The sequence below is a fragment of the Rissa tridactyla genome, chromosome 13 (genome assembly GCF_028500815.1).
Source record: "Rissa tridactyla isolate bRisTri1 chromosome 13, bRisTri1.patW.cur.20221130, whole genome shotgun sequence".
NCBI classification, from domain to species: Eukaryota; Metazoa; Chordata; class Aves; order Charadriiformes; family Laridae; genus Rissa; species Rissa tridactyla.
In genome coordinates, this window is record NC_071478.1 from 17147101 (window position 1) to 17284951 (window position 137851).

At 56.2% G+C, this 137851-nt stretch overlaps 6 protein-coding genes across 12 annotated transcripts in view; 3 read left to right on the forward strand and 3 right to left on the reverse strand.

Moving 5' to 3' along the window:
- Nucleotides 1-12410: 12410 nt before the first annotated feature.
- LOC128917117 (apelin receptor A-like) lies at nt 12411-13402 on the forward strand. Its single transcript, XM_054219741.1, is given in 3 exon segments — nt 12411-12967; nt 12970-13224; nt 13227-13402. Coding segments are annotated over 3 exon segments (954 nt in total). The 5' UTR covers nt 12411-12444.
- An 8306-nt stretch (nt 13403-21708) lies between these two features.
- MORC2 (MORC family CW-type zinc finger 2) lies at nt 21709-80629 on the reverse strand. Of its 5 annotated transcripts, XM_054219667.1 has the most exons (26): nt 80423-80629; nt 74695-74748; nt 73152-73186; nt 71245-71313; nt 63925-64015; nt 62232-62340; nt 60761-60920; nt 60568-60679; nt 53975-54100; nt 48818-48897; nt 42324-42406; nt 41386-41471; nt 37940-38080; nt 37282-37436; nt 37025-37153; nt 35578-35683; nt 28328-28460; nt 27899-27973; nt 27406-27795; nt 26862-27005; nt 26714-26768; nt 25797-25938; nt 25257-25448; nt 25070-25163; nt 22938-23126; nt 21709-22028 (listed from the first exon to the last, which is right to left on the reverse strand). In XM_054219667.1, the coding sequence occupies exons 1-26, from the start codon at nt 80488-80490 to the stop codon at nt 21960-21962; spliced, it is 3087 nt and encodes a 1028-aa protein (XP_054075642.1). In that variant the 5' UTR covers nt 80491-80629; the 3' UTR covers nt 21709-21959. The 5 variants fall into 5 exon arrangements, with proteins under 5 accessions (XP_054075642.1, XP_054075643.1, XP_054075646.1 ...); XM_054219668.1 differs by lacking the exon at nt 80423-80629 and having other exon boundaries at nt 74665-80191; XM_054219671.1 differs by lacking the exons at nt 71245-71313; nt 73152-73186; nt 74695-74748 and having other exon boundaries at nt 63921-64015; nt 80423-80561.
- A 17393-nt stretch (nt 80630-98022) lies between these two features.
- Nucleotides 98023-121288, forward strand: SMTN (smoothelin). Its single transcript, XM_054219801.1, is given in 22 exon segments — nt 98023-98267; nt 103388-103548; nt 103796-103889; nt 104017-104095; nt 104190-104527; nt 106299-106401; nt 106617-106879; nt 107027-107090; nt 108392-108490; nt 109064-109176; nt 109178-109409; nt 110429-110532; nt 113823-113981; nt 114075-114150; nt 114429-114593; nt 115189-115251; nt 115419-115482; nt 115817-115987; nt 116063-116186; nt 116259-116410; nt 117729-117900; nt 120350-121288. Coding segments are annotated over 21 exon segments (2820 nt in total). The 5' UTR covers nt 98023-98216; the 3' UTR covers nt 117874-117900; nt 120350-121288.
- Nucleotides 121289-121559: 271 nt separating this feature from the next.
- SELENOM (selenoprotein M) lies at nt 121560-124193 on the reverse strand. Its single transcript, XM_054219802.1, has 5 exons — nt 123676-124193; nt 123561-123596; nt 123434-123468; nt 122799-122877; nt 121560-122706 (listed from the first exon to the last, which is right to left on the reverse strand). Exons 1-5 carry the CDS (start codon nt 123790-123792, stop codon nt 122494-122496), a joined length of 480 nt encoding a protein of 159 aa, XP_054075777.1. The 5' UTR covers nt 123793-124193; the 3' UTR covers nt 121560-122493.
- Nucleotides 124194-127713: 3520 nt separating this feature from the next.
- INPP5J (inositol polyphosphate-5-phosphatase J) lies at nt 127714-136345 on the forward strand. Of its 3 annotated transcripts, none has more exons than XM_054220029.1 (12): nt 127714-128573; nt 129542-129652; nt 131155-131263; nt 131837-131953; nt 132024-132199; nt 132786-132897; nt 133295-133404; nt 133745-133934; nt 134187-134324; nt 134708-134800; nt 135037-135141; nt 135271-135478. In XM_054220029.1, exons 1-12 carry the CDS (start codon nt 127798-127800, stop codon nt 135328-135330), a joined length of 2097 nt encoding a protein of 698 aa, XP_054076004.1. In that variant the 5' UTR covers nt 127714-127797; the 3' UTR covers nt 135331-135478. The 3 variants fall into 3 exon arrangements, with proteins under 3 accessions (XP_054076004.1, XP_054076002.1, XP_054076001.1); XM_054220026.1 differs by having other exon boundaries at nt 127715-128573; nt 135257-136345; XM_054220027.1 differs by lacking the exon at nt 129542-129652 and having other exon boundaries at nt 135257-136345.
- A 328-nt stretch (nt 136346-136673) lies between these two features.
- The window catches only part of PLA2G3 (phospholipase A2 group III), a 2746-nt gene continuing 1568 nt past the window's right edge, over nt 136674-137851 (reverse strand). Inside the window, exons 5-7 of the mRNA XM_054219831.1 lie at nt 137682-137811; nt 137405-137539; nt 136674-137180 (exon numbers count right to left, since the gene is read on the reverse strand). Coding sequence (XP_054075806.1) covers nt 136982-137180; nt 137405-137539; nt 137682-137811 — 464 coding nt within the window. The 3' untranslated portion in view covers nt 136674-136981. The remainder of the gene's footprint in view (nt 137181-137404; nt 137540-137681; nt 137812-137851) is intronic.

The window sequence follows — 137851 nt, forward strand, 5'->3', positions numbered from 1 at the left end:
GATAATGGTCAAGTTGTTAAACAAATAACCTTTGGAATAAGGAAATTGGCCCATGTCCCTGTTCAAACCTGGAAAGGTTGGGAAATTAATCCCTTCTCATGGCTTCCAGGTGCCCCGTGGGTTAAGCATGTACTGTTTTATATGTTGTGTGGTATAGCAGTGTTGTTGTTTTTACCATGCCTTGTTCCGTGTTTAATACAATTACTTCAGTGCATTGTAACCAATACGCAGTTTGTAGCCGCTCCATCACCAGACGGTGTCAAATATATCCGTGCAGCGTACCAGCCGAAGTGTTCAGTTGTAGAAATTTTGTGACCAAATGCTTTTTTCCTGCTTTACTATCTCCTCTCTCTATCACCACCTCGGACCCTGAAGACAGCAACAGCAACAGTTGAGCCACGCACGGGGTGGTGTGAGAGGCTGGAACTTTAAAATAATTGCCTCAAAGCTTGCTTAAGCTTCTGCAAATTGACAGCAGGCTTGCAGGCCGACAGGAAGCTTGCTTGTATCTATTTAGCACCTTCTGCAGACCATCCATCCTCCTGCTCGCCAGCCACCCCCCAGGACTGCCATCAGCTGAGGAGGGCCTTTGGCTCTCAGAGTGGCCAGACCCTGCCTAGCCCGGTGCCCACCTGAACCTGTGTTGTAAACTCCAAAAGTGCTGAAGCACAATGACTGTGCCAAGCGCTGCCCAAACACCAAGGGGGCAGGAAAAGCTCCTACGGCTCCTTACTCCTACGTGTAAAATGACAATTCGCTGGGCAAAGGCCGCCGTCACGCTGATTGGTCAGGCTACAGACCGACCTGGGCTACCTGGACTAAAACTGGTGCAGCGACCCACCACAATTTGGGGAATCAGGACCGAGACCCCCACCACCATCAACCACGGATCAACGGGATGCCGCTGAACTTCCAGAGGACCGCTGAGACATTGGCGGGCCTATGGTGGTCACTATACTCTTGCTACGCTCTGTAATACTGCTTCTCTTTTCTGCCTTTCCTCTACTTCTGCCTTTGCTCTATCGCGTGTCTTAGTGACTTTTGCTGGGTAAAGACAATAAACCTGCAGTGAGTGGCATTTGACCTCATTTGCGTCTTAATTTCACAGTTGGAATCATTGCGAAACTCTCCCGGGCCCAATGTAGTTGGACCGGAACACAACACTTAGGGAGCTGAGATCCCGGGAAGCAGCCCCAGACTCCTCCAGGGAAGCTTCCCGAGGGGTTTGTGTATTTTGGGGGAAAACTCTGTCCTCCGTGATCCACCTGAGACTCCTCCCAGGCATCTCCCAGAGTCTTTTGACCTCTGGTTTCGGGAGCTGAGATCCCGGGAAGCAGCCCCAGACTCCTCCAGGGAAGCTTCCCGAGATATTTTTCTCATCTGGGGGACAAATCTGTCCTCCAGGATCCACCTGAGACTCCTCCCAGGCATCTCCTGTAGTGCTTTGACCCCTGTCTTAGGGAGCTGAGATCCCGGGAAGCAGCCCCAGACTCCTCCAGGGAAGCTTCCCAAGGTGTTTTTCTCTTTTGAGGGAAAACTCTGTTCTCCGGGATCCACCTGAGACTCCTCCCAGGCATCTCCCGGAGTGTTCTCACCTCCGATTTACTGAACTGAAATACTGTGTAGCTCCCCCCAGACGCCTCAAAAATTCTTCCCAAGATGTTTTTTCTCTTTACAGGAAGATGGCTCTTCTGGGATCCACCTGAGACTCCTCCCAGGCATCTCCTGAAGTGCATTGACCCCTGTCTTAGTGTGGAATAATTACTAAATTGGCTAAAAATACAAAAGTACAGCATTGTTCACACATTAAGGAGAAGTATAAAATCAAGAGGCTTCTGAGGTAGAAAACAGCCGCAGCTGGCATGAAGGATACAACATCTGTGGTTCTGTGGTAAGGATGCTTGTGAAGCTACATGAGGTACAGGACGGGATGCAATTATTCCGCGGCTTTACCTTATGATGTATAGCGGATACGGGAATGGGATGATACCATGAAACAGATAAGCTGCCAATTAGCTGCCCGCTAGATGCTCAGAGCCAACATTTTGTCAAATTTTGATGAGATGCTGTCCTTTGTGCGAACTTTGCTCATTATAATGTCATTATAATACCAAAACACACCTCCATCCCGAAGACTACCCGCCTCCAAGGTGCGACCACTACTTGAGTCTGCGCCCTGAATTTCTCGTAAACGATACCTTTAATTGTGAAGCGAGAGAATTTTACACCAATCATGATAAAAGTATGTGTGACTGAAGTCACTCAAACTCCACCTTGAAGATAACAAATAGTATAAAAATAGTCTGAGAGAGGGGGGATACCCGGGGAAGACACCATCACAAAGAATACCATCGTTGATTTCCGGGATCAGTCAATGGGCTGAGCCTCTCTTCCCCCCCATAGGGACGCCTTTGGGTAAGACTTAGATTATACCGAGTGTTTTCTTGGGAAACTTCGGAAGTTCTCTAGAGAATCTCTTTCCTACATTTATAGCCAGGCTGTATCTATATAACTTTGATGCTCGTTGTGTATATGTAACAATACTTTCATTTGCACGTGCTTTGCAGACAGTGTATTTCTCAAGGGCAATCCTGAGAACCTGTATATCTGTTGTTTAAATTAACTGCACTGTTTAAGTAGCCGGTCGTTTTGTTTTCTCACTGAACGTGACCAAAGACTCGAGAGTGGCCGTGCTAGTTCAGGAGCACGACTAGACTGAAGGTGCAGCCCACTGTTAGTGTATCCAAATCACAACAGTTTAATACATATTAAACGCGACTGGACTGATAGTGCTAAACTGGGCATCACTCAGAACTTAAACCCAGCCGCACCTGGCCTCCCGCCTCGGTGAGGAGTGTTAGAATGCAAAGGGGTTTATTTTCTGCCAAAACCGCTTTCCCCTTTTCACACAACAATTAGGGAGTTGAGATCCTGCTTAACAGCCCCAGACTCCTCCAGGGAAGCTTCCCGAGGGGTTTCTTCTTTTTTAGGAAAACTCTGTTCTCCGGGATCCACCAGAGACTCCTCCCAGGCACCTCCCAGCGTCTTTTGACCTCTGGTTTCGGGATGTGAGATCCCGGGAAGCAGCCCCAGACTCCTCCAGGGAAGCTTCCCGAGATCATGGAGAGAGGATCATCTTGATTGAGCTCTCACAGCAAGTGCAGGGTGGCCAAGGGATCAAGGCCAGCCAGCATGGGTTTAGGAAAGGGAGGTCCTGCTTAACCAACCTGATCTCTTTCTATAACCATGTCACCCACCTTCTGGATGCGGGGAAGGCTGTGGACGTTGTCTATCTGGACTTTGGTAAGGCCTTTGACACTGTCCCCCACAGCATTCTCCTGGAGAAGCTGGCAAATCACGGCATAGACAAGTGTACTCTTTGCTGGGTTAAAAACTGGCTGGATGGCCGTGCCCAGAGAGTTGGGATTAATGGGGTGAAATCCTCTTGGCAGCCAGCCACCAGTGGTTTCCCTCAGGGCTCAGTTTTGGGGCCAGTTTTGTTTAATATCTTTATCAATGATCTGGATGAGGGGATTGAGTGCACCCTCAGTAAGTTTGCAGACAACACCAAACCAGGTGGGAGTGTTGATCTGCTGGAGGGTAGGAAGGCTCTACAGAGGGACCTGGACAGGCTGGATCCATGGTCCAAGGCCAACAGTAGGAGGTTTAATAAGGCCAAGTGCCGGGTCCTGCATTTCGGTCACAACAACCCCAAGCAACGCTACAGGCTTGGGGAAGAGTGGCTGGAAAGCTGCCCAGCAGAAAAGGACCTGGGTGTGCTGGTGGACGGCCAGCTTAACATGAGCCAGCAGTGTGCCCAGGGGGCCAAGAAGGCCAACAGCATTCTGGCTTGTATCAGGAATAGTGTGGCCAGCAGGAGCAGGGAAGTGATGGTGCCTCTGTACTCGGCACTGGTGAGGCCTCACCTCGAGTGCTGTGTTCAGTTCTGGGCCCCTCTGTACAAGAGGGACATTGAGGTGCTGGAGCGTGTCCAGAGGAGAGCTACCAGGCTGGTGAGGGCTCTGGAGACCAGGGCATGTGGGGAGAGGCCGAAGGGGCTGGGCATGTTTAGCTTGGAGAAGAGGAGGCTGAGGGGAGACCTCATTGCCCTCCACAACTACCTGACAGGAGGGTGCAGAGAGGTGGGGGTTGGCCTCTTCTCCCAGGGGAATAATGACAGGACCAGAGGAAATGGTCTGAAGTTGCGGCAGGGGAGGTTTAGATTAGACATTAGGAGGAATTACTTTACTGAAAGAGTGGTCAGGCACTGGAACAGCCTGCCCAGGGAGGGGGTTGAGTCGCCATCCCTAGAGGTATTTGAGAAACATTTACATTTGGTACTTCAGGGCATGCTCTAGTGGCAGAGATTGTAGGTTGTTTGGTTGGACTCGATGATCCAAAAGGTCCTTTCCAACCATGAAGATTCTATGGTTTTTTATTTTGGGGGAAAACTCTGTTCTCCGGGATCCACCTGAGACTCCTCCCAGGCATCTCCCAGAGTCTTTTGACCTCTGGTTTCGGGAGCTGAGATCCCAGGGAGCAGCCCCAGACTCCTCCAGGGAAGCTTCCCAAGGGGTTTTTTCTTTTTTCAGAAAGCTCCGTCCCCCAGGAACTGCCTGAAACTCTTCCCAGCCATCTCTTGGATTCTTATGAACTCTTTTTTAGGGACCTGAGATTATGGATAGCAGCCCCTGGCTGCTTTAAGGAATATCCCCAAGATGATATTTATATTTTTTTTTCAGAAGCGTCTGTGATCCTGTATCCACCCATGAATCCTCCCAGCATCTCCCGTAGTGTTTCGACCTTTGCTTTAAAGTCCTGATATTCAAGGGAAAAGACCCAGACTCCTCCAATTCTTTTTGTACAATTGTTAATCCTCCAGGATCTACCTCTGCCTTCTCCCAGGCCCGTCCCAGGTTCTCCTGACCTCTGCTTTAGGGACCTGAAATCCGAGATGGCAGCCCTGGACTCCTTCAGAGAATCTTCCTGAGATTTTGTTTCCTCTTTTTTACCAGGGAAGGTACCCCAGGGGATTTTTATTCTTTAGAGGAAAACTCCCTCCTCTGGGATCCACCTGAGACTCCTCCCAGGCATCTCCCAGAGTCTTTTGATCTCGTTTTAGGGACCTGAGATCCCGGTTACAGCCCCAGATGCCTCCAAGTGAGATACCCGATATGTTTTTCCTCCTTTCAAGACAATGCTCTCTGCTCCGGGACCCACCCTTGACTCCTCCCAGGCATCTCTCGGACCCCAGACTCTCCAAGGCACCTTCCTTCTCTTTTGCAGAGTGATGTGTGCTTCAGGACCCACCGGCCCTCCCATTTGGGGTAGGTCAGGGTTTGAGTTCTCTTCTGTGAGTTCACAAACCCACAGCTCCAGGGACGCAGGGGCTGGGAAAGGCATTCCACGTGGAGCAAGCCCTGCACCAGCATTGCTCCCTCCATACTTTTGTCATCTGGGCCACCCATGGTCTTGAGGAGCTCCTCCTCAGCCCACACCTCCCGTTACGGTTAGGGTTAGGGTTCCCAGAGCACAAATCCTACAGCTCCAGGGACCCCGGGCCTGGAAAAGCCATGCCAAGGAGGGCAAGGACCTCACCAACACTGCTCCCTCCACACCTTTCTCATCCGGGCCACCCATGGTCCTGGGGACCTCAGCCTCCGCCCGAGCTGCCATCACTGCCTGTCACAGCGCTGCTGCGGGATCGTGAAGGCAAGAGCAGCTCCCAGTCCTGGCACCTTTAGTGTAGGAGCAGGCGCTGGACGTTTTCGATTTTGGACCTTGACTCCGCTGAGAACGACAGAGAGCGTTGGGACCGTTGCAAGTGCAGCTCCTGAGTGTTAGTGAGCCTGTTAAAGCGCTGCCGAGGGATAATGGGGGCAAGGAGCCCCTTTCAGTCATCTTCCGTGTGGGAGCAATCACTGGACATTTTTGATTTTGGAGCTGGGCAAGAGTGGGAGAGGGCGAGGGGACCGTTACGTGGCAAGGAAAGCGCAGAGCCCCGGTGTCGGTGGGGCTGGGAAAGCGCTGCCACGGGACAGCGAGGGCAAGCAATTTAATGTGACAATTTGAATGGAACAATCCAGGAATTCCTTACTTACAGAAACTCACTTGGTTACAGCCCACTGTCGCGTTAAAAGGACTGTAGTTTCGATATTTGTCTGTCAGAGTCCCAGGACTTTCACTGATTTACTATCAGAGTCCCACCAAAGGACTTTCACTGAATCAGATTCACAAATAATCGAAATTAGTTACTTTATTGAGAGCGACAGTTGCAGATTCGAGATTGCCGTTGATAAATTCACTGACTACAATAGCACTAATTACTTGAGGTTAATATTGCTAGCAAAAATAACGATAGTACAACAATACAGGGGTAACATTCCCCAGAGGGTGAAAGGCGCAGCGCTCACCCAGAAAGGCGTCCCTGCCTGGGGTGGAGGGAGAGAACACAGCCCATGGACCGGTCCGTCAGGTATCAAGTTTCTTCTCTCCCAATTTAACAGTCATTTTCTCCATCCTTTTATCCCCAAAATTACGAGGTTTCCCTCCCCTAGGTGACGTGTAGTATGATTTGGGTGGAGAGATGAGTGCTATAGTCATATATGTTTAGCATGATCTCTAAAATCTTCATTAGCATATACAGGGGTGTCAACTTTAATATGCATTTCACAGGTAACGAGGCAAAGGTCAATAAACGGGCATGGGAGACTCTCAAGGAAACAGAGACCTACACAAGGTCTCTGTTACCTTGATTTTACTGTCTCTGCTGACGAAAAGCAGGGCTGTCCTGGCTCCCCAAGACTACCCCGTTATTTATGTATCCTGTGATAGCCAGACAAGCCTTCACTCCCCTGGGCTGCACAAGAGATAGCAAAGCCAGTCTGAATTGCTCTTTGAGCACAGAGACTTCACCTAATTATCCAAATTCCACACCCACGCTAAGGGATGCTGGACTAAACTCATACTCCTTTTCTTTGGAGGAATTCTGAAAGGAAAAGGAACCAAAGAACAGTTACACCGTGTAGAATTCTGTTGTACAGGAGATGTTTATTTGTTTGCTTGCTTTAAGAACTAAAGGTGGTTTCAAAACCCCAAAACGCAAGATAACCAAAGTACAGAACAAGACACTAGAGCTAAAACAAAGACATCTGTCTTGTCTGTACTATTGAGAGAAACCCTTGTCCAAGTCTGAGGCTAAGACCCCATCCAGCCACGCCTGGGCTCCATAAGGAGTTTAGAAAGCAAGGGGACCCACTCTGAACCTCGTGACTCAATGGGAGGCGCTTCCTCACTCTTTGGCTGTCCAGTCTCTGTAAGAATCAGTCTAACTTGATTCTGCCTGATTTTTCCTTTTGTTTCTTCCATGCAGTAATTAATCATAGAATGGTTCTGGTTGGAAGGGCCCTTTAGAGGCCATCTAGTGCAGCCCCCCTGCAATGAGCTGGGACATCTTCAACTAGATCAGGTTGCTCAGAGCCCCGTCCCACCTGACCTGGAATGTTTCCAGGGATGGGGCATCCCCCACCTCTCTGGGCAACCTGGCCCAGTGTCTCGCCACCCTCAGCATAAAAACAAAATAATCTTCCCAGATGCCCCATCCCTGCTCATCTCAGGGGGTTTGGACTAGATGGCCTCCAAAAGTCCCTTCCAACCCAAACTATTCTGTGACTTCACTGATGTTTCCCTGTTGGCTCCTATGACCTCAGCAGCCCCGGCTCGTCTCCATAGGGCTCCAAGTGCGCTGCACCCAGCACGTCTCGGAGCAACAGGCTGAGGGCCCTCGCTGGCACCCCGTCCCTCTACCCGTAGCACGTTCCCACAGCTCGTCATGGGCAAGCCTGATACTGCCCCCCTCCCGCTTCAAGCCCAGTTTAAAGCTCTGGCAATGGGCCCTGACAGCTTGTGAGCAAAGACCCTCTTCCCCCGTTCAGAAAGGGGAATCCCATCTGACCCCAGCAAGCCTGGCACAGTGTAGGCCATCCCATTTGCAAAAAAACCCAAAATTGCGGTGGCGGCACCAGCCTTGGAGCCATGTATTGCTAGACTGGGACTGCCTCTTTCTTCTAATGTTGCTGCGCGCAGCTGGAAGGAGAGAGGGAAAAATAACCCGTGCTCCAGATTCCCTTACCAACCGCCCCAGGGCCCTGAAGCCTCTTCTGGTTGCCCTTGGACTACGCATTGTGGCTTCACGGCCACCCACATGGAAGGGCAGTAATAGGCACTAGTCCCAGGGCCGAACCAGGCTGGGAAGTTTCCTAGAGGTGTCCTTAGCCCGGGCCCCAGGGAGGCAGCAGCCTTCCCTGAGAGGAGGGCCTGTCCGGCGTATTGGACCCTCTGCTCTCCTTAGAAGGGCCTGGCCTACAACTATCACCCGTCTCTTCTTCCTCCCAGAGGTGGTTGCGGCAGGGGGACAGGCCTTTCTGACCTTGGCAACACCTCTGGTGTAGATGGCTCCTCATCCACATCACCCACGGACTGGCCTCCCACATGCGGAGTGGAGCGCGGAGGACGTGCCTTTGTGGCGGGCGGGTCCCACAGCTGAGCTGCTCCGGCGAGGGTGGCGGCCACCGGCCGGACTCCCCTCTGGAGCCTCGCCAGGCCAAGGGCCGCGCCGCGCTCCGTGTGCCCGCGGCGCTGCTGCTCGCTGGCACTCCCCGAGCTGCTTCGGAGAGGGGCGGAGGGTGGCCGAGACCCGCTGGGCCGCGGCCCGGCCCGGCCCCGGAGCGGCTCCCTCGGCGACCGGCCGCTGCCGCCGGTACCGCGCGTTTGAGCCTCCCGCCGTTGCCCCGGCAACGCCCAGACCTCGCCAACGGCTCTCGCGAGATCTGAGGGGCTCCCGCTCGGCTGTGTTCGGCCCCGCTCGCTTCCTCTCGGCTCTGCTCGGGCGCACTCGGCTCCGCTCGGTCTCGCTATGTTCCTCTCGGCTCTGTTCGGCCCCGTTCGGCTGTGCTCGGCCCCGCTCTCTTCCCCTCGTTTCCGCTCGGCTCTGCTCGGCCCCGCTCGGCTCTGTTCGGCCCCGCTCGGCTCTGCTCGGCCCCGCTCGGTTCGGGTCGCCCTCCTGCGCTGCCCCGAGGTCCCGGTCCCGGTGCCCCGGCCGTGCCGGGCAGCCGCTCGGTGTCCCGCGCGTCCTCTCTGTCCGGGCAGGGCGCGCCGGTGCCCTGGAAGGGCATCGGGGGAGCCCCGGGGCTGGACTGGGGCCGGCTCCGTCCTGGCGGCAACCCCCCTTCGGCGGGGGACCCGGGGGGACCCTCCCGCTTCCCCTGGGCGCCGTGACCGCGCTGCCCTCGCAGTGGGCGGCAGCCGCCTCACGCCAAGCCCGGGGGCTGCCCCGCGGAGGGGGTGGCGGCCCCTCCAGGCGCTGCGGGACGGCACCGCGTCCCCCTGGGTCGCCCCGTCCCCAGCAGCAGGACGCCAGCGCTCCTGCGGTCCTCCGCCTGGGAGCGGGCCCGAAAGGCTCCGCGGCCGGCGGGGGCGGAAGGACGGCGACCGGGGGTCCCCCGAGGCAATGTTCTACCAAGGACAGAACGGCAGATACACTTGGGAGAGGTTCCCCGCCCGTCCGCATCTGGTACCCAGCGCCCGAGAGATCCCAGCAGGGGACCCGCCACCCCAAGGCGGGGGGACAAACTGAGCCGCCCCAGCAGCGGCCTCGGAAAGGGACCAAGAAAGGAACAGAGACTCATGTTTTGCTCCACTGTGGGTGAAAATTAGAGTGAAATTTTCAGGGGAAGGAGCCCTTAGCACCGCTCGGCTCAGGCAAGGGGGAAGGAGAGGCTGAGTCTGTGGCTCAGAGCGTGGACTCCCTTTTGAAATTGCAGCTGGGTCAGCTGGACATGCTGGGCCACCCCCTGGTTCACAGCGTTCAGTGGCAGTAGGGTCCCTTGTCAAGTGTTTACGCATTCCCCAGTGAGACTGCACCTGCAAAGCATCCTCGCTCTCCCCTTCCCCAGCCGCGCCGAGGGTGGGGAACAGGCAGGATTGTCGGGAGCCCCAGGGTGAGCTGCATCTGCAAGGTCTCCGGAAGCAAGTTCCCTCTCTGCTGGGCTGGTTTCCTACAGATCACGGTCTCTGTATTTCAGAGAAATTTTCTTTCTTTTCCTTTCCTCCTCTCAGACGCACCATAAAAACATCCTTGTTCGAGGGGAGCCTTGCAGAAGACACTTCCCCCTGTGTTGGTCTCAGGGTGGCAGGTGGCCAGCTGCGGCGCTGCCAGGAGCAGGCAGGGAGTGCTGGGCTGTGGTGGGCTGCTCGCTCCCAGCAGAGGTTTTTGCCTGGCTGGGAGGGGAGCGGTTCTTGTCCCACAGCGGGAACTGGGCGAGCTGAACCCTGGACCACAGCCAGTAAGTACCTGGGAGCCAGGCAAGAGGGCCTCTCTGGGCAGCAGGGACCTTTCTGGGTCTTCCTCATCCTCTGTGCTGTGTGCCTTCCCTCAGCCTCAGCTGCCATGCTGCAGGAAGCTGGGGGTCACAGGAGGGGTGCCCCACAGCTTGGGAGTGGGCAGTGGTGTCTGTCCTGGGGCGCTGCGGGTGGTCAGGACACGTTGGTGCCACTGAGGGTATTCTGGAGCTGTGCTGCACACGCTCGCAGGAAGGCTCCCGGAGCCCTCGTCGCTGCAGAGTGATGAGGTTGACCCTCGGAGAAGACGGGGAGCTTTGATGGGCGCCGGGAGGTGGTGCTTCAAGGATGCGAAGGGTTTCGCACTGCCCCAGCCCTGCTGCCCAGGGCAGGGTTGTGTTGTTTCCAGGTGCGATTCACTGTCCCCGACACAGCCTGGCTGCAGGTGGGGTCCCCAGGTGGGGCTTGAGGCACCCCATAGAGCCAGGCGTGGGCGGGGGGCTCGTCTGGCCAGGCGGCTGGGGGAGGGGGCTCTCCTGCTGCGGCTGGGAACTGTTTTGCCATTAGCTCTGTTGCAAGTGCCCGGCCCCGCAGAGCTGCTGGGGCTCTTGGCTGAGCGCTCCCTGTCCCCCTGCGCTGGTTGTGGCTGAACTGAAAGCGCCACCTTGACAGGGGGTGGCTTTTTGCTGCTCGAAGAATGACAGGTGATTCCCGAAAGCCACTATCTCTGCTGGGTGACACACACAGAGGGTGGGTGGCATCACCTGCTTGCTCCTGCGGCTGTGTGCCATCCTCTCGGGAGGCCTGAGATGGCATTTGGAGGAACCAGAGCTGTGCCGTGGGTCTGCCTCACACCATGGCTGTGTAAGTCCCCACAAGATGGAGGCTGAGTCTTCTGGAGGACGCGGACTGTGCCGCTGGCCCCAGCGGGCTCCACCAGCCAGAGCACCCTTGCACCCTTCCCCTAGGTCAGCTCCCAGCTGCTGCCTCCTCACCGGAGGTGCTGCACAGGCGGCAGGTCAGTGGGTTTCAGCGTGAACTGGAAGCTGGAGAAGAGACTCCAAGTTCATCTGATGCAAGAAATCAGCTTGTCCCTGAACTTGTCCCGTGGGCTGGTCCCCCTCCTCGCGCCAAAACCACCCCTCTGCGATGGTTCCCCAGAATGGCCAGGGACTGGGGGGTGGGATGGGTGGTCTGGTCTTGCTGGTTCAGATGGCGATTGAGGAAGCTTTGTATGTCTACTGCCAGGTTTTACTAGAAAAGAAACTAGAACAACTTCCCCTTTCAGGCAGAATAATAAGGTGAACGGGACCGCAGCAAATCTCCCCATGCCTGCGCTGTGCAGAGGGAGAGATTCCTCTCGCCATCCTGCTCACGTGCTTTCCGGTGGCAGAACCTCCCCAGAGGGGTCTAGGACCAGGCAGGGATATTTTCCACTGCCAGCAGTCCCTGCTGCGGTCTTGAAGCTCTTCACTCTATGCACTCGTGGTGTTCCAATACAAGTATGTAGCTTACACTTTCTCAGCTACTTGTTACTAATCTTTTCCTAGTTACGGGCAACGCGATGACCTGGACATGCTGGAGAAGTGGGCCCATGTGAATCTCATGAAGTTAAAAAAAGCCAAATGCAGGGTCCTGCGCCTGGGTCGGGGCATTCGCTGGTATCAATACAGGCTGGGGATGGATGGATGGATTGACAGTTGCCCTGAGGAGAAAGGCTTGGGGGTACTGGTGGGTGAAAAATTGGAAATGAGCTGGCAATGTGCACTGGCAGCCCCGAAAGCCAACCGCATCCTGGGCCACATCAGAACAAGCGTGGGCAGCAGGGCGAGGGGGGGGGATTCTGCCCCTCTGCTCCACTCTGAGGAGACCCCACCTGGAGTCCAGCCCTGGAGCCCCCGGCACCAGACAGACACGGACCTGTTAGAGCAGGTCCAGCTGCGGGATGCGCAGATGCTGCGAGGCACCCTCGGGCCGGGGGGCGAGGCGGGGGGGGGGAAGTGTGGCGCCGGGGCGGAGCGAGGGTCCCGGGGCCGCCCCGGGGCGGGGGTGGCGGCGGGGCCGACGGCCCCCTTATAGCGGCGCGGCGGGGCGCGGGGGGCGGCCATGGAGTACGCGGGGGCGGAGTGTTACTGCTGCGGGGAGGAGACGGCGGGCAACGGGCCGGGGGAGGCGTGCGAGTGGCAGGCGGACCGGGAGGCGTCCTTCTCGCTGCTGCCGCTGCTCTACCTGCTGGTCTTCGCCCTGGGGCTGTCGGGCAACGCTCTGGTGCCGCTGACGGTGTGGCGCGGCCCGCGGGGGCGGTGCCGCTCGGCCGACGCCTACATCGGCAACCTGGCGCCGGCCGACCTGGCCTTGGTGGCCACGCTGCCGCTCTGGGCCGCCTCCACGGCGCTGCGCTTCCGCTGGCCCTTCGGCGCGGCGCTCTGCGAGCCCGGCAGCTGCCTGGGGCTGCTCGGCACGTTCGCCTCCGCCTTCTGCTTCGGCGGCCTCAGCGCCCAGCGCTGCCGCCCCGCCGCCCCGCCGCCGCCGCTCCCCCCCCGCGCCGGGCCGGGCCCGCTGGCCGCGCTCTGGGCGGCGGCGTTGCTGCTGCGGGAGGCGCGGCGGGGGCCGCGCAACCGGACGCTGTGCTCAGCCTGGGCGGCACGGCGCTGGGCTTCACCGCCCCGCTGCTGCTCGTGGCCGTCTGCTGCTGCTGCGTGGCCGGCGCCGTCCGCCGGCACCTCCGGCGGCGGCTGCTGCGGCTGATGGCGGCGCTGGTGGCCGTCCTCGCCGGCTGCTGGCTGCCTTTCCACCTGCTCAAGAGCCTCTTCGCGTTGGCGGCCGCCGGGCTGCTGGGGCTGCCCTGCGCGCTGCTGGGGCTCATCGCCCGCCTGCACCCCTACGCTCCTGCCCGGCGCACCGCAACAGCTGCCTCAACCCGCTGCTCTGCGCCTTCCTCGACGGCCGCTTCCGCGCCCGCTGCCGCCTGCCGCTGGGGCCGCGCCGCTCGCCCGCCGCCTGCCCCACGCTCAGCGGCCCCCCGCAGCGCTCCGAGCTGCCCCCGGCCACCACCAAGCTCTAGGGCCCGCGCCCCCCCGCAATAAACGCCCTTTCCGCTGCCGGAGCCCGCTGCCTTCTTCCCGCTGCTCCGCTGGGCGCGGGAGGGCGGCCACCGGCGGGGCTGGGGCCCGGCGCCCTCGGCCTCGCACCGCCCCCCTTTTCCCCGCCTTGTCCCTCCTGTGCGGCGCCGGGACTCCCCGCGGGGCTCCGGCCGGGACCGCCGGTTTGCCGGCCCGGGGGCAGCCCCTGCGCCGCCAGCCCCAGGCCCGGTCGTCCGTCGCCGCCGCCGCCTGGGGACGTGCCTCCCCTCCAGCGGTGCTGCCGGCGGCGACGGGGCTCTGGCACGGCCGCTGTCACCTTTACGAGCCCCCGCTCTCACGGTCGCCCGGGCAGCGGTCCCCTCTGCCCAGCTTGCCTTCGGGGCCCAGCCAACGTGCGTACAGCCACGTCTGGAGGCTGCTCGGCTCCTTCCCGGAGAGAAGCTTCGTGAGGGTTGTCCCAGGCAGCTGGGTGGGGGCACGGGGGTGCTGCATCCTCTGGGCACGGTTTTCCCAGAGGGTCCCTGTGGTCCGCTGGACCCGGCGCGCTGGGACCTGGGCGTGTTTGGCTTGAGCTCAGGTGAGCCAAGTCTTTTCCCCAGGCACAATCTGGTGCTGGAGGGGTCCTCTAGGAAAACCCTTCCCAAATCCAAGGGGTGATGCCCGGGCCCCTGGGTGTCTGCCTGCTGTGCTGATGCCGGGCAGGCAGCACAGGTCTTTGGAGCATTGCATTGGGTAGAAGAGCTACCCGTCCCACACTGCTGTCGGCGGGAGCCTGTACTACTTTGGGCTGTGGTGGTATTTCTGGAACACTGCAGATGTGTCACCCCTTCCTGCCCGGCAATGGGCAGCCCTTCCGTGGAGTCTAATGACCGCCTCTGAGTGAGCTTCTCAAGCTGCCGATAGTGCCGCTGCGGGAGCTGGGACGGGGCCAGCTAAGGCTCGTGGCGGGGACACCACCCCACCAGAGAAGTTGCGCTAGAGCCAGCTGGGTCTGAGCTGAGCAGGTGCCGCGCTTGGCAGTGCTGCACGTGTGGGTGGATGCGCTTTCCTCCTCCTCCTCCCCCAGCTCTGCAAATCCTGCTGGGTTTTTTGCTGTCTTGTCTCGGCATCCACACATACCTCTGCGGGCGCAGCCTGCCCAGCCCGTACTGAACTGAGCCTCGCGCAGTCGCGTAGAGCGACAGGCTGGCTGCCTCGGAGCCACATGTGCAGGGGGACAGAGTACCACCAGGCAGCACAGACGTAGGTAGGAGGTCCTCAGGCCCACGGGTCGTGAGACGTCTGGACAGGACACCAGGGCAGCGTAACACCGGCTGTAGGCAGTGTACCCCCAGGCACCTGGTGAAGAGTCCCTCCCTGCTGCCGCCCCTCCGTGCCCATGCCAGCCCAGGGCAGCAGCACCAAACTGGGGCAGGCTCGTCACGCTCCATAGCCTCCTGATGCTCTTCCTTCCCCTTCAGCTCAACCGCGCATCTCTACCGAACCAACGGCGTGACAAAAAATGGCAAATCCTGCCCATCTCTCCTTCTGGGCAGTGCCTGCCCTTGCCCAAACCTTGCTTCCGTAGGGCTGCGGACTTCTTTTTCCCTGTGAAATGTCCCCAAACCAGAACATTTGGGACACCTGCCAGGGCGGCCACAGACATGGCTCCAGGTTGCATGAGGGGAACATGAATCCCAGTAAGGAGGGCCCTTGAGGAAGGGCTGAGGGTGCGGAGGAAATCGCAGGAGGGGCAAGCACCCACCACAGCCCCCTTCCTCTGCAGAAGCGCAGCAGAGAGGAGATGGCAACAACGGGGCTGGCAGGTGGGAGCCATCCTACCACAGGCACCACTTTCCCTGGAGGGAAGGCTGGGAAAAAGGGAACCGTTCACGGCCCCGCTGCCCCGGGAGTGACCTTACATCTGTGCCAGTCACCCGCTCTGTCCCCTGGAAGCCCCACTGTTTGTGTCCCACCCCAGCACAAGACGTGCTTGCTGTCCTCCAGCCCCGGCCTCGGGGCACCTGCCCCACACCAGCCCCGTGGGCTGCAGGGCCTCATCCTGTGCTCCAGGGACAGAGTGGGCTCTGCCGTCACCCTCACCACCCTCTGGGGCTTCCCCCAGTGAAAGGTCGGAGCGATGCTCAGGGCCAGAGCCCGTGCGGAGGTGACCAGGGCTGGCCCCGCTGCAGCCATCACAGCCCCTGCCCTGGGTGAAGCCATGTGAGACCCATCTGTCCTCCAGGCTGGTGGCCACACAGCCCCTGAGCGTTGGCGGGTCAGGTGTGGGGTGAGCATGGGGACAGGCTGGGGCCATACGAGGAGTAGCCACGCCAGCCAGGGCATACGCCTTCCCTGCTCTGGGGTGCAAGCCCCTGGGCAGAGGAGGAGCAGACAGCTCTGCATCCTTCTAGGGTTTCTGCTCCATGTGCATCCGCTGCTTTGCATTTGGAAGATGCATCCAGAGCATCTGTGCTCCTGCTGCCTGTGGGCGCTGCTGCAAAACCAGCTCTCAAAGCTCAGGCTCTCTGGGCAACGGCTGATTTGGACCTACAGCGCGCTGCAGGATGGGTTTGGGGGGGACTGCGAGGTGGGAGGCTGGTGCTGCCCACGCAATGGGGCAGAGCAGCGCTCCTCTCCAGCTAGCGCGGTGCCTGAAGGCGGGCGAGCAGCTCTGAGGAGTGGAGGGCTACCAGGAGCAGACAGTGCTGAGGCCATGGCCCCATCTGAGCCGAAGGACAGCAAGGCAAGAGCAGGACCCAGGAGGAGCAGTTGGGAGCTGGGCCCCAAGGTACCCAGAGCCCCGGCCCGGCTGCACGAGTAGGAACAGAGCTCCCCCCTGCACCGAGCGCTCGGTCACATCCTCTCCATCCCGCTGCGGCCACCTCCCCCGGCACCCCGGAGGGACATCCCTGTTCCACAGTACTCCAGGAGGGAGCTGGGCTGACGGTGGCGGGGGGGATGTGAGAAACCTCCTGTGGTCGCGCTCAGGTGCTGCAGAGCGGAAGAGGATTTAAGAAAAAAAACAGCCCACCCTGCCACAGCAGTGTGTCTGGGCAGCGGCTTGTGCCGGGCAGGCTCAGGAGGGGCAGAGACAAGAGAGGGGAAACAAGGGCACATGGAAGTCCCAGTGGCCTAGAGCCGGCACCTGCCCCCCGGCACCATGGTGCCGCACTCAGCACCACCGCTGCGCCCCGGCAGCTCCTCTCCGGGCTGGGCAGGGGATGCCCAGCTGCCCGCAGGGCCCAGGACAAGTTGCCGCCCACCTCTGCCAGCACTGACAAGGGCCACACTGTGCGGGCAGCCCCGAGCGCTGCCGCGCCTTGGCCCGGTGCTGTCTGCGGCGCTGAGCGCCGGCCTTCGCTGCTGCGGGGAGCCAGCAGCTGACCCTTTCAGGGCGAGGGGAGCCGCGTCCAGGCAGCTGCAGCGGGAGCTGGAGGCTGGCAGGAAAGGGAAGACTTTATCCCCTTGTCTCCTGAAGAACCGCGTCGGAGCCAACAAAGGCAGGGTAGGGGTGCCCTGGCAGGGGCCGGGGATGCCTCCCCCGCCAGGGGATGTTTCCCTGGAGACAGGGCAGCACCAGGGGCTGTTGCCTCCATGCGCGTCCTGTGTTCCCAGGTGCTGGCAGCTCCCGCACACACAAAGAGGCGCTTGATGAGCCGGTGGCAGTGCCCTCGCTTGAGGGGTCCCGCCGTGCAGACCATGCCCAGCAGCCGAGCCGGCAGCTTCACCTCAGCCTGGCCGAATGGGGCCCGGGGGAGGCAGACAGGGAATGGCCCTGGTGCCAGAGCCACACTGGGCGAGGTGGGCACGAGGCCACCAGACCTGCAGCGCCACAGCTGCCCGCGCCCTTCCTTGGCGAGCAAAACCAAAGCCACGCACTTGGACGTCAGAGAGGGATGCAGGCAGCAGGAGCCAGCGTGGTGGCCCCTGCCTGGCTTCTCGCGGCAGGTTTGAAGCAGCAGCGTGCGGAGCCCACGCCATCACCTGCGCCCACAGCACAGGCGCAGCCGGGCACCCAGCGCCGGGCACGGCAATGCTGCCGGCGGCAGCACAGCACCCCCACCACGAGCTGGGGGCGGCCACAGCTTCCCAGAATGAAGGGACAGAGAAAACGAGGGCTGTGGGCTCGGGGCACCATGCAAACACCCTGGGCTGGTACCCACCCTTCCAGGCTGAGCCAAGGCTTCTGTGGGGTTTTTTTTGTTTTGGTGTTTTTTTGGTTTTTTTTTTTTTCCTGCCCACAACACTGGGAATCAGGCTCGTCCTTTCCCAGAGAGCAAGGGGCTCTGCAGCGCCGTGCTCCTGCCGTACTGACACGACTCACCAGGTCCCTCCCCGCTCAGAGGCTTTGCTCAGTGTCCAAGTAACAGCAGCCTTGGAAGGGCCTCCACAGCCCCAGCCCCTGCCCTCCTCCGGGGCAGCCAGCGCGGTGGCACCCGCGGTGGGGGGCTCCCACCAGGCTGAGGGGACGCTGAATTTCTCCCTGCGGCCCAGGGAGAAGAGGGAGCGTTTCAGGGCTTGGAGCGGCCCAAAGTGCCTGGTTTCTGCACACGCTGAAAGGACGGGGCAGGACACGCAGCCTGGGCTCCCAGGCGTCCCCAGGAACCTGGTCTCTCCTTGCACCAATGTGGTCGGTGCCCAGAGGCGTCCAGGCGTCCCAAAGGTGCTGAAGAGCTTTCTTGGAGCCTTCCCTCCAGCGCAGGCTTAGAGGAGGGTCTCCTCTGCTCCTGCCGTGCAGCTGCAGCTTTGCTGATGAGAAAGGGGACAGCAAGATCATCCAAGAGTTACCCGCCTGGTCTCATCCCACACAGCGGGCACTGGTCGAGTTCCTGCTCGAGGAAGAGCAGCAATACACAACCCTTGAAAGACATGCAGGCCGGACCGTGTCTCTCACACCCGGAGAGGGACTGGTTGCCACCAGTTCAGGTGTTCTTGTTCCGATACCGTCGCTGGTGATAGAGCAGCCTCGAAGAGCACGAAAGGACACGAACACAGCTGGGGGGGAAGGTCCCTCAGGCCTTACTGGTCCCGAGTTAAAAAGAACACCTGGGTCCCTCCTGACTGCAATAACGTCGCTGAGTCCGAAATGCTTTGGGAGCGGCTGGGTTAGAGATCTGCCGGGTCTAGCTGCACAGAAGGAAGCCTTGAGACATCGTACCCTCGAGCAGAGTAGATGGGGAGAGATGCTAGAAGAAGCGAGTTTGGCGAGAACAGGAGTCGCAGACTAAGCCAAAAGACGAACTGAGTGTGCGCGAAGGCCGAGCCCAACCAGCGGACACGGGGAGGAAGACTATGGACGACCAGCAGAGGGCCCTGGAAGACCAGCAACGGACAGGGATGCGCATGCCTCAAGGACGTTTACATATATTCATGAGTTCTAGGGGATAGTATGAACGAATACGTGAACCATTTCTGGGAAATGCAATGAATCCGTATATTCCGATTGCTTATAACCTTTGTAGTTGAGCAACTTGGGGCGCACACGAGGCGGAGTGATCCCCTGTGCGCCCAGCGCTGCCATAAAGAACGCCTGCTTTGACACTCCAAAATTGAGTCTTGGACAGTCCTTAATCGCCGCCTCACGGTATCAGTTCTAGTCTGCAGGAGAAGCCAGGCAAATCCGTAGGAGGTGGAGGATCGCTTGGGTTCCAGGGTAAGGCTGGCATTTCAGCAAGGGAAGAGCAAGGACGGTGACGGTCCTGCTGACAGGACCCCCCAAGGCCGGGCCCTGCAGCAGGCGAGAAGCTGAGGCAAAGCTGGCCTGGGACAATAATCATCACAAGACACAAAAGTTTATGTTAAAAAAATTATTTTCCTGCCTCAATATTAAATACATAAACTAGCAACCTTACCAACAGAAACGTGTACGCTATGAAGTGTCCAGGTAGACAGCTGTAGGAGGAATTTCCAAAACAGATGACTATAATGATAGGCATAAAGGAGGGACTTAAGGTGCCCTTCTGCAGAGAGGGGACGTTGTACAAGATGCAACTTGGGGACTTCTTAGCGTTTCTGCCGTAAGACACAGCTGGAAGCAGAGACGAAGACCGAGGGAACTGCGCACGGATGTGGTACCAACAGTCTGAACGGTGGCACGGAGGTCTGACTGCCAAGGCCGCAGCAGGCGAGATTTTCAGCAGGCAGCTGTAACGGCCCCCGGAGCTGCAGCAGGGACACCCTCGCCAGGCGCAAGGGAGGAACGCGCTCACTGGGGAGGTGCGCGAGGCAGAAAAGCGCTGCAACCTCCACCCTTGAAGATTTTAAGCACTCCAACGGAAAAGGCCCCGAGCGACGTGACGCGGCTTTTGAGCACGCCTTGCTTGGCACAGGTTGGTTACACGACCTCCAGAGGTAATTTTGTTCCTACGTTTTTTAAAGCTGTTACTAAAACCTCGTGTTACACACAGGTCCACTTGACAAGGTTACCAAAAAAAGTCAAACTGAAGCAGAGAAGGACTACCTGGAAGGTTCCAAGAATGAAACACGTGTTTTATTGGCACTTAAAGAAGTTCTTGGATTGCTTTCCCTAGCAAAATGGAAGTTTAGAGAGGACACATCAATTGTACTGATCAAAGTAATTCCAGGGAAGAAATGTAACTCAAAACAAAAAAAAAAACTTGGTACAAGATCAAAAAAATGCCATAAAACCCCCCCCAAAGCTACAACTGGAAACGGTAAGCTTCCAGAGAACCGAGGGGAAAAAACTGAGTAACACCTTCGTAAGAGGAGAGCAGCAGGAGGGGATCAGACTGTGTAAGGACGCTCAAGAAACGCGTAAGAGCTACTTGGCCTCTGGGTGTTACAAATCAAAGCCTGGGAGACGCAGCATCTCCGAACTGTATTTTAACGAAATCTGGCTCTTTAGACTTTGTGCTGTCCCTGCGTGGAAAGCACAAAGATTTCTTCTTTCGCCTTAATATAAAACCCCAGCTTCTACAGAAGGATGGTTTTAATCGGAAGCACCGGCGTGCCAGCACAATTGACAAAACCTCCAGTGGGTGTAAGGAACGGAGGAGACTGGTGGAGTTTGCTCCTACGTTTAAGGAACGCAGCCCGTCTCTCCGGGAAGGCGTACGGGGACAGGGGGGATGCTCCTTACCTTCGTTTATACTGGGGTGTCCGGGCCCAGACCCTGAATGAAAGCAGCTGGTCTCGCTGCGTGCTGTTACAAGGACCTGGAATTCAGGTAATAAGCAAAAGTCTCCCCCCTGTCCTGCGGTATGTAGAACTTGGGAGTTCTCCAGGACTACAAACCATTAATGCTTAAGATTTTTTTTCTGTGCAACAGATGTTTAATTTGGAATATTTTTTGCAAAACATCTATTACACTTTTAGCTGTCCAAAGAACCCCAACGGTCCATTTCATTTGATGTTCCTGAAGGCGGGCGCCTCTTGGTCACGCTCTATTTCTTCAACCCGCCGGGCTGTAGAGGATTGCAGTTTTCTGAGCACCCAGTTCACGGACCCCTTGTCCCAGCAGACCTGAGAAGCCGGCTAGCCAGCGGACTCAACCCGAGTCACCTTGGCCACAGGTGGTCTGCCAGGAGCTGTGGTGCAGCCTCCAGCTGGGAGGACGGAAGAAAGGAATTGTCCTTGCTGCTGACCCGGGGCCAGGTGTGACTCAGCGATGCAATGCTCCAAATTCCAGCACTCTAAAGAAAAAAAAAATTACCTGGAAGAGCAAGTTGATCAAAGCAATGCAAACTTGAGGGAGTGACAACAGACCAGAGGGTCACTTTATTTTCAGCTGGTCGAGGAGTTCTTCTGCCGTTGCAATTACGTCTCAGAGAAACAGCAGCAAAAGTGTGCAATAAGGTGACTCCTAGAAAAGAATCTGAACTCCAGCTTTCTCCCTCTGATGATCACAACCCCCTGTGAGCAGCCTAGGAGGCCATCCTCTTCCAAAAGGATCCTCAGCCTCTGAATGTTAGCACGGTGACAACTCACCTCATATTCGGGAACCTCACTGCACGGGCGAATGCCAATCCCGTACACTCAACCCTCACAAACCACCGAGACTTCATCCCCTCTGCTCGCCCTCCCCCGTGTCGCTCAAATTCCTGACTTGCATTTCTCTAGCGCAAGTTCAGTGTCTTCCAAGTCTAAGTCCTGACCTCCTCTTCCGTAACTCAAGGCTTATTTTTAAGTTGCTGCCAGGTTCTTACTTGAGGCAACTTGCTAGGTGGGATGTTCTGGTCTTCCAGGTCGAGCGTGTGAACGTACCCTAGATGCAAAGAGGGTACCCACACCTTTACCTCACTAAAAGCACACAGCAACCCTCCCATCATATCAGGCACAGTCCCTATTTCTTTTAAAAATAAATATTTATAAAGGAAGAGATTCAGAGAACTACAATGTTAAAAATTTTCCTGCCAACAGCACAAATGTCTTTTTCATGTGAAGTCACAAGAACAAGTTGTACACCAAGACAACGTAAGTACTGTCTAAAAACCCTCTCTCCTCATCGGCTGCCAGAGTCCTCCGCTGCAGGAACCCACATCTCCCATCGCAGCAACCAGCTCTTCTGCGCTTCCCTCGGACTCATCCTGGGTCTGCTCAATCTCCTTTCGTGATCAAGTCCTCGATATACGCATCCAGTTCATCATCTGTATTAATATCAATGTCCTGAAACCAAAAGCACAAGGAATACCAGTGAAACGTGAATCTGGAAGAAGAGGGCCAGAAGGGGCAAGGCCGAGCAGCACGGCACGCCCTGCAGCATCCGTCCCGGTCAGCCTTTACGCCCCGACTTCCAGCACTCTCCAGCCGCTGACATCCGCTGGGAACGCGCCACCAGCTTCACTTTTCAGAGCCTAATGGACAACGCCTGGAAACCAGTCGGCACTTGATGCTCGAACAATAGATTTACTGTGCCGATCAGGGTCAAGTCAGGGGTTTTTTATAGCTTTAACACACATCTTCCCGGCAGGGAGCAACTGCCGTCATCTGCTTTCAGCAGTTTTTCCATTGAGTCGTCTTAATTTTATTTGAAGTAGTTTTTTTTATTTAAAGTTCACTTATTTAAAGCTTTTATTTAAATATTTATTTCCTATTTTAATTTAATAGCATAACTGATAAATAGATTTCAACATAATTTTTTTTCTTTGAGGTATTATTTGTTTAAAGCTTTGCATTTGTATGCACGGGGTTCAGAACCTAGCACCACCTTTCTGCCCAAGAACGGGCCAGGAATTCCCCGCAGAACACCACCTACGCCCAGGGAAATTCTCCCGCAGCCCCGCGTGTCACAGCGGAAACCAGAAAACAAACGGGAGCTGTGCACTACGAAAAATCCATCCGTGAAAAGTAACACTCGCCAGGACCCCCGAGGCCTGGATCCCAAAACATGGGCAGTGACACAGCCGTGCGCTCAGCTGCTTCCGATGGTCCGAGCCCAAGTTGCACACAACTGGGAAAGAGCTGAAGCCCAGTTAAATGCTGGACTAAAACATCTCAAGTGCCTCTAAAGGCCCGGGCCAGGGGAAGGTTGCCACTCGTGGGGCAGCTCTGCTTTCGTAGCCCTTCCTCACTCACCTCCTGCACTTTCTGCAGAAGGGCCACGATGTTAGTCCTCAGCTTCTGCAGTTTCTCCTCTGTTTCCTTCAGCTTCCTCTCCGCGTTGCGGAGGTTTTCTTCACAGGCTTTGGCCCGGGTGTCGGCGCGGGTCTGATATGAATTGCACAGGTTCTGCAGACCTACCTCGTACTGTTTGAAATATTCTTTCTGTAGAAGACAAAATGCAAGAAACGACACGTTACAAAGAAGCACCGAGCATCAAGAAAGCCCCGGCACTCGTGGCCTGTAGAAGAGTCCAGCCACCAGCACGCTGCGACTGAACACCGCCAGCCCGACAGCGCGCCCCCGCACCCCGGCCTGCAGGCAGTGCTACGCTCGCATTTACATTTGATTTGCCTACTGCAGGCGGCACAAAAATCACACGGGTTTTTACATTCCTCAAAGACCAGAACTGCAACAAAAGCTGCCTGAACTCAGATTAAGGATGCAGCATGTTTTAAAAAGCCCCAAACCACAGTTATGCTGTAGAAAGATCTGACAGCCTCTGTACGCAGTGAGTTTCCTTATTATAGATCACCCAGACAGCACAGCTTATTCCTGTGAGGTGGGAACATCTACACCTGCGGAAAACTCCAGACAAGACCAACACGTCCTGCGGAAGCTGCAGGACCGGTAACTCAAGCAGACGCCTGAATTAACGTAGAGAAAAGAGGGAGAGATGGCCTTCACTGCGAGTGAAGGAGCAGGGCACTTTGAGGACTACAAAATCACGGAATCTTCAGAGTTGGAAGGGACCTCCAGAGATCCAACTCCCCTGCTAGAGCAGGATTGCCTAAAGCACATCCCTCAGGGCTGCATCCAGGTGGGTCTTGAAAATCTCCAGAGAAGGGGACTCCACAACCTCCCTGGGCAGCCTGTTCCAGTGTTCTGTCACCCTCACTGTAAAGAAGTTTTTCCGTGTATTTGAACGGAACTTCCTATGTTCTAGCTTGTGCCCATTGCCCCTTGTCCTGCCGCTGGGAACCATTGAAAAGAGCCTGGCTCCGTCCTCCTTAAACCCACCCTTTAGGTACTTGTAAACATTAATCAGGTCCCCCCTCAACCTTCTCTTCTCCAGGCTAAAGAGTCCCAGCTCTTTCAGCCTTTCCTCATAAGGGAGGTGCTCCAGTCCCATAATCATCTTGGTTGCCCTACGCTGGACTCGCTCCAGTAGTTCCCTGTCCCTCTTGAACTGGGGAGCCCAAAACTGGACACAGTACTCCAGTTGTGGCCTCACCGGTGCAGAGTAGAGGGGGAGAATGACCTCCCTCGACCTACTGGCCACAGTCTTCCCTATACAGCCCAGGATGCCATTGGCCTTCTTGGCGACAAGGGCACACTGCTGGCTCATGGATAATTTGCTGTCTACCAGGACCCCCAGGTCCTTCTCCTCAGAGCTGCTGAAAAAAAGCAGTAGCTTTTGTCATTTGGTCATCTGTAGGTGACACAAGCCACCTACAGATGCCCCCTGAGAAGCTCTTCCTTTGTGGTATGTCAAAGAAGAGAGAAGCCAGAGGAGCCAGTACCATCTCTCTGCGTTTCAGCCCGCATTGGCCCTTCCAACAGCAGCACGCAGATACTGGTGCAAGCTCAGCTCCATCTGTTCCTCACTCAAATAAACGGAGCCCACACCAAGAGCCTGAAGATGAACAGCTGACTCACAGGCAGTCATTCTGCTCACCTGGAGAAGCGTGAGAGGCTTGGCTACCGCGTTCTCCCCCATTTTCAAGATTGCATCCGCCTCAGTTAGGTTCGTAAGGCTGGGGGCAAAACGAACAGGTATACCCACATCCTATTTTCACAAGCCTGTAACCTGGCCTCTCTTTTTTAAAAGCTTAACAGCAATGGACTAAAGGTTAAGATAGCAGCAGCCAGCGGCTTTCCCACAGAGGTGTATGGTAATTAAAAAAAATCCTCAGATGACTGTCAAAGGACCTAAGGCATATTTCAGAGGCTCTCATTCTTTTTCTCAGCTACGTCAGTCTGCTGCGGATCCAAAGAACCCTTTGCAGAGCGCGATCTTGCATCAACAGGATGCACCCTTGCCATAAAAGTGGAATGCGTGCGGGGGAAAAACCCCAAACTTAGTTTTCTAGAAATACTGAACTCACCAAAGGAAACGCCAACAACCCTTCTGAGCTCATTGAACTCAGCTCCTTCTTGGAGATAGGAAAATTCGGAGGTAAGAAGTACCGCAAACAATTTCTGTGCAGGAAAGAAAAACAAAGCCAGAACTGGGAGTTTGAAAGACTAAAGCGGTCAGACTGCAGCCGCCCGCAAGAACCGCAGTGAACCCACCGAAGCATCTGAACTAGCAAGTCTACTGTCTCTTGGCCGCTGCTGGGACCGGTGGTGTCTGGCTCAATTCTGACACAGTCTGAGGTAGAAGGTTCAGCTCCAACAACCTCCTCTTCCTGCTGTGTGTCTGGAGCCTGGTACTCAGGAGAGGGAGGCTTCATCAACCTCACATCCTCACTGCCCTTCTCTACCCTGGAAAAAAAAGATATTAAGGGAAAGTCAGATTTATTTTTTTTCTACATTGGCCACACCTGAAACGCTGTTACCAGCTTCATCAGAACCTGCACCCAGCTGTCACCCTGAGACCTCTAGATGAGCACAACAGCTGCCTCCACAGGAGCACCACGCCAAAGCAATGGGCAGACTGTGTGGAGCCTGTCACGCTCATTCCTTATGAAGCAGCCGGACAGTCCTGAGCACACAAACGCTCCCTGACACGGCAAAGCAACACACTCCTCTCAGCATCTATGGAAGTAAAATGGGTGTCTGTCTCCTGAAAGCAGAACAAGCCCCCAAAATTCAGTAGCTGGAGATAGTTACCAGCGATCCCTTGGTGTGGTGTCTGTAGGAACGTAATCGAACTTCACCTTCCAGCGTACTGCCTGCTTGCCCATCTCCACAGCCGTGACACGGCCTGTGAACCACTCCTTGTTCACACGCACCTCCACGTGCAGCCCTTTATCTGCAAGGAGGACGACAGCAAAGATGTTTGCAAACACTCCGATGCCAGAGAGCACATTCTGCTCGAGCTCTAGAGAAGACAGACGCCCTCAGTGGGGAGCAAACCCTAAACCTGTGACAATCCCTTCAAATGGTACGTAAACCATAAAAACACTACTGCCGTACAGTTCAACTCCTACTCGGAAACGTTTAAGATGCAAGCAAATTATATGGCATTTTCAGACAGACGGTTTCTCCCGTTCTCCAGGCTGTCTGACACGGGCCTTCCAGGTAGGACAATTTGCTGCGTATTCCTAGTGGGTCACTCTCCAGACAGCTCCTTGGGAACAAGCTGAAGAAATGCCCTGCTCTGGCAGGTACAATGTCGTCCTGGCTACCGTCTTTCCTGGGGGTCTCTCGGCCCTTCTCCTCTCACGGCAGCGCAGCAGGTCTCCATTTCGCAGCTAACGTAGCTCCACTTTCCATTCGGTTACGAAGGGCGAGCACAACATCAGCCCACACCACCCAGCCAAGCATCACACCCGTAAACGTGACGCAGCCCTCAGCTTACAGACCTTCCCATGCCACAATCGCCTCTTGTCTCATCAAGGCGTTCCTGACCAAAGTGTTTAATGCGAGTTAGAGTCATCTCAGGGTTTTGGGACCCAAATTTACGCTAATTTTTATTTTAAAAAGCTCATTAATGAAATCACACATTTAACCAGCAAGTCTAGTTCTGCAGCAGTCCTTTTCCACTGTGTCAGATACCAGAGGCAGTTCAAGGGTTCATTTCTCACCTTTCTGAGCTTTCTTCAGTTCTGCCAGCTCTTCTTCCCCAGCGCTGTCTGTGAGCTGTGAGCAGAGAGAGCTCGGATTAGCTGCCTCCCAACCAAATTAGAAACACTTGACAAATACCTTCTTGCTGGGGAAACCAGTGCACTCTACCTCTACCACCACCTCACTGGAATCCTTCCTCTCTTCTTTCACTGCCACGAATTTGCCCCGTTTTGTCTTCTCCTTCTTGTACTCCCCCTCCTCCTCAGACCCATCCTCTGTGTTGTTCAAGGTCCTCTTCCGAGTGGTGGAGGCCTGTCGGGAGAGCAAACAAGCTTTAGCTACAATTCCAGCACGCTACCAATCAAAAACCTTCCTTCGGCCAAGTTAAGAAAAAAATGCTCAGCATCCAGTATTTAGTTTGATAGTTCATTAGCTTTCCTGGAAGGTTTTAGCAGGTGCTACGTGATCATGCAGACGCTCACCTCACCACTCCAGTTTTGTTTTTTTTCCCTGGGAAAACACCCTAGTCTAACAGGAAAGAGATGAAACAAGTCTTCACGAGGGGTGTAGAACGGCATCCTAGCCCAGAAGTAAAGCAAAAGTTATCTTGTCCTGCGCGGGGTCTACGGTGCAAACCCCACGCGACAGAGCGAGACAGCCTCCGCAGAAAAGCGGGTCAGGAGCTGACAGTTGTTATCCCACCAGGTCTCACCTGCGGGGATTTGACAGTGGCAGATTTCTTTAGTGCTGGCATCTTGGCAGCTTTTGGACTGGATGTCTCACGTGAGCTTTTGGGGTTCTGCACGACAGAAGAGGGCGTTTTCGTCGTTGTACTTGGTTTGGCGAGAGTTCTTAAAGCGCTGTTAGACTTTGCAGCTGTCACAGTGTGCTGGCACGTCCTGGAAGTGCTGGCCTCCTCCTTGGAGAGGACGCTTGCCAGTTTGGGAGTGCTGATATTCGTCCAAGCCGAAGAGCTCTTTTTCAGGTGACTGACGGACTTGGGAAGAGGCGGAGGTAGCGGTGGTCTGCTGGGAGCGTTCTTGATTACATCAGGTAAAGGAGGAGATCGCGGGCGCTGAGGTCGGGTCTGTGGCTGGGTGCTCTGAAACAAATGAGGGTACAGAAAGGACAGAAGGGTTGGGCACTGCTTGTCAGAGCAGCTAGGGATGGCACGAACGAGTACAAGCCTACGGTAGCCCATTTACCTCCCCCGCAGGCCGCGTGGACGCTTCCAGAGGCAGTTTCTTTAAGTCAGCTTGAGATCGAATCGGAGTGGTTTTCTATTTAATAAATAAATAAATAAATCAGAAAGGCCATCTTTAAAAGCCATCAGGGCCTATCTAAACCCACCCCAGCAAACAGTCTTCCAGTTTAAGATAAACAACTCTAAGAAGGTGTGCTCTGTATCCTTCAAGAGACACCCCTCCATCTGAACACCGGCAGTCGCTCCCATTTTCCTAGCAGAAAGTGAAATGCAAGCTGAGATGCTTGCTTTCTGTTATTAAAAAAAACCTCTCCCCCATGAAGGAGTGTGGCTGGCATCAGAGGCCGAGACAGACGCGGCTCGGCATCAGCCATTTGCACTAGGAGATCTCTCAGACCTGCTGGGCTTAGCTGGAGACCTCCAGATTTACCTGCAGAGCTTCCAGCTTTTCCTGCTGCTGGCGGATTTTCTCTGACAGTTGTTTCTGCTTTTCCTCCTGTGATTTCAAGTCTTTTTTCAGAGTTCCCAGTGGTACCTTCTGCTTCTGCTCTGCAGCTTCACACCTGGCACAAAGGGAACGCAAGACAACCTCACCACCGACAGCAGGACCTGCACTGTCCCCATATCCCATCCCGAATGCAGCAGTAAAACTGCTTTTCTTTCCACAGTAGCCCCAATCTCAAACCCAGTTCTATTAAACCTGTCCTTATCTCAACCTACGAGGTCTTTTCCTCTCCCCTCCTTTTCTCCCTACCCGACTGGGGCAGGGAGAGCGAGCAAGGCTCGCGGCGAGGTCCTAGTTGCTGTCTGGGGTTAAACCACAACAGGATCAAAAGCATAGTTGTTAAAAACCAAGCTATTTATGCTGGGAATTACCAATTCAGAGCCCGGGAGCTAAACAAAGCTCAGGAACAGCTGCGACTGGTTGTCTATGCTGTTTCTGTACTCCGGACTTCTACAGCAGTTTTCTCTCCTATCAACTTCTGTCTTCAGACCAGTTCCTCTTTTTGCAGACTTCCTTTCCATTTAGAAAGGAAAGCTTATTACTAGTAACCTGTGACTAAGCCATTGTTTACGTGAACAGAAGATGCACTTCGCCTTGCCGCCCAAGGCCACAAAGTTTTCCTTTGCAATATCCTTTAACTATCTGCTTTTCTCATCCTATTCAGCTTACGGCCTCTAACACAGTGGCGAGCGTCCATCCTGCTCCCTCAGGCCCCCTCAGATGCAGAACCCCAGCAGAGTCCTTGAGAGAGGAGGAAACCGCAGGCAGGAAATAGAGGGAAGCGGATTGGCATCACCTGCAAACTTGCGGCTGAGCAGCTGGCCGGCAGGAGCACCGCCAGGAGGGAGAGGGGACGGGGGGCTCCCAGGCTCATTTCCCCTCACAGAGCCGGGTCACGGGGAGACGCACCAGGATCAGTCCCTGCAGGGCAAAGTCATGCAGAACGACGCGAGCCAGGAAAGCAGCAGTACCACCACAACCCTTGCACGACACGAGAGATCCAGCCGACTCCTGCTCTGCGTCGGAGCCAAGCTGATCGAAACTTCCCGAAAGTTTGAGTCTTACAGATAAAGGGAGGACCCCAGCGCCAAGAGGCTGATGAGAGATGATTTATTTTATCAAGATCACTGATCCTGAATCTGCCAACTGGTGGGACACCCCCTAGTGTGCAAGACACACGCTGTGATCAGCTTGGTCAGTGGAAAGGAGCAAAAGCAGCAGTTTCTCCATCAGCCTCTTCTCAGCTGAAGCCCTGCAGGGGAGTTTTTCAGAGAGCGATTACTTCCTCGGCCCAGAAACATCTGTCATAACCGCAAAATGCCTGCTTGACACCAAAGCCGCAATTCCCAAAGATAAAGGTGAACAAGTGGCACCACACACAGGTTTCCCAGCAGAGAAATGCCATCTCCTGTGCCACGCACTGAGGCTCCAAACATTAGGCTGTATCTCACAGCGCAAGAAAGTACGAAAGCACCTGTTAGTTCTGCCGTTGCAAAAGAACTGAGACTACTCACGACATTCCAAGCCACAGATTGCATCGCTAGAGGCGGCAGGTCAGAAAAAAAGGAATTGTCTTTGATGTCAGAACAGTCTGCAACTTCATCACCAAGGCTTTGGCGATGTTCAAGGCGCTGAGACAGAGAGTCATCTTCAGCTGGCGTCTCAACCACGAGTCCAAACGCCATTTAGGACCCAACTGGATTTTAGGTAGGAAAAGGGAGGAGAGCGAGCCTGACACTGAAGTGACAGACACGCTGCCTTCTCTGTGACAAAGTGAGCAATGGGGCTGCTTAGCGTTGACCCTAACATAGACCGTGGCATCGGAAGGGGTGACTGCTTTAACATGACAGAGATGGGGAAGGGCGTCCAGCTCCCATGATCCGGGACAACGCGCCACCAGCAGGAACTGAGGTGTAGGTGGACAAATCAGAAGGGCTCAGTGCCAATAGCAGACACAGTGCAGGCAGACAATGCCAATGTAGCCAAAACCACCACGCGCTCTTCTGACGCCAGGAGAGCGCCTGGTCATCAGCTCTGACAGTGCTTCATCTTCAACTTGTCTGGATGAGATTCTTCACAGACCCTCATGGTGCACAAGCTTGAAGTCCCCCACCCATGGTGGCAACAACGATGCTTCCCAAATCCTCAGCCCTCCCTCAGACAGTACAAATACCCGGGGTGGAACAGCTGGGGCACGAGATCAAGGCACAGAGCTGAAGGTGTGCAAAGCCATGGCGCAAAGGCACAGCAGGAAACATCAGGCCGTAGAGCACTTGGAAGGGAAGTTCAGAAATGCAGTGACTGCGAGGAAGTCCTGCTGTCCTGCTTTCTACTGGCACCAAGCAAGCCAGAGGAGTGCTAGTGCTACTTCTGCAGGAAACCTTCTGCCTCCTGTTAAAGGACACAACCGCGCTCACTCTTGCAAAGTGCTGTAGCCCTACTCAATCCAAAAATCTTCTACAGTTATTTCTCCTCCCATAGTAAGGCTCCTGAGGTCCCTTTTGAAGAAGCCAAAATGACCAGAAGTTTGGATCGCCCGTCCAAAGCGCTTCACCTGCCCTTTCCCACCTCCCCGCAAGGGGAACGTGGGATACCACCACGCGTGCGCACGCTGCGGAAGCACTCTAACTCGCTCCCAACCAACGTCCCAACATGGCCTCACAGAAAATGCAGCCAAACTCCTCCAAATTTTCAAGCTACTGCAAATACAAAAATTTAAATTCTTTCATTAGTAAAATCAAGTTCCTGTTAGGCTACATGATAAAAACGCCTGTCTGCACACGCACAAACCAGCACCAAGAGAACGGCAGGTAGGGGAATCTGAGCAACACCCCTCCCTGGCTACTCCCAGGCCATCCTAGGAGCCACCAGCCCATCCAAGGCCCATTTCCACAAGCCCAGAGGCCCAAAGGCAGCTCAGAGAATGCTAATTAGGTACTTAGAGGAACAGATACCCGGTTTGGGCTCCTGCCAGGGCTGTCTCAGGGCAGCCTCAGCCCCAGCGCCCAGTCAGTCAGAGCAGCTCATCGAAGCAGTTTTGGACCGATGGGAGGAATCAAAAGCAGGTAAAAGACGGGACGGAGATGATTTGGGGAGGAACAAATGTGGGAAAACAGAAATGAAATGGCTAAAAAGGGCCGGTTCTACATAAACAGCTGGCTGATCAGTACACTTGTCTTTGTACTAAACTCCCCGTTTAACTCTCCTTCTGGGCGAAGGGGTCTATTCTGCACGCACACGCGTGTATGGGGGTCTGAGTACCGGCAGCTGGAGTGGGGTCACTGCTCACAGGGGTGCCTGCGTGCCACCAGCTGCAGTGACCGCAGGTGTGCACACGAACATGTGATTCACAGCATGTGTCGGGCCAGACAGGCCACCAAGGACGTAGCCTGGGAGCAAGGGAAGAGGGCGGTGAAGGGATGAGCCCGCAGGAGCTGACTCCTGGAGGGAGCAGGGAGTCCTGCCCGACTGCTGGAGGTGGGTATGGGAGTGTAGGCAGAGCTGTGGGTGCCTCGAGGCAGGAGAAGAAAACATCTCTTACAGTAGGCTATAAATGGTTTTGTTTTGACCATGCTGATAGCAGTGAAGAGTTGGACAGCCCCATCTCTGTAATCTGGAAACAACTCGACAGGCAGGAGGAATGGGCCGACAGGAACCTTCTGAAGTTCAGTAGAGACGAGTCTGAAGTCCTGCCACCGGGAAGGAGCAGTCCCTTGAATGAAACAGTGTGGGCACTGCCTGGCAGGGAGCAGCTCTGCTGTGAAGGTCCTGGTGAGCAGCAAGCTGAGCATGAGCCAGCCCTGGCAGCAAATGCGCCAGGAGCACCTGGGCTGTATAAACAGGGAAGAGCACAGATCCAGATCCGCCATGGGATGGAGAGCGTGCCCAAGGTGAGACAGGGGGAGGTCTGTGGTGTGCATGGGTTACCTGTGTCCTGTACCCACCAACCCCCTCAGGGCTCATCTATCCCAGTGCAAGTAACCAGAGGGACGGGATCCAGGGGCCAGATACGCCCATGATTATTTCCACCAGTGGTCCTTCACCCTAATCAGCCAAGAGGGAAAAGGATGAGGCTACTGGTGCGGTTTGCGTGAGCGCTGTGCGCATCCGCCTGCGCTGACCTGCGTGGCCTGACGGGCATACACGCATGGTCTACCTGTGTTTGTGTGTGTCTACCAGCGACACCTTCCCAGCCTTGCTCCCGCTTCCAGCTAGGGGGCTGGAGCTGTGGCAGCTTCTTCTGGGGCTCGCAGGCTTGTCCCTGCCCCAGCAGGGTAGTCAGGGGACATCCTCAGCACAGCCACGCTCGTCGTAGCTCTGCACCAAGGCACAAATACGTGGAGCGACAGGGAAGGTAGCGTCGGTACCCTTCCAGTGACAGGTGCCAAAAGGAAGAAGCCAGAAAAAAATCAATACTTTCCAAATATCAACATCAACACTTCTTTGTAGCCTTTGCAACCACAGATGCTGAAATTCTTATTCCAATTAAAAGTCACCACCTGAACTGTCCTTAAGCACTTTAAGCCCTGAATTAAAGCTGAGCAGCTTCCCTTGTTACACAATTAAGAACCAGCTTCTAGCAGTGTCTCTCTTCATAGAGAAGCAGCCTAGAGCAATCATTTTCTTCATTCAAATAAATTACTAGATCCTACCTAAATTGTGTAACTATGAAGCACACCGCTGGCGAATGACCTGACGTGCTGCTCGCTCAAGTGTGCGAAACGTCACTCTCGGGCTCACTGCAGCTCGGGGGTGTTGCTGCAGTTTGCGCGTCCAATGGGCTGCAGCTACAGCAGCAACCAAGACCCTTGCAAAGACCCCACTGCGCACGCAGCGCTGCCAGCCCGCGCTTACGACCATTCTTCAAGTCCTGTCTAAGCTATCTACATGAAAATTAACATGCATAAAACTAAGGCTACAATCATATTTCCAGTGCAGAAAAACCTTAAAGGAACTCAATTTAACCAAATCGCTGGTTGAGGTCAGAGGGGTCCCTGCAGGTCACCTGGTCCAATCCCCTGCTCAGGTACGGCCACTTGGAACTGCTTGGTTGCCCAGGACGACGTCCTAGAACACCTCCAGGATGGCGACTGCACAACCCCCTGGGCACCCTGTGCCAGGGCTCAGTCACCTTCACAGGGAAAATGTGTTTCCTGATGTTCAGAGGGAATCTCCTGCGTTCCGGTTTGTGCCCACGGCCTCTGGTCCAACCACTGGACACCGCTGGGAAGAGCCAGGCTCCGTCCTCTCTGCAGCCTGCCTTCAGGTATTTATATACATGGATGAGATCCCCTCGAGCCTTCTCTGCTCCAGGCTGGACAGTGTGTCCTGGTGCCTGGGATTGTTCCTCTCCAAGGACAGGACTTTGTGCTTCCTCTGGTTGAAACTCATGAGGTTCCTGTTGGCCCATTTCTCCAGCCTGTCCAGGTTCCTCTGGATGGATGTGCAACCCTCTGGAGTATCAGCCACCCCTCCCAGCTTAGTCCCATCTACAGACTTGTGAAGGGTGCACTCTGCAGTCTGTATATTGCACAAATGCCCACCAACGTGTTGGCTCCATATACACACATCACTACTTTTTCACTGACTGTGAGCACAGCTAAGGGTACAGAATTACTGCCTGTCCCTCCAGTCTTCTCAAAGAAGAGATGACCAGAAAAAAAAAAATATACGTGCAGATAAGGCATGCTGCAGAAAACTCTCTGTATTAACTGGTGACAGGATGCGGGGAAGGCAGAGTTACTGAATGCCGCCTTTGCTTTGGTCTTTACTGCTCAGGCCAGCCCTCAGGAGTCCCAGACTTTGGAGAAAGTAACAGGGAGAGTCTGGACAAAGGAAGACTTCCCCTTGGTTGAGGAGAACCAAGTTAGAGATCAATTAAGTAAATTGGATATCCACAAGTCCATGGGAGCTGATGGGATGCACCCAAGAGGGATGAAGGAGCTGGCGGAAGTCGTTGCTGGGCAGCTCTCCATCATCTCTGAAAGGTCCTGGAGAAGAGGCGAGGTGCCTGAGGACTGGAGGAAAGCCAACGTCACTCCAGTCTTCAGAAAGGGCAAGAAGGAAGACCCAGGAAACTACAGGCTGGTCACCCTCACCTCCACCCCTGGAAAGATGATGGAACAGCTCGTTCTGGGCGTCATCTCAAGGCATGTGGAGGAAAAGAAAGCTATCGGAAGCAGGCAACACAGATTCACCAAGAGAAAATGATGTCTGACCAGTCTGACAGCCTTCTATGACGGCATAACTGGATGGACAGACGAGGGGAGGGCAGTGGGTGGTGTCTACCTTGACTTCAGCGAGGTGTTCAACACGGTCTCCTACAGCATCCTCATGGGGAAGCTTAGGAAGCGTGGGTTGGATGAAGGGACAGTGGGGTGCATTGAAAACGGAGAAATTCAACCAGGGCAAGTGCAGGGTGCTGCACCTGGGGAGGAATAACCCCCCACACCAGGACAGGGTGGGGGTGACCCGCTGGAGGGCAGCTCTGTGGAAAGAGACCTGGGAGTCCCGGGGGACAACGGGATGCCCACGAGCCAGCAGTGGGCCCTGGTGGCCAAGGAGGCCAATGGCATCCTGCGGGGCATCAAGAAGAGCGTGGCCAGCAGGTGAGCAGGTGGCGGGAGGTCATCCTCCCCCTCTGCTCTGCCCTGGGGAGGCCACACCTGGAGCACTGGGTCCAGTTCTGGGCTCCCCGGTTCCAGAGGGACAGGGAACTGCTGGAGAGGGGACAGCAAAGGGCTACCAAGATGCTGAGGGGATGGAGCATCTCTCTTGTGAAGAAAGGCTGAGGGATTTGGGTCTCTTCAGTCTGGAAAAAAGACGGCTGAGGGGGGACCTTATCAATGCTTATAAATACTGAAAGGGGGGGTGTCAGGAGGATGGGGCCAGGCTCTTCTCAGTGCTGCCCGGAGACAGGACAAGGGGTAACGAGCACAAACTTGACCACAGGAAGTTCCACCTAAACATGAGGAGGAACTTCTTTGCTGTGAGGGTGGCAGAGCCCTGGCACAGGCTGCCCAGAGAGGTGGGGGAGTCTCCGTCTCTGGAGACATTCCAACCCCGCCTGGATGCGTTCCTGTGCCACCTGCTCTGGGTGACCCTGCTCTGGCAGGGGGTTGGACCGGGTGATCTCCAGAAGTCCCTTCCAACCCTTATCACTCTGTGATTCTTACCTGTCCTGTTCAGGATCAGGGTTCATAGAGCATACCCAGCTATCAGGGTAATTCTTCTCCACTGAGCTCAGCTGGAATGGGAGAGTCCGCCATTTCAGACATACATCTGTTAGAGAAACAATTTGCAAGTCAGAAATATACAGCCTGAGCAGCAAAATCACTTTTTTCCATAGCACTTCTCAAGCCCATTTAATGCCCAAGGACCCCACCAATTTCCAAAGTATATCCAACAACAGTAAGACTAGCGGCCAAAAAGAAAAGTGAGATGGCCACAGGATATACTGAATGAATTCTTGCTTCATGCTCACAAAATGATTGGAGGAAGACCTCAAATCTTGTATGAGGCATCTGTAAGAAGAACCTGATGGAGCCTGGCATCAGCTGATACTAGAGGACCTCGCTCACTGCTGCAATGACAGCGTGTACAAACCAAACTGAACTGCCAGCCCTGAAATCACTGCTCATCTCAGAAGTCAGGCTGGTACCGATATCAACACAAAACAAGTCAGAGATTTATCCACTGAAAAAAAAATAATTATTATAATCTAATAAATTTTAGATGAACCAGGAAGACAGATTTAGCTTCCAGACTATTGCTGGCCTACCAGGAAATCCACAGCTTAAGAAAAAAAATAAAAAAAAAAAATCAAGTTTTGCCACAAAAAAGCAAATGTTCTTAAATCAGGCTCTGGAAGGGATGTCAACCACAGAGCACAAGAAGAATGACAGGAAAGCCCCTCCTCTTTGGGAGGAAATTGGAAAGGACTGAGAAAACTGTCCAGGCAGAAGAGCCTAACAAAATAATTCCACAAGACCGGCCTCATATTCCTTGCTACATCCTCATCCCCACGTCCTGTGGGGAAAATGAGGTTGAGAGAGTTTGGTGTCCCTCTACTAAGAGCCAAAGCAGTTGTGTTGAGATCTCCCTTACCCCAGGAAGGGCTTAGCCAGAGCTTTAGAGGTGCACAGAAGAGAACTTGTGTTAAATTTGGAAGTCGACTGTAAATGGTTCCCCTCTGTGCTCACACCTAGTACCTATTAGCAGGCCAGTGCATCAGAACCCAAATTACTTGGCTACTTTGCATTGCCTACAGGCAAGTTTCAGATCTTACTCCAGTGTTGGTGGCTTGGGCCAGTTCCAGTGACATTTCTAAGCCCATTCTCAACACTGCTACTGGCAACACCTGCCTTGTTCTGTAAGGGCACCCGAAGAACATCATGGTTAGTAAACCGTGCAGGAAAGGAACCTTACACCAAGATGTCCAAGTGTACCATCAAGTGCAGACAAAGGCAACTCACAGAAGGAGACAAACCCTAGAAGGGGATAATGATAGCAAAGCTCATCTCAAATCCCCGACCCGTTTAGCTGCTCCCCAACTGCAGCCAGGAGCCTTCCCCCCTTCCCCAGGGAGGAGGAGCCTCCTAATCTCAGCCTGGCTGGACGCACCGCACTGAATGGTGGTAGGGATCTCCATGGCTCTCCGGCGTTTGTAGCGCAGTTCACTAGACGGAGGCTGGTTCCAGTTTGCTGACAAATAACCAAATTCATCCCAGAACTTGACGATACCTCTCTGGGCTGGAAAACAAACAAGCCCCGGCTCAGTACGGAGCCATTACAACGAAAATCACCACCTGCACTCTCGGCTGCCCTCCCGCCACCAAAGTTTCACCTTCCGGCCCCTGGTAATTGTGAAGCTTTGTTACCTATAGCAACATCCTTCCAATACTGAGCCAAATGCTCTCCCATGGCCTTCAGCAGGTGTCGATACTCTTTGGCATCAGCGAAGTCTTGTTTATTATGGGTTGGTTCCAGAACCAAATAGGGCACGTCCACCACACCTACCACTCCACCACATGCCCTGGAAGAGGGACACGCAGTCACAGACATCATTAAACCACAAGGTCGTTGTTGAGAGGAACAGTATTGAAAACAGGAGATTACACACCCACCCACCCCCCCCCTCCTGCAGCAGGACTGGGTTTAATTTATCAGCTCTCTAAATCAGGCTCCGGCCGGCATGCAAAAAGTCAGGTCGGCTCAAATGTTTGTATTTGCTTTCAGGACCCATCCTCCCTGTCCCTAGATGGAGGCACTATTGCTGTCAGCGTTCATCACCCCCAAATGCCAGCACTGAGAACCAAAGCCTCATACCGCTGCAGGTATGACCAAAATCTGCGTAGAGAACTCTCTATCGAGAAACCAGGGAAATACTGGGCAATATTAAATATAACTTATTTGTCAGAATCCAAACTAAAGGCTGACAAAAGGAGTAAGCCTCACTCATGAAGAGCAGCCCAAGTCACACGCGGTGACATGCCAGGCCTAAGCAAAAAGGTTGCTGAAGAATATCCAGGAACTCACATGCCACCCTCCAGCTGCGGGCCCACCTTCTCATACATCTTTATCAGGCGACTGCAGTTATAAATGAACATGCCGTCCAATTCGCGCTGCTCGATATTCACCCCAAAAATGAAATTCAGTTCTTTGGGTTCCTTCAGTGCCCTGTAAGAGAACGAAACGCGGCCTCAGAGATGTTGAAAAATCAAACTAATTAGTTGCTGTCATTAAAGAGGGGGTACGGAAATCCAGCACCTTTGAGCATCATGGGTTTACTAATACCTGTCCTGTCGTCTGCTATTTCTAAAAACCAAGAAGCATTTGTTGAACGTGCATTACAACTAAAGACGAACAAAATACAGAAACTTTGCGATACAGGTATCAATTTAGGCGGGACAGCATCTGTTCAGATAATTTAACTGTTCATTTGTATACGTTTTCTCCTTCAGGAATGGATTCTGGTTTTTATTTCAGATCTGCTTGTTCAAAACGTTACAGTTAACTAGTTTTATGAGAGTACTGTCAGGTACAGACTGGTCTTCTCCGATGCTATTTGGGTTTGTATTCTCCAGACGCAGATCTCTATGTCAGATAACGCATGTAAATTAAGATTTCGATATAAAACTACAGTTCCGAAATTCAGGTTCTGGGAAAGGTTCTGTAATTGCAAGTTGTACAATGCTATTACTCCAAGTCCAAAAGCTGGAAGACACAACACACAGCCCCAAGCAGAGATTTTTTTTTTTTTTTTTTTTCCTGGAAATGACAGCATAGCGATGTGCATGATTTTTACTTTATCTATGCAGCAGATGACTTCAGCAAAAGTTGGCCTCAAATACGTTTGTGAGCACATACGGATTTCTGAATCGGAATCTTTGATTATCAGGAATGGTGTCTCCTGTGATGCAGAAAGCCTCAAGAGATTTAGCCGTCTCTGCGTTATAACTCAAGCGAAATCCCTGCGTCTCACAAACAGAACCACTGCTCTTTAATGAGCTGAATTAAGTAGTTTCCACGGCTTCCATGAAATCCATGCTGAGGATTTTTCGTAATAAGGATCCTTAGTTTCAGGCTGAAGGCATCATCAAAGATGAGGTCCAAACGTTTAACTATTACAAGGCATAGTCTCTACCACTGTCCTACCCACCCCTCTCATTTTTGACCTCCCTTATTTTCCCTCCCACAGCAAACTCTTAGCACTTATAGGCTTTATCCCAATTAGGAATTTGACTTCTCCTTAAGCAATCAGTTGAAGATAGTGGAATTCTTTAAACTGATCTGTTGACTGTCTACTAACATCAGATATTAAAAGAACCTGAGCTGTGTCTGCACGACCACTGCAGATATGAGACGTAAGTCCGTCTTAACAGTCAAGCATCTCAAAATAAAGCCCTGAAATAAATTCGTTTCAGGTTCATTTTCTGTTTAAAGCCGTCCTCTTCCCTGCACAAGGTGTATAGCTACCCTGTAACACAACTTCCCACTGATGACTCTAAAAAGTTACTAGGAAACGACCTGCTATAGCAGCTTTCAGTAATTTTAAACCCAAACCCTTGCCAAGAGGTGTTCTGAACACTGCCAGCATAGAAGCCGGGCTACAACGTTCCCCTTTTGGTCTCATCTCATCCAGGTGGACAACTGCTATTTGAGAGCACGAGCAGGTGTGGCTAAGTACCCATCTCGGGGATCAATTTTCTCTTTCTAACTTCTGGAGAAGGACGCAGAGCCTTAAATTTTAAATAACAACGTCCACCCACCTACAAAATAGGAAGGGCATCTCCTCATTTTTATCAGAGAGGACTGGAAGTAAACCAAACCGTGGAAAATTAAGTGGTGGGCCAGAAATCCAAGGTTTTACAACTAGGACTTTAGAATCTGTCCTACCTGCTGGATTTATAACCTGACCTTACACAGGCTCTGGAAACCAGAACGCATTTCTTTCACTGATGCACACAGCACCAGAGAAACATCAGCAAACTGTCCTAGAACATACTCTAGAACTCAAGAGTTTTCCAAGAGGCTACAGAAATTGTTTTGTACAGAAGGTTTCCTATCATACACATTTTTCCAGGAATTTCTTCTGTTTTCCGGACGGAGTACAAGATTATGGAATAGCCTGGCCCTCTCAACTGTCTCTGGTCACCGGTGACGAATGCCGGGACAAAGGGAAAGTCATACGCCCGCGGAGAAGGGGCTGAGCACCCGGCAGCTCTCGCCTGGGAGCGCACACGGTCACGTCTGCGCAGAAAACCCAACAACAGGCCTTTTCCTCTGCTGCTGGTTCGCTCTCACATACATCTATTTTCCTCGTCATCGCATCTTTGAAACCTGACTAGAGATAACCTTTTGACGTTATCTACAACGGAGGCATTCTTCCAAAACAGCTGATTTACGTTTTGTGGCCTTCTTAGATGTAAACAGAAAGAAGTGCTTAAGAAAATCTGGAATCTGTAATTTCCGACTAGCCAATAAAGGGCGCAGAGAAGCTATTTTCAAACAAACTTGTATTGTCCAAGTTCCTTGACTGTCGTTCAGCTTTTTAAAAGGAAGAAGTATTTTACCCAGTGGCGGAAAGGCCAGAAGACCACTCACAAAATTTTACTTTGTGCGCTAATGTCATCAAACCCAAGAATTAAAAACACAAGCCGTACGTGTGCCCGGAAGTTGAAGAAAAACGATTCTCCCAGGAGTTTCTGCATTCTTCAGATCACAGCTCTAGCACTTTTAAATTAAAGCTGGTTTTATTTCTTTATTTTTAGCATCTTAAGGTACATTAGAACTATCTCTGGCAACAAGCCTGGGATAGTTCTGACCTAAGCAGCCAGGTAAACTAGCATGCACACCACTCGAGTGCGAATGGAGACTGGGGATAGACAGATCTCGAACTTTCTTACACTCAGCACTTGTTGTAAGAGCCCTTGTTTCTGGTTACCACTTCATTTGTGAAATGCATATGATAAATTTGCAAAAAAAAAAAACCCGCCCACACCTGTGTACAGAGAGTGAAATATTTCTGCGAGTACATTGCAAAAGTTAATTGCAACCGGAGCGAAGTTAGAACAATGTCTTGAGATTTCACGGCACTGACTATAACAGAACTCAGCCAGGTTTTAGAAAACATCTCTGCAACTCTAAAAGCTGTTTCACTGGAAGTTGCTAACGTTTGTTTGCCTCCCTGAATCTTACTTGCAGAAGAGTGAAAACAGCTGACATGAAAACCCAGTAAACACCTACAGAAAACACGCCAAATCCAAAGATCTCTTTCAGCAATGAGAAGGGAACAGCAGAAGCAACGAGGACTGCAAGCTCAGTCCCCTTCGTTTAGCAGCCAGGGCACGCAGGATACCCACAGGCGCCCGAGCTTCGAGCTGAACTGCTCCCGCCACCACACAAGCAAAGCAGGAGGGACGTATGGGCACGTGGAGGGAAGAGCCGGGGAAAACCAGAGCTCTGAACCACCCTGCACTCACCGCTGCTTTGCGTCCTTGATCCTTTTCTTGACGTCAGCCTCCCGGCGCATGGTTATCGCGGAGTTTTGGACTTGACGTAGCGTCACCTGCAAACAGGCATCGCACAGTAAAATTGCTGCCGTGAAATTCATGAAGTTAACTCACTTCTGTGATTTCTTCCCCCTTCAGGAAGATCTCAGAAATGTTTCAAACGTAAAGAATTCGTGGTGGAGGGCAAAAATAAGCATGCCTTTACACTTAGGGCAGTACTTGCTGCTGGTTTGTTTAAGTAGCTACACAGTTCTTGGAAGATAGCGTGTGAACGTACCTAAACGTCTAAGGTAACTGAAACCAGAGGGCAACGGAGGCACAGGGAAACGGCCAGGGTGCTTGGATCCTGTTGTTCCCATTAGATGCCAATAGGAAGTACAGTGGTTTTAAGCTGGTCTCAATTTCTGACCCAGCCGGCGTCCCCGCGAGCCCTCTGCCCACCCAGGCGGGTCCCAGCCCTTCCCCCCGTCCAGAGCCATGGCCCCCCCGGCAGGGAAAGAGCAGCCCCTCTCCCACAGCCGGGGGCCAGCGGTGCCGGCAGGGAAGGGGAACAGCCAAAAAGCACCCAATTTCACTTCTGTCCAAAAACCCTCACTTTCCCCTGGACTCTTCTGCAGACGCTGACGTCGAAAAAAAGCGCCTCGGGGCTGGGGATTGCCTTCCCACGTGGGATGCATTGGAGCTTGTGGGCAGGGGAGGGTCAGCTTCCCGACCGGGCTGGAAACCACAGGTAGGTGTTGAAGCGCGGCCAGTGGCCATGAGACCACAGAGCGCTGCTGGCAACTCACCGCCCACTCAAGTCGCCGCCTGCTTGACCCGCACAGCGGGTGCTGCGACGGGGCGGCGACCAGCCGGGCCCAGCCCCGGCGCTCTGAACCGCCCCTCAGCGCCCAAACCACGAGGCTCACCCTGGACTCCCGCGTGAGATCCCCTCCCAGGCGCAGCTCGAGGGCGCGTGCTTTACTCTCCGCCTCACGAGCCTTCTCCTCCGCTGAAACACACAGGGAAAAGGAAGATGTCAGCCATTCAGTACAGGCAGCGCGCCGTAAGGCGTTCACCTGAGAAGACCGATTTCCAGAGCCTTTGCTGGACTGACACGTATAAGGGTAACACAAAAAGGTACAGAATAAAACCTTACGTGCGGAAGGGCATCACCGAAACGCCATCTGTAACTTGCTCAGAGGCCGCAGTCAACCCTGGCATAATAGCAGGGATAAACTCTGCAAAAGTGTGTTTAAAGGAAGGATCCATGAGGAATTTAGTGAGGAACTGGAAAGCGTAAGCATTCAAGTGGCCCTGCCTGCTCTGCCCAGACGCACGAAGGCAGAGAAAGGCTCTCACAAAATGAAGACTGATTCAGGCTGGCAAAGGAGTTACAAAGAGCTCATTTTCTTGCAGGGATGAAGGGAAAGGAATACTCTGGGAAATGGTTTTGTCTTCGATAATTGCTAAATTTTGCCTGGAACAAGACAAACCTGTATTACACAAAATCAGAGGCAGTGTTCCCAAAACCTACCACTACACGTGATCTTTGCATGCACAAGGTTTGCCACTGTTTGCCACTTAAAAGAAACTCCCTTTTTTGCTCCTCTCCCAGACTACCAACGAGACTGCGGGGCAACGGGGATGCATCAACCTCACGCTGCTTAAGATTTGTTCAAACAAGTTGGATTTTCAGCGAGGAGACCCCTTCCTAAAATTGAGACACAAGGCGCTTTGGCGAATTGGCACCGCGCACCTTGCGTCCGCGCGCTCTCCATCCATGTCTACAACCCTTTCGGGTCAGAAGCCCGTTCTGCTCACAGATGTGCCAGAACTGATCCTCCTCTGGCCCACAGGTTACGAGGCCCCCAGGGGTGAACGTGCCCTGGCAGGTGATGCCAGGGTTAGGCAGGGAAGGTCGGAGCCGCAGCTGTCCCCTGCAGGCACCCGCCCGGGGCACGCGAGGGGATGCAGCGCTGCCCTCGTCACGACGCTCCCTCTGCCCGTATTCCAGCACGGACGTTTCTGCAAGAGGATGTGGCGACGGCGCAGCCTTCGTGGACTGCAGAGATTTCTAACAGAAACGGACCCGTACAAATGAAGCACGAACAGAAATGATTATGTGCAAGACGACTAGAAGAAACGATAAAGCACGGGTTAAAGAGCGCTGACAGGCACAGACGCGATTTGGAAATAAAACTGGTAGACGCTGAGGGATCGGTGTGGCTCACAGCAAGGCAAGCAGCGGGCGGGCACCCTGTCGCAGGAGGGCGGCAGCATGGCCGCAGCACACCCTATGAGCCACCTCTCTCCCAACGGGGAGACAAACTGCAGCTGTGAGATACCCGAAACAAGAAAACACAACGGTGGAGGAAGGGCCTCGACTAAGATTTGCAGAGGATAAGGTAAGCAAGAAGATGACAGGAACGCAACTGGTTCTTAAGAGATCACCGAGCATCTCTCCAAAAAGCAGCACCGTTGCCAGCCAGAAGGAATCCGGATGCTGTTGCTGGTGTTTGATAACCGGTACGCACTGTCCTCCCTGCCACCGTCAGCGTTACTTGCTGAGATGCGCTTTTTTGGCACGTGCAGGAATGCAAACAGACAGAGTCAACTTACCTAGACCATTACAATAAAAATCACTTTCCCTTTCTACGCAGTGGTACATTTGACTTTTGTTGCACTAATTCCCACAGAAGCACGCTCTGAGGCTCACAGCAGCTCACCGAGCGAGTCACGGCAGAACTGCGCTGTGCGACCAACTTCATCATCAAGTCATCATGGTCAAGTTTAGCTTGAAGACACAGGAGTTTGGAGACCACTTAAAACATTTGGTCCATTTAAATCTAAGCTCATACGGTAGAAGCTGGTGGGCTAAATGCAACCGTGTCTAGAGGGAAGAACGCAGCGGTGACCCATAAGGGCACAGGTCAAACCTGCTCCAATGATGCGATGACGACCGAGAAGGCACGGCTGACAGGGAAGGATTCTGTTACAAGTCTGAGGGTTGAGGCCCTAATGGGCAACAATGCATGCCCTAAGCAGGACGACGAGCATACAGCAGCCAGAATCCACATTCACGTCCCCCCGGGGGACAAGGGGCACAGCACACCCATGGTACTGCCAAGTAAGTCACTGGATGCACTAATATGCTCCGGACTAACATCCAGTGCAAGACACAGCTGCTAATGACCGTCAGTACCGGACACCCACGGAACTCCTCGCCTTTTCTGTTTGTTTGCTTTTCAAACTTTTAAGAGGATTTCTTGAAACCAGGCAACGGCAATACCGAGACGCCTGGGTGCAGCGCTCAGTCTTGGCTCAGAAACACGCAGAAAGCAGCCGCTGGTCTCTCGCCTCGTGCAGGAATGGTACTTTTTTTCCTGTCTCCATCTGCTCACTTAGGGATCTGGATGCTACAGCTTATCGCATGAGGCAGGAAGTCAGCTCGAGGGAAAGAAGAGTGGCTTTTCCTCATCTTAAATATATGTATGTCTTCACTCCTGAGCCGTGGTGGTTCTTGCAGATGTCAATGCCATGTCACCAATAGTCACAGCTGCCCATACGTCTTCCCCCCCTCCAATATTTTTCGGTTATCCTAAGTTTTGGTTCCAGAAGCTCATAAGCCATTTCCAGAGACTCATCAATGCCTCGGTGAGTTCTACAGTACAATGGATTCCAACGTGTCCCTGGCAGGCAGCCACGGCATACTGGAGCTGCACGTAGCTCAGCTAAGACCCACCATTTCCCACAGCGCACCCCTCGTTTCAAAGGGGAAAACTGCAAACCACTCCCTGGTGAAGATGCCTCCTAAGAGCAGTGTGCGTTCTCAAGAGAAAAACGCACGCCGGAGATGAGAAGTTAATCTTTTCTATTGACAGCAGAACAAGAGAACTTGGTTGTTACAGATTAAGTTCCTTTTCCTAGAAGCAGTGAGATGTGTGCCACTGACACTGAGGCTAATTCTACAAGAATGTGTTAGTCCTGGAGGCTTCCTGTGATCAAATCTTGCAGAAAACAGTCTGAGGTCTGCTGTGAGTTTTTACCACCACGTTCAAAGCCCAGCATCCGTGTTTCCGTGCCAATGGTATCTGCTCTTAGCACTGGGACACGGAATGGCAGTGTTCTTCAGTGACAAGACACTAAAGCTCACCTTTTAAACACCACGGAGGCCTCGGGGACTGCTGCAAGAAAGAAGCCTCTCTAATCAAGCTACTCGCACCTTCTCGAAGGCAAGGCAAGTGTGCGCTGAACATCTGCTCTGGCTATGGGACTCACTCTAAAAAATAAATTCGTCTATGAGGATTGAGGCACAGGATAAAATCTGCTTAAACTTCGCAGTTTCCAGCCCATCTCATTAGGTTGCACTTGACAGAGGAGGAACAGGGAACGTCGCAATTTCCACGATTTCATTTGGCTGTTTTGCTTTGGGCAGGGCCAGGATCACGCTCTGCCCTTTAACGGCTCTGCACAGGCTGAACGTGACGCTGCCACTCGAGTATCTGACCTGCACACACACGCGCCTAGAGCAGCACGAGAGAGTACGCAGGGAGAGAGGACACACGCCTCGCACTGTTTTATGAAGTGGACTGATGAAACCCACCAGAAGATACATCTCGACACGTCTTACAGCTTCCAAGATTCCTCCTTCACTACAGCATCTCCTCATCAGGGTTTACGGAGACCGCTTTGTATGTTGAATCTGTGCAAATTTAATGAAGTTATAGGCTATATTTATACGCTTATGTAATTTCAATATGCCGAATATCCAATAACGTCAAATTGGGTTTCTCCTGAGAACTACAGGACTTAACGGGAAGGGAAGACTAGACAGACAAAAGGTATGTCTTGAAGGGAAAAAATAAAACAAGAAACAGGATTCCCTTGTACATCCAGGTCAATCACTTTTATGTCAAGTGACAGATTAAAAATCTTTATTTTGAACAACTGCCTCAACAGGGACGGAGAAGGAGAACAGAACCAAAAGCTAATGATACACACAAGGTGAGAGCAGAACTGTGGGGTAACCAGGGGGTTAAGAGAGATGCTCAAGAGAGCTGGTTGGTATTCAAACACCACTTTCTCCAAGCTCAGGATCGGGGCATCCGTAAGAGCAAGAAATCGGGCAAGGGCAGCAGGAGACCTGCATGGTTGAGCAGGGAGCTCCTGAAAAAGCTCAAGCGGAAGAGGTAAGTTTACAGTAAGTGGAAGAAGGGACTGACCCCCTGAGAGGATTCCAAGAATGCTGTCGGAGTATGCAGGGATGAAACGAGGAAAGGCAAGGCCTCCTTGGAATTAAACCTGGCAAGGGACGTCAAGGTCAACAGGAAGGGCTTCTACAAGTATATTGGAGACAAAAGGAAAACTAGGGAAAACGTGGGCCTGCTGCCGGGCGAAGCAGAAGCCATGGTGACAGAGGATGCGGAGAAGGCAGAGTTACTGAATGCCGCCTTTGCTTTGGTCTTTACTGCTCAGGCCAGCCCTCAGGAGTCCCAGACTTTGGAGAAAGTAACAGGGAAAGTCTGGACAAAGGAAGACTTCCCCTTGGTTGAGGAGAACCAAGTTAGAGATCAATTAAGTAAATTGGATATCCACAAGTCCATGGGAGCTGATGGGATGCACCCAAGAGGGATGAAGGAGCTGGCAGAAGTCGTTGCTGGGCAGCTCTCCATCATCTCTGAAAGGTCCTGGAGAAGAGGCGAGGTGCCTGAGGACTGGAGGAAAGCCAATGTCACTCCAGTCTTCAGAAAGGGCAAGAAGAAAGACCCAGGAAACTACAGGCTGGTCACCCTCACCTCCACCCCTGGAAAGATGATGGAACAGCTCATTCTGGGTGTCATCTCAAGGCATGGGGAGGAAAAGAAAGCTATTGGAAGCAGTCAACACAGATTCACCAAGGGAAAATCATGTCTGACCAGTCTGACAGCCTTCTATGACAGCGTGGCTGGATGGACAGACGAGGGGAGGGCAGTGGGTGGTGTCTGCCTTGACTTCAGCGAGGCGTTCGACACGGTGTCCCACAGCATCCTCGCGGGGAAGCTTAGGAAGTGTGGGTTGAATGAAGGGACAGTGGGGTGCATTGAAAACTGGTTGAAAGACAGAGCTCAGGGGGTCGCGATTAGGGGCACGGAGTCTGGTTGGAGGTCAGTGAGGAGCGGTGTTCCCCAGGGGTCAGTGCTGGGGCCAGACCTCTTCAATACATTCATCAGTGCCCTGGATGAAGGCACAGAGCGCACCCTCAGCAGGTTCACTGATGACACAAAGCTGGGGGGGGTGGCTGACACCCCAGAAGGCCGTGCCACCATCCAGAGAGACCTGGCCAGGCTGGAGAGTTGGGCGGAGAGAAACCTGGGGAAATTCAACCAGGGCAAGTGCAGGGTGCTGCACCTGGGGAGGAATAACCCCCCGCACCAGGACAGGGTGGGGGTGACCTGCTGGAGAGCAGCTCTGTGGAAAAAGACCTGGGAGTCCTGGGGGACAACAGGATGCCCATGAGCCAGCAGTGGGCCCTGGTGGCCAAGGAGGCCAATGGCATCCTGGGGGGCATCAAGAAAAGCGTGGCCAGCAGGTGGAGGGAGGTCATCCTCCCCCTCTGCTCTGCCCTGGGGAGGCCACACCTGGAGCACTGGGTCCAGTTCTGGGCTCCCCGGGTCAAGAGGGACAGGGAACTGCTGGAGAGGGGACAGCAAAGGGCTACCAAGATGCTGAGGGGACTGGAGCATCTCTCTTGTGAAGAAAGGCTGAGGGATTTGGGTCTCTTCAGTCTGGAAAAAAGACAGCTGAGGGGGGACCTTATCAACACTTATAAATACTGAAAGGGGGGGTGTCAGGAGGACGGGGCCAGGCTCTTCTCAGTGGTGCCCGGGGACAGGACAAGGGGTAACGGGCACAAACTTGACCATAGGAAGTTCCATCCCAAAATGAGGAGGAACTTCTTTGCTGTGAGGGTGGCAGAGCCCTGGCACAGGCTGCCCAGAGAGGTGGGGGAGTCTCCGTCTCTGGAGACATTCCAACCCCGCCTGGACGCGTTCCTGTGCCACCTGCTGTGGGTGACCCTGCTCTGGCAGGGGGTGGGACTGGGTGATCTCCAGAGGTCCCTTCCAACCCTTTTCATTCTGCGATTCTGTAACAGGGCAGCAGCTTAGCCAGGCTTCATATGGAGCCAGGGCAGACAACTGTGACTCCAAGGGTTGTTCTGTACGTATATTCCCCAGAGGAAGTGGTTTTAGGGACAATGTATGTTCCTTCCATTGCATGGAAGTAAGCCTGGGTCAACTGTATTCGCTGTATTAACTAACATCCTGAGCAACCATAATGATCACAGAAACAAGCAATTTCAGGTCATATCCGACAAGGCAGCCTCTTTCGTCCTTTCCTTTGCTACAGCAAAATCAGGATGCGTGCATACCCGAGGACTCACCTATCCTTGCCATGTGCTCTGCTTTCTTCACCTCTTGCTCTGCACGGGTCTTGAAACGGTTTGAAGTATATTTGTACATCCTGTGATGATCAAAACTTATTAATTAGCAAACTCAGCAGTAAGGTCAAACCAAGATTTCATCACTGTATGACATATAAGGTCGCCATGTGCTACTCCACCCTTCTCAATAGACTCAATAAATGGAAAAGGAGGTTTACGTATCGGGAACTGGGCATTTTTGGATGCAATTAGGCAGAAGCTTTTTAAAACAGAGATGCTTTAGTAGTAGCTGCAACCACAATACCCACTTCTGCATTAGCTGATGGGGGCAAAATATATCCATGTTCTTGGAGAAAACCACAAGGTTTAGAGGAATAACGTCTTCAGAAGCAGAAAGGAGGAGCAATTATATATACGGCAAGCTACTCAAAACCCTCCCATTACAGACAAATAACCCTTCCTTTCTCCTGCAAACAGCTGCCCACGGGTGCAGTCTGACAGGGCCCATCTCCTCTGAGGGCCAGCTCAAATCCTTGAAGTGGCAGAGCAACTCTCTGAACGGAGCTTCAAATTTCAGGATACTTCTCTATGCTACACGCCTGACTGACGACCTTGTAAACTGGGCTTGAGTTGCAGCGGCTTGTTTCACCTCCCCTTTACCATAATATGCCAAATGCAGATCACAGCCCGAGCGAGACTGCAGAGGGGAGAGGCAGGCGTGCGTAAGCGGCAGAAGCTCGTGGGTATGCATCACCTCTGTGCAGAGGCACGTAATTGGGGAAGGAGAGAGAGACACGACACCACGAAGGATGATCACGGCCTGCAGGAACTCAAACTGCCTTAAAACACAAGGTTTTGGATGCATTGAGAGGGAAAATCCCATCCCAAAGAACTCTTTATGAAAAAATAAACCTCTCCAGCATTTAGCTAAAGCGAAAGCCACTGGAAATGCTGTTTTTACAGAGAGGTGGAAACATGTATGGATGTAAGGCTTGACTGACCAACTTGTTAACGCAGGAGGAACCACATTTAGACCCCAGTGAGAGACAAGATCCCCACAAATGGCAGATAATCTATCAGGATCCATGAGAAATCACCTTGCACAGATGAATAAATTCATTTAGGTACGTTTCTGTGGGCGAGCACGTGTGGATGTCGATACTGATGTTGGAAATGGACTCACCAACCCTCGCTCCCCAATCCAGAAAATTTACACCAGAACCACAGTCCACTTAAACACATTTCTGTATTTACTAAATTTATTTTCTGCTATTCGTTAAGTATCTCCTCACTGTGGAAAAAGCAGGCAGGTGCTAACTCTTCCAGAAATCACCAAACAACCATGCTAGGAGACGCAGAGCGCAGAGTCAGGTTTTTGGTGGCACCATCTCCTCAAATCAACTTAAGGGCAATTAAAGCTACCCGAGGCTGAGACAGAGAGAGAACACACTCTGAAAACTGGACTGCTTTCAACATGTTGGCATAATTAAATTATCTCATCCACAACCCGCCTGACTTTCCCGAGGGAATAAACACCAAAAAAAGAAAAAAGGAGAGAAGCAGAGCAAAGCTGAATTGTCTCAACAGGCCCAGCTCGTGAGGCAGGGCAGTACCCGAAGGGGACCTTACAGCCAGCACCCCCTTTGCAGCAGGGTGCAGTGCAATTGCAGGTGTCCCAGGTAGGCACCGTGCGCCACCACTGTGGCTGCCCTCCTGTTTCGCTTCCTTTTCCAACATCAAATGACTTCAGTCACAGCCAGGAAAGCACCTCTTCAAGCGGTCTGGAGCAGTGTATCTAGCAAAGACGTACGGAGACAGGTCAGACAGACAAGAATTCTGCAGGACGCGACGGTAAAAGACACTCTCCCAGCATCAAGACGTTCTTTACGACTGCCTTGGAGTGCCCTCGTGAAGGGAGCTCCTCGCACAAGGCCTGGCTCCTCCTGTCTGCCCAGCCCGTGCTGCCACACCAGCTTGAATAGTTACTGTGGGAGGGACGCGATGGAAGCAATCCTTCGGGATGCACAAGCCTTTCCCAGGGAGGCTGGTACTGTGGTATCACACCTGCAAACGCTGGCGAAGGATTTGCAGAAAACCAGCCTGCCCCTGCCACCAGGGCGTTACAGGCTCCAGAACGGTATGGAGAAACCTCTACCCAAAGAAACACGGCTTCCAGAAAGGGCAGATAACAAAAGGAAAACAAGGGCCCTGCTCGGGACGCAAGCTGTTATTCCTGACGAAGAATGGTGCAATGGCTGCAAAACCCCAGCTTTCAGTAAAGGCACTTCTGTACCCTGAAGCCCATGATGGATTTCCATTCTTTCGTCTCTAATACCAGCACATTAACCCTAACCAGCCCCTGTACAAGCTTTTCCTTCAGAGATGAAGGCGATCTGACTTACAGCCCTACAGTAGGAGGGGAGCCACCGCCTGCTGAAGGCAGTCCTCCTGAGCAGGTCTTGAAAGTAGACCAGAAGGCAGAGAGACAAGCCGAAGGCTGTACCTACCGATGTCCAACGTAAGGCACGAAAGCATCAAACAAAGACACCTGGCCCAAAGTTCACCGAGAAGCATGTAAAGAGACTGCAATCAGGAGCCATCTGCCAGCTCACCATCAGGTAATGGCCTGCCCTTTGCACGCCAGGCTGGTTTATAACAGACTTTCTTATAAAACCAACAACACGGATGAACAGAGGTGTCTCCTCTCCGTACTGACAGATGAATGGCGCTCCCTTACAGGAGTTCACTGGCCTTTACCAGGAGGATATGAATAAAAATTAACACCTGGCTCAGGCATCATGACGCTTCCCCGAAGACTAGCGAAGAGCCCTTAAGTACGTACCACACGCAGCACGCCATCTCCTTGGGCCGTGCGACAGGAGCACCTTCACTGCCTGTTACCCGTCCCTTTGCCGGACCAGGAAAGTTCAACAGTTACCTGGCCTCTGAGGCTCTGCAAAAACCATCTGTGCTAAAGAGCTGAGCACCACTGCCGCGTCAACTCTGCGCTAAAGGAACACCTTAACGGTGGTACAACCTCGCCCGGGCACCCCCTACAAAGCAGAGTCCCCGTACAAGTGCAGGGGAGTAGCGTCAATCTGCAGAACGCGCTGGCTCCAACTCTAAAGAGAAAATCCAGGGAATGAGCAACCCTTTTCAGCAGCTTCAGGGAGGAAAAAAAGGAAAAAGTCACCTCTAGCTATAAACACAGAGTAACTCAGGATGGACTGAAGTACTGGTTTTCCCTTGGGAAAGAGCCACCTGGGGCAGACCAAGCTCTGCTCAGGTACCTGAGTAAAAGAGTGAGTTTCCACAACCCGTCCAGGGCGTAGCGTGGGCACCTACCCTAAGGGCTGTGCTGGCTCTCAGAACCCACAGCGAAGGCTTCGATGGCTCGTCTCGATGGCCATGCAGCTTCTGGAGCCCAAACCTGGTGTCAGGAGTTTGAGACCAGAAGGAATTAGTCTGGACACTCTGAGGAAAGATGCTGTAAGGCTTTTAATTGCCCCAAGTCCACGGAGATTCCCGCTCTACAGGAAGGCCTCGTTTGCACAGTCTTTACCACTCTGCTGCAGGAGTGGGGATTTTAAATGTAAACGTCTTTATGGTGTCAGGGAACTTTTATTGGCCTACCTCTCTACGCATATCCGCAAGGAGTCTGCAAAGATGTGGCACAAGCAGAGTTGTTAGATACACCTGCGCCAGCACCGACCCCGTGAGCACTCAGCACCTTAGCCCAGCACCGGGTTCATCCCCCAGCACCAGCTCCACTTACCACGATCAGCCTCGAGCTTGTTACGAGACAATAACACAGCATTTCTTACCCCATCAGCCAGCATAACCCACCCATTCGGCAGTTGGGCTTTCTTGCCCTCCATGCCAGACCGTTCCTTGGTCACGAATTACCATTTCTGAGCAGTTACAATTTGAATTTCCCCTTCTACAGCTGCAACTATTCCCCAAAAATCAATGAAAAGCAGATACAGGATTGGTGACTGGGACCCAGAAGAGCTGCTGTCTAAATTGTCTAAAACCAGTCTCTTTTCAACAGAAAACAGTCCTACGGTATAGAACAAAATTCCCACATCCCTCTCCAGGCATTGACTACTGACCACTTGAAAAAGAAGGTATTAAGGCGAATGGACATCTGGGGCGACCTGGTCCGTGCTATATTATCATGACAATGCTAGCACCATCCCACAGCGATGGCATCCTGCCTTTGAGTCCCGCAAGAAGCTGGTCTCCGATGACATAAAAGCCCGTGCCCTCCTCCTCTGCTTTCTCTCCCAAGTGCTTTTATTGGACCGTGGCACAAGAGGAAGGAGCACACGGCACTCACGTGTAGGTAAAATGCAGCCAGAAATTCAGAGATTCTCTACCCGGCAAACCAGGATCTACAGTGGCAAGTCAGGCTGCACCTACCCACTGCCTTCCGCAACGAAACGGCTGGCTCGGGCGACAAGAGGATAGCAGCGGATATCATCTCCCTAGGCTTCGGTCAAGTTTCCATACCATTTCCCACATTTTCATTTAAGAAGCTGAGGAAGTACAAGTTGACGGACAGACGATGCTGTAAGCTGAAAACGGGCCAGGCTCTTAGGGCAGCAATCAGCGGTGTGGCATCGGACCGCAGTTAGTACAAGTACCCGACGGGCTGATAGTGGGCCCACGCTACTGCAATCCGAAATACTCAATTAAAACAACCAGAAATACTCTATAAAATTACTACTATTTCATTAAGACAAATCATGTTACGGCATCTCGAATGCAGCCTGTGTGCTCCCAGGGACAGAAGACGACTATTGCCTCAAGCATGACTTAAATACAGACTTAAATACCCTTTCCCCTCCCATCCTTATAACCTTTCCCAATCCTGTTAAACCGACTGCCAGCACATCTCCGATCACTTTCAAATTTTTTGTTTAAGGGAATTTAAAAGGAAGTTAAGGAAAGGTATTTCCCAATCTCTATTGAAGCCTAGATTAGCTATGCATAGAAGTTGATTTTCAAAGCGCTCGCTCCAGCTCCTTTTCATAAAAACTCCAACTCCCACCACGTGTATTTCCTTGTCCTGCTCCAGGACACACCTGGAGAGAAAAATGCTAAACCTTTTCTGCAAGGTCCCACACGCCTGCAGACTTTGGGTCCAACACTTACCTCGGCTTGTACAGGCAGCACGAGAGTCGCTTGGTTTGTACTTTGTGTCCATTTATGAAGATCCTCATTCTGGGATCAATGTAAAGCACAGCAGCGTAGGCACGGAAGGAGCGGCGCTCAGGCTTTCTGCAAGAGAGGGATGCTTAGAGACTGAGCACTTTGTTCAGCATTTCCTTGTCGGACCATCAGCAGACGTTCTCCCAGTCTGGTCCATGGAGCCCAAAGACGACTCCATCGATTCCCACCCCGAGCAACCAGCGTCTCTTGGAGCCTCTTTCAGTCCACATTCCGCTTCCTCTTTCCTTTGCAGTTTTTGCTCCTTTATTCACCCCCAATTAAGAAGAGCCATGACATACTACTGCCACAAAGCCTTCTCCTCCATCTAAACCAAATGAACAAGTTTCTCCACAGACAGAACTTGTAAGATTCTCATTTCCCAGTAAATTCCTACCCAGGAGCCAAGCGATCAACGGAAGCACCTCCCCACGCTGCTCCGCACTACCCCTATAGTTTTTAACCCTTAGGTTAAAAACTAAAACCCTTTAACCCTTAAAGCCCCATAGGTTTTAAGCACCTATGGCAGGATTCACACCTCACACAAATGGAACCGTTACCAACCCAGCTCACAGCCACCTAGTTCAAAACATGACAGAGAGACAACCTTCAGCAGGAAAGCTAAGGAAAAGAAAAGGCCTTTCTATTTTATCGCCATGCAGCTACATTAAGGGAGGCTTTTCTTTTAAATTCCTTCTGCCTGTGTCTTCTACAGAGATTTTCTATCGAGCTGTACACTTTAAATACTGTTACAAAACGCTGATGCACGTATTACCGTAGCTTGAAAAGGATGTTTTAAATACAGCTGGATAACAAAGGTCAAACCTCTACACGGCACCATTTAACACTGTGTGCCTCACCTGCTGGTGCACTCTCTTACCCCTTCGTCAGTCAGGAGTACGGTCTGACCACACACAGAAATGGCCTCACAAGGTCAGGAGGAAGAAGCTCCTTCCAGTGACCTGGAAGAGTCACCAGGTGACTCGTGTCAGGTCACGGAGATCAGGGAAAGGGTCCTTCTCAGGCAGCGTCAACGCAGGAGGAGGAATCAGACGCCGAGGTAACCATTCAACCCTTATCTATGAAGGACTTGTGAAACATGAGAAAGGACTTTAGCTGTCATGAAGGTGAGACACTTATCACCTGGTGGCTCTGACCCTGGGATAACGGGGCCCGTACCAGCGACTGAGATGGTAGAGAAGCCAGGCAGCTGGGAAACCTGCCCAGAGACCGAGGCATCGACGAAGCACTACAGGGAGTGGTTCTCCGGTTCAAGTACGAATCCGTTCACTGATAGCTACACAAGTTGCGCGAACACATTGTTAATCGCGGGTACGATGCTCAACATCAGAGGGGCCCTATCTCCAGCCAGGAGGAGGAGAGGGACAACCACGTTTATCGGACTGTGTGGATTTATTTGATGGCCTGGCACCTCAGAGCCACAAAAGCATAAAGCCCTGATGGACACTGGCGCACAGTGTACCCTACTGCCATCGAATCATGAAAGGGCAGAATCTGGCGTTATTTCTGGAGTAATGGAGGGGATCTCAAGCGCTGCCTGTACTGGAGGCCAAAGCGAGCCTAACTGGGAGTAAATGGGAGAAGCACCCCATTGTGACTGGCCCAGACGCTCTGTGCACCCTTGGCACAGACTGCCTCAGGAGAGGGTATTTTAAGGATCCGAAAGGGTATTGGTGGGCTTTTGGTATAGCAGCTGTAGAGACTGAGGACGTCACACAGCGGTCTGCCTTACCTGGCCTTTCTGATGACTCTTCTGTGGTGGGACCGCCGAGAGTGAACTATTTTTAGCTCAGTGGGCTCATGCCACTGCAGGTCATCAAGGAAGGGACGCAACATATAGATGCGCTCGTGACTGAGGCACGGACTTAACTACGGACGCTACTGCCCAGGTTGTCCAGGATTGTGAAATACATGCTGCAACCAAGCAAGGCAAACAGTTGAAACCTCTGTGGCATGGGGGACAGTGGCCAACATACAAGCATGGGGCAGCCTGGCAAACTGACTTTCTCAACACTCCCTCAAACCCACCAGGGTAAGCGCTGTGTGCTTACAACGGTGGAAGCAAGCACCTGATGGTTGGAAACCTATGCCGTACCCCACGCCACTGCCCGGAATACCAACCCGGGCCTTGAAAAGCAAGTCCCGTGGCCACAAGGCACTCCCGAAAGAATTGAGTCGGACAATGGCACTCATTTTAAAAACAATCTTGTAAGTAATTGGGCCAAAGAACACAGCCTTGAGTGGGTATATCATATCCCCTATCATGCAGCTCCCTTTCCCAGCTTCTGGGGACACCGAGCGATACAATGGACCATTAAAAACTACCCTGAAAGCAATGGGGGGTGGAACCTTTAAAAATTGGGACAAGAATTAGCACAAGCCACCCGGTTAGTTAACACCAGGGGATCCATCAGTCAAGCTGGTCCTGCTCAATCAGACCTTTTACATACTGCAGAAGGGGATAAAGTCCCTCTGGTGCATGAAAGGAATATGCTGGGGAAAACCATTTCGGTTTTTTCCCACTTCAGGCAAAGGCAAACCCATTTGTGGGACTGTTCTTGCTCAAGGATCTGGATGTACTTGGTGGGTGATGCTGAGGAATGGAAGAGTCCGATGTGTACCTCAAGGAAACTTAACCCTGGGTGAGAATCCTCAGTTTTGAGCTGTATGATGTTGATTGCTACATAATACTAACAGTGTTCATTAAGTGTTTTTCAGGATAACATAGTGGTGATGAAACTGGAACCAGCTTTATCAAATGGTGTCCAGTAACCTCTTCGAGGTAGACGTGTTACCCATAGGCATTAACCACGATAAGTTTCATCCTATTTGTCCTGCCCTTAGAAACTGCCGTGATAGATGGAAACCTGCAATCATGGACTAAATGAACTTCATGAACTTTTCTGTAGAAAGATAAATCATAAATTAGTGATCTGTACATATATTTGAAGACAACAAGGAGCAGTGACCCAAACATGACATAAATGGTATGGAATAAGGAGCTGAATGTCCTGGTTTGAGATAGAACAAAACCAACCTTCTTTTCAGTAATTTTACTTTTTAGTTAATCCTCTTGTAACTAACTGCATTCTCTGAAATTAAGAGTATGTTTTTCAGACAGCGTCTGCTCCCAGACTGATAACGTCTGATGTTTATACTAAATACCCAGGAATGGTATGCAGAGAGGCTCTTGCTTATACTTATTGCTATAACAACCAAGGTCAGTTATCTTTGCTACGCACAGAGTTGGGGGGTCGGAAGCAGAATCACAGAATGTGTTGGGTCAGAAGGGACCTTTAAAGGCCATCTAGTCCAGCCCCTGTCCCTGCAGTGAGCAGGGACATCTTCAACTAGATCAGGTTGCTCAGAACCTCATCAACCCTGGCCTTGAATGTCTCCAGGGATGGGGCCTCCACCACCTCTCTGGGCAACCTGGGCCAGTGTCTCACCACCCCCAGTGTAAAGAACTTCTTCCTAATGCCTAATATAAACCCACCCTGCTCTAGTTTAAACCATTGCCCCTCGTCCTATCGCTACATGCCCTTGCAAACAGCCCCTCCACAGCTTTCCTGTAGGCCCCCTTCAGGGACTGGAAGGGGTTCGAAGGTCTCCCCGGAGCCTTCTCTTCTCCAGGCTGAACACCCCCAACTCTCTCACAGCCTGTCTTCGTGGGAGAGGTGCTCCAGCCCTTGGATCATCTTCGTGGTCTCCTCTGGCCCCGCTCCCACAGGTCCATGACCTTCTTGTGCTGAGGACTCCAGAGCTGGACACAGTACTCCAGGTGGGGTCTCACCAGAGCAGAGGGGCAGAGTCACCTCTCTGGATCTGCTGGCCACGCTTCTTTTGATGCGGCACAGAAAGCCATTGGCCTTCTGGGCTGCAGGCACGCATTGTTGGCTCATGTCCAGCTTTTCATCCACCAGGACCCCCAAGTCCTTTTCCACAGGGCTGCTCTCTATCACGTCATCCCCCATCCTGTATTGATAACGAGGATTGTCCCGACCCAAGTGTAGGACCTTGCACTTGGTCTTGTTGAACTTCATACGGTTCGCTCGGGCCCGCCTCTCTAGTTCGTCCAGGTCCCTCTGGATGACATCCCATCCCTCTGGCACATAGACCGCACCACTCAGCTTGGTGTCATCAGCAAATTTGCTGAGGGTGCCCTTGATCCCACTGTCTATGTCATTGATGAAGATGTTGAACAGCACCAGTCCCAGTATGGATCCCTGAGGGACACCACTTGTCACCCCTCTCCATCTGGACATCGGGCCATTGACAACTACCCTCTGAATGCAACAATCCATCCAGTTCCTTATTCACCAAAGAGTCCACCCACCAAATCTGTATCTCTCCAACTTAAAGAGAAGGATGTTATGGGGGGACCGTGTCAAAGGCCTTGTCCAGGTAGATGATATCCGTTGCTCTTCCCTTGTTTGCTGATGCAGTCACTTCATTGTAGAAAGCCACGAGGTTGGTCAGACAGGACTTGCCCCTGGTGAAGCCATGGGACCTCCCTGTCCTCCATGTGCCTTAGCATAGCTTCTAGGAGGATCTGTTCCATGATATTCCCAGACACAGAGGTAGAAGAGTGTAGCAGGGTCACACCTGTGGGGATGAGTGACAGGACAGATGACCCAAAACTGACCAACAGGGTATTCCATTCTGTCTGTACCATGCTCAGTATGAAAGCTGAGGGATCAAAGGGTCAGTCTCTTTCTTCAGTGGCCGGTGTCCGAGGAGGACGCTGTCTGTTTGTCTGCCTTTGATCCAGATCCATGCGTTCCTGAATCCAGTTCCCATCTGCCACTGAGTCCAGTCTGGGACTTTCCCAGGGCCTGCCAGCAAGGTGATCACCATCCTGGGAGCTCCACATAGGTTTTGCATATATTTCATTATTTTCTCATTAATGTTATTATTTTTTTTCTTTTTATTGTTTATATTTCATTAACAATATTTGGGGTTTTTTAACCCATAAGTCTCTCTCCCTTATTCTCTCTTCTTTCCCCTTCTGGGAAGCGAGAGGGACACTGTTGGGCATTTAGTGACGGCCCAGCCTAAACCATGACACTAGTGTGTCCTCTTACCCTTTGGTTAGTCAGGAGTTTGCTCCAACAAACTGCACGGATCACACAAGGAATGGTATCACAAGGTCAGGAGGAAGAAGCTCCTTCCACTCATCAGCGCTGTCCTGGTTTCAGCTGGGACAGAGTCTATTTTCCCAGTAGCTGTTGTGTTTTGGATTTAATATAAGAATAATGTTGATAACACATATTGTTTTAATTGTTGCTACGTAATGCCTGTATTAAGTCAAGGACTTTTTCTGCTTCCCATAGAAGCTGAGAGGGTGCACAGACAGGACAAGCCAGCCAAAGGAATATTCCGTACCACGGACATCATGCTCAGTATATAAATGGGGGTCGGCTGGGGGACAGGAATCTGCAATGGCTGCTTGGGATGGGCTGGGCAACCAATCGTTGGGTGGTGAGCAACTGTATCACACCACTCATTTCGTATATTCTTTTATCTTTATTGTTATTATTATCTTCTCTTCCATTATTGTTCTATCAACCTGTCGTTATCTCAACCCACCAGGTTTCCTTTTTTCCCAGTTCTCCTCCCCTATCCCACTCGGGGGGCAGGGACCGAGCGAACAGCTGCGTGGTCCCAGTTGCCCCTTGGGATAATCATGAAAGCTCACCATTAAAGAAACTGAGAAGCATATTAGATCCCTGGAGGTCCCCAAGGAGTTTGCTGCACCTGCGTACTCAATAACCTCAAGCTAATACTTACAGAAATAATTAGGTTTACACTTTGAAACAATTACTACAGGAAATTCAAGCACTTGAGGGAAGAAGCATATAATCTCATAAAAAAAGTAAAGTTTGCTCCTGCGAAGCTCTAGGATTTAATCAAGCATTTGGCTCAGTTCAGCTCAGTTTTCCCTTTTCAGGCTACAAGTGAACAACTCGGCAAACGCTCAGCTCTCCCTGAACAGGGCCCATCCTCCTTCTCCCTCTGCGGGGAAGGCCAGGAGCTGCCCCCTCCTCCCAGCACGATGCGGTGATACGCCCCTCCCGCACCATTCGCTCTTGGAGACTGACCTGCGCAGCGCCTCGCATTTTGCCAGGGTTCATCTGATCACAAAACTGAACATCAGTTTGAGAGCAGCACAGACCCACAATCGGCTGCCATTTCGATTAAAACACCTTTGATGAGTGGAGAAATATACCTTAGGCATCCTCTGTTTTAGGGTGCCTAAGGAAGGGCATCGAGTTTGCTGCTTTGACTAAGCTGAGACAAGCCAACGCCGGCACTCGTGCCAAACACGGAACCGTAACGCCCACAGGCCGTCTACACACGTAAACTCCAAACTGCTAAAGAACAAACTAAAGATCTTCTAAATTCTCCAATTCACCATAGAAGAGAAGCTTTTAAAACACACATGCACACAGTATATAGCCAAAGTCTACACATAATTTGATCAGAGTCCAAGGGCCTGTAACACTCCTCACACTTACGTTCCCTCGGGGGGTGTTTCTGCCATCTGAATGTCTCGGGGATCAGAAGTCACATCCAGCTCTGGCTCTCCATTATCCATTAGTTTGAGGTTAAAGATGATCACCAGGGTGCCTGAGCAAGTAACAAGTTGATCAGGTGAATCCCAGCCAAACCCCAAATACCTTGCCCACGACCAGCACCGTCCATACATACCTTTCTCCCCACGGATCTTATTAAACTGCTCCATCACTTCCTGTTCTGATTTGAAAGGGGAATACTTGTAAATTAGCTCCGTTTCAATAGCGAACTTCTCCATGTTGTCAGTCACAGGCTCCCGGCTTCGTGCATTCCAGGTGGGCAGGGGAACAATGACCTGCAAATTGCATTGCATGAGGAGCGACTCAGACTCACCCACCCCAGTCAGCCCCTTCTGCGGACCATAGCCAAGCAACTCACCCCTTCCAACCGCCCCCTAAGTCACTGCAAGAGTCCCTCCTAGCTTTTCAGCAGTTTGTATGTCTGTCAAATGCTTGAGGACCCCCCTTGGCCAGCCTCCGAGTCGCCTCCCTACAGCACCTAGCCCTAGACTGGGCCATTCCCAAGTAACCTGTACGGTACTGGCTACTCACACACCCAACGTCTTTCTTCCCCTCCTCTTGTAACAACTTTCATAATACTAAAAAGCCACCCAAACCTTGCTTCTTAAAGAACGTCAACCTCTGTGCCTAACTTCCCTTGAACTCAAATATGCATCCCTTATCTTTATCCTGATCTTGCTCTTCATTATTTTTATAGGATTCCAGCACGGTTATTGGTGTTTTCCGTCGTTTAGAACGAAACCACAGACAGAATTATGGACTGCAGCTGCCTATCAAGGACAGCAAATCCTATCCTCGCTCGAGAACTGAGATGAAGCCAGAATTTCCAGCTCCAGAGCCGCTGTGGGAACTACATCACTATTCCTAACTTGCTTCAGCCATCAGCTGGCCACCAGCAAGCACTGCTTCCCCAACAGCTGCCTTGTCGAGCTCCCTCCGCTATCACCATGGGAAGTGCTTTCTTAGACACTATCCCAGGGCAAATTTAAAGCTTTTCATTATCGGCCTTGCCTGGAAAATACTTGCACTTGAGCACAAAAATACTTCCACGTTTAGAGCGTGGATACAACAACAATGCCAGAGTTATCTACTAACATAAAATATCAATAGGTAGAACCACATTGTTTATTAAAAAAAAACAAAACAGAAAGAGACATGTCTGGTGTTTATGACCTGTGGGCCACTGCTTCAATCAGACCTTTAATTCTCTACAGAAAATCAAATCAGCGCAACAAATTTAAATAAATCTCAGACTCAAATTTTGTGGGAAAAGGAAAATGCAAGAAGTCTGGGCACGTCCTGAACTCAGCATATGCAACATTAAGTGACTGAAACAAGTCCTTCAAACTTGCCGTAGTTTAGAGAGACCTCCCAAACAAAATTAAAATCAAAAGGAAAAAAAATAAAAATCTTTGATGGTTTTGCAGAACCCCCCCCAAGTGTACCACCAAGAGAAAAATCATACACTGAGAAAATCCTAAACCGAGCGTAACCAACACTGACATGGCCCCCCCTGCGAGAGCTGGGGAAGCTCAGACGAGAAAGCATTCACCACATTAGCCCATTACAACAAACTACGTGCAAACCTCATCAATGCCTTCTTCCTCGTGGAACGTCCGTGACAAGAGGAGGCACGTCATGGTGTTGTCTTTCTTCGTGAACAGGATAAAATCCTTCCCAATCCGCATGGAACCCCTGGAGACAGATTTCAGGCTGCATGTTACACCCGATGCACAACACTTTGTAGAAAGCAGAGCACATTACTGAGTTTTCTTCCCATCGTGTTCAATTACGAGATGCCAAAACCAGGTAAGGCAGAAGAAGGGCTTAAACAGCAACTACCGTTTCTCTCTAAACGCCTCATTCCTTTCAAAAGGCATCTCAGTCTGGACATTTCAATGACGTTTCAAAACATTTAATTCTAGTCACAATTAAAAAGTGGAGAAGTACAGGGCAGCTTTCCAGGCTCACACTATGTAAAAAGGTTGAAAAAACGTGTCTTTTTTTTTTTTCCTCAAATCTAAAGAGGGTGACTAAGGTGAGATGTGACAATAACCTTCAAATATATGAGCAGAAACGTGAGAAAGTGAATGCACACTTCTTTTCGCTGTAGACAGACTGAAGAGCAGCAGACAAGTTTCTGGGAGACAGACAATTTATTTCCTAATGTCTAACTCGGAAAACCCACTGACACTTCAGCTAATGCGACTTAGCAGCGAGTTCCACAAAAGGGGAGAGTCCCATCTCCCTCCCCCCTCTCCTATCCCCATAGTGCCTTCCCCATCTTCTCTTTTACCCTATTACCCAAGTTGTCCAAAAAACTTTAAGGGAGAATAATTAACTCAAGAGAAGGATTAGCGTCCTGTTAGCTCAGCTCTCTCCAGACTGGCTTAATGTGATACCCAAGCTCACCTTTTGCACGTTCAGGTTTCAGTCTGCGTTTCTCAGCGGTAATATAGTATGCCTCTTGCTGGAGGTTAAGAACAGGACAGAAATCTGTCCTGCAAGGGCACAGGCAGAACCTGGGATCTGTCCCGCGCTGCAGCTCGATCAACAGCATCCCAAGATCCCTTACATCCCCTTTTTCCTATCCCTCCAGATTATCGAGTCCCGCAGCTCTCCCCGGTAGGATGCACGTAAACAACCACGCCACGTGGAGCAGCATAAAGCGGAAGAGCCTATCACGGTAAGCCACGAAAGCTCTTCAACTTTCCCGAAGACACCAGTTCACCCCAGCAAACGCCTTTGCCTTCCCTAGCAAATCCCCTCCAACCAGTAAGCTGTCCTTACTGCCTCTGTTCCTCTGCTACTTAATCCCACTCCTCCTCATCATTCCCATTCTTCTCCATGCATTTTGTCTAAGAAAAAAAGAAAAGGCTTACGTCCATCTGACTTGCACCAGACAGCTTTCCTAGCGAGAGGCCGCAGCACTAAATTGCTCCAATTTTACTATCTACCTGTCACGGGCACGTGAGGGTTTTGTTTCCTGCTCTTTCGTGCTTTTCCCCAGCTCTGATCTGTACACTCTGCATCACGCAAACGTTATGGCAAAATGCTGTCATCAGCTTTGGCAGACTTCTCTGCCACTGAAGAACTACAGCGGACCTTCAGTGAGCTCCTGTCTACCAAACCATGGTATCTTTATTTAGATTTCATTTGCCTTTTTTTTTTTTTTTTGCCCCCCTGGAAAAAAAGATATACACCTCCAAGCACAAAATACATTTACTATCTCAACTCTAACCTCCGTAATCTCAGGAGGCTGGCGTTTGTTATACCTACGATTTCAAGCCATTCCCATACTGCCCAATTTGAGTTGACTCAGGTGATCGCTTGGCTGATTTCCCAAACTGAATAACACTGGCAGCTTCATCTGGAAGAAGAGACAGGGAACAAAAAAAAGCTTATTTTAATATACAGACACACACGTCTTTTAGATAAACTTATTCACCGCTTCAAATAGCGCAGAAACACTATAGCATGGAAGAGGCCAGAAGCCCAAGCCAAAATCTCATTCTGAAGCTTCACCGTACAGCCCTGTAAGATACACATTGCTCGATGGTATTTACGTTATCAAAACCTTTGTACAGGTGCCACTACGCTGGCAAAGAGACTTTTAAGTTTCCGACTAGCCCGGTGCCTCATTCGAACCACAAAAAGATGTTTCTTTTTACAAAAAAAGGTCTTACGAGATGATCTGTTGCGTCCACCGTAATTATAAACACACTCATAAACCAAAATACACCCCGGGACACTGCGGCTCTGCTTTCCTGTGCGCACTGCTGACACCACAGACTCCAAACCACTGGCGCTAGAGCGTAAGTCAGTACTGTAAAAAAGGTCTTGAATTTGGGATAAACGTTATTTTTTCTTTGTAGTGTTGAACTGAACACGATGATTAATTAACGCACTAGTAAGACAAAAGCTAATTTCCACAGCAGATCGCTGGGCTACTGACAGCGGGTCAGCTGTGGGTGAAAAGGCGGTGGTAGCAAGCACTGCAGCAATTAACGGAGTATTTCATTAGCACAGGGCAAAGTGAAAGGACGTGATGGCTTTACAGCTGAGAGGGCCTGTCATTTTTAGTTCAAGCCTTTCTATTGTTCGAGGGATAAAGCCTTTTAACATCATCCATAGGACAGAACAATTCCTCTTCCTTCCGCCCAGGGACAGCGATTGTTTCACCGTGCACTATACTGGGAGAAATGAAATGCAATTCCAGAGGCTAGGAACACCAAGTGCCTGGACAGGAAGGCTAACAACAATCACAGCCCTCAAATGCATACACAAGCTGCGAGGAAGCGCGGGACATCGCTCGCCCCACCAGCCAGCTCCGCGGGAGCCGAGCGTGCGGACGAGCTGGGTTTAAGCACACAGGAGACTTACCCAGCGCCGCCAGCGCTGACGGCGAGTTTCTGCAGTAAGATGTTTAGTACTAACGCCACCGGTGCAACACGAAGTCACCAAGCTGGGTGACAGAACGCTCTTTTCCGTTGAAATGCCATTCGGATTTAAAGCCACAAATTACAAGGCAAAAAGGCAGAACACCTGCGCAAGCACCTCGCTGCCCCAATTCAGTACGTTGATAAGAGAGGTCCACAAGTATCTCAAAACCAACTTTTGACTGGATGAAGAGCACCCCTTCCTTTTCTTCAGCCTGCTCTAGTATTTTCTAGCCAAAAAGAGAAAACATTAGATTATCTCATATTTGAGATTTGCGTGAGGATATTGATGATGATATTATTGCTATTACTGTGTTAGTTTTAAAGCCCGGTCAGAAAAGACGACGGCTGGGACCCTTTTGCTATACAAAAAGCTGTATCAACAACTATTTTTAAGAAAACTTTGAGAAGCCTAAAAAGGGTGAAGAGTAATTGTCCAAAGCATTTCCTCTCTCAGAAAAGGTGACCATATGGTTTATCACTCAATGCTGGATGTCCAAACCCACCCTGTAAAGATTCTTCTTTCTGGGCAGAGGGACGGAGACGATACAGAGCCGAGGGGAGCACCGGGGACTGCGGGAGCTCCTCTCTGCACCAGGCTTGCTGCCTTTGGGAGAGACTTACTCTCCACCTCCTCCCAAGAATCAAGGTACAAACGAATTTTTTTTTCCCAGCTTTTTTGAGTTAAGGCTCTGGAGGGAGTTTCACTCAAGGCTATTTTAGTCACACTGTTTTTGTTTTGTCGTGTCTCAGAGTTACTAGACCTAAAAAAAAACCCAAACTCCCTAGCAACAAAAAGGAGAGCGACGTGATCTATGCCAAACAGAGGAGAGAAAAAAAGCACTCCAGAGGAATTTGCTCAAGATGGCAGGCTGATCTTCAGAAGAAAATCCCAAGATCCCAAGAAAAGGCATCAAGGGCACAGATAAAAGGTTTCCTAATAAGAAACATCAGACCCCTGGGACGAAGAACTGGGCGACAGAGCTGTTTGTCCTCCGGGACAGCAGGAGAGCCTCCTCCCGAAGGACAGGCGGGCTGGTACAGCACACGCGGTGGCTGGCACACAGCGCACCGCAGACGTCCCTGCGGGCAACTGCCCGCCGCCCCGCTCAGGGTCACACGCCACAGCTCCACAGCTCCCCGCCACCCTGCTCCAGGTCACAGGGCAGCCACCGAAGTCAGACACAGCTTCACCCTTCGAGGGGAGTCCACTCGTATTTCCAGGTTCTCCAGTTGAGAATACACTAACGAAGGTCCCGATCTGAGCGCAGGAAGTTATCCTTCGTGCCTTCTCTGTAAATTCACCTGCTGTATTTGCAGGAGGTAGAGTACCTGCAGTGGACTTGACAGCATCCTCAAAAAATATTCCAGGGCCGAAGTATCTAATTTACTACCTGGTGGAAAAATCAGCCTAAACCAAGACTACTTCCAGTCAAACTTTCCCTGGGACAGCGAAGAAGCTCCAATGTCGTTCATCACCGTAACAAACACAAGGCACCCAGCCACCCAAAGGAAATGGCTGGACACAGCTAGTGATTTGACTGATCAGTCTGATATACGTACCTGCTGAATTTACTTCAAAAAAATCTGTTAACTTGAGAGGAAACGTCAACGTGTTACAAGGTTAAAGTGACATTTTCCCCCCGAGAGAAAAAAATCAAGCATTCCCCGAGCGTCACTGCCTACACACAAAAGTGCATACACACGCTTTAAAATCAGTGCTAGAATCCCAGTTACATTTAAACATCATTCCTCACCATTGCGAGCCTTGGATAAACAGCATTTTAAAAATATAAGATCTAATAAAGTAACTCAGACATTAGAACTTAATAAGCTGCATCCAGTAAAACAAGAGCTCTTTTGAGCTTCCAGACTTCAAAAATACAGTTTAAAGGAGCAAGAACTGATATAGTTACTTCAGTCTGGGAAAGCAACGGAATGAGTCCTCCTAAGAAGTGCTACGAGCCAAAGGGCAGGTGACTGGGGTAAGGCAGCACAGATTTACCAAAGGCAAGTCCCGCCTGACTGACCTGGTCACCTCCTACAACAAGGCAGGACTCCCCGTCTGTGGGGGGAGAGCTGTGGGTCTTGTTTAGCTGGGCTTCAGCAAAGCGTTGGACACTGTTTCCCACAACCTTCTCCCAGACAACCTGGCAAGACACGGACCGGATGGGTGGTGTGCAAGACGGCTGGGGAACCGGCCCACAGGTCACGCTCAGACGGTGATCGTCGGTGGTTTTTACTCTGGCTGGCAGCCTGTCACAAGTGGGGCCCCCCAGGGACCGATGCTGTGCCCCACACTGTTCAACACCTTCATGAGGGATCTGGATGATGGGATCGAAAGCACCCTCACCAGTTTCCTGACGGTGCTGAGCAAGGAGAGCCACCTTAGAGAGAGACCTGGACAGGCCGGAAGAGCGGGCAAGCAAGAACTGTATGAAGTTCAAGGGAAAGGCAAGGTCCCACAGCAGGGATGAAGTAACCGAAAAGCCCAGCACAGGCTGGGATCTGCGTGGGGAGCAGGCTTGCTGAAAGGGACCTGGGGGTCCTCTTAGACAACAAACTGAAGAGGAGTCAGCAGTGTGCCGCTGCAGCAATGAAGGCAAACGGGATCCTGGGCTGCATCCACAGAGGCATTACTACAGGGACATTCGTCCTGCTCCATGCTCGTCAGGCCGCAACTGGAGTACTGTGTTCAGTTCTGGTCTCCTCAACTCAAGAAAGACACAGACGGACTGGACAGGAGAACACGATCAAAGGGCTGGAGAACCTGCCCTGTGAGAAACAGCTGAAGGAGCTAAGTCTCTTCTTCCTGGAGAGGAGAGGGTTCAGGGGGAATCTCATCACAGTATCCCAGTACTTAAAGAGCGGCTACAGAGAAGATGAAGGCTCTCCCTTCACGAGGAGCCACATGGAAAAGACAAAGGTCAACGGGTACAAGTTGCACTGTGAGAGGTTTCATCTCAATAGGAGAAAGAAATTTTTAGAGTGAGAACAATCAATCACTGGAACAACCTCCTCAGGGATATGGCGGAGTCCCCATCGCTGGAGGTTCTCAAGACACAACAGGACAGGGTGCTAAGCCATCTCATCTAAGCTAAGGTTGGATATTTCCAATCTCGGTTGTTCCCCGAGTCTAAAATGCAAATTAAAGACTTATTTTCTTCAGTCCTTTAAGAATCCAATTACAGATCCCTTTCTACATTAGTAGTCACACTTTTTCAACCTACAAGTCGATGCATTCAATCATTCAACCAACATTTTGATTCACTAAATTCATGCAGCACCTTCGGAGTCCAAGCAGCAGGTAAAATTATCAAGCCTAAGTATCCTCAGTAGCGATGCTACTGACAAGATGTGAAATCCCGACCTAAGATATACTGCATGAGATCTATTGTTTGTTTTTCTAACTGACTCCTATTCAGTCCCCTACGGAAAAGCCAGACTTTTGAAGTAGTACTAGTACGCTAATATCTCCCTGTGGGACGCAATGCTTTCTTAGAAGAGATCTGTACTGTGGTGTCACCGAATCCTCAGATCTTTTGAGAACTTATGACTCTACAGCATAAGACGTTTGCAGCTTGAGTACAAACATATTGTGATCATCCAGAGGGCCAACCCAGCAAGTTCTGAATGGAACCGTGGTAAGAGTCACTTGACAAACACACCTCACTTCAAGAAACGCTGATCGCTTACACCTTTCTCTAATTTCAGTTGAGGAACTGCCATTCGGTTTGACAATCCGGAGCTATCAGACAGAGCACTCAATTTTGGCCCTTTGCCTCACTACACGCTTCTCTGTTTTCACAGTTTGCCAGACCAAGCTAGAGGTGTCCAGCACAGAACAAGACCAATGAGCCCGAACGGCGACAGGACAGCGTAACACAGGGAATGTGTTAACGGAATGCTTCACTTGGGCCGTTCTGCTCCTCCCTCTGTGTGAAGCGCCCAGGGATGCCTGGGTTCATTTACTCATTCTCCCAGGCGGTGCCTCATCCAGCCCTCCCCACTGTCCTTTCAGCGTACTCGGGAAGATCACGCGCTAGTGCGGGCTCCAACAGCACTACGGCAAGTCACGCAGTTATTCTTTTTAACGTGTCAGCTTTATGTACAACGGAAATAACCCGTAATTAAAATTATCACGCGGAAAAATAAAACACTCCCAAACTCCATGGTTTCTGTTGAAGGAAGGTCTGTGTGGATGTTGATGCTATTTTCAAAATAAGAAGGGAAAAAATGCCAATAAAAGGTTTTCTGCTGACATCTCCTAAAATCAGCTTTCAGATAAGAGATCTTCTGGATGTCTTTAAAACTGGTAGATCCTGCATTATGAGAAATTAAAACTCAGACCCCTACAGCCGGGGACAGAAACAGAGGGAGGTGCATGTAGGGAGCTGGAATAACAGATGCTCCGCAGCCACTTTTGTCCATGTCGACAGGCAAACAGGGCAGCCAGTGGAGTTTCTACCTGGCTGCCCTCGGTCGAGTGACTTTCAAACGCCTACCAAGCTCACTATGACCATCCAGCACTGACGCCATGAAGATGTGATCGGTAGAGCTAGACTCCGCACCAAAACAGTATGTATCAGACCACCGAAAATGAAGAAGGGCTTCTGTACAAGCAGAGTTGCACACCAGTTTTACGTACTGAAAAGCAACGTCCTGGAAAGGGGTAAAGATAACTTCACAGCCTATTTAAAATAAAAAAAAAAATAGTAATTTCAGATACGGAATGAACCATACTTTGATGGAAGCATCAAGACAGTCAAAGGACATAAAGTATACGGTATTTACTGTATACGATGTATAGCACCATGACATACCACAACAACCCACAGTATCTGCCCATCTCCTTAACAGAGTATCTCAGACTACTAAACTCAGGACAAAATCCTTCAAGATTTAGCAGAAAAATCAGTCAAAAGAAGCAACTTAATACTCAGCCAGTACTTAAATCCCGCTTTGTCACAAAATCAGCAATACAGGAGCAACAACAGCGTAAAAGCTGCTATTTGGACTCCGCGGCATTAGAACAGACATTCGTCACCTTCTGCTCTCGATCCAGAGAGAAACAATGTAGTTTTCAAGACATGCAGAAAATCTTCTCCCCGATCCAAAGGCTTGTGAGAAGGCCACAGGTTAAGTCTCTGAACTTGTTTTATGGATGAGGCTTAATTGCTTCCTTCAGTTCCACTGGAGACAGAAAAGTACTCTCAGAAGACCTGTTCAGCATCCTTAATTGTATTCCAGAGAATACCCAGAAGATACCTAGAGTTCAAACTAAATTCCTTCATGCAGGTCACAAATCCAAGTATCAAAGATGTTAACATGTTTTTATAAGCGTTAATAAATGGAACTGAGCGCTTCATATCACAAGAGGATCTTAAAGTACTAAGGCATAAGAACAAAAATGTTAGTTGATGCCTATTTACCCATCTCCCTTGCCTTCTCCAAAATCTTCCAATTTAGCCCAACTTTTTGGCCCGGCAGAGGGCTCCTCACAGGAGGATTTACTCGCCTTCGAGACACAAAGAAGGTGGTGTGGGTTGACAGTGCCATTCACTGATGCTAAAGCAAAGCAAGAAGGCTTTTCTCCTGCTAGATACATCACAGATTTACATCAGTCCTTACAACAGGGCAGAAGCACATTCGATATATTCTTCCCATACTCCTAGGATTTTATATTGTCAGGTATTGATCTCCATCACAATGCCAATAATGAAACAATGGCAAAATCCTTCCAAAGTTAAGTTTGCAATTTCTGTCACGGCACGCTTTCTCATTAGAGCTGAGATTCACGAACTGCTTGGCAGCCTCTCATGGGGAAGAGACTTACGCCCAACAAAGCTTGTGCTCCTTCCCTTTTCTGGCTACGCTGTTGTCCCTCCAGCCCCAAGGCCAACTTCGGTGTGCTGGAAAGACACAGGCCAGGCTGACTCAACTCTATAATGCAGCAAAACATTCTTCTTTAGGCCAGATTAGTGTTCCGCAACTGAAGAGGTGAATAGTTTGATACATGATACGGTGCAAAAGAGCCACTGCAGAGCCAGGAACATGGCATGGAATACGCCCCTTTCAACACAACCAAGCTGTTAATTCAGCTTAAGCCATAACATGAAACCTCAGCTTGAAAATGCAAGTGTAACTTCCTGTCACTTACTCGAATCCATTCCCGTTCCATCATCCAAAAAACACAGCATGAATCCACCTCGTAGGTCTTCCCGTCGCTCTACAAGAGAAGAATTATTCACTACTCCCACAAGCAAAAGTTAAAAATTCCATAAAATGGAATCAGCGTTCACGACAAGAGTAACATAACAAACAAGGCTTTCACAACCCAAATATAGCAAAGCTGTAAGAAAGAGCATCAGATTTTTGTTACAGAATGACTAAGAACTTCTCCTGCACTTTAAACTGTATGTAAATATATGCTACAAGAGTACATTGTAAAAGCAAGTTTCTTAAGCGTCGAGCATTAACAGCTGCACACTTTACCCAGCCTCAGCTGAAGGCTGATCTAAGTCCTTGCCCAAGTCATTTGTAATATTTGTGATCATAGATTTATCAGGGTTGGAAGGGACCTTAAAGATCATCTAGTTCCAACCCCCCTGCCCTGGGCAGGGACACCTCCCACCAGCCCAGGTTGCTCCAAGCCCCGTCCAACCTGGCCTTGAACCCCTCCAGGGATGGGGCTTCCACCACCTCTCTGGGCAACCTGTTCCAGTGTTTCACCACCCTCACAGTGAAGAGCTTCCTCCTAACGTCCAGTCTGAATCGACCCATCTCTAGTTTTAGTCCATTCCCTCTAGTCCTACCATTACCCAACACCCTAAAAAGCCCCTCACCAGCTTTCTCGTAGGTCCCCTTAAGACACTGGTAGGCCACTAGAAGGTCTCCTCGGAGCCTTCTTTTCTCCAGATATTTGTATTTGTCTTTTTGAAAGACAACAGGCACTGGGGCACAGGATAAAAAGTAGAACCATAGGGTGGAAAAGGCCCTTAAGCTCATTGAGTCCAACCATAAACCTAACACTGTCCACCACGTGTACATCATCCCAAGCACCACACGTACACGTCTCTTACATACATGTAGATGGCAACTCAGCCACTGCCCTGAGCAGCCCGTTCCGGTGCTTGGTAACCCTTTGCCATGGTTCAACCCCAGCCGGCAGCCAGCAGCACAGTTCTCTCCCCTCCCCTCAGAAGGGGAAGAGGGGGGAAAGGAGGGGAAAGGAAAGGGAACAAAAACCTCACGGGCCGAGATAAAGACAGTTTAATAGGACGATCTCAGAAAAGGAAGACAGCAATAATAATGACAGAAGTCACTCTCACCACCTGGTAAAGTGGTGAATTCAGCACCGTCCTGAGCAGCGATCACAATTCCCACCCCCTCAGGCAACCCCCATTTATATACTAAGCATGACATCTATGGCACGGAATATCCCATCAGCCATTCCATTGCTGCGTCTGTGCTCCTTCTCCGCTTCTAGAGGAAGCTGACAAAAGTCCCTGAACACTGTAAATACCAACTGCCAGCAACTGTAACAATACGCATTACTGACATTGCTTTCACTCCAAACCTGAAACAAGGCAGCCGCTACAAAGAAAATTAACTCCACCCCAGCTGAAACAAGGACACCCTTTCAATGAAGACATTTTTCCTAATATCCATCCTAAACCTCCCCTGGGGCTACTTGAGGACGTTTCCTCTTGTCCCATCCGCTGTTCCTTGGGAGAAGAGCCCGACCCCCCCTGGCTGCCCCCTCCTTTCAGGGAGCTGCAGAGAGCGAGAAGGTCTCCCCTCAGCCCCCTTTTCTCCAGGCTGAGCACCCCCAGCTCCCTCAGCCGCTCCTCACAGGACTTGTGCTCCAGACCCCTCACCAGCTCCGTTGCCCTTCTCTGGACACGCTCCAGCACCTCAAGGTCCCTCCTGGAGTGAGAGGGCCCAAAACTGACCACTGTATCGGGCATAAACACCCTCACTCTTATTCTATCAAGTACAACACGCATTCACAGCCTAAATCCAAGTTAACTACTGGCATGCAAGGAAGCAGCAGGAGCGACTTACCAGTATAAATGTCTATTCTCATGGCATCTGCATCCCTACAAAGCAATAAAAACACAATCAGTATTCAAATCTCAAAGAGAAATGAAGCTAAAATCTGGATACACGCAATAATTTCCAAAATGAACTGGCTGCGCAGATCGAAGGCCACAAAGGCCCCACAGTCAGCACCAACCCACAAGTTAAAAGACACATTGTTTTACTTTTTGCCTAGTTGAACTCAAACTCCAGCACAAAACATTGCTGCCACACAACTAGACCTCTCTACAGCAAGCACCACGGGCTTTTTAACAAAAGTCACATTAGGGGCGGGGGATCCAACAAGCAAACGCTTCTGAGCTCCCTCCTGTATTCAACAAGCAATCCCTACATTTTTTCTGGCAAGCTGCCTACAAAAAGCTCAGTAACTCCACATAAAACCCCAGCCAAACGCATTCGAGGCTGCCATACGAAACTGCGTCCTTACCGGATCATTTAAGTAAAGCCCTTCGTACACCGTGCATCCTCCGCGGTACTTGAAAAAGCACCATACAGAGCACTACGTCCTTTTCTCAAAACCAATTTTTATTTTTTTCCCCCCATGTAGACCATCACAAACCCTTGGTTTGCTGATCAGAAGAGCGCAGCTGCAGTGCTGTAACAAAACCCCACTTCCCAGATGCCTAAGTCACTTTGTCTTGTCTTTGTGTCTCCAGCCAAATCCAGGTACCTCCTCCCCAGGCGGCCAACCTCTCTTTTGCCGGAGGAGGAATCAAGAAGTTGAAGAGTAAGCCACCCATCAATCCCAAAGATGCCACATTTAACTACGTTGTAGCAAAAGCGACAGCAGCAACAGCGTGCACGCACAGGGCTGGTTCCCCGCACAGAATCTTCTCTCGCTGTGAACCGCGCAGGGCAACAACTCACGCTTCATAGAAAACGATCTCAAAACATTTCCATAATGCCACACCAGAGTACTCTGTGAAGCTCCAGCGGTTAAGCACGCAAGGTTTGAGACACAGCTACAGCCCGGACTCCTGACTGCAGACACGAGCAGTGTGGCCTAAAACCTGCGATTTCCAAATACCAAGTGTCTCAAGTGTCACAACTGCTCTAACTGTTCTTGCTTCAGCATCCCGCTCCTGATTTCATATTCATCCTATCACCATGCTTGATACTAAGAGTCAAGGATTATCTAACTATCTTAAGAGTCCCAGGCTCCGCTAATTATTATTTTACCAATTTATTTAAAGAAAAAAGCAGACTTATTTTTTCTTTAAATCTATCTTGTGTCTTCTAACCATTTCCCTTCCAATATGAGTTGTTATATGATTCGCTCAAAATTACCTTTTCAGGAATAATATCTTTTTCCTTTTTTTTTTTTTTCCCCAAAGGGGTGGATGTGGCAGCATAAGACAACCAAGGAAAATATTAATACTAAACTACAGCAAAGTCTTCCAGTTTGTATTTTTTGTAAAGTCTACTAGAAGTGAAAATCGCTCAAGATCAACAAATAGACAATCTTAACCGCATTTACCTGGGGCATTACGCAGTCTCAGGGACATACCTGGCATTATCTACAAGTTCAGCAAGGGCACCGAACAAGAATTCATGGGTAGTTCTGCAACGAAACACAGAATCAGCAGGGTTACACTGACACTTAAAAAGAGAGACCTTTAAATAAACCACGATCTCAACCACATTTCAAACATATCCAATTTTATGTCTACAATACTAACATCTGCCGCCAGCAGCAGACTAGAAATGAGCGTTTTACTGTCTACCAGAGGCAGACTCACAGCGAACAGGCCGCTCCGTGGAGTCTGACTCAACAAACCGCGGCTCACTACCGTCTAAAAAAACAACGCATGGCCAACAGACACGACAGAGAAAATCGTTGAGCTAATGAACCAGCCTATGAACCAGTCAACAACTCATATAAATCTTCAATTATTCACCACACTGACAGGTCTCTTCGTGGCAACCAAACATTGTGTAGATGCCAAACACAGACAGGCGAGGATTACGCATAAGGGCCATCTTCCCTTTGCAGAAGTTATTTCTGACAGGAAGAAGCTTCCAGATCTTGGCGGATTTCCAATAGCTGCAAATGCTCCTAATCCAGAGAAAGACAGTCTTCTGCCACCATTGTTCCACACCACCTTCCAAACTCAGCCCTAAGATCATCTAGCCGGGTGCCACTTCAGCACGATTTCAACAGCCATCTTTAGTTTCCAGCCTCTTCACTGCCACCTTTTATAAGCAGCACCCGTTTGAAAGCCATTAGTTATGTGCCTCACCTTGAAAGAAGATACAGGGTGAGAAAACCTTGAAGAGATAATGAAATCATTACAATACATTGTCTGCCAACATTAATATGTCCACTGAACGCCTAGTGTGGTGACCTATCTTCAACATCTAACAATTATTTCAAACGTAGATGAGCCACAAGGACCCCGATATTAGCAGCAGCGGGGAGACCGGGAGAAACAGTTGCTGGAATTTTTTGCTCCTCTAGGATGCTTGATGAAAAGACTGAGTCCTCAGGAACTGTTTTTATGAATATGTTTCAGTTTGTATGAAGTGTCTTCACACATACAACCTGCTTTCACTACTACACGAAAAGGCCAACAGGTGACCAAACAGTGATACTTCTTCATATTTTCAGCTTTCGAAGAACAGATATATAGATACTTCTCACACATAAAATATATAGCGCTCCATAATGCTAATAATCACAAAACTAACTTTCATATCCGTCTTCAATGCCATCGCAAACCCATCAACGCAGCTCCAATCAGAGGTAAAACACATCCGCTTTCAAAGTTATCACTAGAACCATGAGAAAGGAGATTTCCATTCTTGAGGAGAGAGAAAGGAATGGTGTTTTGGAAACTATCTTCCCAACCAGGAAAATTCCACAAACGCACCTGGTGTTCTTTCTTTGAGCAGGATTTCCTGGGCACAGATTTCAAGTGCTCCCTCGAGTTTACGAGCCCCTATTCAGCTCCACAAATCAACATCCCAGAAGTTTATTTAGGAAGTAACCAATGTCAGGAAAAAAGCATAAGCAAATGGATGCTTTAGCACTACTAACTATACTTCATTAGCAGCTTTCATTCTACAGTTTAAAGAATGCTTCAAACTAAGGAAAAGATGCAAATAAGATACAAAGAGGGATTTCCAAAGAAAGATAACAGAACAAAACAGCTGAAAACGTAGCTGCAGGTGATAAGAACAGAGGCAAGAGAAAACACGATTTCCACATAGACTCAACTTGAACATCTACCAAAACTGGAACCTCTTGTGCTGACACAGGCAAAATGAAACCTTGCTAGAAAGCAAGTGAGATCCACTCCAGCTATTTATCACTAAGAAAAATTTATATACACTACAAATACCTTCTATTCAGTATATTAAACTCAACACTTGCACTCATCTTGTCAATGTCTGATTAAAGTCACATGAAGTGCTTTGGCCTGATTCAATCAGTTTTAACAGAAACCATGCTCTTGCCTTACAGCCAAAAGTACCTGAAATACTTAATTAAGATCCACCATTATCAACCAGCGACAATTTTCCTCCACCTCCCAAAAAAACCTTGGGATTATTTTACTTGCAACATAAGTTTAAAAAACATGAGGCAAGCTGTTGGCAAAACGGAGTCTATCAGAGCTTGCCCATAATGTGGCACGACTTGAGCACGAGCCAGATGGGCATCATCAGAGGCAACGGTAACCTCCGTTAGTCAGAGACTCGAAATACAACTGATGAAATGACACATGAAAAGGGGGGGAAGCATTATCAAAATCCGTAGTCTCAGTGACAACTCATCTTGGCAGAAGCAGACTGGCTTGGACCTTCCTAAAGCTTCCAACTTTCATTCAAGACAGCTTCACACAGGACTACAGCCTTGACAAGGAACAAAACAGGGAAGTCCAATGCTGCCAATTTATTGAAATTTGGGTTACAAAAGGTCAAGTTAGATGACTCTGTAGGACGTGACCAATTCCAAACATGTCTACAAACAACCATTTGGAGTCACGTCCCAAGGGAAGAAAAAATTATTTTGTAAGCAGTTCTTAGAGGATCACCCCTGTTTGAACTCGGCTGGACTCCTGATCCTGCATAGTCAGACAAGGACCTAACTACTAGTGAAAGACATAAGACTTCATTTTTGTTCTGAGGGAGGCCACATCTGGGAAAATCTTTAAGTTTGGAATCCTCGTCAGGAACACGAGTTCCTCTCAATACTGCACTCCATTTCAGGCAAGAACAGAAAACACACACAAGAAGAAACAGGAGAGCTTGCGTGGTGGGGAGATGTGGGTCTGTTATTGCTAGTATCCCTCCAGTCCAGTATTCAGTCATCTTAACGTGTTTCTATTCGAGCAACCTTCTTCCACTCCAGCTGTATTCAACAGGACGTTTCTAGTCACAGAAAAAAACCTCAAGTTCAATCATAAGCTAAATCCTACCTACTGTTAGAGGACAATTTCAGCTGTTCAAATTTTAACAAACTCTTTCAATTTTGCATCACAAGTATTCAAAATATGCAAAAACACGTTGGTTGGGCTCAGGTGTGGTTTTGTGATCATCTCAATGAATGCTTTTGGAAGTATCTTAAAGTAGCACCATTTAAGGAAAAACAACGTGAAGGCAAGCAGGTGGCTCTGGGAAGACATAAAAGCAACGCACAGGTAATTTTTACGTGCTCATGCGCAGTGATTTTCATTCTAGGATCTAAAAGAACTTTCACATAAAATCACAGAATGGTTTGGGTTGGAAGGGACCTTTAGAGGCCATCCAGTCCAACCCCCCTGCCATGAGCAGGGACGTCTTCAACTAGATCAGGTTGCTCAGAGCCCTGTCCCCCCTGACCTGGAATGCTTCCAGGGACGAGGCATCGACCACCTCTCTGGGCAGCCTGGGACAGTGTTCCACCACCCTCATCGTAACAAAATTCTTCCTTACATGTAGCCTGAATCTACCCTCTTTTCATTTAAAACCCTTACCCTCATCCTATCACTACCAGCCTTACCAAAAAGTCTGTCCCCACTCACCCACTCAACTCTTCATCGAGAAAGCACTTGGAAAAGCACAGTGGTATTTTTATTAAAAAAAGATGGTAACCAAAGTGATTCAGGTACACGCTGTGAAAATTGCCAGCAGACATGGAAGCATTAAGAAGCTATTGAAAATATCTGCTGCAAGTCCTCAAGTTCAGGGACCAGATAAACTGGCTTCTGCAAAGCACTTCAGACCGAGTACTCTGCGCTAGACATACTAAAACTGTTCCTAAAGAAAGCCTTAAAAAAGGAGGGAAAAATAAGTTTCCTTCTGCACCTCAACAGCTAGACGGATAACTTGAATGCAATTTAAAAAAAAAACCTTCTCCCTCCATGACTATGAGAACATCTTTAGCACCAAAATGAAATTTGTCTGAAATGGTATGGTTTTCCTCAGCAAGAGGGAATAGTCCGAAAGACAGGAGTCTCCATTATCAAAAGCCCTATGCTGTTATTGCTGTGGTCTGCGGGGGGGGGGGAGGTGTCCTCATTTTTTTCTTGGGGGAGCAGGGGGTTGATTATTTGTTGTAAGTTGCTTTGTGGTCTTTTGTTTGGTGTTTTTTTTTTTTTCCTTGCTTTTAAAAACGACTTCCACTGTTTCCATTCCCATTCTTAGGGAAATGCTTGGCTTATGCACCGATCCCCATAATCTCAAAAGGCTCTTCGCTCATGACGGACCAAAATACCTGGCTTTGGCCTATTCATACACATTAGCTTCCAGCTCCTCCTAACAATTTCATGATGCAGTTATGCATTGCAGACATGTAGCAGACTGGAAGTAGACCGGCAGCATTTGCAGAACAGAAACTACAGTGGCAACGTGAAGTAGCTTTAACACTTAATACTTCAGGGCAGCACCGACATTATCTTCTTATGGAGACAGAGAGAGTTCTGGTGTTCTGCAGGCAAACACAAACTGCTGACGGAGCTCTACCATACAGTCTTCTAAGCTGTAAAAAGGTTTGTTTTCTGCAGCTGGACATAAGAATTTCACAAATCAGAGAGAGCACCAGGAATGTGAGTCAGTATTCTCCGTCACCTTCAGGCCCCAGGCTGTTCACTCTACATACAACTGCTACCAGCCAAGCCACAGAACGCAGACCCAAGTATGACACCAGGCTGTTACTAGGTTTCTTCTCCTGTGCAAAACCCATTACTTTCTTGATCTTGAAAAGAAGTGGATCCTAACACTCTTGGCATACATAAGTGAGATTCGTCTTAGTTGCTCTTGCAGATGTACCTTGTGTTACCAGCAAAAGCAGTCAGAGCTACTTTGAAATCAAGTCACCTGTATTTCTGTGCATAAGTAGTTTATAGACTGCTGCAGAGTTTCCAATCCTTCACTCTCAAGTTCGCCTTCACACACGGAAAAGGGTGATGAGATAAGCCTGCACTTCATTTCTTCTTCTATCGATGGTAAGAGTCAGCTCTTCCACAAAATACTGGAAGACAATCTCACGGCAGTGACCAGCTGATGAAAATGAAGAAGTGACAAGCGTGGTTCACACTGTTCTTCCAGGGCAGCTCGTCCAGAACAACCTCTTTCATTAAATTCTTCCGTAAGTGGCACTACAAGGCTTATAGGCAGTAGTCAGGTCACAGATGGGTGCTTAACCCCGTTAAGCACCGTTTCCTGGCGGCCCTTCCCATTTTCTAGACAAGCATTCAAAAGTAACCTATTTTAAAGAACTTCGCCTCTTCTCAGGAGATCTTATTTCGGGCGATTCATCAGTGACGTGCAAAAGCCACAGCAGCTCCAAAATGCTGATCAGAAGAAGAATGTCATATTCCTGCTTCAAATTTACCTGCACAGAACGCCCAGGCGCAGGCGGGCCGCGGTGCTGTGGAGGGACGGCACCGCCGCGGCCAGCGCAGGCGCTTCCCCGGAGAGGCGCGGCCGCGGGGGCACGGCTGACCTAGGGGCTACCCCGCCCCGGTAAGTCCCCCCGGAGGCCAGTCCCCTCCGCGCACCGTTACTCCCCGCGGGCCGCAGGCCCGCCCACAGCGCAACAGCCCTGCCGGGCCTGTCCGCCCGCCGCCGCCAGGGCCGCTCCACGAGATGCGGGCCGGCGGCGCCGAGGGGGCTCGGCCGGGCGCGCCCATACTCACCTGCCGCGCCGGCGCCGCGGCCCGGGCGGGGCACACGGAGGGGGGGGGACCGCGGCACCGCCCCGCCACAGCCCTGCCCGGCGGCCGCGGCCCGTCGCGGCGCGGCCCGGTACTCACGAGTTGGTGTGCAGGTACTCGAAGGTGAGCTGGGCCCGGTTCAGGCTGCTGTAATTGGCCAAGGCCATGGCGGTGGCGACGACGGCGGCGGCCGGGACCGGGCCGGGCCGGGCCGCGCTCCGCGTGCGCCGGCAGCCCCGCGCGCCTCGAGGCCTCCCCACCCGCCACCCACCGCCGGCGGTCACCGCCGCCAGGAGGCCAGTGCCCCGCGCGAGGCCCCCGCCGGGCGCACGCCGCGGTCACCGGCTGCCGCTGCCGGCCGTGCCGCTCGCCCACCGGCCCCGCTTTGTCTCCGCCGCGGCTGCGATCGCGCCCCCCCCGCAGCCCGCGGCCGCCCCCGCCCGGCGGGGCGGGGCCGAAGCGCTCGCCGCCCATTGGGCGGGCCGCGGCACGTGACCGGAGAGCCATGGCGCGGGCCGCTGCGGCTTCCCGGCGGCCGCGTGACGGGCGCGCTGGGCCGGCGAGAGGCGGGTGGGAGCGGGAGGCCGCCGCGCGCGCAGGCGGCGCACCGGGCGCACCGCCGCGCGCGGGGGCCCCGCGGCCGCCCGCGAGACTCGGCCCCGACCCCGCCCCTTTCCCGGCGGCCGCGCGCCTCAGCGCCGCGGGAGCGGCGGCGGCGGCGCGGCCTCCTCGGGGGGGGGCGGGAGGGAGGGGAGGGGAGGGACGGGGGGAGCGGGTACGTCCTCCGGTAGCGGGAGCAGCGCCCAGCCCGCGCCTCCTGAGGAAACCCCGCCAGAACGGTGGGGCCCGACCGCCAGCGGGGAGGGGGGCGCGCAGCGCGGCCTGGCCCGGCGTCTCTCGGGCGGGGGAGGCGGCGGCGGCGGCGGCGAGCGGGGCTCGGGAGCTCCAGCTCACAGTACATCGCCGCGGCGGAGCGGGAGAAGCCGCCCGGTGCCCCGCGGCGGCGGCTTCGTCGGGGGGCGGCTTGCCGCCGCTCTGGAACCGGGCCGAGACGGGGGGCGGCGGCCTGCGAGGGGGGCGCGGACTCCACCGGCTGTCGGCCCCGCGGCTTGCGGTGCCCACGGTCAGGGAGGCTCTGGGGGGTCGTGACGGAAAAGCAGCTGAATGTTCCCGCACTTGTCAAATATATGAACAGGGGGTGCGTGAGATCACAGATACTCTTGCTTCAATCCCATGCCTTTGATTCAGCTTGAAATCCAAAGGGATTGAGCAAATTTGGGCTCTCCTCGTACCCCGCGCACGCCTCGGCGCCCTCTAAACTGGGCCCCGGGATCCTGAAGGCCGGGAGTGCTTTGCCGAGCACTTCAGTTGCCCAGAGGAAACCCACCAAATTCTCCTTCTGAAATGGACTTTAAAACATCCTGTGTTTTAAAGCATCCCCTGTGTCTCGGATAATAGGAATCTGAACTAAAGATCAGAAATCTGAAGGAATTAATTCAGTCTGTGCAGAGACTGATATGTATCCAAGCTATGCAGTGAAAAGATAAACGTCATGATCGTTGTTGGTGAATGGCTGAAGTCCGAGCTTTGTGTTTGAGTTGCCTCTGGTTTCGTTTGCAGTACCTCGTTGTCTGCGTGTTTGTGTGAATTGTGACCCCGGTAGTACGCAAGCCAGAGCTGACAGGCCTGCAGCTTTGACCTGAGAACTTCACCTCCCAGCACAGGATTTAGTTCTGTTTATCCTCAGTTCAACCTGTTCAGGCCTAAAGAGTCCTTCAAGCCGGCAAGTCACGTCATTCCCGCTGACAGGGGTTGCTCTGTGTACATCTCTGGTCATCAGAAAGTCGCTGCATACGTGCGTGGAGCGACCCTTGAAGGCCATGTCTCTGAAAAGCTATGTGGACCAGAACATCAAAGCTTCATGAAGGAATTAGGAAAATTACTGGTAACGGCTGTGTTTAGGTGTCATTAAGTTTATGATAGAATATAATGCATCTGCTTGAGTCTTTTAAATATTGTAGTTTCATCTGTTGTGCTCGGCTTTTGTTTCATCATATTTTAGTCAATATCAGAAGTAGATGTTCAATACAAATCCCAGCAAAGTAACTATGCAGAATACGTGTTCCTAAGGAACATGAACCTGCACTTGTGTGTCTCATCAGCCCTCTTTGGGTGTCTCCTCTTTTCCTAACAGGGAACTTTGTTGTACCATCTTGCCTTCGGGGAGGAACCAGTGTTCCTTTCCTGACGCCAGAGAGGTTGGCAACATGGACAGAGTACCGCAACGCTCTGGAACGGAGCAGCTGGGACACCTTCCTGCTGCTCCTGTGGGGCCTGACCTGCTCCTGAGGCTGGGTGGCAGTCCTGGCTGTCTGGCCCTTGGGACAAGAGCACGACATTGCAGTTCCGTTTTATTTGGCCATTTATTTATTATTACTCTTTCCTATCCCACCATTTGGTGGTGTTGCATTCCATGTCCTTTTCATGTTCTTTGACAGAAGTGAAATGAAAATTTAATTCTTACGCTTTCCGTAGCTGTTCTGAAGTAGGTTTCAGACATGTTTCTGACTTCTGCTCTTTGGTCCCTCTTGCTCAAGTCTTGAAAGGATTATATCATTATTCACCGTCCCTCTGTGCTGCCAGACGTTATCCCGAGGAGTAACGAAATGAATTTGCCTTTTGCAGAATGGCATTTGGATGACACCACAGCTTGGCCACAGCAGAGCTATTCTTTGGTGGGGACCTGTCTGTCGGTAGATGGAGAGATGATACGCTCTTTTTGCCCGTGTGCCACTGCTGCAAACTGCTGAGTGCCTCAGTGCGTTTGAGATTGTAGTATTCCCACCGCACATCCACATTTATCCTCTTTTGGGGCGGCTATTTTATCTTGGAAACTCCCTCTCCAGACTTTGTTTAAATAGTTCTATATCTCTGTTATGCTGTTTATCACGGTGACTTCCCTTCCTTTCCCATCGGCTACCAGCACCGTTTCCTCGAGTTCCTCTGCAGCACCAGCATCTCCGCAGCCATCTTATGTGTAGGACGAGAACAAGTCTGGCTTCCGAAGTGTCACGGGCAATACCCTCTCACCCTTGGGGGGCTCTTGTTGCAGTTGAAAGCGTCAGTTTGCTCTGGTGCACGGAACTTTCCTGATAAATCACCTGTGGATTGGTGGTTTGTCCAGCCTGTCCGCAAGGAACTTGAGGCAAACCATACTGCTCTTCTTTAAGAGCCGTGTCTTGAGTTTCTTACTCTGAAATAATCCCCAAATCCCTTGTAAAATGAGTCTTTTGATTCCACACTGGTCAAATTTTGTGTTTCTAGGTTGGGGAGTGAGAGTTCCCATGCCGTCCGCTGTAGTGTTTGCTGGGTCCTTCGTCTGGCACAGTATTTTGCTAAGCCTCTTTCCGCTGGGCCATAGCCTGACGTCCTTGAACGGTTTATTTATGTGGCCCTTGTTGTGAAAATTGGAGATAACTGCTTCCAACACCTGTGTGGGCCTTGGATCAACAGTTATTCTTTGTCTCCCCTAATTTTTGAGGCACCAGACTGCCAAGCCAGTACTTAGTGGGTGAATTGCCATAGGTGTAATTGCTGTATTCTGCGCCAGACAAGTGCCATGAGTGTAGCAGTGTCTTTTTCACGCTCCTTTTAGGTTTCCGGAGTCACCCGTTAGTGGCTTTATTCTGTGTTTATGCGCATGAAGAAACGTAAACCTTTGCATTGTATGAACAAGGTTTTCACTGTCAGAATGAAATAATCGCTGCAGGCGGTGGAAAATAAGTCTGAGATCACCAACAATCTTCAGGGACTTACAGGTCCTTACTTTATCCTTCCGTTTTCTGCAAGCGAAAAATAGCATCCAACACTGTCTCTGGGTACAAGGGCCAAGGCTCGTGGTGGAAGTTGCTGAAATTCTTGATCCGTGCTGTTATTCTGCTGAGCGTTCGCTTTTGAGACACTTCTCTTAAGAAGTTTGGGTGCAGTTACAGGCCCCGGTAACCGAAGTGGCGTGGATCTCTTTTCCATCGCCCTGGATTTCTAGTAGGAATTTCACATGACCTTCCCTTAACGAGCTGTGGAGTCATGGTGTTGGCTCGCAGCTTTTTGGTTCTTTCCTTCGTGTTGTGCCACACGCTGGCTCTGCCGTGTCATTTGCTCGGGTTATCTCCCTGCACAGAACGGAAACTTCCTGCCAGGAAACGCGCTTCTCCCTCAAAACAGCAGGAGGTATTTTTAAATGAAGTGTGCCTGGCTCGCTCACAGAGAAGAGCTGCACTATTCATCAAAGCGTTCTGCTGTTTCTTGGGCGTGAGTTAAATCTCGGGGTCAACTCAATGCAATACAAGAATACAAGCCACGAAGTCAAGAATTTAGAAAAAGGAAGTGTTTTCCCCTTGGCTTTTCCTAGTAGGGAATTCTGCCTGATGTGACCTGGGGTAGACCTGTTCCGTGTGTTCGTAGCCGCGTCTGTCCAGCCGCTCCGTCATTCATGTCAAGTAGCAGAGCAGTTTGCTGACTACATGCAAAGGAGTCGTGAAGTGAGGCCTCTCTTCATGGACGTATCTTTTTCTGCTGTGTTGGGAGGCCTGAATCCCGCCTTTCTTCTCTTGGGAACAGTCATTTAGTGAGCAGTGAGTCAGTCCTTGCAGGACACGCAGACAAGGTGTTCAAATGTGAGCCCCTGAAATGCGTATGGGAGGCGCTGGCATAAAGCTCAGGGACCTCTTCTGTAGTGCCAGGTGTCAGCCTCCTGCTTCTTTGTCTCCAGGAAAAGTCACACCATGGGTTTAAATTCATTATTTAGTCTGACACTGGCTGCCAGCAGCGACTTTGTGAATGAGTTTGCAGGAGAATGGAAAGGGTGAGAACAGATGAGAGCGGGGAGCCGTCTTGACGTGAGAACCAGGAAATTGTCAGTGGATTGGTGGATGGTGAGGATCCTCCACCACCAGTCAGGCTCCCCCCGTCCTGAGTCCAGCCTTGATTAATGAACTAAGCAAAAAATGGAATTAGCAAACATGAAAAAAAAGCAGAATGTCAGTACAGCATCACTTCACCACCTGGGGCCTAAACCAGAGGTCTCTGTCTGTGTGAGGATGACATGCAGAAGAGCCCACAAGAAGCTAGTTGAAGAGGAGCGATGGTGGCATCTTAAAAGAATTTAGCTGATAAATTTGGAAGAGTTACAAATGGCATGAACTGATTGTTTGCCAGAGATTTACAGGTTTGATGTTTTTCCACAGGGATGCTGAAAAGGACGCTTGCTTCGTTCTAAGCTGTGATTGCGTGACAGTTTTAGTGGCTTCTACCAACATGAGGAGGTGTGCAGGCTTCTTAACAGGGTGACCATGGCATTTTTTTTTTCAGGAACTTCACCCTGAAGTTTTTTGTTCTTGTCACTCGGGTCTTTCACCCAGACATGGTTATTTTCGTTAAGAGAAAGCAACTCGGGAAAGGTTTTGGCAGCACAGCTGGATCATTGCATTGATGGTTTGACCAGTCTTCAGCAATCCTGTAATCCCATCAGTGTCCAGTTTGGAGGATGTGTGGAGATGTCACCATGCTTGTTCAGTACATCCCGAGCTCCCCTTCTTCAGGGGGGTCCGGCTTTGTCCTGTGCTGATGATCTGGATAGTCCGTGTTCTTTTCTCACATGAGCCTAAATATTTTAAAAAGACAAAGACCGTTGCTCTGTAATGGTGGCTTTGCCTGTGTGCCTCTCCCAAACCATTTCTCTCCTCCCTCCCCACCTGACCTGACCTGCCAAGGAAGAGCAAAGGCTCACGAGGAGTGTGGTAGTGGCACGTTTCCCACAGGCATGTGGGATAGCGGGTGTGCGAAAGCCAGTGGAAAAAGACTGTCTCCAATATGTGCTGAAGGTCCGCTTAGATGCCACAGCAGCCATGGCGGCACTCGAAACAGGAAAAATACCAGCATTGATGACAGTAGCGCAAAGTCGCAGGCAGATGGCTGGCCCTGAGAGGCTAAAGAGGGGCCAACCCTCACCTGGGGCCAAGCAAACTCGGCAAGAAACAACCAGACAAAGGGCTGAGAGGTCAGACTGCCCTGGGCAGAGAGTGCCTAAGGGCAGTGCTGCCTGACTGGGATCACTTGTCAAGGCTGTGATTACTGAATAAGGGTGCAAAATCAGCAAAACTCGAGCCTGCAGGGGGAAAGAACTGGGGTGGGTTGGTCAGGTAAATGGGGGCAAAACAGAGGGCAAAACAGCACGTGTGGTCAGGGCCGGGATGCGCATCAGGTTGGATGCAGTCAGCAGCAGGACAGTAAATCTGCGGTGGCTGGCTGGGTGGGTTTGCCTTGCTTCTGCAGCCAGCGGATGGGATGCGGCCCCTGGCGCCGCTGAACGAGTTCCCTGACAGTGTCTGCAGTAAGCGTGTGTGGCTCAAATTAGCGTCTCCGTTCATCTGAATCTCAGAAAAGACCTTCTAAGGAGTTTAATTTGTGTCCGCATCCCTTTGCAGAGTCCTCCATACAAAAGGACTGGAGGAAGGAGGAATGTCAAGAAGTGCCCCTTCTTCCCACCTCCTGGGGAGAGCTGCCAGCAGGCCCTTCCCCAGGCTGCTGCTGGCAGCGTCTTTTTGCATTCAAGGCAGCGCACCTCCTCACAGACCCTGCCACGGGCTCCTCGGCGCACCCGGGCATTTGGCTCAAACTGGGAGGTGACCCCTGCCAGGAGGAGCTCTGCCATTTCCAGGCAGCAGGGACGCGTGCCACCGGATCTGTCAGTGCACCTTGGTGCCACCAGAAGCCATCCTGACTCCAAGCCCTACATGGGGAAGCTGTCTGAAAAATGAGGGAAAACTTTTGCATCAGGAGTGACTCAAGGCTTTGGTATATTATGTTCTCAAATATTTATTTCAGTGTTCTTAGAAATGTTTTATTTCAAGAAAAATATTGTAATTGGCCAATATTCCACAGAATCTAAATATTTTGCTCTAAGACAGTATTTCCTTCCCCCGCTCGCAGAGATTTGATTCTTTGCTGGTTACGTGGTTCAAGCTCTGGGCATGACGAGGGCTTCCCCCCGCTCTGCCGTCTGTTTACACGTGACTGAGGTCTTAATCCAACCATTGCCATAGCAAGGGAGAGAAAAGGCAATTTATCCTTGGTTAATCCTGAAAAATAGCTTTTCATCTGACAGACTTTTCCACTGAGAACAAGGAAGATGGGAAGAGTGCACATGGAAAGAGGATGGGACAATTTGGGGGCAGAAGCCGAACCTCCCTGTCCCACCCGTGCGGCCTGTGCAGGGAAGGGGGCACTTGCCAGGAAGGAGGTGCCTTGCACGAGAGGCCACACAATCCCAGAGCTCCTGCGACACGAGGAGCCCATGGAAAGGTGGGGAGCAGGCAGTGTGGACTGTGTGCCTTGCCTGGGACTTGTCCCTGCGAGCTCCTGTTGAGTCTCTCCGAAGCTGGACAGCCGGTGGAGGGGCTTGTCTTCCCTCTGGTTTGGCAAAAGCGTCGTCGGTTTTACAGTGCTGACTGTAGTATAGACTTTGATCAACTGATCCTTATCAGGATCAACTGATCCCTATCAACACTTAAAAATACTGAAAGGGGGGGTGTCAGGAGGACGGGGCCAGGCTCTTCTCAGTGGTGCCCAGGGACAGGACAAGGGGTAACGAGCACAAACTTGACCATAGGAAGTTGCATCCCAACATGAGGAGGAACTTCTTTGCTGTGAGGGTGGCAGAGCCCTGGCACAGGCTGCCCAGAGAGGTGGGGGAGTCTCCGTCTCTGGAGACATTCCAACCCCGCCTGGAGGCGTTCCTGTGCCACCTGCTCTGGGTGACCCTGCTCTGGCAGGGGGTGGGACTGGGTGATCTCCAGAGGTCCCTTCCAACCCTACGGTTCTATGATCCATTGCATGGTCTCAGTGAATGTTGCTGATGTCCTTCACCACTCTGCTAGGTTCACTTCACCGTGTGGACCTGGGGCCAGGGAACATCTTAACAGGTACTGGGAGAAAAGAAGCTTGTAACAGTAACTTGCTGATTTGCAGTGTGGCAAAAGTGTGTTTGCGTGTAAGAATGAAAGGTAAACACTGCAAGTGGATCAAGAGAAGCTTCGCTTTGTGACAGCTGGTTTTTTGTGTCCTGCATCACAGCTGCTGGAGCGGAGACAGGAATGGGGCACGTTTTGGGTGCCTGGCAGAGCAGCTTCCCTGAGGGACCAGACAGAGCATGAGGGGCCTCCAAACATAGGCACGGCCTGTGAGAAATGTCAGAGTTTTGAAAGTATATCGTAAAATTTCTGCATGTGCCATCGTACCAATGAGCAGAGAGAAGAAATTCTGTCGTGGCAGGTGATAGCTGGTGGTCACGTATTTCTAGCTGGGTTGTACAGTGTGTTTTGCTGTGAAACACGGCTGGTGTTCAAGAGGTGTCTGTGGGGATGTGGAGATAGCAAAACTCCTCAAGAGAGAGCAAACTGCAGCATTCAAAACTATGAACGTAAAATTCCCAGTGGCTTTTACAAGTAGAACTGGAAATACGGCTAGGAAAAGTCCATCGGCCTTGGAGGGTGCTGGGAGGCAACTGATGCTGGGAAAGCTGGCGCTCCTGCAGTGACGCTCATCGCTCCTCTGCCCGGTGCCGGAGAAACCCTTCTTGCTCCTTTGCATCTCTCAGTACTGGATTTTCAGAAGGTGATGGTGGCAGAGGCAGGAAGCCAGAGACTGCAGAGCACCGCAAATGGGAGGCGTCTGCTCTTACGTCCCCATGGTGTAGTGAAAAAGGACAGAGAAACAGTACGCTTCTGGGCAGAGTCTTTATTCTGAAGGAGAGTGAAGGGCCCCTGAGACACAGAACATACGAGCTCAAGAGCAGGAAGGCCAGGGGGTCCTGCCAGGGTAAAGTCCGAGCCCCCACAGCACGGCCAGGCTCGGGGCCGCTGGCTGCGCTCTGCAGCCAATGTCCCTGTCACTGGCTCGGCCGGAGGGCACGCAGCTGGCTGCGGTGCTGTGGGGGCACTGGCAGCTGGGTGCAGCGACACCCCGCGTAGGGGCAGTGGAGAACTCGGGTGCTCGTCTGCATCTGAGTTTTTTGCAGCCTGGGTGACTGGAGCAGGAGCTTCCGTGGGATCGGGGTGCAACCGTCAGCTGTAACCCAACCACAAGGAGTACAGCGCTGCTTTGTGACCTCCACACGTGCTGGAGCTGCAGATGACCCCAATTTAGTGCCCGAAGCTGGGACTTCGAAGAACGACCTCCAGAAAAGGAAAAGGGTAGGAAAGCACATTGCAGGGAGCCGGCAGAGCAACACGGGGCACTGGTGGGAGCATCTGCTGTGGGATAAGGACCTGTTTGTTCCGGCTTCGCAATAGACAAATTAATCTTCCATCTCCAAAGTGAGTTTGAGACCACATATGAAATGCTGAAAGGTGTGTGCGGACAGGACGTTTTAATGCGATGGAGCTCAGCCTGCCTGCAGCAGACTAGACATACCAACAAGGATTAAGAGTCAGCGCAAGACTTGGCAGAGTCACAGCTGGGCAGGGAAGACTCCTGACCGGGCGGCTGTTTGGTTCTTTCTTACATAAGCTGTCTAGACCAGACAAGAAGAAACGAAGCCAACCCTGGCACAAGTCTATCGCTCCCTGCATAGATGGTCTCCAACCTACAGCTTTCGTATTTGAGATTGTGCAAAGCAAGGGGGGGAGCAGGAGGAGGATGTTAGTAGCCAAGCCAGCTACGCATCAGAGAAAAGTCTATGAGCAGCTAAGAAATTAATGGAAAAGAACCATAACTAGTGAGATTTATTACAACTAGGAAAACATTTGATGTTTTGCACACAGAAGGTACAGCATTGCCAAGAAATATCTCCTCACAGTGAGCCTGCAAGACTCGGGCAGTGCAGGAGGACGCGGTACCGAGCTGCGGGAGAGGGGAAGGATGGTCCTGGGGCAGAGCTGCCCTGAAGAGCACGCGCACCTCAGAAATATTTCATTAAGTTTTCTTAATTCCTTGTGACTGTCCCAGTGGAGAATCGGGTGAATGGAAGGAGAAAATATGATCAGAAAAGAGCCTGGTCTTGAAATAGTTCACATGGCAAAGGAGACGGAAGGGCCCGTGGCTGGGACGGGGGCTGAAGCAGGCAGAGCTGTCACCAGGCAGCAGCAGAGCAAGGCTCGTCCTCTTAGGCCAGGCTCGTGCCTAAGGGCGCAACAGTCCTGGAGCGTGGGTCAGCCATCACCACCGTCAGGCCGAGGGAGGCCTGGGGATGTGACGCACAGGACGTGACCCGCTGAGCGCAGCGCACCCAACAGCCCTCTGCCAGCGCAGGATTTGGCTCATCGGCAAATACCAGGACGGGTGTTACAGATTTGCCGTAACGTTACAGCTTCCAGATTCCTTGCAGCAACGTGGCGCTGGTGCCTGTGACGCTGTTTCCACGCTGCCCACGAGAGAGCAGCCATTGAGCCGCAAGGTGGAAGGGGCCCTGCCCGCCCCACAGCCAGTCCGGGGCTGTTCGCAGGAGCAGCTTCGTCCCCAGCTCCCCAGTCCCGGAGGAGAAGCCGTGCCCCTCGTCGGGGTTGCCTGCAGCCTGGCTGCAAGAGTGGGTCGAGCGGGGCGCCGGGGGTGGCCCCGGGCTTGGTGCTGCGTTTTCCCCCACGCGGGCAGTTTTGCTGCTTTGAGTCAAGCGACCTGTTTGCTTTGGCACGAGTCTGCGGAGAGGACTTGGGGAGTCCATGGGGCTTGGCCACCTCTGTCCAGGACTGTATGGCCTTGCGTATGGCACAGCGGTGCTGCTTTTGTGTTTCTCGGTCAGCCTGAGGACCTTCCCAGAACCCATCCCTGCGAGAAGAGTTGTCCTGTTCTCAGCACACGGCTTGTGAATGAAGCCAGTTTTTAGGGCAGTCTGAAAAACTGATTCCTTGGTTTCCCCCTCAGCATCCCAATGGCCAAAGCCCCAACTGACCGGCAAGGTCCTTGGAGATGCAGGTGGCTGCTGTGAGGTCTTCTGGGAAGCCCCTGGAAGGGCTGGCATGTCTGGGGGTGTCTGGAGCCCGATTTTCAGTGGTAAGTTACCAGGAGTGGCATCTTTCCTGAACCCCTGTCCTTTTTCCAAACCCTTCCTTTATTGGCCGCAGCAGATGTCAGCATTGTGATTTGTGGGCTCTAGAGGTGTCCCAAAAAGGGAAAAAATATCTGTGCTCACTCAGTGTGACAAAGAAATTGAAAGGCGGGGGAAGCGGGGAGCTGCTGGCGAGGGACGGGTCACCTCTTAGGAATGTCCTGCCTGTGGAAACGCTGAAGCAGCCTCCCTCCCCATCACACACAGCCAGGGCTGAGGCCGAGCTGGAGCGTCCCTCTGGTCTGAAAGCACCAAAGTCTTTGTCTCCAGCTCCGAGTAGGGCTTTGAGATGGCCAGGAGCTATGGTCTCCCTGGGCCCTGGTTCCCACAGCTGCTCTAGGTGCAAAGCACAGCAGGGTGAGACCCTGTGGGTCGGTACTTCGGGAGGGTTATAATCCCTCGGAGGAAGGAGGAAAAGCAGACAAGTGGCATCTGGGGGTCTGGGCAGGGCAAAGGGGGAAGCTCTGCAGCCCAGCAGCGCGGGCTGTGCGGGGTCACAGCTCTGCAGCAAACTGGGACCCGATGCTGCAGAGCGAGGCCACAGAGTGCCCCTGCGGGCACCCGGCCGTGGCGGCTGTGCAGCCAGGACGTGCTTGCTGCCGCGAGCAGGTCCATCCGCAAATGCCAACCTACGGCAGGGAAAGGAGGTGCCCACTCTTCCTCACAGGGTGGCAGCCCTGTCGGTGTTGGAGATGCTGACACCAAAGCCCTGACCCTTCTCAAGCACGCCAGCTCCCCAGGCCCACTGCCAGGGAGTAGATGGCGACCTTGGGGCCATATCCTGAGCAGATGCCAACTCCGTTCCAGCCTCTGCCTCCGAGCTCCCTCTCCTCCTGGTGGACATGGTGTCCCACCTGCAGCCGTGTCCTGCACTGCAGGTTGCTGTGCAGTGCCCTGGTCCGTCCCGGGGCTGCCAGGCTCCTGCAGTGCTGGGGGCTGACTGTGTTTCCCTCTCCTGTCCTTCCTGGGCGCATGGATTTATGGCCAAGAGGTCCCCAGGGAGGAGCAGGCAGTGTCAGAGGCGCTGCAGCAGGAGCAGATCCAGGCTCCCATGGTGGGTGTGATGCCGCGGGACAGACCCTGGCAGAGGGGTTTGCACGGTCCTCCTGGTCCCTTTGCTGGCTCCTTTGGCAGGGCAGGGAGCAGGACAGGCTGTGCTTGCTTCACAGGATCCCCAGGGGACTCCACGCAGGACAAGGGCCAAAGGTGAAGAGAGGGAAAAATCCAGGCAATGGATTCACTCATCGGAGATTTAACTCCTGCTGGCCAAGGCTGTGGCAGGGCAGAGCTCACTGCCCTGGTGCTGTAGCCCCACAGCAGGACGTGAGCTGGACTGGAATCATGGGATGGTTTGGGTTGGAAAGGACCTTAAAGACCATCTCATTCCACCCCCTGCCCTGGGCAGGGACACCTCCCACCAGCCCAGGTTGCTCCAAGCCCCGTCCAGCCTGGCCTTGAACCCCTCCAGGGATGGGGCAGCCACAGCTTCTCTGGGCAACCTGGGCCAGGGGCTCACCACCCTCACAGCAAAGAATTTCTTCCCAATATCTCATCTCAATCTCCCCTCTTTCAGTTTAAAACCCTTCCCCCTCGTCCCATGGCTCCCCTCCCTGCTCCAGAGTCCCTCCCCAGCTTTCCTGGAGCCCCTTTAGGGACTGGAAGGGGCTGGAAGGTCTCCCCGGCACCTTCTCTTCTCCAGGCTGAACCCCCCCAGCTCTCTCAGCCTGTCCCCGCAGCAGAGGGGCTCCAGCCCTCCCAGCATCTCCGGGGCCTCCTCCGGCCCCGCTCCAGCAGCTCCGTGTCCTTCTGCTGTTGGTGCCCCAGCGCTGGAGGCAGCACTGCAGGGGGGGTCTCACAGAGCGGAGCAGAGGGGCAGAATCACCCCCCTGCCCCCCTGCCCACGCTGCTGGGGATGCAGCCCGGGCTGCGGAGGGTTCTGGGCTGCGGGCACAAGGGTGGGCTCGGCGCAGGCAGGGAGGGCGTGCTGCCTGACCCGGTGCAAGCATGTGCAGCGCAGGGTCCTCCCTCCATAAGAGGCTCCTGGCAAGGAGTAAGGGTGTGAGCCCGGTGTAGGCTGAGCCTCCCGAGCGCTCACCGGCAGTTGCTCCTGCTTGCAGCACGGCACCGGTGCGGAGTCACGGGACATGTGCCGATGCTCAGCAAGCCCTCGCGCCGCAGCCACCTGCCGTGCACACCCGGCCTTAGGCTGGGGTGCCCACACCTCTGCGGGCAGCACGAGCAGACAGGCTAGAGCCTGGAGACAGGTGGAGAAACCTGCCCATTCTCTTCCTCGTGTGCAGGTAGAGAGACACAGCAGAGATCCAGCCCTGGAGATTCACACCTGGGGCAAATTGCTTCCAGCTCATCGAGAGCAGTGCGTGCTTTCCGCATGCTGTCTCCCAGGTGTGCCAGCCAGGTGTGACAACCGGAGTCCTCGGTGCCACAACAGCGTTGCTCCTCCTCGGGCAGCGTGTTGCCACAGAAGTAGGACCTTCCTTGTCACACAGCTCCTTCCCACCCCGGGTGATGCGGCACCCCCAGGGCAGGCAGGAGGCTGCCCAGCGCCCATGCCAGCAGCAGGACGTCAGGAATCCATCACACCTCATCCTGCCCTGGCTCCCAGCAGGATGTGAGTCACCCCTGAGAAACGGGGACAAGTGCTCAGGCACGAGTGCTCTGTCCTAAGCAAATGGCAGCAGTTCACCAGTTCCCTGCAGGTGGACGGTCCCGGCTGGCCTGGCTGCAGCAGAGCTGCTATGCTGCTCCTCTCTCCCACCTCCAGCGCACAGCCTGTCGAACTGCTTCAAGGACACCCTCCCGTGTGTCCCCGCTGGCCACCCACCCTGCCCTGCCCAGCCTCCATCCACACCCGAGGGGGAGAGCTGGGGCCAGCCCTTCACCCGTCCCTTGTCCTGCCATGTGTCTGGGGGGTGCACTCACCCCCAGGTCCTTCCACCTCTCCGCGGGGGGACAGCTCTACATTCACCCCCAGGTCCTGCTGCTCTGGCCCGTCTTCACGCCGGGCTACGTGGTGCCCAGGAACCGGCTGTCTGGGAAGATCTTTGCTACATTCTCCCACCCAAGGTGCAATTCCCGGGAAGGAGAGGAGGAGGCACAGAGAGCCCAGGGAGCCAGAGGAGCTTCTCACCTGCCCAGAAGCTGGGCGCCGCCAGGTCCCTCCGCTGTGGGGTGCCGTGGGAAGCAGGTGTGAGAGCCCAGAAACTCAGCCGGCATGATGTCACTGTTTGTGATAGCACCGGGCTCTGTGGGACCTGCCCTGCACCCAGAGGAGTGGCGGCGTCAGGCTACGTGTGTGCTTGCCATGGGCAAACAGTGTGGTGCAGCGAAGCCAAGAGCTACCCTCCTCCTCCTCCTCCTCCTCCCTGAGAGCCTCCAGCTGCTTTTGTCAGCCGGGAGTGGGTGCCTGGCCCAAGCATCCCCCTGTGGTGGCAGGTTCCCCTCCGGCCCAGCAAGGTTCAGCCAATTTGTGACCCTGGGAGTGGTCACAAATTGTTGGGTGTGGGGAGAGCGGGAACAACACAGTGTTCCCAGGGGAGGAGTGATGAGGCTAGGAAAGCTCCCACATGCTGCTGAACCAGGTGGAAGCAGGGAGGAGAAAGGGGTCCTGGCACCCTCCCTTCCCCCCTGCCAGGGCTCCAACAGCCCGTGCGGCCCCACGCTGCCTGTGGGTCTGTGCTGCCGGGGTGGCGCTGGCAGGACAGCAGGGCAACACCTGCCCCTGTGCTCCTCTCCGCTGCCATGCCCAGGGGAAAGGCCACGGAATTCTCCTTGCCTGGCACTGCAGCCAGGTCCCTACCCTGTCCTGCACCTTGAGTCAGGCAGGTGTCCCCAGCCCCTGGGCCAGACCACTCCCAGGCAACACAATGAAATCCCATCACTGGTGTTTAACGTCACATTCAACAAGCACAAAGGGAACCCAAAGGACTCCCGACCCTCCTGCCCTTGTTGCACTTGTCCCCTGGCTGGGGGACAGCCCCCCTGTGCCTGCCCAGGCCCCTGCTCCCTGGTGCGGGTTTGTCCCGTCTGCTGGGCAACCTGCCCGCCTGCGCCAGCACACAACAGCCGCCCTGTGATTTCTGCAGTGGGTGAGATCACACCCTCACCTGCCCAGTGCTGACACGCCGGGCAGCCGCCTGTGGCCCTCCCTGCTCTTCCCAGAGCCAGGCCTGGAGACGCAGCCCCCGCGCTCCCCGGAGGGTTTGCGAATCTCTCCTCGCTCCACTTTCACAGGAATAAGGAGGTCTGCTTCCCTGAGGCTGCGCTCAGCTGGGCACACGCGCCCTGGGAAGCCCCGGGGGGTGCTGCCTGGAGCCGAGCGGGGCTGTGGATTTCCCCACCACGCTGGCCCTTTGTGGCAGGTCCAGGAGGATGTGGCTGGGTCATCCCCTGGGGTGAATGAAACCAGGAGAGGTGCAGACCTGTGGGAGAAAAGGCAGGATAAATACCGCTGCGCGTGCGGAGCTGGGCATCCGAGGCTGCTTTATCAGCATAGCTCAGCATGCTTCTGCAGCTGGGTGGTCTGTGCAGGAAGCCCAGCATCAACGCTGCCAGCTATGCACCAGTATCCAGTGAAGTGGCCCCAGTGCTGCTGCGGGCAGAGGAGCTGGGGAACAAAGCCGTTGCACCCATACCAGCTCAAAGGTTGCCAGCGAGGTCCCCCACATGCCGCGAAGGCAGGAGAGCTGCTGCCAGCCGTGCTGCCCGCGGGCTCAGAGGTGGGAGCGTGCCCGGTGCCTGCTCCCCAGGCACAACCTCAGACAAGGGGCTGTCTCGTGAGCAGAGCTGCAGGTGGTGGAGACCCCTGAGTGGCACGCGGAGCAGCCCGACAGCACGGGGCTCGTCCAGCAAGTGAAGATCATGTCGTTTCTGGGACTGGCAGAGGGATAGGGAGGACCTGTTGGGTGGCACAATGCTTAGAGGGGATGGCTTTAGCGCAGTTGCTTGGGAAGGGGCCATCATGCTCCAGCAGAGCCCAATGCTGCTCAGGGCAGGAGCGCGGAGAGCTGCCAGGGAGCCGAGGGCAGCAGGGAGCAGAGGGCTCTGGGATGCCAGCCCATCTGGAGACCCACGCTGTCAAACGGGCCTGGAGTGGGACGTCTGAACCAACAACACTCCCAGCGTGGAAACTGCAGGACCCTCGAGGCACCTCCACCACATCCCATTTTTCTGGCCCGCAGCGGTGGGTCCTCCCCTGTGGCAGACGTGGCTGTGGTCCTGCTCCATCCCACGCACCTCCCCGGAGAGCTGGAAGCTCTTAGAGGAGCAGTGAACTGGATCTTAGTGACCTGCCCTGGGCAAGCCCTTTGGGCTCTGGGCTGCAGGACAGGGACCTCTCCCCGTCTCCCGGGAGCTGGGAGCGGGTGCTCTGCAAAGCCCGCAGCACCTCTGGAGGAGCAGGTCAGGCTTGGTCTTCTCCAGGGAGTACTTCTGGCCTTTGCCCAGAACAAGACCGAGCCCCACTGAGTAAGTCATCTGCTGGGCTGCAGCCTCGCTGGTGGGGAGCTCGGGGACTCTGTGGGATCCTCCCCCCAGCCCGACACCCAGGCTTGGCCATCCTTCTGGCACCGCCGTCTGGGATGGTACAGGAGCCTGGAGGAATACACACCTGCCTAAACCCCTATACCCCCCGTTGCTCCCACCTCTGGCTGCGAGAGGGGCCTGTTGTGGGTGGCGCAGGTGGCCACGACCCTGTCCCCGGGCGGCACAAGTCGGATGGCCAGAGGTAAGGGACAAACCAGGCTCCTGCGGGACGGCGCAGGGCCAGGAAGGGCTGAGGACGCTACACGCAGCTCCTGAGCGTGGGCGAGCGCTGGGACCATGTGGGGCAACACGCCCGTGTGCCCAGGCAGCCCGTGTGCGGTGGGGGGGCTCAGGTGGCGCCAGGAAGCGGCTGTAAGGAGCCCGCGGGGGTGTCCCCCGCGGTGTCACCTCCCCCCGGGCGCGGTGGGGAGAGGGCCCGGTGCCAGAGGTGCACTCTCCACCCCATTCCCCGCGCGTTGGAGGTGCAGCAGCTTCTCCCGCGGGCAGGAGCAGCCCCCGCCCCGGGCAGGGGCAGGCCGGGGGGTCCCCGGACGGAGATGGCCCGAGGCGGGGGGTGGCCCCTCCCACCCGCACCCCTCTGCGGCAGCGGGAAGGGCGGGGGGCGCAGGGGGGCTCTGCAGGCAGCGCTACACCCGCTTTCGGGGGGGGGCTGCTGAAAGCTGCCGCGAAAGGCGGCTCCGGGAGGGCCCCGCGGAGGGGCGCCCGGGTGCACCGTGACCGCTCAGGGCTGCCAGGCCCGAGCTCGGCGGCGCGGCACCGGCGCGGGGGGGACGCCCGCGGCAGCACCGCTGGGCTCCGCGCGGGGCGGGAGGTGGCCCGGACCCCCGCGGCTCGGCTCGGCTCGGCTCGGCTCGGCTCGGCGCGGCTCGGCCGGAGCTGGGACCGGGACCCGCCCCCTTCGTGCCGCCCCGCGCGGGGGTGGGCGGGGCAGGGCCGTCCCGCCCGACGCGAAGAGCCAATGGCGGCGGCGGCGGCGGCGCGGGTGGGCGGGGCCGGCGGGGCGGGGCGGGGCGGCTGGAATCAGCGGGCGGTCGCGGCGCTGCCGGGAGCCGGAGCCGAGCGGGGTCGAGCCGAGCCTGAGCGCGGGGCCGCGCCGCCCCGGCCGCCCTTTGTTGTCTGGGCTCCTGCCGGCGGCGGCGGCGGCAGCGGCGGCAGCAACAACAACAACAACAACAACAGCGGCGGCGGCGGCCGCGGCCGGCCCCTGCCCCGGCGGGGCGGGCAGGCGGGATGTCCCACGAGAACCTGCTCGGCATGGACGAGGGAGCGCTGCGGAAGCTGGTGAGTCCCCGCGGCGGGTGGGCCGGGGGCAAGAAGCGCGCTTCCCGCAGCAATTGCTCGCTTGTGGCGGTTCCCCGGGGGCAGCAGGTCGGCGCGTGCCCCGGCTCCCCGTGCCCCGCCGAGGAAGGGGAGATGGCGGCTCCCTGAGGTGCGGGCAGCCGGGCCGGTTCCAGGGCCCACCCGCGCTTCCCCGCGCAGGTGGTGGGGCTGCCGCTGTCCCTCAGGCGGGGGGGGCGAGCGGGGCCGCCGGCGAGGGGCTGCTGCGGTGCTTGAGGGATGCCGCGCAGCAGCACGTGGAGGGGCCTGGGCCGGCACAAGCCCCTGTCCTGCCCCAGTGACTCCAGAGGCTCCGGCCTGGTGGCTTTGGCCACGCTTGGCCCTTTCCTCACGCTCGTGCTTAGGCTGTAATGTCTGTCCCGTGGCTCCGTCTCCTTGGCCGGTGGCTCCCGCCTGAGAGGTGTGCCCAGTTACCTGCTCGCCGCTCTCCTGGTGCCGGCGGCCGTTTGGCCCCGGGTCTCTGCTCCCGCGCTGCCTGGGGCTGGCTTGGTGCCAGGGGCGGCTGCTCCCCAGGCTCTGCCCGCAGCTGTGGGCATCCCCTCCTTTGTCCGAGTCGCTTCCCTGCTCCATTTGTGCCCCCAGGAGTTGGAGCCAGAGCCGAGCCTTGGCCTTGTGGGGGATGAGCGCCTGGGTGTCCCCAAGGTGGGACTGTGGGTGTTGGGCTCTGACCTGCTCGGCCGGGGCAGTTGTGCTGGGAAGCCCTACAAAGAGCTGCCTGGATTTGGGCAGTCCTGCCACCTCCCCTCCAGCCCGGGGGCACCGCAAGCTCGGGGCCGGGGGTTTGCTGGGTGCCGTGGGGGCTGAGTGTGGGGTGGCCCAGGCCGGTGCTGGGGAACGGTTACATCAGGAAGCTGAGTCAGCCGGGAAGGCACGTCTGCGGGAACAGGAAAGAGTTGGGATGCCACGGCGCTGGCAGGAAGCAGGACCGGCGCCCTACCATGGGCAGGGGGTCGGCATGGGGCTCTGCTGCCCTGCTAGAGCCTCCTGACGTGCCATCCTCGGCCTGCTCGGGGTGACAACGTGCAGACCTGCCTGTTGTTCCTGTGCTGAGGAGCCCACTGCTCTTCATGGGGTGACATCGGGGCCTACGGGGGGGCCCTGGAGGTGTGGGGATGGGTGGTCTGGGTTTCTCCCTGTCCTCCCGATGCTCCAGCTCTGCCGTGTCCCAGCTGAGGTCTCTGGGCTGAGATGGAGCCCTGGGAGCGGTGACGGGGCGGGTGTGGGGTCTGTGGTGCATCTGAGGAGGTGGATCTTACCCGTGCAGCAAACCCCACTTCTCCTGGGGGCTTCATCTTTGACCTGCTGGGGCTTTGCGTCCCCAGAGCGCCCTGCTCACAGCTCGGCTCTCCCTGTGCAGCGCAGGCTGGGGAAAGCCTGATGCGAGGCAGGGAAGGACTTATTTTTCTTTCTGGCTAGGTTTTGGCTTTGCTCAGCTGGAAGAGGATTAGCCCATATAAGGGAAAACTGCCTCTCCCACCGCTTCCTCCCTGCTCCTCTGCTTTCCCCAGCCCTCGGCTCCGGGCTGCTTCTCCGCCTCCTTCGGAGCAAGTGAGACCTCGGCAGCAGCATGTGACATCCCTGGGGGTCCTGGAAGAAAGAGGCTGGGGGACATGAGCAGGTCCCTGCAGCCCCCTGGCCGGGACTGTTTCTATGCGGGCTGGGCTGGGAGCTGCCGGGGAGCCTCTGCCCCACCGTCTCCCTCCCATAGGTATCCGTGCGGTTCCCTCCCCAGCTGCCTGCTGGTACCCTGGTCTCGGGGAGGCCAGTTGGGGTGAACCTGTGGTTCAGCATGAAGATGTCAAAGGGCTTGGAGGAGCCTGGGGAGGGAGCTGCAGGGAATGGGGTGGGTGCTGCTGCAGGATGTCCCTTAGCTGGGTGTCTGGGAGCAGGGGGTTATTTGAGCGCTCGGGGCTGTGCTGAGCTCCAGGCTGTGGTCAGCTGGCCCTGGGCTAGGGAGTGCTCCCCTCTCCCAGCCCCCGCAGATCTCAGCCTGGTTAATTAGGCAGGCAGGATGCAAATTCCCTTACAGGCAGAGGCAGGGCAGGCTGGAGCTAGGGAAGTCACTGCCATGAGGTCCCCATCTTGCACCCGGTGGCCTTTGGGAAAGGCTTCATTGGCCGTGAGGAGCATTGCATCCCTGCCATGTCCCCGTCACCCGGCTGTTTTTCCTTCTTTCCTCTCCTTAGGAGGCAGCCACACTCTCCGCGGCTCCTTCCAAAGGTTACATCAAAGCCTGGGGCTGTAGGAACTTCTTGATGTGCCTGGCTCCTGTTCCCAGAGCAGTTTCCCTGTGGCTGGGCTCCAGCCTCCCAAGCGCTCTGTGCTCAGCCGCTCTGGGGAGCCGGATGGATGCAGGGCTAATTACAGCTCTCCTGAAGGAGCCGCCAGCCATGCTGGGAGTCTGAACACTGCTGTGCTTGGGCATCATCGGGAAAGAAGCCCATGGGTGCCTTGCCAGCACCTTTTTCACAAAGCCACTTTGTGTGTGTGCCGAGGCGGGCGTTTGCTCAGAACCATTAATTTGCTGCCGACGGGGCAGGGCCGGTGGGGCCGTGGCGTGTGCTGATCCCCAGGCTTGCCTGTGCCTGCAGGGTTGGGCCCCTTGTCCCCTTCCCACCCCCTGGCTCCATCCGTGGTTTCTGGCACTCTCTCCCTCGCCGCTGGCCATGGAGCCTTCATTTCCCTCATCCTGGCTCTTTGCTGACGTGGGCTTGGGACGAGGCTCTTCCTCCTGCCCTGCTGCCGTTTCCCCTGCAGGGAGAAGCCTTCCAGGACCCGGGTGCAGGTCAGGTCCCAGCTGGAGCCCCCTGGGCAGGGCAGACCCTGGACCTGGCGGGTGGGTGTCACACGGCACGTGGGTGCCAGGGTGTCCCCTGCTCCGGGGTGTGCGGGACTAGTGTCCCATCACGTCCTGCATTTCCCGGCACTCTTGGCTCCTACAGCCGCTGCTCCCCTGTTGCCCAGAGCCAGCTGCTCGGGCTGAGCCCTGCACCGCCAGCAGGTTATTTAGGGAAGGGCCGGGGTCTCGGCCTCCCAGTGTGCGGCAGAGGAGTGTTTTTCTGTCCTCAAGACCTTTGCATGGCTGTGGGGAGAGCTGTGCTTGCCACAGAGCCTATGCCTTCAGCTCCTTCTTTTGGGCTGGACCAGACTCCATCACTGCCACCCGATGGGCAGCGGAGCTGGACTTCCTGGCTGGCCAGGGTGGCCACTGCCTCTGCTGGAGCAGCAAGGGAAAGGCCCCGTCTCGGTGCCTTTGTCCTGGCAGCCAGCATCCCAGGGTACAGGAGCTGCACGGGGCAGGCAGACCCAGTGCAGATGGGAAATGGGAGGCCCATGTGGATGGAGGGGCTGGTTTCCTCCCCGGCATCCTCCTGCCCTGGCAGCGCATCAGCTCCTGCTCTTCCGAGCTGCTTCCCCGTCCTGGTGCCAGCTCCGGATAAGAGCCCAGGGGGGCTGCAGGTCCCAGCTCTGGCCAGGAGGCAGCCGCTTGTGTTGCCGCAGGATACAACAAGCGGCTGCAGCATGCTGGGAGAGATGGCGCTGCCAGCCAGTATGGTGGGGGCTGCCAGGGCGGGAGGGTTCAAGCGGCTGCCCCCAAGGTTGCGTGTTTTCAGTGCGGGGCTGGCCACGGGGAGCTGCCTTGGGGGTCGGTGGTCCCAGCTGCCAAGCATCCTGCTGGGACTTTCTCAGCTGGGGAAGGATAATGCTCCTGGCTGGGCCTCAAGGCTGGAAGGGGCTGGAGGACCACAATTTTAGCTGCCGCGGGGGTGTACATGGGGGCTCTGTGCCTGCTGGCTTCACTGGGGTGGAAATATCCTCCCCTGGTCCCCAGTCCCTGAGCAGGGAGGGCGAAGTGCGATGGCTTTGCTAGGGGCTCTGTGCAGGGGGGTTTCTGCTTGCGGGTGGTGGTTTGGGGCCCTTGGCACTGCTCAGCCTAGGTCCGCCTGAGGGACCAACCCTGGATTCCTGCGGCAGCAGAACCTGAAGAGCCTGGGTGGGTGGCCTGGTGGTGGCCAATGGGACTGGAAGGGAGGAGATTGATGCTCTTGTCCTGTGGCACAGCCATGGCTGCTCCCCGCATGCAGGGGCTTGATGCTGACAGCAGCTGCCCAGGGTCACGGGGTTTATTTTTTAACGAGTTCCATGAGGAATTGCCTCCTGGGTTCCCAGCGCGGGGTTGGTCCTGATGTCTCACAACAGGACAGTGGGGGGACAGTGGGGCCATGCCTGCCCTGGCTGGCCTTTCCCCATGGATCCGGCTGCCTTCTGCCCCCCTTCAGCATGGAGGGGCCTGTGCATGGGCCCCCTCAAAGCACCTGGGCCGGTGGCAGGGCTGGGGCTGTGGACCTGATCTGGAAGAGGGAAAGCAGCTCTGGATGCCCATGCCAGGTCCTGGTGGGTGGCCTCGGGTGGGCTAAAGAGCACCCATGAGGTGTTCATGGCAAGGCTGTGGGAAGGTCATGGCCGTGCTTCCCACATACAGAGTGTTGGACTTTGATTAAGGACAGATCATGCTCATGGATTTGGCTCCGAGAGCCACCCACCATCCCCTAGCGCTGGGTGAGGGTGGAGAGGGGGGCTTGGGGGGGACCGTTCCTCAGCGAGGTGCTAGGACCCCCCCAGTCAGCACCTCCTGGGGGCTGTGGGCCTGGAAGGGCAACAGACTCTGCTGGTGGAAGCGCTGGCGTGGGCGGGAGAGCTTGTCCCTGTGCGGGTGGAATGGGGGGACAGGGCTGCAGAGGCAACCAACCCTTGGGGGCTGCACAGACTACCGAGGGGCATTTACGCCGTCTCCTTGCCCCTCACGTGCCTGGAGGTCTCGATGCCACCATGGCAGCCCGTCTTTGCTATGGCTGGTCTCAGCGTCCTGCCCCTGGGGGGGCCATGCCCGGTCCCCGCGGGGCCAGGCAGTGCCGGGCAGCGTGTGCCGTGTGTGTGGGCCCTGCCAGACAGACGGTCCCATTGTGTGGTGTGTGGGCAGCCCGGCGGCGGGTGGCACCAGGGCTGAGCCAGGGGGCTGTGATGGCCAGAGCTGGTGCTGAGCCCTGCCCCGTTACACCCAGCTGGAGGCGACGCTGGACCTGGCTGAGCGGCGCCGCATCCGCTCAGCCATCAGGGAGCTGCAGCGGCAGGAGCTGGAGCGGGACGAGGAGGCACTGGCATCCAAACGCTTCCGCCCGGAGCGTGGCAGCCACCGACAGGACGACAAGGAGAACTGGCCGCGGTGAGTCCGGCACGGGGCTGGGGTCCCGAACGCCTCCTGTGTCTGCCTTAGGGGATGGTGGCTTCAATGCCTGGCCCCACTGTGGCTTGGGCAGATTTGGATGGGCATGAGGGTGGGAACAGCCTGGCACCAGGTGGCTTGGCACGTGGGAGGGGCCCATTGCCTGAATTTGCTGCCTGCCCAGGAGGGGACTTTCCTCCTGAGCACCCACGGCAGCTCCTGGCCGGCTGCTCTCACCCCCGCACAGGTCCCGGCGCCTGGAGGAGGAGCAGCAGGCAGCCCTGGCCACCTTGTCCAGGCAGCTCGAAGCCATCACCGATGTGGAGGAGCTGACAAAGCTGGTGAGCGACCGTGTGCCGGGGCTGACCGTGTGCCGGGGCTGACCGTGTGCCGGGGCTGACCGTGTGCCGGGGCTGACCGTGTGCCGGGGCTGACCCTGCCTCTCTCCTGGGTCTTTCCCTCTTGCAGCTGCGGGCGGCAGGTGAGTATGAGGAACGCAAGCTGATCCGAGCTGCCATCCGCAAGCTGCGGGCTGAGGAGATCGAAGGTGAGGCACCATCCCTGCGTCCTGGGGGTAGCTAGACCGGAGAGCCTGGGATGTGGGCAGCTCCTTCCTAAACACTGCCTTTGCTCCCATCCAGCCGCAACCCTGGCTGGGAACACGCAGAGCAGACGGAGGAATGGCAGCGAGCCCCCTGCTGTGCCCGGGGATGCACAGAGCAGCCAGAGGGACGATGCTGAAGCACCAGCCCTTGCTGGGAGCGGGAAGAACAGCCCGAGAGGCGATACTGAGCTGCCAGCCCTGTCTGAGAGCGGGGAGAGCCATGGCGAGGGCAGCACCGAGCCCCTGGCCACAGCCAGGAGTGGGGAGGGCAGCCAGCGGGATGAGGCAGAGCAGCCGGCACTGGCCGAGGCGAATGAGAGTGGCTGCGGGGAAGCTGCCGAGCGGCCCCCAGCCCAGGAGCCAGAAGGCTCAGCGGTGAGTGCGAAGGGTGTTGCTGGGGGAGCAGGACCACCAGAGACCTGCTTGCCCTTCCCTTGGGCTCCTGTGCCAGCCTGCCTGGGGCACAAGCCCCCAGGCATGCTGGGCTCACCCCCCCAAGGGGACCGGCGCAGGTGGAGCTGGGGTCTCTGGGGACATGGGGGATGTGGCTGGGCTGTGCCAGCGTGGCCCCAGCAGTGGTGAGCTGGGGCTGGGGGCTCAGGCCTGGGTGCCCCGGGCTTCTCCATGAGGACATAGCCTGGGCACGAGTGCTGCGGGTGAGGGGTCTGCGGTGCCCCTCAGTGTGCTTGGTGTACCCCTCCCCGCTGCGTCTCTGCGGGGATGGTGCTCTTGCTCTTTGGAGGCGATGGCCGCTCGTCCCGCCTGCAGCAGCTGCTTGCATCAGTCTCCTTGCACAGGCAGAAACCTTGATCCCTCCCGTCCCTCTCCCCATGCGGGTCGTTCCTGCTGGCCCTTGAGGGGCTGGGGCTCGCTCTGGAGTGACGCTGGTGCCCAGCAGCCGTGGTGGAGGCGCTCTGGCTGGGGGAAGGCCGAGCTGGTGGGCAGGGCTGGAAGGAATGGGTACAAGCCTGGGTTTCCTGGGCAGCTCTCGTGGCAGTAGGACACCACACAGGGTTGCCCTATGTGGGAGAGGGTGGTGAAGGGGGAGAAGCGGTGATTATAACCGCAGCCGAGTGGGAAGGTGTGGGTCCCCACATCCGCCTCCGTTCAGCCCAGCTTCCCCCTCCACTTGCCCCAGGGCCGTGGCAAGAGGCTGCGGGGATGTGGGGGACACGGCCCTGTGCCACCTCTCAGCACTGTCTGCCTTCCCCCATCTGGCTGTGCTGGGACATCTCCCAGGCAGCCAGCAGGGCTCTCCCACTCCGTTCTGGCCGATTACTCCAAACCCAAGGCCCTTTCCCTTGAATGGTGGCTGCAGTGGTGCCTGGCTTTGGTCCTGGTTCCCCTGTGCCCCCTCGGGGTACGTGCCCCTCTCCACTTCCCTGCGCCCTGGAGTCGTATCAGCACCTGGAGCCCGTGGTGCTGCTCGAGGCACTGACACAGCCAGGACCAGCACTCTGTGCCCTGGCTGGTGACACCAGGACACCGTGTCCCTCGTCGGGCCTGTGTCAGGGAGGTATCTGTCACCTGCATGTCCTTGCCGCTCCGATGTGAGCGTGTGTTCCGGTGCCCGGATCATCCCATCATTTGCCAAGCAGAGCTGTTTGTGCTGTGGGCAGGGACAGGGTGATGCAAAACTGAGTGCTCCCTGCCTCGCAGAGCCCTGAGGTGCCTGGGCTGGGGGGCAGGAGGGGACAGGGGCACCGGACAAGGCTGTCCTCTCCTCCCATCTCCTGGCATCCATGCTGGACAAGGCTGGTGTACTCGTGGCAGGGGCTACAGAAGGATGCAAGAGCCAGCTCCTTGCTCCATGCCCTAGTGCTTATCAGCCCCACGCAGAGGAGTGCCAGGAGCCCAGGGGTGCACAGGGTTCGGGCCCTTCCTTCATTAGACACCGTGTCCCCCTCCTTGCCTGCTCGAAGCAGCAGGGTGTGAGGACACTTGTCCTCCTGCCAGCCTTCTGCAGTGACGCGTGTGCAGGGGGCAGCTTGTCCATCCCCAGCAGCATCAGACAGGGACCCGGGTGTCATGGGAAGAGGCTGCAGCCTGTGGCATGTCCCCGGCTGGGTGGCAGGGATGGGACAGGGTGATCCGATCAGAGACTGGAGCAGGGTTGGCCCCCGCTCTCACCCTCTGCTCTCCCCAGGCCCACGAGCAAGATGACGCAGTGGAGCAGGAGCATGTCCCGGCTGGGATACAGGAGCTACGCAGCCAGCAGGCAGGAGACCCCCAGAAACCCAGTGCCCAGGGTGAGTCACCCAGTGCCTGTGGCAAAGCCCCGTCTGTGTGTATGCCCGGGGCCAGGGCAGCGCCACCGCCAGGGGTGGGAGGATGGAGAGGGCAGCGTGGCACCTCCCAAAGGTGCAGACAGGGGAGCCGGGTGCCTTGTGGGGCTGCAGGAGCAGGGATGCTCTGCAGGCAGCCGCAGGCTTTCCCCGTGCAGAGCCTCTTCTGTCTTCTGCAGCCACGGTCTCAGGGACCCTCGTGCTCCTGGAGCTGCAGCCGGCCCCGGAACCTGGTCCAGAGCTCGAAGATGGTGGTGAGGAGCCAGAGCGGGTCCAGCCGTGCTCCCCAGGCGCTGCTCAGCCAAAGGGGCAGCACCACGCAGCCTGGAAGGAAGGGAGCCCAGGCAGCCCTGACGCTGCCCAGGAGCCCGGTGGGAAGCAAAGCTGCCGGGTGGGGCAAGCCCCCACGGGCCATCCCAGTGCTGGCAGCCGGGGCAGCCAGGTACAGAACTGGTGGCACGGGCTGGGGTCGCTGCTGCCCTCTTCACCCGGGGCTGGCGGTCCCGTGGGCAAAGGCAGCTTGATGGCGTAGGGGGTTGCATGCGGCCCGCCCCCCAGCTGACCGATTTGTCACTTTCCCTCCCTGCAGCTTGGTGTTAGGGTGCACAGCCAGGTGTCAGCGCCGCCTGGGAGGCGTGGGGAGCCGCCAGTGGGTAAGTGCAGCCCCGTGGGGGGAGCACCGGGGCTGTGCCCACCCCAAGCTGGGCAGTGCTGCCCTGGGGGCCCCCCCTGCATCCCTGCCCTGCAGCATGTGCATCCTGGTGGCACATGGAAGGGTGCCAGCCCTGGGGACGTGACAGGCTGGGGCAGGAATGTGAGGGCAAGACATGGCCAGGCCAAGGGCCATCCCCAGACAGTGGCTATTTGCCGCCTGGTTGTGCAGTAGTGGTGCGTGCCCCAGCTGGGTGCTGGGGGAGCAGGGTGCCTGGCGGGCTGTTTACCAGTCCCCCAGCTCCGGGCTGGGCGGCAGCAGGGCCATGAAAGGGAATCGGTGCCTGCAGCAAACCCCGGCCTTTTGCATTCTTTGTCCCAATATGGCTGGGAGCCGTGTGCTGGCTGGCCCTGACCCCCCCCCCCCCCCCCGGGGCTGCACTCCCTGGCCCAGCCAGGGCCCAGCACCCCCTGGGTCCTCCCTGTAAGCCTTGAGGGATCGCGGTGTCCAGCAGCTGCCCTCCTCCTACCGCTGGGAAAACCATCTCTGTGGCTGTGCTGGGAGGAAATGGGGGGTTAGAAAACGGAGAGCAGTGCTCTGCCCCCAGGGTCAGGTTTCCCACTCGGAGCCACCCTTGCAGGCAGAGGTCCCCTCCCTCCAAGAAGCCCTGGGGGTCTGCAGGTCCTGGGAAGGCAGAAACCCTGGGGAGATGCTGGGGAGTGGTGGGCTGCAGTATGGCATCACCCCAGGTCGGAGGGAAGTGTGTAGGACCTGACCCCCCTGGCCTCACGTGGGGGCTCAAACCTGGGTGCTGGGGAAAGGCTGAGCCCCCTCCCCCTCCTTGAGCATCAGCAACTTTGACCCCACACCAGAGCGCTGCCGGTTCGGTGCTTCCCTGCACCCAGGTGCTCCCTGGCTGGGGGCTGAGCCGCTAGGCCGCCTCGCCCCACTCTCCAGAGGCAATGCTGGGCTGGCCCTGCTCTGCCAGGGCCTGGTGGGTGCAGGGGTGATCCTGATCTCTCTGCACAGACCCTGGGTACCACTCACTGCGCCTCTGGGGCGTAAGTACACCCAGCTGTGCCTTGTCCTCCTCCTCGGTGTGGTTTGGCACTGCAGAACAGAGCCAGCAGCCTGCGAGCGCTGGTGGATTTTGGCAATACTCTGGGGAGCGCGGGGCGACAGCAAGGGGGACCCCAGGGTGCTGTGCTTGTGAAGGGGAAGATGCCAACGGCACCCTATGCCGCGCTCACCCTCTGCTCCCCTTGTCCTGTTCCTTGCGTATCTGGCTTGTCCCTTCCCAAGCGGCAGTGCCCACGCAGAACGTAGTGGGGACCTCGACTCGCCTGAACACTCACCGGTGGGAGCAAGTGTCCTCCTCTCCGCACCCGGCTGGCCGTGGGGGTAAGGTCCTGGTGATGGTCGCCTCCGCTTTCCCTGCTTTCCCGTGGCTGGAGGTCCCCGGCGAAGCAGTGCTCTGTTGTGGTGGGATGCTGCAGGATGCCGCGGGCTGCGCGGGACTGGCTGCCGACTGCCCACCTGCTCTCTCGCCCCCCTGCCCCTGCACCCATCCCTCCCACCCGCCTGCACCAGCAGCCAGACCCCAGCAGAAGCAGGGAGGCAGAAGCTTTGAAGGGCTACAGGCGCCCGTGGTGGGTGGGAGGAGCAGCACGAGTGGCAGGGCATCCGGAGGGGTTGTTGGGTGCTGGGGTGTCGGGGACAGCGCACGTTGCGTGGGCGCTGTGGGGTGCTGCATGCGTGGCGGGGGGCGGCATCATACGTCGTGTGGGCACTCTGGGGGGCACCACGGGCTGTGGGGGCAGCACGCGTTGCAAGGGGCGCCCCGGGGGTGGTGGTGGGGGGGGCTAGCATCGTGTCGGGCCGGGGAGGGGAGGGGGGGGGTCGCAGCGCGCGCGGCGGGGACACCCGCGTGTCGCCGCAGCCCCGGTGACCCCGCCGCGCCTGTCCCCCCCGCAGAGCCGAGCCCCGGCGGGCCCCCGCCGCGGGCCGCCTCGGTGCGGGAGAGAGCCCAGCGCTTCACCCCGGCGGGCCCGGGACCGGCCCCCGGCCCGGCGGGGGCGGGCGAGGCGGGGGGGGCGGGCCGGGCCCGGCCAATGGCAACGGGGGCCCCGCGCGGCCCCGCCGGGGCCCTCTCAAAACGCCCGGGGCGGCGGCGGCGGAGGCGCAGAGCAGCGCCTGGCACCGGGCCCCGCCGGCCGCGGCCTCGACGGCATGAAGACCTACTTCACCATCGAGATCAAGGACGGGCGCGTGCAGCCCCACGCGCCCCGCGTCGTGGCTGCCCCCGGCAGCCAGCGGGCAGGTGGGCACCGGGCAAGGGAAGAGGGGTAGCGCGGGCAGGGGCGGCCACCAGGCGGGCGGGATGAGGAAGATGGGTAGCGCAGGCAGGTGGTATCTGGCAGGAGACCGGGCGGGGAAGATGGGCAGCTGGGCAGCGCTCGGGGAAGCGGGAGTGGGAAAGGTGGGCGCCCATAGGGAAGGTGGGGGCAGCAAGCGGGTGGGCACCGGCAGGGCCGTAAGCACTGAGGGACCGTGCTCCTGACGGGACGATGTGCACAGTTGGGCAAATAGGTGCCAGTGGGCAGCTGGGCACTTAGAGGGTGGTGGGCAGCAACGGGCAGGTGGGTAGCGATAGACCAGCCGGGCACTGATGGGACCACATCAGCAGTGGCTTTTGGGTGCTGGTGACCCAGAGGCTGAGCGTGGGCACTGCTAAAAGTGGCGTGGGCACTGGCAGCCCTCACCCTTTGGCAGGGACACTCCGGGCGTCTCAGTACCAGGAGGCCATCTGGCCCTGCAGCCGGTCCCCATCCCCACCGTCCTGCATGTTCATGGCCAGGGTCCTTCCCCTGCCCCATCCCCACGGCCCTGCCCCACGTTCATGCTCTGTCCCCACTGACCTGCTGGTCCAGGGGAGTCCACGCTGTCCTGCTCCGTCCCATCCCCGCTGCTGCGTGGTGTCTGATCCAGCCCTGCTTGCCCGCCTGTAGTCATGGCTGGCTCGCGATGTTCCTGGGGCTGTCCCTCACTCCAGGGGGTCTTGGCTCCAGCTGGAGCGCTGCGGAAAGTGCCCTTCCTTGGGGAGGAGGGATAGCCAGGGTGGTGAGCGGGGGCGGGGGGGGGCAAGGGGGGGAAGGGGGGGGCTGCCTTCCCCATCCCTTGGGTGTTCCCGGAGCCCTTCCCCTGTGCCAGAGTTCAGTGCCCGCTGCTGAGGCAGGATGCATGCCAGGCAGCCCGGCCGGAGCCGATCCCCGGGCACGGGGCTGAGCCCGCCGGGCTGGGGCTGGGGCAAACCCCACATGCCTCTTGCTCCTCTTGCAGAGGTGACCCTGGGGCTGCGAAATACCCCCATCCGCATCACCACCATCCCCAGCAGCGGTGGTGGCGTCTGCAGCGTCAGCAGTATCAGCAGCAATGTCACCAAGGTGAGTGCCGGAGGGGCTGGGTGCTGTGGGGCCATGCCCCACTTGGGCGCTGGCTGGGGGGCGCTGGGCTTGGGAGCAGTGACCAGGGTGGGGCGGGTGGGTGCTGGCAGCACGGTCCAGAATCTCTGGCTAGTTCTTCACAGCCGGGGCGGACCCCGGGGTCTGCGTGTGGACGTGCAGCCCCAGGCACGTGAGCCCCCTGTACCCTGGGCTGTGCTGGCACGTATGCAGACGCAGGTTGGCGGCAGGTGGGCTGGGAGGCTTTTGTGGGTCTCTGCCTGTTTTAAACGCCTCTTAGGGTGGCAGCAGCTCAGGGAAAAACCTGTCGCCACCCGTTCCTCTGGACCTTGGCTGTGGTGCTGGGGAGCCAGCCTGGGGGGGTGCTCCCTGAAGGTCTCAGACCCGCCGTGGAGCCGCAGGCTGGCATCCCGTCTCCTCCTGCTTTGCAATCCCAAGCTGAGAGTGGAGCAGCAGCCCTAGCCGGCCTGGCCTGGGAGGGATTCTTGGATGTGACTAGGAAAAAAAACAACCCAAAACTAAACCAAAACCAACCCTCTGCTCTGTTTTGGGGGCAGAGCAGGATACGGCCTCCCCCCAGGTGCTGGGGGGGGTAGGGCAGGGTGCGCTGTGCACCCTGCGTGTGCAGCCCTTCCAGTGCTTTTATCTGCTTCTGCCCATCTAGGGTAATGCGAGGCGCGCGCGCGTGTGGCCTTGGCAAGAGCCGGGGTGTCAGTTGTGGCGCTGCCTCGCTCGTGGCCCTGCACGCGTCCAGCTGCCTCTGCAGGCGCTGGTGGCCATGGCGCCGCTGGCTTGCTCTGTCCTTGGCTCGGCCCTCGCCAGCATGAAGGAGGCAGTGCCTGCAGCCTGGCAGGGCTGCCCTCCAGTGCTGCCTGCGTTAGCCAGGGGGTCCCACTGCCCATGGGCAGCTTGCTGCCTGCAGAGGGGTGACTTCCCTGCGCTAATGCGCTTGGGCAGGCTTGGCCCGAGCAGCCCGTCAGCTCTCATTAAGGTATTAGCGGTGCTGCCCGGCAGGGTGGGGGGCTTAGGGCCCGTTGGCTGCCCAGCGGGAGCCACGGCCGCCAGGTGTGTTTCCAGCCGGCAGGGAGGAGGAGGAGGCGGCAGCGGCAGCAGTGCTGGCAGCCCTGCCAGGTAGGGTCGGTTGGAGGGACTGGCGTGGTGTGGGGATCCGGGGACAGTGGCTATTGCGGCACGTCCTCTCGCTGGTGGGGTGCTGCCTGTGCCCGTTGTGTGGGGACCTGGGGCGTTCATCAGGCAACACAGGGGGACAGGGACCCCCAAAAATCACAGCTGGTGGCTGAGGCCCTCACGCCGGTGCCAGCCTGGGGCTGAAGAGGTCGGTGTGTTGTGGGTGATGCCGGCCAGGAGCAGGAGGGCACTCGGGTGAAAGGGTGCGTGGGTGGTCCCTGGCCCTGGAGCGCACCCAGTACAGTGATGGTCTGGGGCTGATCCCACATGGGGGCTTTACCCCACCCACTGTGCCCCACACCCCCCCCAGGGGGGCGTCAAGGGCGCTGGCAGCTGCCTGGGACAGGGGGGCTGCTCCGCAGAGCTCCTCCTCTCCGGGCCACCTGGTCCCTGGGCTGGGAATGTTGCCCACTCTCAGTGCCTGCCTCGGCACCCCTGTGCGGGACCCCCGGCCGCCGTGACAAGAATAGCCCAGCAAGTGTGTGCTGGGCCAGCCTCCAGCCGGGGGTGGTGCCCCCAGCACCCCTATAAAAGATAGAGGACAGCCGAGGGGGACTCGCCGCGGCGCTTGCTGGCACCAGCAGTGCGGCCATGCCGGGGCTCAGCCTGGAGGGGCTGGTGCAGGCCGGGGCAGCTGAGCTGGCGGAGCTGCGGAGGGAGCTGGGGGCTTTCCGGGGGGCAGTGGAGGGGCAGCTGGAGCAGGCTCTGCGGCGGGTGCAGCCCCTGGCGCGGGCGCTGCGGACGCTGGAGGAGGAGCACCTGGAGCTGCGGGCAGAGCTGGCGTGCCTGGGCCGCCGCCTCGACCTCCTGACGCTGCGGCTGGGGCCACAGGAGCCCCCCGGGGAGGACCTCAGCACCCTCTTTCTGGAAGCACAGGACCCTTGTGCCCACTTTGAGGGCACTGAGGAGCCCAGCGGCCCCGTGGCCCATCCGCCCGCTTTCTCCAGCACTCGCCAGCAATCGACCCTGCACCTCTCCCGGAGCAACAGTAGTGTGAGTGCAGGCAGCCCTGCTCCATGGCAGTGCCTGGTGGTGGGGTGGGGGGGGGCGGGAGGGTGGCACCAGCCCACAGGGCTCCCGGTGGCCCCCTGAGGGTGCCTGGAGCCAAGGCGAAGCCCCTGGCATGAGGTGCGACCATGGCTGCAGTGCACGGGCGACGCAGCGTCACTGGGATCTGCCACCATTTGGGCTCGCTGTGGTGGGGGGGACAAATGGTGCCTGCCTGCTCCGCATTGCCGGCATGCCGGCTGCAGGCAGCTGTCCTGCACCCCCGCCTGACGCAGCAGTGGCGGGGTGCAGGTGGTGGCATGGGTGCACGTGGTTGGCGTCACCTCCACCCGGTGGCTTTGCCGTGGGCCGGCTGCCAGGTCAGGGCAGCAGGATGCCAGCTGGGGCCAGGTGTGTGGCAGAGCTGCTCCGGCCCGATGCCGGTGCCTCCTGCCTGCTGCCGCCCTGCCCTATTCTGGGCCTGGCCCACTGCCTGCCACGCATTGCTGGGGGGTCATGCTGAAAGGGACTTGGCGTCCTGGCTTTGCTCCGGCGGGGGCTGAGCTGGCCTAGATCCTGAGCAGGGATGCGGGGGAGGCTCTTGATCTCCTGCACAAGCTCTTCTTTCTGTTAAGTCCTTTAATTCCCTGGAAATCCCTTGTGCCGCTAACGGCGCGCACTGGCCTTGCCAGCACCTTGCCCGCTGCTGGGCAGCAGGCACTGACTGCCCAGCCTGGAACACCTGGGCTGGGTGTTCACCCCCCGCCTGTCGGAGGGCCCCAGCACCCTGCGGGGATGGGGACTGAGGAATATTTGGGGCCGTTTTGGCGGTGAGGCTGGTCAAAGACTGCTGGGCCCTCCCGGGGCAGGGGGTGCCGCAGGGAGCGATGTCGTGCTCCCCTGCCTGCCTTGGTCGCTGTGGATGCCTGCGGCGTCCCACCAGCTGTGAGCTCGTACGCCGCATGTGGCACGTCTTCTTCAGGGTCCCCACTGCCTGTGGCACTGGGCAAGCGTCAGGGTGCTGGGGGACTTGGATGGGAGGGGGTGGGGGGTGGCCAAGCTGGTGGGGGCTCAGTCACACTGTGCTGTCCTTGTAGATGGAGCCAGAGGTGGTGGAGCAGTCCCAGGCGCCGAGGCTGGAGCCAGAGCTGCCTAACGGCATGGAGAAAGTCCAAGCGAGGGAGCTGGAGAGAAGGAGCAAGCTGAACGTTGAGGAGCTGAGCAGGATTGAGGATGAAGATATTCTGGATAAGATGGTACCTCCTCTGCAGCTGGGGCTCCTGGGGGAAGGCGAGGGGACCCTGAGCTGGCGGCAGAGGGGTGATGCTGACCTTCACTTCCTCCTGCAGCTGGATCGGACAATGGACTTTGAGGAGCGGCGACTGATCCGAAACGCCATGCGGGAGCTGCGCCAACGCAAGCGAGGTACTTGGGGACGGCAACCCCTCTTGGGGCCAGGGCTCTGGCGGAGGCGTTGCAGGTGGAGCCAGCAGGGTGCTGGAGCGGGGCTGCCTGGCTGTGGGGAAGTGGGAGGGTGCATTGGGTCTTCTGCTGCTTCCCTGGCTCTGTCAGGCTGAGAACATCGTCCTTCCCATGAGCCAGTTCTGGACCGGCAGCAGCCTGCAGGACCCCCAGCATGGCAGGGACTGTACCTACCGCCCCTGCCTCTCACTGATGATGCCATCTCCCACCCGTGTTTGCAGACCAGCGGGAGAAGGAACGGGACCAGCGGCTGCAGGAGACGAGAAGCCAGACTACGGCAGGGAGGGCCGGCCACACCACGGAGACCACCACCACGCAGAGCACCCAGTCAGCTGACGGCTCGGCACGCAGCACCGTCACCAAGACCGAGCGTCTCACCCAGTCTAGTACGGGCTGTGCTGGGGGGGCACAGGGCTCGCTTGCCCAGCGCGGCCCGTTTGCCATCCCTTTGGGGGGCGCTGTGCAGAGTCTTTCCCAGCACTCTGTCACCGCAGCTTCTCTCTACCGCTCTCGATGCTTGTCCTGGGTCTGACTCGACCGTGCGGGGAGCAGGACTGTGGTCCGGAGCTGAGTTTTGCTGCATCTCCTCTAGCTTGCCCAGAGCCTGCCTGGAGATCTTTAGGGGATCTGCTCTGGCGACTTCCCACCCGATTCTCTGCCCTGTTGGCGTGGTGGGGGCCTAGTCTGCACCTCGGGCCTGTCTCCTGTCCCCTGCACCTCTGTTCTCCCAGTCCTTGGGTGGCTCAAGCCAAGAGTCACTGCAGAGGGCTGAGGGATGCTCCTGCTCCTCGCCCTGCTCCTTTGCACTGGCCTCTTTGCTCTGCCTGGGGGGCACGTGCCATCTGTCCCCTCTGTGCCTGCCCTGGCTATGCCTCTGCCGCCTGGGACTCCTCCCTGTTGCAATCCGTGGATGCGAGGGTGCTTGACAGCAGTGGGTGCTCCTGCCCCCGGCGCCAGCTTATCCCCCGTTGCCCCCTGCAGGTGATGGCACCAAGACCTCCCGTACCACAACCATGGAGTCAAGTTACGTGAAGAGATCAGACAGTAAGAGTTTTTGCTGCCCTTTCCCCATGGCATCCTCTGGGCGTAACCCCAGGGGCGCTGCTGCCACCGAGCCGTCCCTGCCTGCGGTGCGGGCAGAGCCCCCCACCTGCCGGGTGCCACTTCCTTCGGCTCCTGCCCAAGGTCTCTCTCTTTTGCTCTCTCTGCAGATGGCAACAGCACGTTCGTTCAAACTAAGTCATCCTACAGCTCCTCTTCCAAAAAGACAGGCAGGTGAGTAGCAGTGCCTCCCTGGGGCCAGCCCCAAGCAGTCACTCTCGGCTGTCTACTTGCACAAACCCTCTCACCCAGCTTGTGGTGTCCCCATGCAGGGATGTCCCCAAAGCCTCCTGGTCCTTGGGGCACACTCGCTGTCTCCAGCAGTCCCCATGGATCCCTCCATGGGCATGGAGATGTGTCTGCCAGGCAGGAACCTTAAGCCACCCCTCTTCTGTCCCAGGGACACGGAGGTCTCCAAAGCTCCAGGACTGGGCAATGGGCTGAGGCCACCACACGCCTTTCCCCGGGCTGCCTGTGGTCCCCTTAGTTTCATCTCTCTCTCTCCCAGCATCTTCGACCGTGAAGATGAGAGTGCCTCCAGGCAGAGCAGTCTGGCTGCGCTGGAGCGGCGCCAGGCTGAGAAGAAGAAGGAGCTGATGAAAGCTCAGAGCCTGCCCAAGACATCGGCCTCGCAGGCTCGCAAGGCCATGATGGAGAAGCTGCAGAAGGAGGGCGGGAGGTGAGGATGGGCCGGGAGCGGGCCGGCTGGGGTGGTGAGTGCCACGTGGATAACGCCCCGCATCTTCTGCTGCAGCTCGCCAAACCCTGCGGCGGCACGCACCGCTGTGCAGCGCTCCTCCAGCTTCGGTGTGCCCAATGCCAACAGCATCAAGCAGATGTTGCTGGACTGGTGCAGAGCCAAGACCCGGGGCTACGAGGTGAGTGCCACCTCCTCTCCCCCTCCCCAGGGCCGGTCGCTCTGCCCCTCGGTAATTCTCCTGCCCTCGCAGCACGTGGACATCCAGAACTTCTCATCCAGCTGGAGTGATGGCATGGCCTTTTGCGCCTTGGTCCACAACTTCTTCCCCGAGGCGTTTGACTACAGCCAGCTGACGCCCCAGAACCGCCGCCACAACTTCGAGGTGGCCTTCTCCTCCGCAGAGTACGTAGCTCTTGTGCCATCACGCGGGCTTGGGGGGGCTCAGGGTGACTCTCCCGCTCGCTGCCCAGGGCAAGGGGGGAATGCAGGCAGGGGCAATGGCACTGGAGGTGGAGCCTGTAAGCATCGCTTCCCCCCATGTCATGCAACGAGGTTTGGATACCGGGGGAAAGCAGTGGCTGTGTGGACAGAGCCGAGAGAGGCCAGCACAGCCCAGTCTGGTGTGGTAAGGGTGGGCATGAGGGTCTGGGCTTTCTGGGTAGGGGGTAGAGCAGCCGAAGGCAGGGCAGCAGCCCCCCAGGCCTGCCCAGCCACAGGCAGTACACCCTGGGGTGCTGGGTGCGGGACCGCAGCCCGTGGGGAGCGGGGTTTGTCCATGCCAGGTGCCGCCTTTCACAGTCGTAGGGGCTCAAACACCGTCGCAGCTTCTCCAGTCTCTTCCCTTCCCCTTTTGCTTCTGGTTTTCCTGGGTGCTGAGAGACGGGAGCGCATCCAGCTGGAGGGCTGGCAGCCAGCCCCTCTCTCCTTCCTTCTGTCTCTCTCCCACCCACTCCTCCTCCCCTCCAGCACCCTGCCCAGGGGCAGGGCCAGGTGGGTGGGGGTCCCATCCTGGCCGGTGCCCGGGACGGTGGTGTGAGCTGGGAGCTCCCGGGAGCTCCCTGGGTGCCGTGGTGCTGTTCGGTGGAGTGAGAATGGGGCCGTGTGCCTGGCTCTTGGTGCTCCTGATAACGGACTTTTTGCCTTAATTGGGGAAAACCGGTGCGTGGACTTGAGAGAGCCATCGAACTCTCCAGCCTGGAATCCAGGTGGCCTCTCGTCCTTCCTCCTCCTCCTCCAGCTCTTGTGAGCATCTTCTCCCGAGCTTCCTGCACCAGGACTGTGCCGTGCGGTTCCAAGCGGAGCTGGGCAGGAGGGCTGGGCTTGTCCCCCCCCATCCTCCCGGCGGGTCTATGTAGGGGCTATATAGAGCGCCGCTCCGCTCTGGAACCTGCTCCCCGAGCACCTGGCGTGCCAGAACACCTCACTCCTCCTCCTCTGTCTGTCCTTCCCTCTAGACCTCACGCCTCTCCACGCTGCTCACCTACCCTCCCCCTCCCTTGCTTGTGCCCCCCCCAAATCTCACTGAATGGCCTTGGCGCGGCGGTGCCCAGAGCCCTCCTGCCCCTGCATCGCGCACCCCCAGAGCATGCGAGAGCAGAGCAGCATCTGCCCGGGGCGGGGGATGGGAACTGCACTGATCGTGTCTCTTGTTTTCTCTCCTTCTTCCCTTCCCCGACTGGGCTGCGATCACTGGCTTGCCCCTCTCTCTCCCTGCCCCCAGGAAGCACGCGGACTGTCCGCAGTTGCTGGACGTGGAGGACATGGTCCGGATGCGCGAGCCGGATTGGAAGTGTGTGTACACATACATTCAGGAATTCTATCGCTGCCTGGTCCAGAAGGGGCTGGTAAAAACCAAAAAGTCGTAGCCCATTTTCACCCCCCCGGGAGCGATGGTGAGAACCTTCCCCTCCAAATACCTGCCAGTGCCCCACCACCGCCACTTGGCCAAGGGGCCGGGGAGTGGCCACCATGGCTGGGGCAGAGGCTGGGGCATGCTGGTGGGCGAGGGGCGAGTCCTGGTGGTGTCGGCTGGTGGGGCCAAGCTGTGGCCAGGAGAGGGGTGGAGGCGGCTGGCTGGCCTCTGGCCTTCCAGAATAGCACCCGTGGGGTTTGGGGAGGAGGGGACTGTCACCCTGGGGTGCTGTTGGCTTTCCAGCCACAGGGACGGCACTAGCAGGAACAGAGCTGTCGCAGCCCTTCCCTCCCCACTGGCTGGGCCCAACCGAGGGGATTAGCCGCTGGGGATGCCGCTCCGCAGCAGCACGATCCTGAGCCCCCCCCGGGATGCCCCAGCATCACTGCTTGCACTTGCCCCCTTGCACTCCTCCCTGGGCCGTGCGGGGACTGCCGGCTCCGGCTGGAGGGGAGCTGCAGCCGCTGCTGCGGGGCCAGGCGTGGGCGGTGGTGCCCTGCCGGCGAGGTGCTGCCTGCTCATATATGGGCAAGAGCGGGGAGCCTGGAAAGTGTGAGTCAAGGCTTGGGTCCTGTCTCGTCTTGCAGTGTTTGTGCCTGTCTTCAGGGGCATCCTAGCTGGCGCTGGAGCCGCTGCTTCCCCGGGCTCCACGTGGCAACAGCACACCAGGACCCAAACAATGGCTTTATAAGGGCAGAGCGGTTTTCCTTGTGCTGCTGTTGCTTTGGCCATCACCCCCTGAGCTGGGGCTGGTGGTGGCGGGGGGCCTCTGGAGCTCAGGTGGGGCTTTTCCCAAGGCCCCCCTTTCCCCGGGGCGGTCACATCACAAGGTGGGGGCCAGTGCTGGACAGGCCACGGGCTCAGAGCCCGCTGCCTCCATGTCTGCATCAACTCCCGTGCAGCAAAGGCCCCGTGGGGAGAGCTGGGGCAGCAGGGCCCTGGGCTGGGTGACCGTCCTTGGGGCCCTGCTGCTCCCCCGGGGCTTTGCACCAGCCGGACGTCCCTCCTTAGCCGTGCCTGGTGCCAGCCCGGGGGTGGGGGGTGGGCTGCGCTGAGGGGCTGGGGCGTGCAGCGGGGTTACTGCAGCCTGGGGGGGTTGGGGGAGAGAGGGCTTGGGGGTGGAAGGGGGGGTGGTTGCGGTGGTGGGTGGCAGACTCTCCTTTTGCTCTGAGCTTCCCCGTGCACCCTGTCGTTGGGGCAGAGCCCCTGCCAGGGGGTGGCGTGGGGGCCAGAGCAGCTGGGCCAGCCACGGTGTCAGCGGTGGCCGCCTGTTCGTGCCGAGCAGCCCCTCGGTTCTGGCACAGCCCCTCCCCCGGGCCCTCGTGGCTGCATCGGTCACTAACAGCAGCAGCCTGGGGTGCTCCGGCACCATCTGTCCCCTGGCGGTGCTGGCACCTGCTGCACTGCCCAGCAGGGGTGCAGGGAACCGGGCAGGGCTGGGAGGTTGCAGCAGTGGTAGGGTTGCTTCTGCCCCTCATCCACCACCCCCCAGCAGAAAGGTGAGAGGATGGAGGTGTACGTCCCCTCTGTGCCCTGCCTGGCTGGCGCAGTGACTACTGGAACCGTGCTGGCAGCTCTCAAGCTGGATGCCCCCCGCCCCCAGCTGCCCAGGGAGCCCCGGCTTGGGGAGAGCAAGAGCACCTATAGCCCAGGGAGCTGGGTGGGTGGTGAGGGCAGGGCTGCCACCCCACCAAAGGGACGTCAGCAGGCCCCAGAGGCTGTAGGGATCGGGGGACAGCCGTGGCTGCTCTGCCAGGGCCCCCCGACGTTGGCAGCTGCCGGGGCAGGGCCCTGCACAGACCCCAGCACGGCAGCGGTGCCTGGGCTGGGACGTGGTAGGCACAGGCTGGTGCTGAGCTGCTCGAAGCCGGATGGCGCCCGCCCCACCGGTAGTGCTGGGCTGTGCCTGGGCAGGCAGCCCGCTGGGCTGGGCTCCGCGCTGGGACCGGGGTGGGAAGTGGGCTGACGCAGCTGATGGGAGGCAGCGGAGCAGGGCAGGAGTGATGGGCAGCGTGTGACCAGGACAGCCCTGCCTGTCCCTGGACCTGCCTGGGGGCTGGGGGGGAGCATGTTGGGGCGGGGGCACAGCACATGGGCAGGCAGGTCTCTCCCTACCAAGTACCAGCATCAGCTGGAGGAGGATGGGACAGCCAGAGCAGGGCCTGACTGCCAGCACCAAGAGCCGGGGCAGAGAGCACCAGGATGGCAAGGGGTGCAGGCAGGCAGGCAGCCCCCATTGCAGGCAGCACGTGCCCTTCCCAGGGCCAGGAGAGGCAGGACTGTGGGTACCGAGGGGTGGGCAGGAGCTGAGCGAGGCCGAGGGCTGCAGTGCCCAGTGTCAGCAGGCCCTGGGCGGCGTGAGACCCCCGTCCCAGCCCCCGTGGTGGGGCAGCCCAACCGGGGTCGTGCTGAGGGCTGTGTCTCTGCAGGATGCTGGTGGACTGCGTGCCCCTGGTGGAGGTGGAAGACATGATGATTATGGGGAAGAAGCCAGATTCCAAGTGTGTCTTCACCTACGTGCAGTCCCTCTACAACCACCTGCGTCGCCACGAGTTGCGCATGCGGCAGAAAGAGTGCTAGAGCCTGCCCTGCCCACCACCCCACTGCTCCCTGCCCTCAGGGCTGCTGTCAGACAGGGGAGCTGCCTTCCCCAGGAGGGTCCGGGGGGCCACCGGACCGGCGCTGGGGACGGGGGGGCTCTGCCACTGGGGCGACCCCATGCCTCTGCCTTGCTGGAGCTCCCTCTGCCCTGGCCGGCTGTGGGCTGACCCCGTGGGCAGGGCCAGGCAGGCGCTGCCGGGGATGCTCCCCAGCTTGGCTCGCCTCCCACGCTCCAGCGTGTTAAGTTATTTGTTCTCCAGGAGTTCTTTGTCCCATGGAGACCTGGGGAGGCCTGGGCACGGCTGCACCCTCGGGCCCAGGGCTGGCAGGGGTTGGCAGCCGCGTGGGGTTGTGCAGCCCAGCCCAGGTCATGGTGCATCCTGCCGGCAGCGCACCCGCAAGTGGTTCTCCTTGGCCTGCTGCGAGGAAGCCCCTCTGCCCACCGCAGGCCCTGCTTGGTGCCACCTCCCTGGTGACAGCTCCACGGCCCCGTGCTGACACTCTGCTTCCCACTGCGCACACGCACCCTGGGGCACTTCCACACAAGGGGGCTGCAGCACCCATGTGCTGGGGTGTGGGCAGGGAGGTGAGGGGTCCCAGGGGAGTGAGAGGCCCAAGGAGAGAGCCAGGAAGGCAGCCCCCACTCTCCTCCCCAGCTTGGGGCACCACGTGCTCAGCGCCGCTTGCCCCTCCATCACCGTCTCTACACCTGTGTTGACACGTGTACCAACACCAGCCAGACAATAAAGGTTTATTCTATAGGGTGACACCTCTGCCTCAGGTCCTTCTCCCCGTCCGCACCACTGCTTCGTGCCACTAGTGCAGGGCACGCCGCAGCGCCCGGGAAGGGCTGGCAGCCAGCCCCTCCGCCTGCAGGCCTGCTGCTCACCCGCCGCGGGGGGAGACATGGCACACGCTGCTCCTCCTGCTCAGGGACAATGCCCAGAGCTGAGGGGCACCATCAGCGTCCCACCCTGGCCAAGGACTCTTGGTTCACTGCCCCCACCGCCCTCAGGCCTGGCACCATGACAAGACCCCACACTACCACCGAGGCCAGGTCTGCAGATGGTGTAGCTGTGCCCTGCTCCCTTCCCCAGCCGAGGGCCAGACGTCCCTGCTGGCCCGGCACAGCCATGGGGCTGTGGCTCAGCACTTCAGGGCCTGCTTGTGGGCTCACACCTATCCCCCTTCCCCCCCCAGCCCTCTATGGGCAGTTCATCCCAAGCCATGGTGCCCCATCCTTCCATCGCACCAGGAGCTGGGCTTCTACTGCACCAGGGAGAAGGCGGCACAGGACAGAATGGCTAGTGCAGGGGACAGTTTGTCAGCTCACTAGCGGTGGTCGTGCGCTCAGGGTGATGCTGCTCTCCCCTCCCACCTCTGCGAGGGGCTCTGGGGCACCCAGCTCCTCCTGATGCCCAGTACAGAGCAGTGCGGGATGCACCCCACTGAGCCCTCCCTGGAAAGACAACACAGTGCAGCTGATTGTACACAAGGGCTTTACTGGGGGCTCGATACAACCCTGCTAGGGTGTAAAGCAACAACCCCCGCGGGGCAGCTCTCCCACCTCCAGGACTCAGCACATCTACCCTCAGCACTTGGGGCTTTCTGCTGAGGGCTTCATCCTGTCCCACGCAGGTAGGATACCACTGCCCAGCACCAGGAGTCAGTTAAGCCTTGGGGCATGGTGAGGGAGAACAAAGAACGCTGCTCCTCCATACCACCCGGGCTGCAGGAGAGGGTGGGCAGCAACAGGTACACGGGACCCCCCGGGATGTCCTCGATGCCCAGGGAGCCCCTGCTCAAGGCTGGGGCCACCCAGGGCAATCTTGGGGCAGAGGCTACACAGCACCAAGAAACAGCGGGAGCAACTTCAGCCACCCCGTGGCACTGTCCCCAGCTGCTGTAATGCCCTCGTCCCTGCGCAGTGGGGCCTGGCTGCAGGACTCTCTCCCGAGTGCAGCAGTCCTTGCTAGAGGTCTGGGTGTTCTCCCTCATCACGCTCAGGTGGGGTCTTGCTCTCAGCGGTGGGAGCTTGCGGGGGTGGCAGGGTGGGCAGAGGCCTGGCAGGGGCAAACTGGAACTCCTCAGGCACGGGGGCATCGGGCGTCTCCTTGCGGTAGAAGCCCAGCTCCTGCACCAGCTGGTTGATCTCCTCCCGGGTCATGTCGCTCAGGGGGATTCTCTGCACGCAGACAGGGATTGCAGCCCGGCACCTGTGGCACACCACCCACCCCAGACCCTGCTGCGGCAGCGGGTGCCATGCTGCCTGCTCACCTCCAGCTCCTTGTATTGGTGGCTGAGGAGCACGAGCTCAGGGTCAGCGCCGGGCAGGTGCTTCATCTCCAGGTTATGGCTGGGTGGTGTGTTAAGGAGCAGACAGTGCTGGGCAGACCCATGTAGCCCCCCATCCCATCCCATCCCATCCCATCCCATCCCATCCCATCCCATCCCATCCCGTGTCACATCCCATTCCCTCCCGTCCCATCCTGTCCTACATCCAATTCCATTCTGTCTCCCATCCTGTCCCATCTCATCCTCCATTGCATCCCGTACCATCCTGTCCCATCCCATCTCATCCTCCAGCTCATCCTTTGTCACATCCCATACCGTCCCCCAACCACCCCATCCCCCACCCCTCATCGAATCCCATCCTCCATCTCATTTCATTCCTCATCCCGTACCATCCTCCAGCCCATCCCTCAGCCCACCCCATCCTCCATCCCATCCCATCCCATCCCTTACCCTGTCCTCCATCCCACCCCGTCCCGTCCCGTCCCGTCCTCCGGCCCGCCCCATCCCACATCCCGCCCCCGTCCAGTCCCGTGTCCCGTCCCCGCCGCCCATCCCGGCAGGGCCCCCGCCCCGAGCACTGCCCGCCGCGCAGGCCGGCCGCGGCCGCCGGCGGGTACTAGAGGGGGATGTCCTGGGTGACGAAGGCCTTCACCTGCGGGCAGAGCGGGCGGCCGGGCCCAGCTCAGCGGCGGCGCGGCCCCGGCCCCGCCCGGCCCCCGCCCGGCCCGGTCCCGCGGCACCTACCTCCCTCAGGCGGTTCAGCCGTCACCCGCCGCAGCTCTGCGGGAGGAGACACCGCGTCACCCCGGCGCCCCCACAGCGGCGCCCCCGCCGGCTCCCCCGCCGGCCCCGCGCTCACCTCCACCTTGCCCCGCGCCAGGTCCCGCAGCTCGGCCCCGCGGAGCCGGGGGGGTCGCGGGCCGCCCCCCGCCGCCAGCGCCGCCACCAGCAGCGACAGCGACAGCGCCCGCAGCATCCCGCCGCCACGTCACCGGCCGCGCGCGCCGCACGCCCCGCCCCGCCCCGGCGGGCACGCGCACGCCCACGGCGAGCGGCCGCGGAGGGGCTGAGCGCACGGCGTGCACGCGCGGTGACACACACGCACGCCCTGCGGTCACGCACGCGCTCCCACGCGCAGCCCCCACACCGACGCAGGCCGCGCGCTCGCCCCCCCCCCCCGCACTCACGCGCCATGCACGCACGCACACGCACGCACACGCCCGGCACTCACACACACGCTCTGCACACGCACGCGCCACGCGCGCACGCACGGACGCCGTGCACTCACTCACGCCCTCCCTCGCGCTCACGCGCCCTCGCGCGCTCGCACGCCCGCACGCTTTCTGCACGCGCGCGGACGCACACCCCGCAAACACCCCGCGGACGCGCTGCAGCCCCCGCCCCCCCTCCCCCCACCACCATCCCCCCCCGCCCCCCCCCGGGCGCGCGCACCCCTGCGCACACCCGCCACCAAGGCCGCCCCCCGCGCGCGCGCACACCGCGCTCCGCGAACGCACGCGCCTGCAGCCCTCCCCGAGCACCCCCCCCGCTCCGCGCCGGCCCCCGCAGCGACCGCCGCCGCTCCCGCTACCCTCCGCCCTCCCGGAAGAGAAGGGAGAGAGGAAAAGCGGGAGGGACTTGGGGCTTGAAAATGAACTAAACCTGCTTTAACGATACATTAAGAGTAATATTAAAAATAATAATATCAATAATATCAATAATATCAGTATCAGTAATATCAATAGTAAAATAACGAAATATGCGCAATATCTACAAACCCAGTCTCGAGCTCCCAGGATGACAATCGCGCTGGGAAAATCCCGAGCTGGGTGCGCTGACAGCACTCCCGGTGCAGCCCAGGACGCGCTGAACTCACGGCCGGTTTGGTGCCCACCAGGAAACCCAGAGCCCTTCCTGCAGAGCTGCCCCCAGCGTGTCCTGGTGCCTGGGGCTGTTCCTCCCCAGGGGCAGGACTTTGCACTTTCCCTGGTTCACCTTCTTAAGGCTCCTGCCAGCCCGTTTCTCCAGCCTGTCCAGGTCCCTCTGGGTGGATGCACGACCCCCGGGTTTATCGGCTCCCCCTCTCGGTTGGGTGTCATCTGCAAACTTGCTGAGGGTGCACTCTGCCCCATCATCCAGGTCAGTAATGAAGATGTTAGACAGGACTGGACCCAGTATTGGCTTCTGGAGCACACCACCAGTTACTGGCCTCCAACTAGACCTTGTGCCACTGACTACCACCCTCTGAATCCAGACATTCAGACAGTTTTCAAGGCACCTCAAAATCTGCTCGTCCAGCTTGTACATCGACAGCGTCTCCAGGAGGATCTGATGGGAGACGGTGTCAAAGGCCTTCCTGAAGTCCAGGTAGACAACATAAACCGCTCTGCCAAGCCAGTCACTTCATCACAGAAGGTGGTCAGGTTGGCCAAGCAGAACTTCCCCTTCATGAAGCCGTGATGACTCCTCCCAGTGCTCCTCCTCGTTGCTCATGTGCCTGGCAATGGTTCCCAGGACCAGCTGCTCCATCACCTCCCCAGGGCTGGAGATGAGGCTGACTGGCCTCTAGTTCCCTGGGTCCTCCTTTGTGCCCTTCCTGAAGACAGGATTGACATTTGCCCTCCTCCAGTCCTCTCCCAGTTGCCATGATTGATCCCAGATTATTGAGAGTGGCCTTGTGATGAGAGGATCCAGCTCCCTCAGCGCTCGTGGGTCCATCCCATCAGGGCCCATGGACCAGGTCCTCTTCCACCAAGATCCTCTTCCTATTGTGCTCCAGCCCTCCCCGGGCTCTGGGCTCCTGAAGGCTGGTCTTGCTGGTACAGACCGAGGCGTAGGAGATGTCCGGGACCTCTGCCCTCTCTGTGCCTCGTGTTACTGGGTCCCCTTGCTCCCTGAGACGCACGCAAGTGTGGATGCACCTGAAGTGCACCCATGTGACGCTTTCACGCCTGCCTGTGCAAACAGCTGCCCACCACCACACCCGCACCACCGCACGTGAGTGCAACACGCACACATGCAGCTGCACGCGCAGCACCTCACTGGGCTGCCGCGAGCGTGAGCGGGCACCGCCAGCTGCAAACACACCCACCGCAGAGCAGGGACACCCGCTGGTGCGCAATCACACAGCGGTCACACGGGTGTGCACGCAGCCGCACACGCAAAAATGCACACAGGGACATACGCACACAGACGTGCACACAGGCATGCAGGCACTCAGGCACATGTGCATGCAGGAACGCATGCGCATACGCATACAGGCGCACACACACGCACGCACGCATTCGCATGTGTGAATATATTTCCAGGAGTTTCCTCCTAGAAACTCTGCTAAGGCACGTGGAAAATCAGGAGGTGATTGGTAGCAGCCAACGTGGCTTCACCAAGGGCAAGTCATGCCTGACAAATGTGGTGACTTTCTATGACGGGGCTACAGCGTTGGTGGATAAGGGAAGAGCGACTGACATCATCTACCTGGAGTTGTGCAAAGCATTTGACACTGTCCCGCACAACATCCTGGTCTCTAAATTGGAAAGAGATGGGTTTGATGGATGGACCACTCGGTGGATAAGGAACTGGCTGGGTGGCCACACTCAAAGCCTTGCAGTCAACGGCTTGATGTCCCAGTGGTCATCAGTGACAAATGGTGTTCCTCAGGGGTCAGTACTGGGACCGGTGCTGTTTAATGGCTTTGTTGGCGACATGGACAGTGGGATCGAGTGCACCCTCAGCAAGTTTGCCGATGACACTAAGGTGTGTGGCACGGTCGGCGTGCTGGAGGGAAGGGATGCCATCCAGAGGGACCTGGACAGGCTGGAGAGGTGGGTCTGAGCCAACCTCATGACGTTCAACCAGGCCGAGTGCAGGGTCCCGCACCTGGGTCATGGCAATCCCAAGCACAAATCCAGGCTGGGCAGAGAAAGGATTGAGAGCAGCCCTGAGGAGAAGGACTTGGGGGTGTTGGCGGATGAGAAGCTCAACACGACCCGGCAACGTGTGCTGGCAGCCCAGAAACCCCCCGCAGCCTGGGCTGCATCAAAAGAAGCGTGGCCAGCGGGGGTGATTCTGCCCCTCTGCTCCGCTCAGGGGACACCCCCCTGCAGTGCTGCCTCCAGCGCTGGGGCACCAACAGCAGAAGGACACGGAGCTGTTGGAGCGGGGCCGGAGGAGGCCCCGGAGATGCTGGGAGGGCTGGAGCCCCTCTGCTGGGAGGACAGGCTGAGAGAGCTGGGGGGGTTCAGCCTGGAGAAGAGAAGGCTCCGGGGAGACCTTCCAGCCCCTTCCAGTCCCTAAAGGGGCTCCGGGAAAGCTGGGGAGGGACTCTGGAGCAGGGAGGGGAGCCATGGGACGAGGGGGAAGGGTTTTAAACTGAAAGAGGGGAGATTTAGATGAGATATTGTGAAGAAATTCTTTGCTGTGAGGGTGGTGAGCCCCTGGCCCAGGTTGCCCAGAGAAGCTGTGGCTGCCCCATCCCTGGAGGGGTTCAAGGCCAGGTTGGACGGGGCTTGGAGCAACCTGGGCTGGTGGGGGGTGTCCCTGCCCAGGGCAGGGGGTGCCACTGGGGGGGCTTTAAGGTCCCTTCAACCCGAACCATGCTGTGACTCCATGGTGCGCGCACGCGCAGCCACACACGCACGCGGGCGGGTGTGCGCGCGCCAGGACAGCCGCGTACGCGCAGGGGCCGCTCCGCTCCTCGCGCCGGCGGGGGGGGGCAGGGGGTGAGGGGTGCGGGGTGGGGGGGGACACAGAGGAGGAGGCGGGGCAGCAGCTGTCACGTGAGCGGGGCGGGGCGGTGGCAGGTGCGCGCCGGGGGGGCGGGGCGGCGGGGTGGCTCGCGCCGCTCCTGCGCCTTTAAGGCGCCGGGCAGGTGGCGGGGGGCGCTCACAGCACGGTGCGCGCGGTGGGGCCGGGCCGGGCCGGGCCGGGCGGTGAGGGGAGCGCGGCGCCGGGCCGGGCGGTCGCTCGCTCGGGTCTCCCGCCCATGGAGCCGGCCCGGCGCGGTAGCACGGATCAGGGCTCGGCCGCCTCCCTGGGGCCCCGGCCCGGCCCCCCGCGGGGCTCCGCGCCCGCCGCCTCCCCCCCCTCACGGCCGGTGACCTTCGGCCCCGGGAGCTCGGTCCGGCCCCAGCCCGACAGCGGGGCGCCGGCGGCGCCTTTCCTCGGCGGCGGCGTCCCGGGCGCCCGCAGGAGCTCCCGGCCGGACGCGTCCTGCGACCCCTTCCCCTACGGCTGCCCGCGGCCCGGGGAGGCGCAGCGCGGTGGGCCCGAGGAGCGGGCCCTGGGCCGGGCTGCCCAGCCCCTGTCGCTGGAGGTTGGCCGGGCCCAGCCGGAGGGGGCTGGCGGGCCCCATGCCTTCCCGCTGCCCCCCAGCCCGGGAGTCTCGCCGGCCCGCTCTGCCGTGCTGTCCCCGGTGGCGCCGGGCCGGCCCGCCTTCCCCGAGCTCGGTTCCCTGGAGCATGCCGCTCCCGGGAAGCCGGTGCCCGCCGAGCGGAGGGAGACGCTCCCCAAGGCGGAATCCAGCGACCACATCTCGGCCTGGGCGGGCTCCTCGCCCAGGGCCACCATCCTGCCCAAAGCCGTCTCCAGCGAGTTCATCGCCAGCGGGCGGGTGGGCCTGTCCAAGCCGGCAGCCCTCTCCAAACCGGAGCCGGAGGAGCTCTCCCTCTTCGGGAGGTCCCTTGGCCTGCCAAGCCCCAGCGACTCCTGCAACACGCTCCTCGGCTGCTCGGGAAGGGTCCCGGAGGATGGCTCGTTCTGGTGAGCGGTGTTGCTGTGGGGGGAGAGCAGGGGGGAGTGATGCTGGGCTGAAGCTAGCCTTGCTGTGAAGCAGCGAGCGAAGCCTCTGGGCCGGAGTCGCCTCTTTCTTCCTGCTGTGGATGGTGTTCAGCTGGAGGAGATCTGGGGTGAGGGGCTATGAATGAGCAGGGTTCACTGGGGGGAAGGGCGCCCAGTGCCCGCTGCCTGCGCAGGCAGTGTTCAGGGGAGCGGGTGCTGCGTGGGGTGGCGTGTCAGAGGCACAGGCTGTGGAGCGGGTGCCATCTGCCCCTGCTGCCCCTGAGCTCTGGAAATGATGTGGCGCTACCCTCCCTTGCTGCTGGAACACGTCCCCTGTGTCTGAGACTCATCCTCGCACTGCCGAAAGAGCCCGCGGGCTGCTGGCGCATGCTGCGTAATGGCATTAATGTGTTGTGACTGATGGTGGCTTTGCACTGGTGAAGGACACCGCTGTTGGGGCTTGCAGTGCTGCTGTGACATCTGATGGCCTGGCCTTTGGGGCTGGCTGTGCTCTGGGGCAGAGTCTGGGGGCTGAGGTCTGGATCCTTTTCCCCAGGAGCCCGAGGGATGCGTGATTCCTGGGGAAGGGAGAGGAAGCGGTTTTCCGGGGACACCCTGTCTTACAGGCTGCCTGCTGTGCCAGTCTGCCTGTCTCAGTCGTCGGTGATGAAAACGAGGGCTCTTTGTGCTGATTTCTAGAATTTCACCAGGGCTTGGGTTACAGCGGGGCTTGCCATGCACTGAGGTGCAGACCCTGGGGGAATTTAGACACAAGGACCCGTTTCCCTCACGTGGGAGTTAAGGACCTGATGTATGTGCCCTAGCAGAGCTTCAGCTGTGTCCACTGCTGTTGCAGGCAGAAAGCTTCCTTGGTGGAGCTGGGGGCTGACTGGGGGTGGGGAAGACCTCTGAGCCACAGTGTTAGCCTGTTCTTCCTCTGTCCTCCCAAGCATCACAGTGGTCACCTGGAACGTGGGCACAGCCATGCCCCCGAATGATGTGACATCCCTGCTGCACCTCAACACAGGCGAGACAAATGATGTGGACATGATCGCCATTGGGTAAGAGGGTGAGGTGCAGGGCCCCTTCCCTGCCCTGCCACATCCTTTTTTTTGGGATTCCTGTAGCAATGGAGGGTGGGGAATGGAAGAGCTGCAGCCCAAATGTCCACTGGGGCATGGTGAGCAGGGAGGGGCGTGCATCGCAAGTGGTAAAATAACAGAAAAGGTGATGGAGCATCAGCTCCTAGTAAAATGGGAGTCCTAAGAGGAACTGAAATACTTGAATCCTGAATAGCCTTGAACCCTTGAAGAGCCTGTGGCTGGCTATGCTGTGCAGAGCTGGGCCTCGGCGAGTGCTGCTCTTGCTGTGAGCCCTGTCAGTCCTGGCGTCAGGTCCGTAGAGGCATTTAACTTGCCTGACGGAGTCCTCCGGGAGCACTTTCCTCATCTCAGCTTTTGCCCATGGTATGCAGGCCTCAAGGGCAAGAATCTGCTGTTCTCTCACAGCTGGGTTGGCTCTGTGCCCCTGGCAACACTTAACTGCTAGCAAGGCAGCACTGTGGTGGTGTGGTAAGGCTGTATTGGTGTGGCTGGCAAGGCAAGCTCTGCCAGAGTCTAAGGGCAAACTGGTCCCTCAGGGTTTGCTGTGGTATGTGTGGATTCCTGCGAAGACCAGGGAGACATGCTGCCTTTGTACAGGGAGCAAGAAGCGGCCTCTGTCCGTGGGCATAGTATGGAGGAGCTGGATCTGCCTCCAGGATGCTCCCAGGGACTCCCCCAGCGCTCCTCTCCCCGGGGAGAGAGTGGTGTAAGGCTGAGGCTGCCTGAGCTACAGTGCTGTGTTGGAGACAGTCTCCTGGTGCCCTCAGCCTTACGAACCAGCAGGATGAGACTGTGTGGGGCTGTGGAGGTAGACCCAAGCCTGGATGGATGGGACAGGGGGTGTAGCTGACAGCAAGGAACTTCCTGGGACTGTGTCCTGCTGCTCCCCACCTCCAGGGCGTCTCTGCCTGGCTGCATTCTTCCCTCTAACCCATGTTTTTGTGCCCTGAGTACTTGATATTTTTGGGCAAGACATTTCCTGATTCTGCTGTTCTCTGTGGACATTATCCTTCCCTCTCTTCACTAATTGCTGCTGAGCTGGGAGGAGCACTATTAACCTTCTGTTTGCTGCTGCTCTGAGGTGGCTAGGATGCATCTGGACATCGTGAGCTGAAGTACCGGTGAGACTTGGCCTCTCTGTAGAGACCAATGCAGCTGAAATGTCCTGTAAGCCCCTCTTGCACCTAGAGATAGGCTCTAGAGTGCTGCCCAGCCCTGTGCAGCTGAACTGCTCCTGCCTTGTGGGTTCAGCGCCACTTGTGCCTTCTGCTAGCACAGGGCCCAGTATCACTGGAGCGACAATATGGCTGGTTTGTGCTCTAAACTCCCCTTGAACTACCATTCCTGCCCTGGCCCAGCTGCCCAGCGCTGTGCTTTGGCACCTCTCCCAAGGAGCTCCTGCTAGCTGGGACCCAGACACCTCCCTGGTGTGGCTGAGGGACCTGTCCCTTTCCTCACAGGCTGCAAGAGGTGAACTCTAAGATAAACAAGCGCCTGAAGGATGCCCTCTTCACAGATCAGTGGAGTGAGCTCTTCATGGATGCACTGAGTCCCTTCCACTTCGTCCTGGTAAGGATGTCCCAAAGGGACTGGGCGGCCGGTGTTCCCTCTGCCTGCCAGGCAGGTGGGGCACAGGGAGGGAGAGTTGGACTGCAGGGACAGAGGGATGGACTGCTGGAGGGACGGACTGCTGCCATCCAGGCAGTGTGTGGGGCCTGACCTGAGGGCTAGTGGTGCATCTCACCAGTGTGCCCTCTAGCCTGTGCCACCCTGCTTCCTTTCCTGTGCCTTAGGCTTCCCCTGTGGTGCTTTGGGGACACTTCTTGTTGCCCGCTGCATTGCAGCAGAGCGAGGAGGTGAACGTGGGAACAAGTCTGTGCTTCTGGCAGCAGCCTGTGGGTCCCAGGGCACTTGCCCCAGAACATACATGAGCCTTAGCATTGCTGGGCTTCTCAGCTGTCAGTATTCAGGAGGGCGTGCGTAGATCTCTGAACTAAATGTGCTGTTAGTCATCTGCAAGATGAGGGGCATGCAAAGGATGGAGGTACTGCCCTTATGCCCTGGAGGTGGGGGAAGTTGTCCCTGCTTCTACGGGCTCTGCTGTGGCTACCATCCCTGCTTCAGCCCCTGCTCTCATTCCAGGTCAGCACGGTCCGTATGCAAGGTGTGATCCTACTGGTATTTGCCAAATACTACCACCTCCCCTTCCTGCAGGACATCCAGACAGACTGCACGAGGACGGGGCTGGGAGGCTACTGGGTGAGTGTGGCCCCAGGGGAGGTGGCAAGGGGCTGGCTTCCCGAGGAATCATGGGCTTTTCTTGGTGCAGGGCAACAAGGGTGGGGTGAGCGTTCGTCTCTCCATCTTCGGCCACATGGTCTGCTTCCTGAACTGCCACCTGCCAGCGCACCTGGAGAAGGCGGAGCAGCGCAAGGAGGACTTTGCCACCATACTGCACATGCAGCAGTTTGAGGGGCATGCGGCCAGCGGCATCCTGGACCACGAGTGCGTACCCCACCACTTTGCTCCCCAGTCTGGGCCAGGGCTTTAGTGCCAGCCCCCATCCTTGACCGCTTCCAGATAGGGTCTGGGGTCTGTCCCCTGAATCCCAGCACAGCTTGGAGAATGGGGTCTTGTCTGCAGAGCTACAAGACCGTCCTGTGGCCCAGTGGGGACCCAGCACGATGGGGTAGGTGTTAAGAGGGGTCCTTGGTCTCCCCTGGGGCACATCCTGGCCTGGTGCAGCTCCTGCCATACCGGTGCTGTTGGGTTTGGGACTGGTGAGGTGGGGGGCCCGGCTCTGCCCCAGTGTCTTGGCTGTGCAGTCGGACTCCGGTAGGTGCTTTATGGTGGAAGTTTCCACCCTCGGTTTCTGCCCAGGGAAGTCAGGCCCCTTTGGTTAATGGTGCATGGTCCTATGTGAGGAATCCTGGCAGGGCTGGCAGCTGGCCAGGCGGTTGGCTGAGTGCTGACCTTCGCTGGCGCTTCTGAGAGCGCCTGTGCTGCAGGCTGAGGATGTTTTCCCCCGCTGTGCTGCCCGGCTCCCGTAGCCTCTGCCCTTCCATCCCGTCGCCCTCCCTCCCACCCACAGCCTTGTGTTCTGGTTTGGGGATCTCAACTTCCGCATCGAGAGCCTTGACATCCGCTTTGTGAAGTACGCCATCGACAGCAACATTCTGAGCCAGCTCTGGGAGAAGGACCAGGTGAGAGGGATGGGCATGCCGCTGTGCCTCCACAGGGCCCTGCGTGGCACTGGGCTCTTATCAAAACTGCACGTGCAGCTGTGGGACAGGGCATGTCCCCTTGCTGCCGCTGCGGTGCAAAGGGTCCTGGCTCTGTGGGGAAGGGGCAGCGCAGTCCCAGGATGGTCTCTATGGGAGCTGGGCACACGCTTCCTTTATCAGTGTGCTAGGAGGAGCTGGGGCATCGGGTCTACGGACTTGCTGCTTGCGTGGCATGGACAAACCCCGAGAGCTCTGTGGGACTGGCAGCAGTGGGGCAGGGATGACTGCGTGCTGTGGGTGGAGAGGTCTGGGGGGCTTGTGGAGGGGTCTGACCATGGGGTCTGGTGTGCTCCCTGACCTGCTCTCTTTCCCACAGCTGAACATTGCCAAGAGCACCTGGCCTGTCCTCAGTGGCTTTCAGGAAGGACCCCTGAACTTCCCGCCTACCTTCAAGTTCGACGTGGGCACCAACAAGTATGACAGCAGGTAGGAGAGCAGAGCTCAAGTGTGTGCTGGGCCTGGGAGTGGGTGGCATGGCTGAGAGATGCAAGAGTGCTGGGGCTCAGAGCCAGGGCGGGCACTGGTGACGTTGTGGATGGACGCGGGGAGCCACGCTGGGGCGGGCACAGGCTGTTCTGGGGGTGGCAGGCTGGAACGCAACTGTTGTGCTGGTGCCAGCGCAGGTCTGTCCCTGCAGCCACACTGAACCGTGTGCCAAGACGAACTGCATTCCCTGCCCACACGTGCTGTAGTACTAGGGGGAGGCAGTTTGGGGTGGAGCCTGCTGCCCCCTGCCAGGCAAGAGATGCCCCTCTGTGCCCCGCAGTGCCAAGAAGCGAAAACCTGCCTGGACTGACCGCATCCTCTGGAAGATCAAATCTCCCAGTGTCGGGCTTGGTGCGGGCGGGCGCCGGCCCAGCCGGAGCGTCCTGTCGGTGAGCCAGCTCTGCTACTGCAGCCACATGGAGTACAGCATCAGCGACCACAAGCCGGTAGCTGCCATCTTTGCAGTGCAGGTGAGCACTGCCCACGGCCGTGGGGCACACAGACAGAGCTACAGGGGTGAGAAGCCCAGCCAGCGTGTGCAGCGTGTGATGGGGTGTGTGGGGCTTATTTTGTTTTTGTTTGGTAAGCTTGGCTGTCTTGCCACTGTGGCTGGGGCCTGCTGTTGGTCTATGCATGAGGGCCCAGCCCTAGCCAGGCGCCCTGGGCAGCAGGGGCGGCTCTCTTTGGCATGCCCTTGTTTACCATGTATGTGTCTCTGACAGTTTGCTTCCAAGGCAGACAAGCCTCCAGTTGAGATTTATGTGGCTGATGAATGGAGCAGGCCTGAGCAAGCAGTTGTCAGGTACAAGATGGCTGCTGGCTTCCACCGGAGCTCCTGGGACTGGATAGGACTCTACCGGGTAGGGGCTTGGGGGCTGGAGGGGGTGGGGAGCACTGCATAGTACCGCGGGGGTCCCTTCTGAGCTACCCCCTGCCAGTGGACACAGGTGTGCATGGCGCGGACCTGTGCTCTCTGCTCTTGCGGGCCCTCGGAGCAGCAGGATTTGGCCCTGCTTCATGAGGCTCGGATCCAGCAGTTCCTTCTTCCTCTTGTTCTGGGCCCCGTGGGGTTCAAAGCCTGGCACTCCCGGGGGCCAGGGCACTGCGGGGTGGGTGCCAGGCAGCTCCTGTGCAAGGAGAGGGGGTTGAGCGAGAGGAGAGCAAAGTCCAGGTGTGGCAGATGGTGCCGAGCAGGGCTGATGTTCCCTTGTTCACCTGCGTTCTCCCATGTACGCGCACACAGGTGGGTTTTCGGCATCCTAAAGACTACGTGTCCTATGTCTGGGCCAGGAGCGATGACGGAGAGCGCTGCCTGGAGAAGCAGCTGTGTGCACAGGTGAGCTGGGGCCAACCCTGCTGTCTCACTGGGCGCATGTGCCCCATGGTGGGGGGACAACGGCCCCTCTGTGCCCCTCATGGGGCAGGAGGGCAGCTCCTTATTATTTTGTGCTGAGCCTTGGGTAGGCCCACTGTGCTGGCGTCAGGGATTTCTGCTCTCAGTTGGGGCTGGAAGTGGGAAGGGGCATCCCTGGTGCCCATCCCTGGTGCCCATCAGTTGTCTCTGGGCTGCAGGTGATGTTCTCGGAGGAGGTGCTTCCCAAGGGGAAGGGCGAGTACATACTTGGATACTACAGCAACACCTCCAGCAGCATCGCTGGCGTGACTGAGCCCTTCCAGGTCAGCATGGCCAAGAGGCAAGGGTGAGGGGCTGAGGGAGGCAGGGGGTATGTGTCTAGGGGTCCCCCACAGCCCCCTGTGTGGATCAGCCAGCAGTGCTGATGCAGGGGTACAGATCTCCCTGCCCAGGTCGGAGGAGGGCAGCAGCCCCACAGACAGCTCAGGCAGCAGCTCAGAAGAGGAGGATGACAGCACGCTTGTCCTGCTGGCCCCCAAATCCCGTAGCCCCAGCCCGGGCAAGATGAAACGGCACCGGAGCCGAAGCCCCAGCCTGGCCAAGTTCCAAGGCCTCATCCTGCGGCCGTCGAGCAGGGACAGGGGTACAAGCCGCAGCCCTTCACCCCAGAGCCGCCGAGGCCTCCCTGGGGACATCCCCACCATCCACCTGCCCCAGGAGGAGCCGGGGTGCTGTGGAGCCAAAGCCAAGGAGCCAGGGCGGGCAGCCGACAGCCAGGAGGGCAGCTCCTTCTACCAGACTGCGCAGGAGCGGGGTGGCCCCCGGCGTGTCTCTGCTGACAACCCCCTGGCCAGGGCTGACCCCAGGAACCTGGGCCTGCTGCCTGCTCTCCGCCTGGAGATGATTGACCAGGCCATGGGCCGGCGGAGGGAGAGTGCAGATCAGGGCTACCCCTGCCGGAGGATGAGCCCCACCAGCCCCCCAGGCTGCAGCACTTCCCCAAAGGAGGGAAGGAGCCCCCAGGAGCTGGACAGCCATAGCTGTGCCATGGGCCGCTGATACAGTGGCCCCCTTCCCTGTAGCACCCTTGCTGTGTACTTTCCTGCTGAGACGTCCCTCCCTTATTTATTGCAGTGACCCCTCACCCCGGTTGTGTGCCTGGCAGGGGCCTCCCCCTGCTCCCCCCAGCCTGAGCTGCTGCCCTGGCCCTTGCAGGGCTGGGAGGTGTCACAGGGGAGGGCAAGGCTGGTCCAGTGTGTGTGTAGGGGGGAAGCCCCTTGTGAAATTCAAAGTGCAAGGCCCTTCAGTCCTATGGGAGAAAGGCTGGCCTCGCACCCGGGGTGGGACAGGAGGCCAGGGCAGGGTTCTGGTGGCAATGGTGATGGGCGTAGAGTGAGGACCACCCCAGGGTACCCCTGAGATCAAAGCTTGCTCCTTCCCTGCTGCCTCCATTGTGCCTCAGCCTTGGACGTAGTGCAAATGACAAAATAAACCATCCTGGCCCACCCCAGCTGCACTGTGCTTACTGCAGGCGTGCAGGATCAGCCCCGGGGGTGGGGGGCGCGCAGTGTGAACAGGAGCAGCGGGCTCAGCCCTGGCACCACACACCATGCTCACATCACCCTTTATTCATCTTCTGCTGCACACAGAGCCCTGGGCCTGCCCCTGGCTGCTACCTGCTCCTTGCTCTAGGGCTGGGAACCAGAGCAGACCCCAGCCCTCCCTGATCCCCTCCCAGCCTGTCTGGGGAAGGGGGCCAGGATCACCCTACAGGGCTTGCCCCCCGTCCTTTCCCCCCTTCCCCCCCCCCCCCCCCCCCCCCAGCTGAAGAGGCACAAATCCAAGGGTGGGGGGAACCTGCCATACCCTCCTGGGACAACAGAGAAGGGAGATACTGAGTTTCCCCTTTCCCAAGCCCTCCTGTTCCTTTCCCTGCGCTTTGGTGCTTATGAGTGGCAGCCATAGCCACCACCTGCAACCACAGCTCCTTGAGTGGCTTCTCAGTCCCTCTGCTCCAGCTGTGACCCCCCCCAGCTCCATAGTCATGCCAGCAGCCATGCTCAGTGCCATCCTTTGTCTCAAGAACCAGAAATCAAGCATCTCCACTCTGTGGCTGCTGCACAGCATGTCCTCCTCCCCATGCAAGGCAGTGCTTCTCGGGCATCATCGGGGCACCACATAAGCACCCAGCTTCTGCTCCAAGGCCAGCTGCAGGCATCGCTCGTAGAGGGTGTCACCACTGTCCTGTGTCTTCCAGTCTGGATGCTTGGCCTTGGAGGTCGCATGTGGAAGACCCCAGCACCTCAGGGTCTTTTTGAGGTGCCGCGCAGGTACTAGCACAGCTCGGGTTGTTGTGTTACAGCTGCCGGAGAAGCAAAGCTGTGAGGGTCACTGTAACACTGCAGCACTGACATCCATTGCTGTCCACCCACCACTCACAACGCAGCAGCACAGGGGCTAACGCTTGCAATGCCAACTTCATGCCAAGCCTGCAGGACAGCACCCAGCCCCACCAGGGCATCCCTCCTGCCCACGCAGGGTAGGAAGCCCCACACAGGCCACCCTCCCTTGACCCTCCTCACTTACTTGTCCTGTGGCCCCTTGCCTGGGCTGCAGTCAGTGGTCGGCTCCAGAACAAAGCAGTTCATGGCCATGTGGTCAGCCAGGACAGCCACCTCCATGCCACTGAGGTCCCTCGCCCTGCGCAGGGACCGTGCCAGCCTGCGGGCACAGGAGGGCAGCAGTCAGCAGCTGCTGGCCAGGGTGGGCATGTGGCTGGGTCCCACCTCACCTGACCCCAAACTGTCTGCACAGTGCCCTGCGATGGTGGGAAAAGCCCTGCCTTTTCCTCCTGGGCACGCACCTGCGAGTGCAGTTGCAGTGGAAGAGCATCTGGGTGCCCGTGTTGCGCAGCTGGTACTTCACTTCATGAGGGCCGATCTGGTGCTTGCACTTATCCAGGTGCTTGTAGCGCCTGCATGCCCTGGGCAGGCCTGAGGACAGCGGGGTGGTGAGGGGCTCTGCCGGCACGCA

Coding starts and splice junctions, on each gene's coding strand:
- MORC2 (XM_054219667.1), bottom strand. CDS start 80,490: ATGGCCTTGGCCAATTACAGCAGCCTGAACCGGGCCCAGCTCACCTTC. Junction 64,016..71,244: donor TGGAACGGGAATGGATTCGA/GTAAGTGACAGG, acceptor CTCTTCTTCCAG/ATGAAGCTGCCAGTGTTATT. Junction 27,974..28,327: donor AAAAGCTGGAAGCTCTGCAG/GTAAATCTGGAG, acceptor TTTATTAAATAG/AAAACCACTCCGATTCGATC.
- INPP5J (XM_054220026.1), top strand. CDS start 127,798: ATGGAGCCGGCCCGGCGCGGTAGCACGGATCAGGGCTCGGCCGCCTCC. Junction 128,574..129,541: donor CCGGAGGATGGCTCGTTCTG/GTGAGCGGTGTT, acceptor TGTCCTCCCAAG/CATCACAGTGGTCACCTGGA. Junction 134,325..134,707: donor ACTGGATAGGACTCTACCGG/GTAGGGGCTTGG, acceptor ACGCGCACACAG/GTGGGTTTTCGGCATCCTAA.